Source organism: Bos indicus x Bos taurus, chromosome 7, assembly GCF_003369695.1.
Source record: "Bos indicus x Bos taurus breed Angus x Brahman F1 hybrid chromosome 7, Bos_hybrid_MaternalHap_v2.0, whole genome shotgun sequence".
Classification (NCBI taxonomy): domain Eukaryota; kingdom Metazoa; phylum Chordata; class Mammalia; order Artiodactyla; family Bovidae; genus Bos; species Bos indicus x Bos taurus.
Window position 1 is genome coordinate 59,776,653 of NC_040082.1, and position 135,103 is coordinate 59,911,755.

Consider the following 135,103-nt stretch of genomic DNA (forward strand, 5'->3'; position numbering starts at 1 on the left):
ACAAAGGAGTCAGCTATCCAAAGAGTTCAGGTGGTTGATGTGTGAGGGTACACACAATGAGCCCAGAACTTGTGTGGTCAGTTCAGAGACCTACCGATAAGAAGGATGAAGAGGCCTAGGGTTGAAACAGCTTGGGTATCAAGAGGGCCTGAATTCACAAATTCCAGCTCTGCTGTGTGACTTCTCTAGGCTGCACTTTCCTCAGCTGGGAAATGGTGATGCTAATACCTACCTCAAAGCATTGCTGTAGAGATTATATAAAGCACCCAGGATTGCTTCTGGCATGTGATAAATGCCTATTAGTGGCAAATTTGATGATGGTGATGACCATATCCTGTGCTTTGCATTCTTGAGTCACACAGAGAGTGGCAAAAACTGGATGAAGGGGAGATGATATAGAAAAGTAAACAACTAGACATGTATTTATGTGGGGACATGGGGCGGGGGTGGGGGGAGAACCTGTTACAAAGAAACAAAGAAAATTAATGAACTAAGTGCTACACAAAGCTGCAAATCATTGACTTCTCCAGCCCCTATCTGATGATCTCATCCAGATCATTGTGCTAGCTCTGAGTTTGCTGTTGGCTTTAAAATTTTCTGAGAGCCAGTAATATCTCTGTGTGATTTATGATCTATATGAAAACCCAGAATTAATTCTGAATGAACCTCTTGGTGAGCCCATTGCCCTTTTCATGACCCAGTTTTATGTCCTTATTTGACCTTTCTGAGGGCCTGAGTTACCTACCTTCTAAAATTTCACCCAGAAACCACTTTCCTGACTCCAGTGAGCACACTGACCTCTTAATGACCCCAAGTAATTATGAATGACCTCTCTATGACCCCAACTAATTGTGACTGACCTCTCAGTGAACCCATTGCCCTGTTCATGACCCAGCTTCATGTCCTCATTTGACCTTTCTGAGGGCCCAAGTTACCTCCCTTCTAAATTTTGACTCAGAAACCACTTTCCTGACTCAAATTAGCCCACTGACCTCTTTATGACCCCAAGTAATTATGAATGCCCTCTCAGTGAACCCATTGACCTCTCTATGACCCAACTAATTGTGACTGACCCCTCAGTGAACCCATTGCCCTGTTCATGACCCAGCTTCATGTCCTCATTTGACCTTTCTGAGGGCCCAAGTTACCTCCCTTCTAAATTTTGACTCAGAACTCTGAGCACACTGACCTATGACCCCAAGTAATTGTGAACGACCTCTTGGTGAACCCACTGACCTCTCTGTGACCTCAACTAATTGTGACTGACCCCTCAGTGAACCCATTGCCCTTTTCATGACCCAGCTTAGTACACTCACTTGACCCTTCTGAGGGCCCTAAGTTTTTACCTTCTAAATTTTTAGTCAGAAACCACCTCCATGATTGCAGTAAATCCATCTATCTCTATGTCACCCCAATTAATTCTGAATAACCTCTTGATAAACTCATTGACCCTCACATGATCCCACTAGGTACCTTTATTATCTGAATTCTAAGATACCTGCTGAGAGTCCAAGGCCAGAATCTAATCAGTTTCCTTGACTCTTCATCAGCCACCTGTTCATTCACAGGTGTGAATGGAACCTAGGAGCTGGGGTGGCCAGAGAGGCCCCATTTTCACTCTGCCTCTCCAGTTTCGCTCTGGGGCATCTTTAGTATTGCCTACCAGGAAGAAGTATAGCCCTAAGAAGGGCCTTACTACTACTATCCTGTCCCCCAGGAGCACTTAGGACATTCAGGCGGCTTCCTGAGTCAGTCTTCCCCACTCCAATTTTTCTCGGCCAGGTCATTTTTGTCTTGTCTCCCCAGCCTTTCCAGAGTCCCAGATGGGAATGGTGACTGACCATCTCCCTCCCCATTAGACTGTGAGCCCCTTGTGGACAGGGATCTGGTCAATCCTTTTCTCACAATAGTATCCCCAGCACCCAGCACAATGTGCAGCGCTGTTCATCTCAATGAATGAGTGTATGGAGGCTCCAGAGAGGCTGTCCTCAAAGGTCAGCCCCCAGGGGTCCCTGAGCCTGCAGCCACTTCCCAGGACCACCAGGTGGCGCAAACCACTTATTGCATCTCACCTGCTGTCCTCCAAGGCTCTGGATTTGGACAGTCCTGGAAAATGGACATATTAGGGGCAGAGGGAACATGTGGTCCATTGGAATGCAGAAAAAAAATATTAGAACTTTGCTTTAGATTTATTTTCATCTCATCTTTTTAAAATTTCTATTTTGTGTATGTTTTATAATGTACATAATATTTTAGTACAGTAGTACATGTATATAATTTACAATAAATAATTATACAATTAAGAAAGTGAACTAAAAGTTTTTTTTTAACTGATGGGAGGCACAACTAGTGTTCAGGGAAGCACACCTGTCTGCAGCGGATGGAGCCTGCTCCTCTGCTTTCACTCACCCACCCTCAAGAGGTAGAGGGTGGGAAGCAGACCCCAAACTCAAAGGATCTTTGAGACAGCACAGAGAAAAAGTACACAGAGCTTTTTATGTTGCCACATTGCTCTTTCAATTTCACTTAAATGAACATTAACTTCCCCTCAGCAAAATGAAGGTGCCAGATGGTTTGGTTATAAAATACACTCAGCTGATCCAAATTAAATAATCTGTATTTAAATCACTACATCTCTCCACAGATTCACAGGTCCCTTGCATCAAATGTGAGTGGGCTTGTAAATGTCGGGTACTTAGTTGCAAGGTTGGCTTATCTTATTATCTAAATATATTACCACTGAGGTCAAACTGCTGGCCAAACTACAGTAATCTGTTTAAAAAATAGAAAGGATTTACTCATCACAGTTGCATTGAGGGTGCCATCACCCCCACCACTTGTCTGAGGAATGCAGGGTTTAAAAGATGCTAGTCTGCAACCATCATGTGGCAAATTGTCCTTTCCAGACATGTCCTTAACTAGCATTTCTGAGTCACTCAAAGAGTGTAAGAAATATCAGCCTAACAATCAACAACTTGTCATTCCACATTTCCCCAAGACCAAGAATTAATGGCTTCCATAGGTTTCTCCCACCAAACATCTTTGGGTTTGTTGACAAGTGGCTATTTGCAAGGCAGAGTGTCTTTTATTCCTGTAGCAGTAGATCTGTACAAGAGGTCACCTCTGGGCCCAAGAGACCTGGCAGCACCAACACAAAGACCAAAATATAAGCAGGGCCGCAGTCCCATCCCACTCACACCCCAGGACACCTGTGGGACAGACGGGGCAGCACGCACACACACTATTTATTCCAAAGCATTAACTGTAAGAGCAGTTTAAATCACAGGTCAGCCGGAAGAGGGGAAACAGGGAGCGAGGAGGACACACTATCTCTATCTTCTCTTCCAGAGAGTCAGAGCCTCCAGGGGCCAAAGAGCAGCCCTCCTCACTAACAAGTGTATCTGAGATAGGCTTTTCCATACCTCATTTCATCCTCTGATATCAGTTCCAAAACCATCTCTAAAGGGGTAGTTTATATATGTATATAATTCTTATATATATACATTTATGTCATTATAAAAGAAAGCAGGAGTGGTCTTGATGGATGGAAGGTGAGCTTGGCACTGAGGGACAGGCCTGAGAGCTGGGTTATTGCTGGGCAAGGCAGGAGAACAGGGTGCAGTTCCCAGCGCTGCTGAGTGGAGGGAGAATTGGACAGTGCTGGTGGTCTGCAGACCTGCTGCTGGTCAACTCAGAGGAAGGAGGAGGAGAAGGGGTGGGAGTCCAAACTGAGACCTGGGGTTGAGACCTGCCCTCAGAAACAAGGGAGATGAGGGGAGGAACTGTGAGAAGAGGAGAGCCTGGGAAGCCAACCACCCTTCCTGCTCCTCCAGTGAGATGGTGTCTAGAGCATGCACACAACTGGCCTACAAACTGAGGCTCCAGAGTGGAGAGGGAGGTGAGGGCTGGCGACAGACTCTAAGGCCCAGAGCAGCCCTAGGATGCAAGATCGACACCATGAATAGCATCTCCATCTCCTCAGCCCGCAAGGCTCTCCACACCCCTCTGGCTGCCTAACAACTGTCTGCAGCTTGTCTGAGTGGCCCCTAGCTGGAATTGTGCTCACTGGCCCCTCCAGGGGCACTGCCTGCCTCTGAGGCCTGCCCATCCTTGCCAGCTAAGTATCAGGCCCAGTGGTATCCCTCATGGCTTTGCTGCCAGTCACAGTTCCATGGCCCTGGCTGAGGGCAGGGCTCGAGTGTGTCTTGCGGAGTGAAGGGTCATCCCCCTCCAGGGTGGCCAATCGGGCCTCAATCCGCTCCAGGTCATCAGAGCCCACTTTGATCTTCACAGCCAGGAGGTGGATATAGGTCTCATAACGGCTTTTCTGGGAAAAGAGCAGAGAAGGGCCAAAAACAAAGTCAAAAGATAACAAACTGCAAAAAAAACATTTATACCTTATATGACAAAAGACTCTCTCCTTGATATTTAGAGAGTTCTCACCAACCAATAAAAGGAGATAAACAATTTTTAAAATAGGCAAAGGGCACACACAGAAATTTAACTCATAATTTTAAAAATCAAAGTTAATTGGCAATGACTTATTGGATATGATAGCAAAAGCATAGGCATGAGAGTGAAAATAGACAAATGGGATTTTATCAAAATTTAAAACACCTCTGTATCAAAGAACACAATCAACAGAATGAAAATGCAATATACAGAATGGGAAAAATATTTGCAAATCATTAATCTAGTAAGGGTCTAGTATCCAGAATATTAAAAGGGGGGAAAAACTCCTAGAACTCAACAACAAAACACAGCCCAATTTCAAGATGTATAAAGAACTTGAATAGACATTTCACTATAGAAGATACACTAATGACCAATAAGCACAAAAAAGGATGCTCAGCATCATTTTGCTGCTGTTGTTCAGTTGCTAAGTAATGTCCAATTTTTGTAACCCATGGACTGCAGCACACCAGGCTCTTCTGTCCTCTACTAACTCCTGGAGTTTAGCCAAATTCATGTTCACTGAATCAATGATGCTATCTAACCATCTCATCCTCTGCCACCCCCTTCTCCTTTAGCCTTCCATCTTTCCCAGCATCAGAGTCTTTTTCAATGAGTCAGCCCTTCATATCTGGTGGCCAAAGTATTGGAGCTTCAGCTTCAGCAACAGTCCTTCCAGTGAATATCTGGGGTTGATTTCCTTTAAGATTGACTTGCAGTTCAATCTTGCAGTTCGAGGGACTTCCAAGAGTCTTCTCCAGCACTACAAGTCAAAAGCATCAATTCTTCAGCACTCAGCTTTCTTTATGGTCCAACTCTCACGTCCATACATGACTATCGGAAAAACCATAGCTTTGATTATAAGGACTTTTGTCAGCAGAGTGATGTCTCTGCTTTTTAATATGCTGTCTAGGTTTCTCATGGCTGTAACCAACATCTTCAGTGACTTTAGAACCCAAGAAAATAAAATCTGTCACTGCTTCCACTTTTTCCCCTTCTATTTGCCATGAAGTGATGCAATTGAATGCCATGACCTTAGTGTTTTAAATGTTGAGTTTCAAGCCAGCTTTTTGACTCTCCCCTTTCATTCTCCTCAAGAAGCTCTTTAGTTCCTCTTCATTTTCTGCCATTAGAGTGGTAGAATATCTGAGGTATATGTATATATGCCAATATCTGAGGTGGTTGATATTTCTCCTGGAATTCTTGATTCCACCTTGTGATTCACCCAGCCTGGCATTTTACATGATGTACTCTGCATATAAGTTAAGTAAGCAGGGTGACAATATACAGCCTTGACATACTCCTTTCCCTGGTTCTAACTGTATCTTCTTGACTGGAATACAGTTTCTAAGGAGATAGGTAAGAATTTTCTCTTTAAGAATTTTCCACAGTTTGTTGTGATCCACACAGTTTAACAAAGGTCCATCTAGTCAAGGCTATGGTTTTTCCAGTAGTCATGTATGGATGTGAGAGTTGGACTATAAAGAAAGCTGAGCACCGAAGAATTGATACTTTTGAACTGTGGTGATGGAGAAGACTCTTGAGAGTCCCTTGGACTGCAAGGAAATCCAACCAGTCCATCCTAAAGGAAATCAGTCCTGGGTGTTCATTGGAAGGACTGATGTTGAAGCTGAAACTCCAATATTTTGGCCACCTGGTGCAAAGAGCTGACTCATTTGAAAAGACCCTGATGTTGGGAAAGATTGAAGAAAGGAGGAGAAGGGGACGACAGAGGATGAGATGGTTAGATGGCATCACCAACTCAGCGGACATGTTTGGGTAAACTCCAGGAGTTGGTGATGGACAGGGAGGCCTGGCGTCCTGCAGTTCATAGGGTTGCAAATAGTCAGACACGACTGAGTGACTGAAGTGAACTGAACACAGTCTAAGGCTTTAGCATGGTCAATGAAGCAGAAGTAGATGTTTTTCTGGAACTCCCTTGCTTTCTCCATGATCCAGCAAATGTTGGCAATTTGATCCCTGGTTCCTCTGCCTCTTTAAAACCCAGCTTGTAAATCTGGAAATTCTCAGTTCACATACTGTTGAATCCTAGCCTACAGGATTTAGAGGATAACCTTGCTAGCATGTGAAATGAGTGCAACTGTATGGCAGTTTGAACATCTTTTGGCATTACCCTTCTTTGGAACTGGAATGAAAAATGACATTTTCCAGTCTTGTGGTTACTGCTGAGTTTTCCAAATATGCTGACATATTGAGTGCAGCACCTTAACAACATCATCTTTTAGGATTTGAAATAGCTCAGCTGGAATTCTGTCATCTCCACTAGCTTTTTTCACAGTAATGCTTCCTAAGGCACACTTGACTTCACACTCCAGGATGTCTGGCTCTAGGTGAGTGATCATACCACCATGGTTATCCAGCTCATTAAGACCTTTCTTGTATAGTTCTTCTGTGTATTCTTGCCACCTCTTCTTAATCTCTTCTGTTTCTGTTAGGTCCTTACAATTTCTGTCCTTTATTATGCCCATCTTTGCATGAAATGTCATGTCACAACATGCATGAAATGTTCCCTTGGTATCTCTAATTTTCTTGAAGAGATCCCTAGTCTATCCCATTCTATTATTCTCCTCTATTTCTTTGCATTGTTCATTTAAGAGGGCCTTCTTATCTCTCCTTGCTACTCTCTGGAACTCTGCACTCAGTTGGGTGTATCTTTCCTTTTCTCCCTTGCCTTTCACTTATCTTTCCTCAGCTCTTTGTAAGGCCTCCTCAGACAATCACTTTGCCTTCTCACATTTCTTTTTTGCGGGGATGGCTTTGGTCACCACCTCCTGTACAGTGTTATGCACCTCTGTCCATAGTTCTTCAAGCACTCTGTGTACCAGATCTTATCCCTTGAATCTATTTGTCACCTCCACTGTATAATCATAAGGGATTTGGTTTAGATCATACCTGAATGTCCTGGTAGTTTTCCCTACTTTCTTCAGTTTAAGCCTGAACTTTGCAATAAGGAGCTCATGATCTGAGCCTCAGTCAGCACCAGGGTTTGTTATTGCTGACTATATAGAGCTTCTCCATCAACACCATTATCCATCAGGAAAATACAGATTGAAACCACAATGAGATTATCACCTCACATGCATTAAGATAACCACTACCAAAACAAAAAAAAAACAAACATAAATTAACAAGCGTGTTGACAAAGATGTGGAAGAATTAGAATCCAAGTACACTATTGGTGGGAATGTAAATTGATACAGCCACTATGGAAAACAGTGTGGTTATTCCTCGAAAAGTGAAAATAACATTACCATACAGTTTAGCAATTCCACTTCTGGACATAAAAGCAGGAGTGAAAGTAGGATCTCAAAGAAACATTTGCACACCCATGTTCATGGCAGCATTATTAACAGCAGCCAACCCAAATGTGCATCAGCCGATGAAAGGACAGACAAAACGTGGTGTCCAAATACAACAGAAAAGCAAAAAGAAAGGAATTCTGATACATGCTACAGTAGGGATGAAGCCTGAAAGCCTTATGTCATGTGACACAGGCCAGTCACAAAAGTATAAATTCTGTGGTTCCACTTGTATGAAGCACTTAAGAGTAGTAGTCACATTCACAGAGACAGATAGTAGAACTGTGGTAGTCAAGGACTAGGGCCAGGAGGAAGGTGCTTAGGAGTATGTTGTTTAATAGTTATAGAGTTTCAGTTTGGAAGATGAAAAAGTTCTGGAGATTAGTTGCCCAAGAATATGAAAAGACTTAACATTGCTGCTGCTGCTGCTGCTAAGTTGCTTCAGTCGTGTCTGACTCTGTGCGACCCCATAGACGGCAGCCCACCAGGCTCCCTCGTCCCTGGGATTCTCCAGGCAAGAACACTGGAGTGGGTTGCCATTTCCTTCTTCAGTGCATGAAAGTGAAAAGTGAAAGTGAAGTCACTCAGTCGTGTCCGACTCTTAGCGACCCCATGGACTGCAGCCTACCAGGCTCCTCCGTCCATGGGATTTTCCGAGCAAGAGTACTGGAGTGGGATGCCATTGCCTTCTCTGACTTAACATTACTGAACTATAATACTTAAAATGGTTCCTTAACCATTGATTCCTTAACCTTAACCATGATCAATCTTACGCTATGCTTTTTAAATCACAATTGTTTTAAAAAATTTAAACCAAGTTAAAACATCAATAAGATACCACTTGCTAAACCTATCAGATTAACGAAGACTACGTCCAGTGTTGGTGAGAGTATGGAGAGACAGGTGTGTTCATGAGCTATTAAAGGGGATGTAAATTGGTAAACAATTAGAAGGGAGGTTTGGCAGTGTCTGAGGTCTTGACTCAGAGCTTCAGGCCCTCACCACTGTCGCGGGAGAGGCAGGGACTAAGGGTCATAAGATTCTGTTCTCACCCAGCTCTGCCACAGAAACTGAAAAGCTCTTCATTCTGGGCTCTACCTCCCCTACTGTCCATCTGCCCTGCCTCTTCACCCCCCAGTTAAGTCAGGCTGAGGGTGAGAAAGACCAGGGTTTTGGAGGCACAGTCAGTTGCCTGGTTAGGATCCTGGCTCCTGGACTTAACTGTGTTGCCTCAGGCACATGGTCCAACCTTTCCAAGCCTCAATTTCCCCATCTGTAAAATGGGGATAACAAACCCACATCATACAGTTGATATGAGGATTAAATCAGTCAACATAAGCGAAGTGAAGAGAATCATGCCTGGCAATCAGCATGGTTATTTTTTACCTTGCAGAGAGAGTGGATCTGAGGAGGCTTCCAAAAGTTATAAAACATCATGTTTTTCCAAAAGGCAGGATTTATCTATCCTCTCTCCTCTACACCACAACAGAAAGTCAGCATGGAAATCTAGAGACTGAGATGGGCGATTCCCTGCCCCTCTGCTCCAGGGACTTCCTGGCTTGGTTTCGGGCTCTCTTGTATCTGTCCACCCCCATGTGCAGGTCAGTCCAAAATGCACAAGTGGTTCCTGCCTTCCTCCCCTCAGTCTACCCTCATCCTTCATACAGTGAAGGCAGAGCACTGCAGGACAGAAGCAGGGTAGGGGCAGAGACAAAACAGAAGAAAGGGAGAGCTCAGAAGGAGAGACCAAGGTGCTCTGCTTGATAAACCCACTGAGAGGGGCACTGAGATGTGAGGGGGGGGAAGTCACATGGAGAGGGCTTGTGAACTCTGTGGTTTGGTTGTAGAAGCTTCCCGAAAAGCTGGGCCTATGCAGAAATTGGACGTGAGGCAGGGGCTTGAAGAAGGCTGCAGAAGGTCAGGGAGGTCTCTGGTAGATACACAAGTGAGTTGTCTGTGCAGCTGGGCTGTGCAGAGACTGGCTCACAGGTGACTGCAGTTCATGACCTCAGGGGAGCCCCCAAAGTGGAGTGCTCCCAAAGAAGGAGTCCCTGGCTGTGGAAAGATGTGGAAGGAGAAGCTGGCCTCTTCCTCCTGCCCCAGCCCTGTCCTTCCAAATCCTCCTGTGATTGGCCCACCTCAAATGTGAGATAATGCTCCTTCAGCCGGTTCTCCTCAGCCTCCTTGGACTTGATGCCCCGCTCGACCGGGTGACACTTGTGTTCAGCCAGCTCTGCAGTCACCTGCCTCAGCTTATTCTCATGAGAGCGCAGCTGCTCCTCCTGCAAAGATCAGTCGTGGACAGTGAGGTCCCACCCTCAGGGGGTCGTATGGGTGGGTCTCATCCAAAGGAGAGCTGCTTCCCCAAGGGGAAACCGAGGCCTTGCCAGGGCCATCCAACACGCAGGGGCAGAGCCAGGTCTGTGCCTGAACGAGTGTACCTCCGCCACCTTCCTTCGTCCCCTCCCACCATCGGCATCAGCTCCCCCCGGAGCCTCCGCAGCATGCTCAGGAGATGCGAGGCCCTCACTCTCGTGTATGCACACTCCTTGACATAGACACACAATCACCGAGACTCAGCCCGGCGCCCCAGGCTTCATACGAAGCACACAGCCTCTCATACTCATGTCCAGACACATCTGAAGGCCACGGATCCAGGATCACACCCAAAGACAGAGACACTGTCACTACCAGACAAGTGAACAGTACACCCCACCCGCCACAGGACAGCCAGACCCCTTTGTGCCTTATGGGCACTGGGCTGCATATGTGTATGTGTGTGTGTATGTGTATATACACACAAACATGCGTGCACTTGAATGGTAAGTGTGCCTGTGTGGGAGCACCGAGAGTGCTGGCACAGCTGTGGACAGCAGCCCCAGGGGCTCCACAGAGAAGACCCAGGACACTGGCTCATCAGGAAAGGGCCCTGACAGGATGGAAAACATGGTGTTAACCCACTCTCCACCATGTAAGTAGTAGCCCAGCATTTATCCTCTCCTCTCAAAAAAAAACCCTGAAAAATGGAGTATTGATGTGTGTGTGTGCACATGTGCACTCAGTTGTGTCCAGCTCTATGTAACCCCATGGACTGTAGCCCACCAGGTTCCTCTGCCCATGGGATTTTCCAGGCAAGACTACTGGAGTCGGTTGCCATTCCCTTCTCCAGGGGATCTTGCCAACCCAGGGATCAAAACCATGTCTCCTGTGGCTCCTGCACAGGCAGGCAGATTCTTTACCACTGAGCCACCTGGGAAGCCCAGGAGATTTTTAAGGATTACAAAGAAACATGTAAGGGTAGATGAGGGAAGCAGCTGGATGAAGGGTTCTCCAAGTCTTGCCTGTCACTCGCTCCTCAGGACACACACACTCACAACCATTCATGCCCAGACACACAGGACACCCACAGACCACACCACATCCACTGAACGCACCGCCATCAGCACACCCACACCACTGTGCGGGGTATGACCTCAGTCCCTCCGTGTGTAAGTGGGGGTGTGGGCGGGGGGATGGAGAATGTCTGCTCCTTCGGCTTGTCTCTCACCCTAGGACCAAGCACCGGGTAAGCACTGCTGAATGAGGGGCCGGGGGAGGTGATGTCGTGAGCCCAGGAGCTTGTACCTGGCAGAGCCGAGTGGTGCAGGAGGGCAGCAGAGGCCGACAGAACTTCTTCATGGAGCTAACGGCAGCAGGGAAGGAGGGCGCTGAGAAGATGGCAGCCACCAGGTTGATCCTCAGGATCCAGGACAGCATTTCCTCTTTGCTCCTGGGGACCGGAGGGGAGGGGAGGGCGCACTGGCTTCTCACAGCAGGACTCCCTATCCCCCACCCAGCACCCAGCACAGCCAGGCACAGAGAGGCCACAAAGACCTCCATGTAGGCAGGCAAAGGGGTGAGGGAGGGTGGCAGGATGGGAGCTGATGAGCCTGGTCATGTCTGCGTAGGGAGCTCCCTTCTGTTCCAGCTCCCAGACAAGACCTGGATTTCCATGTGAACATGAAGCTGCCCAGCCAGGTCCAGAGCTAACGGCTTGGAGCTAGTGAGTCTTAAGACCAGCAGGGGAGGTCAGAGGCAGCTGGGCAACTGGTCACCCTGACTCCGCCCTCTCGGTCCTGCCCCGCTGCCTGGTTCGGCACCTCTACTCCTATCCTCAGAGTTCACCTGCCAGTCTCCCCCCTTTTAAGTTCATCTGACACATGAAACCCGAATTTCAAGTCACAGAAGGATGAGGTACAGGGGCATAGAAAGAAGGCCTTATGGAGAAACCACAGGGTGAGTTTTCCGTGCCCATCACCCCAACTTTAAGTGCAGGATGATTTAGAAAGAGTCCATCTGCCTTGTATTTAAAGACTTCAGTGCACATAAGAATCACCCTGAGGTCTTATTAAAACACAACTGCTGGCCTACCTCCAGTGTTTCTGATTCAGGAGGTCTAATGTGGGACCACAGAAACTGCATTTCTAATGAGTTTGGGGGTTATTTTTGACCACAATGGGCAGCATGCAGGATCTTAGTTCCCCAAAAAGGGATTGAACCTGTGCCCCCTGCATTGGGAGCAGAGTCTTAACCATTTGACCACCAGGGAAGTCCCTCTAACAAGTTTTCCAGGAGATACTGAGGGATCACGCTTGAGAAACACTGCTGTCAGGAGGGACCTGAGCTGTTTGTTTGTGCCAAGCAATTACACTTGCTCTCATGGCTGCTGTGCCGGGGAAGCTAAGGGCACCTCCCCTGAGGTAGATGAGGCAAGGTTGTGGGGCAGGTACTGAGCCCAGTGTGGGAGCGAGGGGGTGCCCACTCCTACTTACGGTGCCTGGAAGAGGAAGACCCTCCAGTCAGCTGTCTTTAGCTTGAGCACGTTGGACTTCTTGCTGTAGTCAGAGGCCCTGGTGGCCAGAGCGTGGTGCACACGGATGGCATTCTTCAAGTCACCCTCGGACAGGGCTTTGTCAGGCCTGTACTCATCCTGGACAGGCCAGGTCAGGGGTGGGCAAGCCTCTGTCATCACCAGGCTCTGGTCTGCTGACCCGTACCTCCACCCTCACTGTCCCTCCCGGTCATTCTCCTTCTCTCTGTCCCTACACATCCCACCATCTTTCAGCTGCCCCAACAAGAATCACCACACACTCCCAGCACCCAGTTGGCCCCAGAAGCTTGAACAGGTCTTACTCCTCTGAAACCCCCTTTAAAAGGCCCTTCTCTGAAACCATCAAAGCCCTCGGTGAGCCAGTCAGGTCCTTGATGTGGGAGGATCCAAGATCTGCCTAAGGCCTAGGCCTTTCCCAGGACCCTCTAGGCACCAGAAGGCAGGGGCTGAGTTGGCCCTTCCTGGGTAAAGATTCTGGGGGAATCTCTCACCTTCTGCAGGTACAGAATGGTCCCTTTGAGCACCGCGTAGAATTTCTTCCAGCCACGCCTCCCACGGGGCGCTAGGGAGAGGGGGCCATGGGTAGTGTGGCCATAACACCCATCCCAGTATCTCCTCCCCCGTGTCCCCCTACATGTCTGCTGGCATGTGCATTCCCAGAGGAGCAGCCAAGGGGGTGCATACCCTCTCTGGACTAGCATCCCTCCCTATGCCCCTTCCCCGCCTGACACCCACTCCTCTTGCCATCCATGTCGGCGTGAGTCTTCCGGGTCAGCACACCATGCTTGTAGGTGGTAGCGCTGAGAGCTTGCGGGACATCCAGGAAGGGGTTGCTACCATCCAGGATCCGTGTCACCTTCTTTGTGCCTGTCCCAAACTTGTCATCCACCAGCTCAGACAGTGATTTCCTCAGCTCATCTTCATCACTAGGAAAGTACTAGGCTTGAGTACCACCTCCACAGAGCCCTCATCCCCATGCCAACATGCCCTCTCCCCACCAAACACTCCTCTGGAAGCCAGTTAGAGGTGAGGAACAGAGATAAGGGGGTTTCAATTCCAACCATAGATCCAGACCTTTGACCTGAGTCTCCAATTCTGACCTTTGTCCTCTGAAATTTGATTTTTGGCCTCCAAGCTCCAATCTTCACCTTTGATCACAAAGTTGGAGACCTTACCACCTTCGGACTTACCCCCTGGTCTTCTCTCACCTCTCTGAAAGCCAAGCCCCAGGGAGAAGTAACCCATGGGCAGACTGCCCAAGTCCCAGGGACATGGTGAGGGACAGAAGATCAGTAGGTTAGGCCCCTAAAGTCTAGGTTCCCCACTGGAGCCCTGGTAGAAAAATGCCAGTTCTCCCCAGTTGGGTTGGGTTTCCTAACGATCCCTGCCTGGGACCTTCACATGGACCCCAAGACCCAGGCTGCCCTGGGGAGTACAGCAGAGTGGGGTGGAAACTTTCCCCAGAAGCCTCTTATATATAGTCTTCCCAATCAGCAAGGTCACCACACCTCTTTCCAGATGGCTGGGTACCTCCAGGTCTCACTGCCCTCTCAAGGGAATAAGTTAGGGGGCAGTCACATCTCCCCATTGCCAAGAGCAGTCACCACTTCACTTTGGTCATATTACTAGCATTGTAAAGGGACTCAGAGCTCATGCCTGTCTACCTCCCCAAGGGGAAAGAGATAATATCATCATTGAAAATAGTGGCAATATCCCCTGAACAGAAAAACTGTTGTGAACATCATGAAACTGTCAGTTTAATCTATTCCATAGCTGTAAAACTGCACACTATTTATCAAGACAAAATGAATCCAAAGGGGAACTCAACAGCAGGAGCTGGCCAGCTGGTCAGGGGTCACCAGGGCCCTGGGTAGGAGAAATCAGCACCATGGAGAGTAACCAGCATGACTTCCCTGTACCATCAGCCACTCCCTCGCCCCGTTCCCGGTAATTCTCTCCCCATATTTGTGCTCATGGGCACTACTCACATGGCCCATTCCAGTTTTTCATTCTTGATGGAGTTGTAAAGGGTCTAGGAGAGGGGGAAAGAGAGGAGTTCAAAGAAGAGTCAGAGTCCATCTACCTCTAGCGATGTGGATGCAGTGAGGGAGTACCTTTTCAGCCAGTGGGGCAAAGTAGGTGTTTGCTTCACACTTATTTATTGGACAGGTGAATGAATGGGGTAGGTGAGTATTGTTTAGATGACTGGATAGACTGAGGATGAGTAGGTAGATGAGCTGCTAACTATGTCAATGGGCCAAGAAATAGGTGGGTGAGTGTGTATAGAGGGCTGTGTAGGAGAGTATGTGTGGGTGATGGATGAATGGATAGGTGTAGGGACAGGTGAATGATTGAGTTGCAGGGTGGATATGTGGATGGAAGGATGGATATATGGGAGGATGGGCATTTGGGTGGATGAGTAGATGGGGAGTAGGTGGGTGAAGGGACTGGGATCATTTTATTGTACTTACAAATACACTTTTAACTAGTTCTTCCTGACAGTGAAGAACATAATTATGGTAAGAAGAGTGATGAAAGCAATGTTCATGTTCTGTCCTCCAGACTCACTATCCAATTGCCCACCTGATATCATTAGTTCCCTCTAACTCATCCTCTAAAACTGAACTCATCACCTATCCCCCAAAACATGCTCCTATTCCTCCAAGGTGGAGAGCTGACCAAACTTGAAAAGCCAGAGTTTTTCAAAAGAAACTTTTCAAAAGTATTCAAAAGAAAACTAGATTCCTTGTGATGTTTAAGGAATGAGTGGGCTTTTCCCTGTAGTGATGATACTGATGGTTGTGGTGAAGGTGGTGGTGGTGATAAGGGTGATCAGGTGAGGGTGATGGCGGTGACAGCTGTGACAATGGGTGGCAGTGTTGAGCACTATCTTGACAGAAATAATGATAGTGGAGCACTAAAAACAAATCTCACAAAGCCTACCCTCTGCCCAACTCAGGGAACACATACTAGTCATGTGTTGAGCTGGATGGTCTCTACCTCTGTCCCAAAGCCATCATTACCCTGACCCCAGAATGAAGAACTTGGACCATCAGAATTTAGTGGAGCAGAAACCTCTCTCCTCCCCACCCACCCTGAACACAGCTGGGAGCATGGGGACCCTTAGCAAGTTATACCTTCAGCAGGTCTTTGGCAAAGTCTTGGCCATCATTCAGCTGGTCCAAGTTGGCAATGAATTGCTGGCAGGACATCTTCTTGCCAATGTTCTGTAATGGAGGAATGGTTCTGCCTGAGAGTAGGGATGGAGCCTGGTATGGTCTCCACATCCTGCCCTGCCCGGCCAGAGGGGATGAGGCAGCATCAAGGGCAGTAATGAGAAAAGACTGCCTGAATTTCCCTTTGTCACTCCAAGAGTTTACAAAACTCTTTCACATTCAAGATTCTATTTGATCCTCAAGCATCACAAGAGGTTGGGGTTCTCCTCAAACCCAGATGAAGGAGTCAGGTTAGATGAAATAACAGCTGACATTTGCCAGGTGCCCAGCACGTTCCAGGTATTGTACTTGACATGCATTATTTATTTCCTTCTCACAACAGAGAAGGTCAGGTGGGTGTTATTATTATCCCCATTTGAAGGTAAGGAAATTGAGGTGCAGGAAGGTGAAGTGACGTGCGCATGATCACACAGCAAGGAAGTAGAAGGGCTGAGTGTGTCTGACACCAAAGCCCGTGCTCTCACCCGCTACTCCATGGTTAACTCTCCCAAGGTCACAGCACCAGGACTTGAACCCAGGCCTCTTGACTCCTGAGCAGAAGCTCTGTGTATTCCGTCACAACTGTCTCACCCTCTCACCTGTACAGAGGGGCGGCAAGACCTCCAAGAGGTAGGTGAAGTGAGGGAGAGTTTGGTCTTAAGAGAATCAAAAATCAATTTCCACCAACACACATGGGTACCCCATGCCAAGCTGCTCTGGGACCAAGGGAACCTGAGCAGATGGTTTCACTCCAGGAGGCACAAACAGACAAAGGGCTGGAATGACTGTACCCCATATTTCTGCCTTTTTTACCAATGATTAGAAGGGGGGCTCCAGCCCCCCAAACCCAATATCTGATGTGCATACTTTCAGACTCTCTGCAGTGTCCATGCTTGAGGAAACACTGATGGCACTTCACCATTGAGAAGACAAAGTCCCTTGAACACTAGATATTTATTGGTGTAGGATTTGGTGGATTTAGGTTTGCTATAAGGCAGTGTTTCCCAAAATTCACCTACAAATGAGAATAGGAATTCCCCCTGAAGGATTTCATAATCAAATAAGTTTATATGTTTCAGAGCTTTCAGTGTGCATCTGTGGTAGTGAGGGTCTCCAAGGAGAGGATTCGATGCAGTTTCTCAATTGCTCCATTTTAACAATGATTCTATTAACACCATGTGGGACATTCACACACCACAGGAAATAATTCAGAAAACAATGATAGAAAGTTTTATAAGTAGCTGAAAAACAAGAATTTTCTACACCTTTTCCAAAGGACTAAGGAGAAATGATCCTACAAATGCCTTAATATGTGTTTCATATGTCTATGTATATATTTTACATGTACATCCATGTATGTATGTATATATGTATATAGTCATTTATGTGTACAGTCATAATTGAGGAACATGAGGGCAATGTTGATCATACTGTCTGAGTTCCACACATACACACTGAACATTCCCAAGCCATCAGTAAGGGGTGGGTGCAAAATCAAAAAATTACCAGGCAAGAGTTATAATCCTAGTAATGACAGACTCTCTTGTTGCAAATCAACCTTCCCATCAGAAACAACTGCTGGTCAAAATATTGATAAAACATTGGAGAAATATAAGAGCAATGAAGACTTCAAGGGCAAAGGTCTTACAAAGAAGAGAAACATGGAGAGGGGAGGCCGACAAGGAGCAGTCTTCCTCTTCAAAGCATCTGTCAGTTCTCAAGCAGTGGACAAAAGAGTGAGCAACTGAGTGGTCAAAAGGACTAGAAAACGAAAATTGGAACTCAGGGCCCACCGAGGACAAGGGGCACTGGGAAACATGCCAGTCGCACTTCAAAACTTGAAATTAAGAAAGGAAGGAAATTCTTCAGACACAAGGAAAGTTATCCCAGATGGCAAAGCAGAAAGGAATGAAGAGCAACAAAAAGGATAGCTAAATCTAAATGATTGCTGACTGTGAAAAATAAAAAATAATAAAGTTTTCTGGGGAATAAAATATAGAAAGAGATACAAACAGTTAAAAGGATGATAACAGTAGTATGTAAGTTGAGAAGACAAATAAATTAAGGCCTTTTAAGGTTATTTCATTTGCTAGGACATGGTTAAAGTACTTTAATAAGTGAGAGATATATATTGCAAACTACAAAAAGAATTCTAAAAGAATTCACAACTAACAAGCTAACAGGGGAAAACGGTATTCTAAAGAAATACTTAAGTAATCCAAAAGTAGGCAAGAAAGGAGAAAAAAAATAAGCAATATAGACCAGATGAGTCAAAGAGAAAATGAAGAGTAACCTGATATGTTTGAATTCAAATATATTAGTAATTTATTAAATGGTCAAATTAAAAGGCAAAGATTAATAGACATCTCTTAAATATAAGGAGGCAGAAATCTTGGGAAAAGGACAGAAAAGATACGCATGCAAATACTAGCAAAAGAACTCCAGTATAACTACACTAATAACTGACAAAATAGACTTGAAGGCAAGGAGCATTACTACAGAGACATTTCATAATAATGAAAGGGTCAATCTACCAGAAGATATAAACACTCTAAATTTGTATGTACCTAATAACATAGTTTCAAAAAGTAAAAGACAAAAATTGAACTAAAAAGAGAAAGACACTCACAGTCTTGGTTAGAGATTTTAACACTGCTTTCTTGGTAACAAGAAGAACAAGAATCCTAAGCAATTAATTTGCTGCTGCTGCTGCTGCTGCTAAGTTGCCCCAGTCGTGTCCGACTCTGTGTGACCCAACGGATGGCAGCTCACCAGGCTCCCCCGTCCCCGGGGTTCTCCAGGCAAGAACACCGGAGTGGGTTGCCATTTCCGTCTTCAATGCATGAAAGTGAAAAGTGAAAGTGAAGTTATTCAGTCATGTCCGACCCTCAGCGACCACATGGACTGCAGCCTCCCAGGCTCCTCCATCCATGGGATTTTCCAGGCAAGAGTACTGGAATGGGGTGCCATTGCCTTCTCCGAATTAATTTGCTAATATCAATCAATTAATGCTAACCAATTATATAACCTAGATAAAATAAGCAAATTCCTAAGAACACACAAACTACTAAAACTGGCTCAAGTATAAACAGGAAACCTAAATAAACCTAAAAAGAAGTAGACATTCACTCAGCAATCAAAAACCTCACAAAAGAAAAGCCCAAGACCAGATGGCTTCACTAGTGAAGCTTACCAAACATTAAAAAAAAATTAACACTAATACTTGGGACTTCCCTGGTGGCTCAGATGGTAAAGAATCTGTCTGCAATGCAGGAGACCCAGGTTTGATCCCTGAGTTGGGAAGATTCCCTAGAAAAGGGAATGGCAACTCACTGCAGTATTCTTGTCTGGAGAACTCCATGGACATAGGAGCCTGGCGGGTTACAGTTCATGGAGTCATAGAGTCAGACATGACTGAGCAACTTGTGTTTAACATTAATACTTCTTGGGGCTTCCCAGGTGGTACAGTGGTAAAGATTCCACCTGCCAATGCAGGAGACACAAGAGATGCAAGTTCAGTGCCTGAGTCAGGAAGATTCCCTGGAGGAAGAAATGGTGACCCACTCCCATATTCTTGCCTGAAGGACTCCATGAACAGAGGAGCCTGGCAGGCTACAGTCCATGGGATCGCAGAGAGTCAGACACGACTGAGCAACTGAGCACACAATACTTGTTAAGCTTTATCCAAAAACTGAAAAAGAGAGAATACTTCCTCACTCATTCTATAAAGCCAGCATTACTCTGATACAAAAACCAGACAAACAATTCACAAGAAAATAAAACTATAGAACAGTATCCCCTATAAATATAAATATAAAAACTCTCAATGAAATACTAGCAAAATAGCAGCATAGTAAAAGGATTATATACCATGATCAAGTGGAATGTATCCCAGAAGAACAAGAGTAGTTCAACATATAAAAATCTATTAACATAATACACCACATTAATAGAAGGAAGACAGGAAGAAAACACATGATCCCTGCAAAAAGGGAAAACTTTTTCTAACCATATATCTGATAAGAGTATAGTATCTAGAATAGAGAACCTTTACAACTCAACAACAAAAACACAAACAGACCAATTAAAGAAAAGCAAAAGACACCGGTCAGAATGGCCATCATCAAAAAGTCTACAAACAATAAATGCTGGAGAGGGTGTGGAGAAAAGGGGATGCTCTTGCACTGCTGGTGGGAATGTAAATTGATACAGCCACTATGGAAGACAATTTGGAGATTCCTTAAAAAAAACCTAGGAATAAAACCACCATATGACCCAGAAATCCCCCTCCTAGGCATATACCCTGAGGAAACCAAAATTGAAAAAGACACATGTACCCCATTGCTCACTGCAGCACTATTTACAACAGCTAGAACATGGAAGCAACCTAGATGTCCATCGACAGATGAAAGGATAAAGAAGTTGTGGTACATATACACAATGGAATATTACTCAGCCGTAAGAAGGAACATATGTGAGTCAGTTCTGATGAGGTGGATGAACCTAGAATCTATTATACAGAGTGAAGTGAGTCAGAAAGAGAAAGATAAATATTGTATTTATATACAGAATCTAGAAAAATGGTTCTGAAGAACTTATTTACAGGGTAGCAATGGAGAAACAGACGTAGAGAATAGACTTATGGACACGGGGAGAGGAGAGGAGAGGGTGAGATGTATGGAAAGAGTAACATGGAAACTCACATTACCATATGTAAAATAGATAGCCAATGGGAATTTGCTGTAGGGCTCAGGAAACTCAAACAGGGGCTCTGTATCAACCTAGAGGGATGGGAATGAGCGGGAGATGGGAGGGAGGTTCAAAAGGGAGGGGATATATGTATACCTATGCCTTATTCATGTTGAGGTTTGACAGAAAACAACAAAATTCTGTAAAGCAATTATCCGTCAATAAAAAAATAAATTAAAAAGAAAAGAGTTAAATCTTTTTAAGAAAATGAAAAAGTTCTAGAGATTCATTGCACAACAATGTAAATAGATTTAATACTAGTAAACTACACATAAAAATGGCAGTGATGGTAAATTTCATATTATGCATATTTTACCATGATTTTTAATATTTTTACCCCAATTTTAAATAATAATTATATATCCCCCTCAAAGTGGGCAAAGTACTTGCATAGATATTTCACCAGAGAAGATATACAAATGGCCATAAGCACATGAAAATATGCTCAATGTCATTAGTCATTAGGGAGATGCAGATTAAAACCAAAATGAGTTACCACTTCATACTGACTAGAACAGCTATCACTAAAAAAGAAAAGGATGAAAAGAAGTGTTGGCAAGGAGGGTGAAGAAATTGAAACCCTTATACATGACTAGTGGGATTTCTAAATGGTTCAGCCACTAAGGAAGTTTCACAGTTCGTCCAAAAGTTAAACACAGAATTACCATATGATGCAGCTGGTCTTCTCCGAGGAATTGAAAACAGTGCTCAAACAAAAACTTGTACACAAATGTTCAGAGTAACACTATTCACAGTATCCAAAAGGTGGAAATAATACACATATTCGTTAAAGGACAAATGGATACACGAAATGTGGCATATCAATTCAATGGAATATTATTTGGCCATAAAAACAAATGAAATTATGGCACATGCTATAATATGGATGAGCCTTGTAAACATTACACTAAGTGAAAGAAGCCAGATATGAAAGGCTATGTACTGTATGATTCCACTCACATTAAATATCCAGAAGAGGCAGGGGCTGGCAGAAGGAGAGAATGGGAAGTGACTGCTAATGGGTACAAGGTCTCCTTTTGGGGTGATGAAAAGTTCTGAAACCAGAGAACGGTGATGGTTGCACACTGTGAATGTACTTAACTCCACTGAAGTGCACAACTTAAACTGGTTAAAATGGTAAATTTATGTCTTATACATTTTACCACAATAAAAAAAATCATTAAGGATATAAAAGAGTTTTACAGCATAGTTAAAAAGCTTGACCTTCTCAACACATATAGAACATTACAACAAACAACTGCAGAATACACTTTCAAGTCCATGCAAAACAGCTACTAAGATCAATCTCTCTCTGGATGAGAAAGTAAGACAGTCAGTTGCAAAAAAGTCAAATCATACTGGGTAAATGAACAACAGCCACCAGGCCAAAAGATATATACCAGAAAAGGAAAAGAGAGACGGAAGAGAAGGGAAGGGAATGGGAGGGGAGAGGGAAAGAAAGGGAGGAAAGGAGGGAAGGAGGGAGGACAGGAAGAAAGATGGAGAGAAAGAGAGACATGCCCAGAACACTCCAAAGCCAAGCTGTTTTGGCTTTGGAGTGATTTGGGACCTCCAAGTTCTCAGTTCCTCCCTTCCTCCCACCAACATTTGGATCAAAAGGGCCTCCAAGCCTGCCCTTGACCCAAAAATCTGTTCCCACAGCCTCTGTCTCCAATCAGAAAAGAATTATGATTGGGCGGGCCACAGCCCCATTCCAAGGCCTTCTCTGCAGGTCTAGTGTGACCTACCTGAGGTCAGAACAATCCCAGCCTGTCTTTAAGTCTTCCCCTTCTCAAAGCAGAATGAAACAGGCCAAGCAGAAAGAAAGTAGATGTCATCCTTCAGAGCAAGGGAAGGGACCAGTCAAAAGTCTCTTGGACAGGAAAACCCTCATCACTATTTGCAAATCTAGACTAAACCTGAGTTGCACTTGGTGCTCCTTCCAAGTTCTAATATATGAGGCTTGTTCACCATCTAAGAATGGGCAGGGCCTCCCTGCCACTGCCAGTCTTCAGAATAGTATGCTGACCCGTGCATTTGTCCCTCAAGTCCTCCACCATCTGGCCCCAACACACCTCCCCAGCACTCCCACTGCTAAACCTCAAGCAGCCCAAGTGTGAGAGAAATTAAGCTTTTCTTGCAAAACAACTTATCTTTGTTTCAGCTTGGAGGTTCATAGCGCAGCTTCTCCCACCATCTCCTCCCGCCTCTCCTGGTCTCATCCTAGAGACTTCTGCTCTCACCTCAACATTGACTCCATCAACCAGTGCTAGTGACTGCACATCCACAGTACATTTATAATCTCTCTCCTTGTCTCCATCTCCAAGTCTAACCCAAGCCCCCATTCTCTCTTGTCTGGAGGCTAAGCTCACCCTCCTCCGACATCCTTCCCTTCCAATTCACCCTGTCATGAGGAATGAGCATTCCCTACTCCCAGCTAAGGCCATTCTCCATCTATGCCCTGCTGTTCATCTCAAGGAAAGCTTCAATTTTCCCTTCTCTCTCCTGCATCATCAGTTTCTCCTTGCCTGCCTAGTAGATCCTAGTGGCATATACACAACACCCTAGTCAGATTTAAAACAGTCTCTCCTAAAAACAAATATTGTATTTTAACGCATATTATGTGGCATCTAAAAAAATGGTACAGATGAACCTGTTTGCAGGGCAGGAACAGAGACACAGAGAACAAAATGTGTACACAGAGGGGGAAGGAAAGGTTGGGATGAGTTGGGAGATTAGGATTGACATATTATGACCAACCTAGATAGCATATTGAAAAGCAGAGATATTACTTTGCCAACAAAGGTCCATCTAGTCAAGGCTATGGTTTTTCCAGTGGTCGTGTATGGATGTGAGAGTTGGACTATAAAGAAAACTGAGCACCGAAGAATTGATGCTTTTGAACTGTGGTGTTGGAGAAGACTCTTGAGAGTCCCTTGGACTGCAAGGAGATCCAACCAGTCCATCCTAAGGGAGATCAGTCCTGGGTGTTCATTGGAAGGACTGATGCTGAAGCTGAAACTCCAGTACTTTGGCCACCTCATGCAAAGAGTTGACTCATTGGAAAAGACTCTGATGCTGGGAGAGATTGGGGACAGGAGGAGAAGGGGACGACAGAGGATGAGATGGCTGGATGGCATCACTGACTCGATGGACGTGAGTTTGAGTAAACTCCAGGAGTTGGTGATGGACAGGGAGGCCTGGCGTGCTGCAGTTCATGGGGTTGCAAAGAGTCGGACACGACTGAGCGACTGAACTGAACTGAACTGAACTAGTGTATTAACACACACTACTATGTGTAAAACAGATAGCTGCTGGGAATCTGCTGTAGAACACAGGGAGCTCAGCTCAGTATTCTGCGATGACCTTGATGGGTAGGATGGCGATGGGAGGTTGGAGGGAGGACCAAGAGGGAAAGGATATATATATATATACATATGGCTGATTCACTTCATTATACAGCAGAAACTAACACAACATTGTAAAGAAATTATACTCCAACTTAAAAAAAAAAAGTCCCTGCTAGACCCCTCCAGCCAGTGGCTCACTTCAGGATCCCATTCAAAGCCAAATATTGCAAAAGAATTCTCCACAGCCTCTACTTCCTCACCTCCTATCCTCACCTCCACCTACTCCATCCTGGCATTTGGCCCCTCCACCTAAAGTACTTTTGTAAAGGGCTCCAATGACCTTGACCATCCAATGACAATGACCCACCAATGGCCATTCCAATCCCAAAGGCTGTTTTTCTGTTATTGTCTTTCTTGACCTCATGACAGCCTTTTATATAGTTGGCCACTTCTTTCTCCTTGAAACACTTTCTTCTCTTGGCTTCTGAGACACCACACACTCCTGGTTTTCCTCCCATCTCCATGGCTGCTTCAAAATGTCTCCTTCTGCTCTGCTTGTTGCTGCTGCTACTGCTAAGTCACTTCAGTCGTGTTCGACTCTGTGTGACCCCCATAGACGGCAATGCACCAGGCTCCACCATCCCTGGGATTCTCCAGGCAAGAACACTGGAGTGGGTTGCCATTCCCTTCTCCAATGCATGAAAGTGAAAAGTTCTTGACCTCTAAATAATGCCATGACCCACAACAAGGTCACCAACCTGCCGCTCTCCCTGAGGCACTCAGCCAGTCCCATGGCTTTCATTCCATCAAGATGACAGCGACCTCGTCACCCCATCACTCTCTGGCATCCCAGATTCATTTATCCCACCACCTCCTTGGCAACACCCATGTTCATGTCCAATAGGCATCTCAAACACAATATGTCAAAAATGGGACTGGAGCCCCAGCTCTCCCACTCACCACACCTTCCACCCACCCACAGAATTTCCCTTCTCATCTCAGGAAATAGCACCCCCATCGAGCCAGATGTTGAAGCCATTCTTCCTCCTCTCCCTGATCAGCCCATCAGCAAGTCCTGTCAGGCTCATCCTCTACTGATCTCGCTCATCTGTCCCTTCTACCCTTGTTCACTGCCCTGTCAGCCCAAGCTACCATCACCTCCCTCCTGGACTCAACAGCCACTATGAAACAGTTTTCCCGTCCTCCAAAAGTTAAATGCAAAAATACCACTGGACCCAGCAATCCATTCCTAGGTATACACTCAAAAGAATTGAGAGCAGCTTCTCAAACAAGAACTTATGCGAAGTAAAACAAGTCAGAAAGAGAAAGACAAATGCTATATGATATCACTTAGATGTGGAACCTAAAAAATATAACAAGCCAGTGAATAAAACAGAAAAAGAAGCAGACTCACAGAACAAACTAGTGGTTACCAAGAAGGGGGAGGGCAATAGAGGGGTAGGAAGACAAAAGGGTTATTATGGGATTACATGAAGTCATGCATGGGAAACTTCTGGAAATTGTAAGCACTATATGAATTTAAACAATCTTTCATTCAGTTTAAAAATAATTTAAAAAATTTTAAAAACCTTTATACCAGTGTTCATAGCGCTGTTCACAATAGCCAAAAGATGAAAACCAGTCCACTGGCCCCTCTGCCTAGAAGACTTTGTCCCTGGTCCTTCCGTGACTGGCTCCTGCAGGTCTCTGCCCCAATTGTGCCTCCTCTGAAAGGCATTCCCTGACCCCCAGTCCAGCCACCATCACACCCGCCTGTTGATTCCCTTCAGAGACCTATCACTATTTGTAATCACCTGTTGACTTGTTTATTTTCATCTCCTTTAACTAGAAGGTAGGCACACTGAGGCAGGGGTTCTCTTTCCTTTTCATTTATGGAACGCAGAAGGTGTCGGCCCCTACAGTCCAAATGCCCCTCCTACAGGAAGCCTTCCCAATTCCTCCACTAGGCTGTGCCCATCTGGGAGTGTGCACCAACTCCCTCTGCCAGTCCCCATACTGGCTCCCGCTCTGACCAGAGCCACTTCTGGGGGCCCTAGCAGGCCCCACATTCCTGAGATCCCCATCTTCCCCCAGGCACTGAGTCTCTGTGGAACAACGGTAGCATGAGAAGAGGGAGGGATGGGGTGAGCACAAAGCAGGCATTGCCACTTTCAGGAAAGCTCCCAGTGATGCCAATGGCCCGATTCTGGGCTAAACACTCTACAACTGCTGTCTCCTTAAATCTCACAGGGACTTTCTGATGGAGAAACTGAGGTTCAGGGAAGTCAGTAACTCACCTCAGGTCACACACTATCGTGTGAAAAATAAAGAGGATTACAACTCAGACCTCCTGCTTTTGGTGTTTTGCAATACTGCCTTAAGAAAGAAATGGATCTTCAATGTCTGTTGGCTGTGAGTATGAACAATCCTACTGCACCCACGTCTAACGTATGAAGGTAGTAATGTTTCTCTTCAACTTTAGGCAGAAGGTGGTGCCATGGGCAGCTAAGGCCCACCAAGCTCAAGAATATTCTCGACCTGGGCTTTACTGACTGCTGCCCTTGTTAGCAGCTCTCAACCAGGGGAAGAGGCACCCAGGGCTTAACACAGCAGTGACTGGGTCCTGAGATGGCCCTTGGCCCTGCTGAGCATAGGGATAGGAAGAGGAATGTGTGCTTAAAGCTCCTTTTAGGGTACGCCAGCAACACCTGCTCTCTGCAAACAGTAAGCAGTCTTGGGGGAGCATCAGCCCATTAGTGAGCATTAACTCTGGTGACATTCCCATGGAATCCACACATCTCTCCTGTTCCACACTCAGGCTGCCAGCCCTGGCAGACAAAACCAAAGCTGTCGCACAACTAATTTTCGTGTCAAGGCCATCGAGGCTCTCACTCACCCCAGGCCAGGCACCCAGCGTGCCCACGCCTGCTCAGGCTGCCATCAGGGCAGGTCCTTCATATTCTTGATCCTCCAGGGATCTGCAGGCTCGGCCTTCAGACTCTCCATCATTTAAATTTTAATATTAATGATGAATATGATGGTGATGATTATGTAATAATATTATTCATAATAAATACTTTACTAAGTGCCAGACCCTGACACTTGGTGGTACCTCTCCCAGGTCTCCCCAGGACACTATGGGGAAATCACCATTCACACCTCACAGGTGTAGAACCCGAGACTCAGAGTGCTGGAGTCTTGCCCTGGGTCACAGAGGTGCCACCTGGAGGCAAGAGTGGAATCGGAAGTTGGGTCTCTCCCAGCTCCTTCTTCCACCCTGAGTGTCCTAGACTTTCCTGGTTACCTCCAGAAGAGATGGAACCGGAACCTGGTTACCTCCGGAACCGTTCACATGGGCCTATTACTCCCATGAGTCACTGAAATATCCCCAATCCAGCAGAGGTGCTCTGACCATCCCAGGGTGAGCAATGATGGCACAGTGATCAGTGAGGCCAGACGGGGTGATGGGGGACACAGAAGGGGAGGATGGAGATGGGGGGTCTAAGCTCACAGGACATGCAGACCACCAGCTACACTTACCACCTGAGGGAGGGCAAGAGAGCCCAGAGAGGGGGTCCCCGGAGCAGACAGAGGAAAGAAGAAGGAGTTATTGAGCCACAAGCAGCACTGAGATGCCCAGGGCCCAGAAGAGGCACAGGCTCACAGCCTAGGGTACCCCCCATCACTTCTCTGTTTGCCTAGTGGAGGATGGAGATGATGAAAATGCCTCTTGATGGCAACCTACCATTTGAGGGGAAGGGGGTGCCTGGGGCATGGCCCTTCAGCAGGGCTGCAGTCAGGCTTATAGCACGAGGGGTAGGAAGAGCAGGTGATCTTTTAGCAGCGTCTGGCGTGGACACGGCTAGGGGCACATATCTTATTTAGCACATCCTAAATTCCTGTACTTCAGTTGTTCTTATGGCACTGCTTGGGGGTGAGGACCCAGGCAGGTCTCAAGTGGATACAACTAGAGAAAGGCCAAGTCTAGAAGCCAAGTGGCCTGACTCCCAGGTCTGCTAAATAAACATAGGCCAGCAAGCGAGAGGTCTCAGGAAGGAGGCTGGAGAAAGGGCTGGCCCTTGGACAACCTGGGATAAGTCAGTGAGAGAACATACCCCGTTCGGCCTCCCCAACTCACATGTCCGTGCAGGTCCGTGTTGAGCAGCATCAGGGCACAGGTAAGCGTGTGGATCCCATCTAAATCAGAGATAGAGGCACCCTCAGTGTAAGCATCCAGCTCCTTCTCAACTGCAGCCACCCACTCATCTCCTGCCAGAGCCAGCCTTCAGGCCTTAGAAGAGGCCAGCCACCTGCCAACTGCATGTCAGGGCCCAGGGCCTGCATGATACTCCATGCCCCACCCCTCTACAGCATCAGAGCCACTCCCCTGACCCAGGTCAGGAAACACTCTTCCCTTAGTGGGGGACCCGACCACCCTGGGCCTGTTCTAGCCCAGATTCCTGCCTCCTATGGCCAAACTCACCTTGAATCTCATACCCAGGAAAGGCTCTGGGTCCCAGGCTATACCCCTTCCAAGGCCCATGTCTCCTCTAATAACCAGCCTAGCCCCCCAGTTCCTGGGACTCAGGTCCACCCATGGGACAAGAGGGTGCCAGACCCAGGACTCCTGCCACACTAGCGATCAGCACTGTGACAGGGAACCACAGAGAAGGAGGGCACAGAGGACTGACTCCAGGGCACAGAGGACCCAGAGGACTTTCAGGCACAGGGAGTGGCAACAGGCCCGACAGTGGGAGGTGCCTTTTCCAGCAGACAGGCCCCCTGCCACACGCCATCGTGCCTTCACCGATGTTTCTCAAGCAGGACAGAAGTGGCAGGTGGATCAAGGGTAGGAGGAAGCCAGGGCCCAACTGGGGGGCAGGGGCGTGGGGTGAGGCGTCAGGAGCACAGGGTGAGGCGTCAGGGGCACGGGGTGAGGCATCAGGGGTGCGGGGTGAGGCATCAGGGGTGTGGGGTGAGGCGTAAGGGGCACGGGGTGAGGTGTGAGGGGCGCCAGGTGAGGTGTGAGGGGCGCCAGGTGAGGTGTGAGGGGCGCCAGGTGAGGCATCAGGGGCACAGGGTGAGGCATCAGGGGTGCAGGGTGAGATATAAGGGGCACGGGGTGAGGCGTCAGGGGTGTGGGGTGAGGCGTAAGGGGCACAGGGTGAGGCGTCAGGGGCACAGGGTGAGGCGTCAGGGGTGTGGGGTGAGGCGTAAGGGGCACAGGGTGAGGTGTGCGGGGTGTGGGGTGAGGCGTCAGGGGTGTGGGGTGAGGCGTAAGGGGCGTGGGGTGAGGTGTCAGGGGCGTGGGGTGAGGCATCAGGGGTGTGGGGTGAGGCGTAAGGGGCACAGGGTGAGGTATGAGGGGTGTGGTGTGAGGCGTCAGGGGTGTGGGGTGAGGCGTTAGGGGCACGGGGTGAGGTGTGAGGGGCACCAGGTGAGGTGTCAGGGGCGCGAGGTGAGGCATCAGGGGCACAGGGTGAGGCGTCAGGGGCGTGAGGTGAGGCATCAGGGGCGCGGGGTGAGGCATCAGGGGTGCAGGGTGAGGTGTAAGGGGCGCAGGTGAGGCGTACCTTCCGAAGTACTGTCATCAGGGTTACACTGGCAGTACCGGCGGGAGAAGTGCGTCAGGACCCGCTCACGCTCCTGCGTCTCCCCCATCAGCGGGAATGCCTTCAGGAAAGTTCTGGAGGGCGATGCAAGGGTGCTGAGGGCCTCCCAGACCCCTGAGTCGTCCGAATCCTCACTCTAGGTAGGAGCCCCCACCCCCCACACACTCCACCCAAGCCTGCCTGAGGAGGCTGAGGCCCCAGAGCCCCAGCATCTGGGCCCAGGAGGAAACCCTGAGCCCCCTGACAGCCTCTGGAGTGTGGAGTTTCAACCCTCATCACCCTTCAGGGCCCTTTTGGAAGGAGACGGGGGCAGATTGTGAAGAACAGAGGCTGACCAACACCCCAGTGCCAGCCTCCGCCCCACTCCTCACTCCCTCCTCCGCGGCTGGGCCCAGGCCACCCACACCGCTCCCCCGGAGCGCTCTCCCTCAGCCCTTCCCACCCTTCCCAGATGTGATACCCCTCACGTGATGGCCCCAGGCCCAACCACCTGGGCCCCCTCTACTCCCCCACCTCAAGTCTGAGCCTCCTCTGCTGGAGAGCTCTGAGTTCCCCTCAAGGCCAAAAGTCAAAGGTCACCAGCACTCAGGGGTCCCTAGCAGAGAATACCAAAACCAGAGGGGCCGGGAGATGGGCCTGGGGTCCATCACCTGGCGCCTAGGCACACCCCTCCTTGGGAGGGGAAACAGGAGGCTGAGACAGTTTGGTCCTCTATCTGTCCTGGGTTCATAAAACTAGCTTGTTCCCAATTTTGCTGCGGTTCCCTTGGCTTCTGTTATGCCCACTATCCTCCCTCAAACTACTTCTAAGACACCCTAGGACCCATGAACCCCATTTTGGCCAGTCTTTACCTTCGGAGGTTTCCCAAAGCATGGAAAACTGCAGACCACTCTCTGATTCAATCCCAGTCAGTCAACAGCTATACAAAAACATTCCATCCGCCTTATGGTCCTCCTTTCTCTGTCTCTCCTGTTTCCTGTTCTCTTCCTTGCATCCGGCCCCTCCCTCTTCTCCTCACACTCCACTAACACCATCCCCCATCCCAACCATAGCCTGTCCTACCTATGAGCCATGCATCCCAGGTGGGGCTTGCCAGCCCAAACACCCCTTCCTTGGGGGTCTTCACCAAGCTCCAACCAAACTCTCAGGCTATCCCCAGGATCAGCCTCACAGATGGCCACCCCCTTCTCTCTCTGTATCTTGGCATCACCAGCCCTTCTGCTCTATCCTCTGCACTTCTCACACCAATCATTCCTCGAGCCCTGTGGCCCAACTTCAGGCCTCATCCTCTCCTACTTGATCCTCCTCAGGAGACTCTGGATCAAAGGCCACCAACACAGTGTTGCCACCACTGCCTCCCCAAACCCTGCTTTACACCCAGCACCTGCTGTGGCTCCCCAGGGCCTGTGCAGTTGAGTCTCAATCTATTGGGCTGTATATTCAAGGTCCTCCAGCCCAGCACCCAGGCCTCTGATCGCAAGCTGACCCACCAAACACCTTCCCTGCTGGATCATCCAGTGTGAACCTCACTCAGCTCAGGATAGAGCAGCTTTCGAGCTGACAGACACTTCCACTGAGAACAGTGAAAAATGCCAGACAGAATACATCTCTCTTAAGCTATCAGAAAACCGCTGATGCAACAGACACCAATGGGACCAAGATCCCAGGGGGTAGAGACCTCAGGGAGGTAGGCCGATCTGCAGTTCTCCCCGGGGACACTGCCGATTACGGACACAGGGCTGAGGCAGAACATTCAGTGGCTTCACGGAGCTGGAGAGACTTCAGGGGCTATAAACATGTGGCCAGTTTTCCCTGTGAGATATTTGCCAAAGTCTAAAGATGGAAGGGGCCGTACGCTGAAAAGCTAAGCTTTCTGCCTCTCTGAGAAGCATATGGATTTGGTTTTTGCACAGGCTTGCCGCATTGAGGAGACAAAATTGTAATTTAGGACCCACCAAAGGGAGAGGCCCCAGTGAACACACCAGGATCCCAGTGGAAAGCCCTGCAGCCCTTGCCCTGTGATCGGGTTGAACTCTGAGCCTTACCACACTTCAGAGCGGCTGCTCCCCAGCTCAGCCCTGGATAGACTGGGACTGTACCCGCCCTGTTCTCCTCTAGCTGCCTGGACAAGCAGAAGGTACACCCCCTGGAGGAACACATAATGATCTAGAGCTACTGTAATTTTATGTACAATGTACAGGATCTAATAAAAAATTACTAAGCACACAGAGAAATAGGATAGATGATGGAAAACCAAGAGAAAAACAATTGAACCAGATACAGATGAATCAGATGACACAGATACCGTGATAAGCAGACAAGGACTTTCAAATATTAACTGTGACTAATACGTTCCCAAAAAGAGAGGGAAAGATGGAGAAAGTAAGTAAAAATAAATGAAAAGATGAGGACTTCTCCCCCCAGAGAATTGTTGCAGTTGTTCAGTCGCTAAGCGGTGTCCGATTCTTTGTGACCCCATGGACCGCAGCATGCCAGGTCTCTGTCCCTCACCAACTCCTGGAGTTTGCCCAACTTCATGTCCATTGAATCGGTGATGGTGTCATATCTTTTTGCCTTTTTATACAGTTCTCGAGGGTTCTCAAGGCAAGAACACTGGAATGGCTTGCCTTTCCTTCCTCCAATGGATCACGTTTTGTCAGAACTCTCCACTATGACCCGTCCTTCTTGGGTGGCCCTGCAAGGCATGGCTCATAGCTTCATCGAGTTACGCAAGTCCCTTCACCAACGATAAGGCAGTGATTTAGAACCTACCAAAAAAGTTTTTTAACAAAATATAACCTCTAGATCTGAAAAAATAAAACAATAGAAAGTAAAAACTCTGGGGAGGGAGGTGGGAGGGAGGTTCAGGATTGGGAACACATGTACACCCGTGGCGGATTCATGTTGATGTATGGCAAAACCAATACAATATTGTAAAGTAATTAGCCTCCAATTAAAATAAATAAATTTAAATTAAAAAAAAAGAAAGTAAAAACTCAATAAATGGGTTTAGCAGTATATGAGACACAGAGGAAGAATAAGTGAATTGGAAGCAGGTCAGTAGAAAATATCCCAATGGAAACAGAGAAAATAAAGGGAAAATACAGTTTCTAAAAATATGAGAGACACACGGGAGGTAAACAGGTATAACACACATGGACCACCCCTCGCTCGGCTCAAGAGTCCGCCATCCCTACCTGCGAGGGCTCTGGCCTGGGCTCAGGTCCCTGGCACCAGGCTTCATCTTCCCATTGCCTGCCCTCTGCTCCCTAGGCCTGCACTTGCCCTTCCTGAGGGCTACTCTCCGGGTCCAAACATCAACAGGACATGAGATCAAACTGACCATGTCCAATGTCATTTTGACCATATCTCCCTCAGTGATTTCGGGGAACTGGCCCACACTTTCTCCGTTTATAAATGGGAGAGTACCACCCACCTCACAGGGGTGTCACTAAGGTGCCGTCAGCAGGGTGTGTCGAGGCTATGCCTCCTGAAGGGTCACCTCTGCACTCCTTCACCTTGGCAGTGCCCGCCATGAGCCAGCACTCAGCGAGTCTCTGCACTGTGCTGCTCTCTTGGGCCCTTCCCCACAGCCTCCCCAGAGGGCTCAAGAGGGCTTGCCCAAGGCTGCACGGCAAGTCCACACTAGAGCTGGCAGGAGGATCCAGATGTATCGCCTGTGGGCACCACCCAGCCCAGCCGCACTGACCTGAGCGCTCGATCCAGAGTCAGGCCCGAGAAGTCAAAAAAGCTGAGGTACTCCCCAGCCACCAGCCTGCTGAACTCGTTGCTGCCAGGAGAGCAGGGGGTGTCCATTAGAAGCAGGGCACAGCAAACAGTGGGGGCACGTGGGCAGTGGGCCCCTGGGGACCCTGACCCACCCACTCAGACCTGTCCATCCATCCCTCTGCTGCCTCCCTTGCTGGCCAACTGGACTCTGACAGTTCAACCTTGGGCCAGGGTGTGCTCAGTCCCTCAATCGCATCCAACTCTTTGCAACTGCATGGACTATAGCCCGCCAGATTCCTCTGTCCATGGGGTTTTCCAGGTAAGAACGCTAGATTAGGTTTCCATTTCCTTCTCCAGCGGGCCAGGGTGTGAGAGGGTCAATAAGGCTTCCTGGAGGAGCTGATGTCTCATCAAATACCTTCAGGAAAGTAAGAGCCAGCCAGGTGAAGGGAGTAGGGTGTGGGATGATATACAGTGTCCCCAGTAGAGCACACTATCCAGAAAGATACCAGCAGGGCCATGTGGCAGGAGCTGGAAAGCAGGAATGGGGGCAGCAGGAGATGAGGCAGGGATCTGGGCCTGGGCCAAGGCAAGGATTGAGACTTGATTTGGAAGAGTTTGAAGCAGGAGGTGAATGAGAGGGTCAGATCTGTATTTGGAACACTGCCTGCAGAGTGGAGACCTACTGAGAGCTGGCAGGAGCTGTCCACGAGAGAGACGGAAAGGGTGGGAGGAGGGATGTTTCTGAGGCAGAATCCAACAAGACACAGGGAGGGATGGAGTGGGTGTGGGACATGACCAAGTAGCCCCTAGGGGTGCCCAGAGCCCAGGACAACAAGTGGGTCTAGAAGCACCTACATGAGAGTTGTCTGACCCTAACTGGTAAGAGTAGGAAGGGGGACAAGCCTGTAGGAAGGGCTCAGACAGGCCAGCAGACCCAGTTCAGAGACCTGAGGAGAGCCCCTCTCAGGGTGAGCTGAAGAGACAGAAACCTCGTGCAGGAGACAGACAGGAGCCACAGCCGTAGGGTGTGGTGTCCTGGAAGCCAAGGAAGAGAATGTCAAGACCGGGGTGATGCATTCTCGCCAAGAGAGAGAACATAATTCTACCTCAGTCCAATCAAGCCCCAAGCTCTCCCTCCTGTTTCCTCAACAAATACATGGCATTACCAAAAGGGGGGGGCCTGGCAACTGCTGTTGGCTACAAGGGACCTAAGAAACATACTGGCCAAATGTAATCAAAGACCTTATTTGTGTGCTGATTTGAACAAACATTTTTCAGACAACCAGAGCAAATTAAACATTGACTGAATGTTAGAGATACTAAGGAATTTTGTCAGAAATTATGACTATCTAAAAAAAAATCCTAGTCAGTTAGAGACACATACTAAACATTTATGGATCATATGATAGAGTCTGAAATATGGTTTAAAATATTCCAGCAAATGTGAGGGGAAGCTGTGGTGGGAAGAGATCAAACAAGAATAGAAAAATGTTGATAACTGTGAAGCTGAATAATGGGTACAAGGAGGTTTAAGGTATTACTTTCTCTGCTTTCGTGTGTGCTTGAAATTTTCATCATTGAAAGTTTAATTGAAGAAGAAAGGAGTGGCAGGTGTGTCGGGGCTGTTGAAGGGGAGAGAGTTGAGGCCACCATATTCAAAGAGACCAGGCTGCTACTGACTCTAGCAAGAGGGGCTTGTGTAGGGCAGTGGGGACCAGGAAGAAGCCAACCTGGAGATGCTGAGTGTGCAGAAGGGGAGAGGACAGAGGCCACCCAGAGCAGAAGACAGAATTTTGGCTGTGAAGAGGCAGGGGGAGGAAGTACATTTGAGGAAGGATTTTTGTTTCAGATGGGAGATGGTTAAGCACAATTAAATGCTGATGAGAAAACTCATGAAGACAGAATGGTTGAAAAGACAGGGGAGGGTGGGGATCAACTTTAACGAAGGAGGATGTCATTAGGTTGGGGGTCTGTAGTCCAGTGGGAGAGGCGAGGGTGCCGGCAACATGATTTGGGGGGAGGCCCAGGCAGGAGCACTGTGGGGGCTAAGGAGGGTGGAAGAGGTGGGAGTGGGGAGAAGAGGGGTGTCCTCAGGACCTCCTGTGGCCCGAGGCCCCGTCAACTCTAACTTGGGGTCTAGAGCCTGGGCTGCCTCTCGTAGCCTGGGAGCAGCCCTCGCTGGAGGCCAGGCCTGCCTCTGTGCAACCTGAAGGCTTATGTGGGTGTGGGGGCCCCTCTGAAGGACAAGGCAGACAGACAAGGGAGGCGGGCGTGCTGGCGGCCAGACCTGCTCATGACACACCGACTGACTTCACAGCTGATGTCCCCCACCCCCGGGACTTCAACCTGGCTAGTTCCCTGAGTCCAAAGACCCGGGCTTGTATGTAGGCAGTCCCCCTCTTCAGCTGGTCCCAACAGACAGTGAGTGGGGCTCAGTGAGGGTCAGGGTCCCCTTGCCCAGCTCCAGGGTCCCAGGCAGTCCCTGTTCAGACCAGGCGCTCCTCTGTCCCTGGCCTCATTAGTTCACTCACGAGACCCTACCTGGTTGCTCCGTCCTTGCTGCCACATGCCACTCTCCCAGCCCCGAGGGGCCCCCCAACCCTACTTCCCCTCCCTAGGAGCAGAGGCCCTCGCCCAGGCAGCCCAGAAAGGAAATGGATTTAGGGCAAGGCCCAGAATGAGGACAGAGGCAGTTCTTGGAGACTGTTGGGAGCCCCAAGCACTAGGCACCCCTGAGGGAAGTCACCACATCACCCTGGGCTGACACGAGGTTTGCTTGGGGTGGGGGATGGAGATGCAACTCACTTCTTGCCCAGCTGCCGGGCCACGTCACAGCGCTGAAAGCCCTCCAGGTGGTAGAGCCGGCGCGCCAGCCGGCGGGCAGCCTCACTGACGCCCTGGCCCCCATTGGCCAGTGGGTCTGTGCTGCCAGACTCCAGCCCCTCTGAGCTGCTCAGCTCTGAGTCCGAGTCCGACAGGCCATCCTTCAGGCTGGGGTCACTGAAGAGGGAAGGCGGGGTGGGGATGAGGGGGTCAGAGACCCTTGGGCAGGGGCTGGAAGGTCTCCCAAGACCAGGGAAAGAAGCTCCACTGCATCAGGACAGAATCAAGTTAGACCTCCAGAAAAACCTTCAGAGGAAACCATTAGATGATCAGCCCCCTGACCCCACCCAGGCTGGAAAGACCTGGAAGGGCAGGATGGAACCTCAGGCAGGGGGTGGGAGGTCTGGGTGCAGAGGGCCGTTCACTCTGGGCCCTGGCTTATCCTGACTCGTTTTGCCTCCTCTGGGTTCTCTCGGCTCCCAGCCCAGGCCCTGCCTCACCTGGCCGAGTTCAGCAGCTTGTCCGTGTCCTCCTCCTCCTCCTCCTCCTCCTCCTCCTCCTCATCGTCCTCCTCATCCCCACGTGGGCCCAGGGGTCCGTCTTCATGGAAGCCGTTGGGCACCGCCGTGAGAGACAGGCGGCTCAGGACATTTTCAGAGCGGCTGCCGGAGATGGAGCGCCGCAGGGGGCTGCCGAGCACCCCACCACCACCGGCTGCTCCCATGTCCCCCTCAGACCCCATGTCCCCAGTGCCCAAGCCCGCACCCAGCTCAGGGCTGTCCCGGGCCCGCTGCTGGATGAGGGGCGTGAGAGGGGCCTCGAAGCTGACACAGCTGTCGCTCTCGTCCGTGAGGCTCAGCACGTCCAGGGAGTCCAGGCTGCTGTACTGGGTGCCCCGCAGCAGCTCCGACTCCACAATCTTCTCAAACGTGGCGCTGAAGCCGTCTCGCACATCTGGCTCTCCAGGGCCACCCGGCCTGTGGGATGCGCGGACCAGTCACCGTCCTGCCAGATGGCCCCTTACAGGTGCTAGGATGGCACCAATCCATGTCTGGGAGCTCCCTGGGTGTGGGGACCTGGCAGGGATCGTGTCCTGTTTATTCTCTCAGCCAACCCTTACTGAGCACAGGTGCCAGATGCCAGGCTGGGTACTGGGGTACAGTTTGAAAGGACAGGCATGGTCCTGCCCCCCGCAGTGCCCACCAGGCTTGGCCCCCAGTCGGTATCATTCATCTAAATGAATGAGCGTGACTCTCGCTCCTGCCTGGCCCAGGAGAGGGGGAGGGGGCTCCTCTTTCCAGGCTCCCCATCACAGCTAGTGTCTCACTGGGTCACAGTTTTGCTGTCCCCACAAACTGGGTGGTTCTTAGCTTGGCTGCCCAGGCCTTGCCTTAATGTCACCTCTTTGGAGAGACTGAGGGAGGCAGGCCCAGACCACCCACCACAGTGGCCCCTCATTAGTGTCTATCCTCAGGGTGCCCCTTTATCTCCTCCTAGCCCCTCCCAGCCTGTCGCCTTCTGTTTATTCCCCTATTTACACCTGTTTCCCCCGCCACACACAAGGCCAGGGAGCACCCAGCACACAGGAGATCCTCTAAGTCTTGCCGAATGGTGCGCTGGGTGAATGAGCAGATGCCTGTCAGCCTGGAGGCCCACTCTGCTGCCTAAGCCCTGCCTTGTGCTGCCCCCCAGAGAGGCCCTGGCACCAGTGGTTTCCTCTGCCCAGAGTGCACTTCCCTCAAGCTGGAGCCTCCCTTCCACATCCCTTTCTCACTCTGACTGCCCTACTTATAACTGGGACCTACTCTCTTCCCCAATCCCTCTTTCTTACTTCAGTTTTTCCAAGGTACTTGCCCCCTTCCAACATACTATGTAATTATCTATTATTTTTATGATTTATTATCTGTCTCCTCACTAGACCATAAGCTCCATGAGAGTAGGAGTTTTTGTATATTCTGTTCACTGATGTATCCCCAGAACCTAAAATAGAGCAACACACACAGATGAAGCGAGGCCTCTTACCCACTGGGGAGACGCGCAAGTGAGCAGGGAAGTCAGGCGAGGAAGGGGACTAAAAAAGATCAAAATAGAGACAAGGAGAGAGAGAGAAAAAAGAAGAGAAATAAGAGAGACAAGAATGAGGCAGAAAAGAAATACAGAGAGCACAGAAAACAGAGACAGAATAAGGGAGGCAGAGAGTAACAGATAAAGAGAGACAGAGAGAGAGAAACAGAAACAGCAAAAGAAAGAAGCAGGCTGAGCCCGGCCCATTTCAGATAAATTAGGGCCCACCATTTGCAAAGAAGCACACCCTGGTCCCCTGGAGGATGTCCTGCTTATCCCCCAACCCCTGGGGTCTCACAGAGACTGAGTCGGATTTGGAGAATGAGGCAGTGCTCCACTCCCTCAAGGCACTCCTTGGACACCGCACCACCCCCACCACCATGCCTGAGATTTGATTCCTGCATGCTTCCTAGAGAAATATTGACCTGAGAGTGAAAAGCTGAGACCACAGCCATCACCCACTCCAGTCCCACAGGAGTTGAGAGGGCGGTCTCATTTAGAAAAGGAAGTAGGGGAAAGTGTCACACTGGGTCACAAGTAGGCTGCCCAGCAGGGGGCTGGGGTGGAAGCTGCCTCTACTGACCTCTGGGAGGACAGGAGGGAAGAGAAGGGCCACTGCCCTGGCCGCCAGAGCAGACACCCCAAATCTGCCCAGCAGCTCTCTCTGCCAAGCCCGTACGGGGTCCTAGAACAATAAGACAGAGTCCTGCCCTTGGGGGCTCATCCCATGTCAGAACCATGAATGGTTCTCCCACATATCCCACCCTTTCATGCCCTTTCACACTTGTAGGGCAGTTTTGATAGGGGCTTGAAGACCATTAGCCCAGTCTGCAGACTCCCACTGCCCAACCTTCAGCCAGCCTCCAAAATTATACCACCTAAACACTAACAGCAGCTCCAAGAAGCCGCAGCCCCCTGCCTGCACCTCACGAGGCCCCACACCACACTAGGTCCTGCCCAGGTGGAAACCCTCATATGGCACACCCAGTACATGCAGGCATCTGACTCTGTCTTGGAGACCTAGACACACTCCAGCTAGGAGTGTGTGACTCCAGCTAGGATGCATGTGACACATGCATCCACGTGCACACCCAAATGTGCCCCTAATGCACAGGCCAGGAACACCGACAGGCTCACACACTGTCATGCATGCATCAGTACACAGTACACATGGGGTGCATGCGTGCGTGCATGCCTGCTCAGTCATTCAGTCATGTCTGACTCTTTGCAACCCTATGGACCATAGCCTGCCAGGCTCCTCTGTCTATGGAATTCTCAAGGCAAGAATACTGGAGTGGGTTGCCATCTTCTACTCCAAGGGATCTTCCCCACCCAGCGATCGAACCTGTGTCTCTTATGTCTCCTGCACTGGCAAGCTGGTTCTTTACCACTAGTGCCACCAGGGAAGCCCCTGCAGCAGGGCACACTAAACCTTCTATATGCTTTCTTTTCTCAGCTCACCTTGGGGGCTTCTAAACATTCCCCTGAACCATCCCTACCCTCCTTGTCCAACTGGGACCTCTAAGATGCCAAGCCTCTCCACCTGCAGCTGGAGATAATAGAAATGGGGCTGTAACTCCAGGAAGTAGGACTTACTCCAATAAGTAGGAGTTCCTTGTCGAATTCCCAGATGGCACTCAAGGAGGAATAGCTGACAGAGATTAATCTACAAAACCTACTCTCTTTAGGTCAGTTCTCATCTCCAGGAAGCAGAAGGATGGGCCAGATGACCTCCCACATCAAGGCATTTTGGAACTCTGATGCCCAGCCTGGGATGGAGGGAGTGTGGCCCTCAAGCTCTACATAGAAACAGCCCATGGTGGAAGGGGAGGTGAGGAAGGGATGGGCTGGGAGTTTGGGATGACAGATGCAAATCATTATATATAGAATGGACAAACAACAATATCCTACTGTATAGCACAGAGAACTATAGTCAATATCTGTAATAAGCAATAATGGAAAAGAAAAAGAAAAGAAATAAGTTTTAAAACTTTTAAAAAGAAACAGCCGCTGATGATTAGGGGCACTGAGAGTGGGGACACAACAGGCATGTTGGCCTTTGAAATCTCTCTTATAGCTCTGTCCTCCCAAAACAGGGACATCAAATTCCCATTTCAAGTATGAGGAAAAGAAGAACCAGAAAGGCTAAGTGGCAAGGCCCAGGCCATGCAGCACTGGAGCAAATGTGGTGACCCCCATTCCGAGACTCCCACTCACCCCAGTGGAGGATCCTCAGTGTCTGGACAGAGGCTCCTGGAGGCATCGTCCCCCTCAGCCAGCCCACCAGCCCTCCAGGGCCTGGGGTCTGTAGAATGTTCCAGAACGTTTGAGTCTGGCCCGAGGGCTAGGCCATTGGTGAGGGAGAGGCCAAGGCTGAGGCCATGGAGGGCCATGTCCAGGCCTTTTGTATGCCCCTCGGTGCCTGCCAGGGGGCCCCTCATTGCATGCCCTGGGCTGGTGTGGCTACTGTTTAGGTCCTCACTGGAGGCCATTCCATTCTGGACCCCAGGTTCCTCCTCAGGTTCCAGGCTGGGGTCCCAGGTGGCACCATCTTCCCCAGGCAGTGTGGACAGAAGCGTATCCTCATCCATGCTTCTCCCCCTGCTGGCCGCTCTAGGGACTCCTTTAGACCTGGCAGCAGATGGAGAGAGAACGGGGTGGATCAGAAAGAACAGGTGCTGGGAGTTCAATGCCCAGTAGAACCAGCACCAGGCAGCCTGCCTGAGGACGAAGAGGTGGGCCCAGATGATCTTCCAAGGACGTCTTAGCTAGGGTCTTGGAGGAGTCTGAGTCTCACTGCCTTGCTCAGGCCAGCCCCACTCACCTCTCCCCTGACTCCCAGCCACCACTGTGCCCTAGTCCTACCTTCCCTGACCTCTTATGTATCTCTGCTGTGTCCTTCAGAAGTCACCAAAACCTCTAAGGAAGATCTGGGCTGGGCAGGACTAGGGAAAGGTCCAAGACTCCTCCAAGACCACTTCCTTTCCTGCTGGTGAGTGAAGGAACAAAACCCCAGGCCGACAGCAGGCAGCCACTTTGCCTCTTTCCATGTTCCCTCGTCCTGGCTCCAGGAGCCAGAGAAGTGTGCATGGAGAGCTCTGGATTAGGGTCTGCCTTTACAGGGAGAGTTAAGAGAGGAGGCAAGGATGTCAATCAGAACAGAGGCCACCCCAGAGAAGCCAAAGCGAGGCCCGGTGGAGGCTATCCTGAGGCGCAGAATGAGGTGCTGTCCAGGGTGCTGAGCGGGGGCGGCGCCACCCGGGAGACTCAACGGAGATCGGGGCTTCCTCCACCACGCAGCGCCCAACGCTCTGGCGGTGCGAGAGGGAACTGGAGAGGGGGCGGGGGAGCTGGGGTTCCCTTCGACACTTGGCCCCCAGAGCTCACCCAGCCTTGAAGAGGGGCTCGTGAGGAGGCTGCCATGGGGCACTCCAGGGGAGCCCAACTCACTGTGTGACCTCGTGAGGGTCCAGGTTGGGACTCCTCACTGCTCCCCCCAGGCCAACACCCACTTCCCTCTGCCTGCTCCGGGTCTGTTTCTCCTCTGTAAAATGAGGAGACCCATTTTACCTGCCACCTCCACCCCATCCCTTTTTAAACACATCAGAACCAGCTCAGTTTCCCAGAGGCTTCCTGCCCAATCTCAGGTGGGAGGGCGGAGTGATGGGCTGTGAGCCTTAGCCCTCTCTGTCTGTGGCCATTTCTGCCCTACACCACCCTAGTGACCTCTGCCAGCAAGGACACAGACCAGTCCCTCCCAAGAACTCCCTTCCTCCTCTCTTCAGGCTTCAGCTTCCCCCAGCATCCCCACTCTCCTCTGGAGAAGAGGTGCTGGGGGTTCAGGAAAGGCTGGAGGAGGAAAATGACTGGTCAGCCTTCTGAGCTGCAGCAGAACAAGCTGTGGGTACAGCAACAGGGATTTAAGGGAGGCCCACACTTCCTACACTCACCTGGTCATCACCTGGAGGAACTTGTTAAATACAGGCCCTCCCCCAGGCCTCCTGAATCAGAGTCTCCGGAGAATGGGTCTAGTGACCTGTTACTCTTATCATACGGCAAGTTTGGGAGACACTGTGTTGGACTCCAGGAGAAACTTCCCACATAGAGATGAGCCCGGAGAGGAAGGTGAGTCTACTCTGGGGGCTCCTGAGCAATTGGAGGGAGGTCTGTCACCAGAGGACCACTTAAGGTTCACGTGCTCCTTGGTTTTCAAACATGGAGCAGAAGAGAGCAGGACTGATGGGGGATCTGGGGCCTCAGCACCCCCACCCCTGAGTGTTGCCTCCTAGAGTTCTGAAGACTGTGTGAGCAGAAGATTTTTACTCTAAAAAAAAGAAAACTTCCACAGACTTTAAAAAAAAGTGCCGAGCCAGGCTCCAGACTATCTGGGCCCTGATCCTAGGACGCTGGGGACCCCAAGGGGCTTGGCACTGAGTGAAGGATTCTTTCTGGTCTGCCCTAAATCCCTTGCTGCAGTTGCTATTTCAGTCCATTCCCTCAGGTTGTGTGCTCAGAGGAGGGAGAACAGGAGGTCATCGCCTCAGCTGAGACTCCTTGCAGGGAGGGAAGCATTTAGAAAGGAAAGAGGAGGGATGAGGAGGTCTATGGGCCTGCTGCCTGAGTTCTGGTCCTCTGGTCTGCTTTCTAGCCCACAGGCATGGGGGAGCACTGGATCTGGGGCACAGAGCATCAACCCAATTCCACCAGGATCCCTCAGGCTCCCATAGCCACACAGGGAGGCTGAGCCCAGCAGGGCGCAGTGCCTCCCCTTTGGCCAGGACTCTGCCTGAGCTCCCAGGGAAGCCTGACATTTGAGAGCATAAGTGGCTTCCCCTGGTGCTCAGTCTACACCAGCCCCAAAGCCAGGGTTGTGAACAAATCAAGGACCTCTTGGGAGGCCCCAGGTCATCCCCGATGCCCAGCAGCTGCCTCAGGCTGGCTCCAGCCCTACCTGCCCTGCCACGTCCTCCTGCAGCTGACAGCGTGATGGAGGTTCTGCCAACACCGGGCACGGGGCCGTGTCCTCAGCTTCTGGGGTGGACAGACAAGGGGCACATTGAGCTCCACTTTGGGCAGGGGCCCAGAGTCCCTGCCTGGGCTAAAGGCCAACTGAGCCCAGAAAAAGCTGAGCCAGGACCCCTCCCTCTCTTGCTAGACCCAAGGAGGGGTGCATACAGGGGGATCTTCCAAGCAGAATGTTAAATGATGCCCCAAATCCTTGCTCTGAATCACCATGTGCCCTGGGACTCATCACTGTCCCGTCTGACCTTTATGATCTTTATGAACCCATCTGCAAGACGGGGGGCATCACCTCCACTCTCCTTCCCCAGGGCTGGTGGCAGAACTTAAGGTCATGAGTGCTGAGAGGGTTGAGATCCAAGGAAGAACAAACACACTACAGAGGTCAAGGAGAGAGGCAGCTACAGCCCACTCTCTCTACTAACGCATTTGACATATGGGGAGACTGAGGCACAGAACCAGGAAAAGGTTTGCCTGAGGTCACAGGGTGAGTAGCTGCCTCGAGACTCAAGAGCAGGCTCTCTCTGCACCGGGATGGGCTGGGAGTACAGGATGAGCCCCCATTTCCCAGACCCTCCCATGGGATCATGGGCTCAAATCCTCTACCAGAAGCATCTACCCAAAGCAGTGGCCCTGCCCACTTTCAGCCCTGCTGGCAAGAGCAGGGGACAGGGGGACAGCTGGGCCACAGGGCACCCATGCCAAGGAGATGCCTGCAAATGACAGGCTGGCAGTGGCTACATCTCCTGCCTCCTCCCTCAGCCAGAACCAGGCCCCACTCCGGGCGGTGGCTCCGTGGACTGCCCTTGGGATAACCTTGGGCTGAGCAGCCTCTTTTTCAGCACCAACCAAGATGGGACCCAGGATGGTTAACAGAACTGTGGTTGGGCCAGGTCTCAGGTGTTCCTATAACAACCTTAGCCCCCTTCCCACTTCTCCCATGGCAGCTGGAGTTGTGAAAACACAAATTACATCACACCCCCTCCCTCACTGGTAACCCCATCGGCTCCCATCGCCAATCTGGCCTCCTCAGCATGGCCTAAAAAGGCTCTGCCTGAGCTGGTTCACGGCCCTCGGCCCATCCCCCACCCCAGCAGCCACACTGGCCTTCTTTCTGCTCCCTGAGCTCATTCCCACCTCAGGGCCTTTGCACCAGCTGTACCCTTGGCCTAGAATGCTCCTTTCCTAGATCTTTAAATGACTGCCTCTTCTGTCACTCAGGGCCTAACTCCAATGCTGTCTCTTCAGAGAGGTCCTCCCTGATTACCCAGCACTCTTTCACATTTCTTCACAGAGCACTGTGTCTGCTAAGCACCACTTAGCAGACCTGAAACTCCATTTTCCATTTGTTTCCTTATTTTCTGCCCGTCTCCCTCACTAGCTGGTGAGTTCAGTGAGGGTGGGGACTAGGTCACGTTCACTGCTGTCTCCCCCAGAGCCTAGAACAGGGCCTGGGAAACAGTGGTCACTTTTTAAATATTTGGCAAATGAAAACCTAGAGATTACCACCATCCCCACTGTAGGCAGAGGCTGAGAGAGGTTGAGGACCATGCTCAGGGTCCCAAAGGTGGAAAGTGACAAGGCTGGTGTCTGCTTAGAATCACACAGGACTGTCAAAGGGATAACTTCATAAAGTGCCTTCCATGCTGGGACCCAAGCCAGGGAGTGTGGGAAGCTCAAGAAAAGGGCTGGAGGGCCCAACATGTTCTATAAGACAGAGGGCAGATGCGAAGGTGCAGGCGCCTGTGCACATGTCTGTGAGCAAGCATACAGTACAGCATTGGTGGGCACAAACACACACGCACACACACACTGAGACACAAAAACACACACGGAGGGAGGCAGCAGCCACTCAGAAGGTGGTCCCCCAGTGGGACGTGAGGTGGGATAAGGAGTCCTCAGGCCTGGGGCAAGGTCTAGGGCAGTTAGACCTACATCACTGGGCAGCTGGCGTTGAAACCATTCTGCTCTAGGAGAAGCCAGGGCAGGGAAGGGACAACCCAGTGCTTCAGGCTAGAGCAGGGGGTGGGGGAGACAGGCACCCACAGCGACCACAGCCACACTGGTGGCGTCAGGTAGCTGAGTGGATTTGGGAGGAGATGGGGGAGTACAGGCGCACTTAAAAGAAACGGAAGAACATGAGGCAGAACTGGGGTAGGGGACCTGTGGTGCTGAGTACTACCCAGGACAAGCCAAATCTAAGAGTGGGTGGGATGTCCAAGGCAGGGTATATACGGGGACCAGGAGCAGAGAAAATCATTCTGGAATGTCAGTGTAGAGGCAACAGTAAGATCACAGTGTCCCAGAGAGCAGGGCTGGGAGCCAGGCACTCAGGTGTTGCCCTTCAGGGTGCTAGGGGAGCTTGGGCAAAGGAAACCCTCTTCTGGCCTCATTTCCCTGTGTGCATCAGAGATTCCCAACCATTTCTAACCCTGAGACCTCCTTGAGCATCTGATGGAGCTCTGGATCTTGCTCCAGACAGACTCACACAGTGCACAACATTTGTGTGTGTGTGTTGAGAGTCTTATGGACCCCTACAGCCCATCCATAGAAACTGGGCATGAACCCCAACCTGGACAATCCCCAAGGACCTTCCACCTCTGACACCATCCACTCAGAGTTTCATGAAGGCTGCTTGCAAGAAAAGGAAAAAAAGCTGGAAAACTTTCATTCTCAGCTCTATTCTCTGCCTCCTGGGAACCCAAGCTGAACACCCCCAGTGGTTCCACTGCCCTTCCCCCAAATTTGTGCAACACTAACTGATTCCCCAGCTCACCCAGATTTCAGCACATAAGCTGGAATCTTCACACATACACAAACACACAAGGATTGTTAAGTAAGGTAATCAGCGAAAAGGGCAGGTGTGTTGTAAGTGCTCAGAACAGACCTTGGCCAGCTGCACCCCATACCACTCACAGGGCCTGGGCCAGCCCAGCCCTGCGCACTCCAGGCTTCCAAGAGAACCTGCTGAGCTGCTGACAGCACAGGCACCAGGGAGGTGGGGCACCTGGATCACACAGCTCACCATGCTGCCCCATAACTTCTGCCAGCTGATGAGTCTGGAGGCCTGGACCTTGCTGTCGCCCCAAAGCTATAAGCACACTTCTAGGCACAGGTCAGCTGGGCGTGTGCTTCCTCCATGATCTGCCTGCCCAGGGCAGGATAGGCATCCAGGATAGGCATGTCTAGCCAGGAGCCTTGAGAACTGCCCTGCTTCTACTCCCCAAAGTGACCCTAATCCCTCTACTCACCTGGTCTTCTTAGCTTGGACCACCTTGTGCAGCAACAAGTGCCTCAGATGGAACAGTCCAGGAGGGTGGGTCAGCGCCCTAACCCTGCATTCAGACAGACCTAGCTTCAAATCCCACAAGCTGTGTGACCTCGGGACAGTTGCCCACCTCTCTGGGCCTCAGACCCCTCCTCAGCAACATGGGTGGTGGGGTGCTAACAGCATCCATCTCTCAAGGTTGTAGGGAAAACAGAGGAGATGCTGTGGGTGCAAGGCTCAGCTCAGAGTCGGGCACAAGTGCTCAGTGACGGGCAGCAGCTACTGCTCTTGCAGAACCGTCTCTCAGGTCTGCAGGGAAGCAAGCTGGCTGCCCATGCTGGGGGCGGAATGCACAGGAGAGCAGTCCAGGACACCCAGGGGTCCCAGCAGACATTCGCCCCGGGCAGCCTATCAGAGCAGGTACTGAGGCAGCGGCATCAGAGACTCAGCCGGAGGGTGAAAGCAGGGGAATGGCTCCTGTGGGGATCAGAAGGGTGGGACAGAGAGGGTGCCCCTCCCTTTCCTGAGGCAGGTGAGGACCCACCTGCCTGGTCCCCAGGCCAAGCTCCCTCCAATCTTTCCATCTCAAGGCACAAAAGCCACATGGGGTACTGGGCAAGGGCCAGAGGCCTGAACCTCCCTTAAAAGGTGCCCATCCCCTACGGGTAATGTCAATCTGGGATTAACCAGGAGCCCAGCACCACCTGGCTTTCCGCCTCTCAGCCTGGCCCCTGGGGAACCAGCTTTGCCTTTGGTCGTGGGGGTCTAAAAGGCCTCCTTTCCCATGGTCAGCAAGCAGAGGTTCCTAGGGCTGGTATGCATTTGCATCTTATTTGCATGTGCCCCACAGCCTGCTGGGACTTTAGGAGCCCCTGGGCCCAGCTCTGCAAAGGTCATTCTTTGACATCCCCCAGCTTACTTCACTCTGTACCCTCCAGCCACTTGGCACCTTCATTTGTTTAGTATTTGCATACATCTGCATGCTGGCTGGAAAGCCCTCAACACTGATGAACTTCACAGCGCCTGCTGTCAAACCCTGAATCAGGTTTATAGGTGGTGACTCCGCCCTCAGCCAACTTTCCCTGCAGGGCGAGCCCTCAGTTATGAGGAGCAACAGAGGACAAGGTTGCTCTGGTTAAGTTGGCTGCTGCCTGTCTTCCTGGAACTTCAGTTGGCACCTGGGACTCACTCTGCTTCTTGAGTCACATTTGAGCCATGAGCCTACAGACTGAGAGTTGAACCCCAAAAGCTACAGTGAACTGACCAAGGGCAAGTCCTCCCAACAAGTCCTGCCTTGGCTAAAAAGCCTGGGTCGGGGCAGACTCCACGGGCTCAAACCCTGAGCAGCTTCCCCTCAGTCTGATTCAACAGCCAGAAGAGATAACCAAGAAACGTCAAACTCCCTTCTCCCTGCCCAATTTGCACTTACCCTACACCCTCCAGAACAACACCTCGTGTTGTTCTCTGTCTACCCTGCCTCTTCTCTGCCTTCTGTCCTGAGACCTTCCTCCTCACCCTCTCCCAACCTCCTGATTATGTCATGCTACTTAACCCCTCCCTTGTGGAGTCCCCTCTTCCCCTCCCCCTGCTCTTCCCCTGCCCTCTCCTGTCTCTGCTTCAGGCTTCAGCACAGGGTCTGTGCTGGGCCATTGCACAATTGCCTTCTTGTCCTCATCTCTAAAACTGACCCTTCTATTCAGCCATAGCCCACTGATGGGAGACCTAGAGGCTGGTATAAGCCTCACCTCTTGATGGACAGTCCACAGGGTAGGAGAGAAAAAGAGAAGTCAGGAATGACACCAGAGTTTGGAGCCTGAGCACCTGGAAGGATGGAGGCACCATTCCTGAGATGGAGAAGACTGGATGGAGCAAGTTTGGGAAGGAAGATCAGGAAGAAAGGAGCTCAGTTTTGGACAAGTTGAGTTTGAGGTGTCCAGCAGACATGGCGGCCAAGATGATGAGTGAGCTATTGGAGCTCAGGACAGAAATCAAGATTTGGGATACAAATTTGGGAGCTGAGAGCACATAGGTAGTGTGTAAAGCCACAGGACTGGTTGATGTCAACTCAAGAGTGAATGCAAATGAGGAAGAGCAGCCACTCAAGGGCTGAGTCCCTGGCACGCCAATGTTATAAGGTGGTAGTGGGAGAGAAGGAGACTGAGGAGGAGCAGCCGTGAGGTCAGCGGGAAACAGGACAATGGACGTCCTGGAGGTCAAGGAATGAATTTCAGGGAAGAGGGAGAGACTGAAGTTGTCAGATGATACAGATGAGGACTGAGGCCATTGCATACAGCAACACGGAGGTCACTGGTCACCCCAAGAAGAGCAGTCAATGGACAACCTTTCTGGGGCATTTTGCTGTAAAGGGGAGCACAGAGATGCAGGGATAGCTGGCTGAAGAAAATGGGAGTCATCTTTTAAGACAGGAGAAACAATAACAAGATATCTGCTGATGGAATGATCCAGTCTAGGAGGACCTGTAAAGCAGGAGGGGACATTTGCTGGAGCAGTGTGGGCCCCCCACATTATAGGCCCCCCTCTATTCCACAAGGGGATGGGATCTCTTGCACAATAGAGGGTGTCCTAAACCAGGAGCAGGGATCCTACACCCACAGGGATGGGGAAAGGCAGACCTATGGTGCAGAGGCCCATGGATGGATGAACACAGCACTGGCAGTCCGAAGACTGCTTTTGCATTCTCAAAGAAGTAGGAGGCAAAGTCCTATGCTTTGAGAGTGGACTGCAGGAGAGAAGCTAGGGCTGAAGGCAGAACAGAAAGAGTGAAATAGCTACGGTAGGGAATGAGGGGGTGGGCCTGGACCCATGTGGGACTGCACGGCAGTGCTAAAGACCCACTTGAAGTTCATGGATTTGAACTACAAGTGAGACCAGTTGGGCAGTGGATTTTCTTAGCCCCGTTCAGCAGCGCAGAGGGCGGAGGGCAGACCAGGCACTGGATTTAACCAGGGTGGGGACTCTGCCAACAAGTATGAAGAAGCAAAATGAAGTAAGGGACTTGGGGGGCCTGCAAGGCAGTGTTCATCCTGACTTTCATAGTGGCAGCTGCCTCTGAGCCGGCCCTGTCTCCCCTCAAAGGCCCGCCCCTGCTGGTGCCTGAGAGCCCAACTGTCCGCCCCCTGCTGCAGGCTGTGTGAGGCCTTCCCTCCGCCCTCATCCCAAGCAAGCTCCTAAGAGGGGGTCACAGGTGGCCAACAAGACCTGGGGAGCTCTCCACACACTGTTCCTTTGACCTGGAAAATACCCTAGACCCCACACACTGAAAACAGCATTCTCCACAGCCTCCCCCAGCCATCCTGTGACTGCTCCCCGACCAACACCAGTGCTCATCACTCTGCCTCTTAATCTCTCCTTACTCCATCCCTTTTCCACCCCGTCCCCATTTCAGCAGGGCCATCACACGAATCCCTAGCCCACCCCACAGCCCCCCATGCACGCTGCAGCCTCAAATCAGTGCCTCAACATCTTGTGTTGGACCACGGCAGGGCCTCCTGCCCATCTTTATCACCATGCCAGCCCTGCCATCCACGCCACCTTCTGCAAAGTGCCTCTCCAAGCACTCACATCTGCCTCCTTGTTCCACTCTTTAAAACCCTTCAGTAGCTCGTGGTGCCCTGGGGAAAGGGCCAGCTGTCAGCCCACATTCTAGGCCAGCGCTGGTCCAGGCCCCACCCCCTTTCTTCCTGTCTTGCCCCTCAGGCTCTCTGCTGTCCCCCCAGCCTGTGCTCCTTGCTGCTTTTTCGGGGCTTCTTCCCCACTCTGGCAACACCTGCCCTGAGTTGCAGCTCATCCCATCCACACCCCTGAGGCTGTGAACTCCTTGAAGGCCCCATCAGCATCTGCCTAAGCACCCTTCTCCAGCGTATGGTCTGAATGCAGACAACCAGGTGGATGAAGCTTCTGGAGCTAAGGAAGAGGGAGCAACGGGATTGAAACAAAGGGACTCCTTAGCTGAGTGACCTAACTTAGCACCACTATTACAGTGCAGCTAATGACAAGTGCCTCCTGATGAGAGGCAATGAGAAGGACACGACATCACCTATGGGATATTCTTACCCCAAAATGCTTAACCTGAATCTACTCATGAGGAAGCAGTAAGACAGATCCAGAATGTGGGGCATTCTACATGAACACTGACCAGGGCTCTTTAAAACTGACATTGTCATAAGAGACTTCAAAAGAAAAAAAAAAAGCAGACAATTGTTCTAGGTTAAGAGAGACTAAAGAGACATAACTAAATGCAATGTGCCATTCTTTATAAAAAAATTTTTTTTAACCTATAAAGGACATTACAGGGACAACTACAGAGATTTGAATATGGAATTATATGAGTTTAGGTTGCATCATTAAAATTTCTTGGATATGATTAACACTATAGTCATTATGTATTGGGCTTCCCTGGTGGCTCAGAGGTAAAGAATCCGCCTGCCAATGCAGGAGACATAGCTTCAGTCTCTGGGTCGCAAAGATCCCCTGGAGAAGGAAATGGCAACCCACTCCAGTATGCTTGCCTGGGAAATCCCATGGACAGAGGATCGTGGGGGACTACAGTCAATGGGGCTGCACAAGAGTTGGACACCACTTAGCAACTAAACAACAATATTATGTATTGTAGAAAAATGTTCTCGTTTCAGGAAATTTATACTGAGTACTTCAAGCTGAAGTGCTATGATATCTGCAACTTACTTTCAGAAGTTTCAGAGAGAGAGAAACAAATGTGGGCAAAATGTCAATAACTGACAAATGGAGGTCTCTAGGCAAAAGGTATGTATACATGGGTGTATATATATATATTCATACAGTGAGTGTCCACTGTATGATTAGGTGTGACAAGACAAAAAGTTAGGGGGAGGAAGGGAGTGGAGGGGGACACTCTAAAGAGGGGAGCTCAGGGCTGGGTGTGGAGGCACAGGGGTCACAGGCAAGGGCAGTTCTCACGCAGCAGCCCGCACACTGGGCGTGGGCCCGGCCCGGACACTGGAGTCACCCGGGCCAAGCAGACACAGTCCTGGAGCGACTCACCCCCTAAACGAGGTCAAGCTAACATATGGGCACATCAGCTTAGAAGGACAGGCCCTGTGGGAAACAACCAGGGCCCAGGGAGACCAGCAGGGCAGCCCTCAGCTGGGGCAAGGCTATCCAGAGCAGGGGCCCTAACCCACCTCTGCCTGAGCCATAGGAAGGAGCTGGGTCTGGCCAAGGCCCACCCCCCCCCAAAAAACCCCAAGGGGCAACAGTCTGAGTATATCCTCCTGTGTGAGGAGCCAGGCTAAATATGGAGCCCAGACATAAGATGCCGCTCAAAACAGATTTTCCTGGAAAAGACCATCTGGCACAGAATGTCTACAGCATCGTCTGTCGCGAGAGGCAGTGTCGATCTCCTGCAAGCCAACGTCGTCTGGGATGGGAATGCCTCGATCCTGGCTCTCTAGAAGACCCCAGCTGAGCGCCTCAGTTTTCTCCAAATTCATCTCCTCGCTCCAGAAGAGAAAGTGTTCAGTTCCATCACCCTCCTAACTTGCATCTCCAAGGAAGAAGAGGAAGACTGGGGACAGAAGTCCCAGCTTCAAACAGTTCTGTGTGCCTTGTGCTCAGCCATTTTTGACTCTGTGCAACCCAATGGACTGTAGCCTGCCAGGCTCCTCTGTCCATGGGATTTTCCAGGTAAGAATACTGGAGTAGGGTACCCCTTCCCCATCCAGGGATCGAACCAGGTCTCATGTGTCTCCTGCATTGCAGGCGGAATCCCTACCCACTGAGCCATCAGTTCCTCCCAAGTGCAGATCCTGATTCTGTCACTTACTAACTAGGTGACTTGGAACAAGCAAGTTTTCCTGAACTGACTCTTTGCGACCCCATCGACTATAGCTCACCAGGTGACTCTGTCCATGGAATTCTCTAGGCAAGAATATTGGAGTGGGTAGCTTTTCCCTTCTCCAGGGGATCTTCCCAACCCAGGGATCAAACCCAGGTCTCCTGAACTGCAGGCAGATTTTTACCATCTGAGCCATCTGGGAAGCCCTCCTGAGCCTAAGTATCCACTAAACAGAAACAATGGGCGTACTTCCCTGTGTAGAAGAGTATTGAGCACTGTGGCCATGCATGAGTATGGAAGCTGGGTGACATCATGTCCCCCTAGCCCTCTCAGTCCTTCCAAGAGCAGCAGCAAGTCCTTCTTTCCAGCTAATTGCTCCACCCCCCACTTCAGGAAACACTCAGGGTCAGATCAGCTGGGGAGCACATACCCGTAGCTGTCAGACCAGGACAAGCAGGAGGGAAGCCCCTCGGGCTGCTGCGTGAGAACTGCCCTTTCCTGTGACCCCCTGTGCCTCCACACCCAGCCCTGAGCTCCCTTCTTTAGAGTGTCCCCCTCCACTCCCTTCCTCCCCTGGAACTTTTTGTCTTGTCACACCTAATCATACAGTGGACACTCACTGTATGAATATATATATATACACCCATATATACATACCTTTTGCCTAGAGACCTCCATTTGTCAGAAGCCCCTCGGCTCCTGGCACTTCTGGGACTACAAGGCACAAGCCACCCAAGCACTGCGGCTTTAGTCCCTCCCTGCAAAGGCACCAGCAAGGGAGGCCTTCCAAGGGCTTTCCAGTCACCCTCGTCTCTTGAGCTGGGCCACCGCCCACCCACTCATCCCACTGTGTGGAACCCTCTGGTTCAGCCATGACCTGGGGACCTGCCCTGTTTCCACCAGGACCAAACTCTGCAGTAGCCCCATTCAAAAGGCACTGTCTCTCACCATAGGCTGGGGATAGGGGGCTTTTGAGAGGGAAAGTGGGTGTGACGTGAGAGATGTGAGGTGAGTAAAGAGGGCTTCTGGCCCATTTTGCGGATTGAGAGATCACAGGTCATAGAATTTGCAGTGTCGTTGGGAGGCGGTATTTCTAACCTCTCAAGGAAGAGGTGGAAAATGACTATATCTGCCCAGGGCAACAGACTAGGCTTGGAGGTGATCCCAATGCCCCTTCCCCACTCTACTTCGAGCTGAGTATCCTCCATTAAGCAGCTCTTGTTTCTAAGGTCTGAAAGAAGGAGCTGGAGAACCCAGGAAAGTCCAAATGCCTCTCCCCGAGCCCAGGCTGCCCACTGACCCTGGCTGAGCCCTGAACCCTCTCCTTGCTCCTCATTCACCCGCTCATCGAGTTCAGCCTGGTTTATCCTGAGCTTGTCAAGAATTCTCAGACCCACTTCCATTGTGGCTGATGCCCCCAGTTCTCTCCCAGGGCCCCCCACGATGGCCCTAAGATGAAGGGATGGGCTGAGGCAGCAGCCCCCTGGACCGGTGCAGAGACAATGCCCCCAGTTCTGACTCAGGGAGCCCCCAGGTCCTCCAGGGACAGCAAGAGTTAGAATACATCCTTCTGGGTGTGGGGGGTTGCATCAGGCAGAGGGTCCCCACATCTGGACTCCCTGCCCCACCCCAGCCCCACCAGCGACTCCGAGGACCCCTCCTTCCCTGCAGCTGCCATAGCCATTATGTGCTTTACCCGCTGCTGCCTGCCACGCCCCCATACAAGCCTTGCTCCAGCGGCAGAGCTGGGAGCGCTGAGGCCTGGCCGCCAAGCCAGGCTGTCAAAGTTGGGAAACTGGAAAGAGAAATAAATCCTCAAAGCTGCTCCGTGGTAAAGGTGGCTGCCAGCAGGCCTGGCACTGAACACCCCAGGTCCCTGGCCACCAAGCTCCCACTGGCACCCCATCAAGGTACACATATACACTCGGATTAGACAAATGGGGAGGGGGCATCAGGGGACAATTGGGCTGCCAGCCCTAATCCTCCCTGCAGGCTGGCCTGGGGCTCTCTAGCGGTGCCCTCTCTCCCTGGCCCAGACTCTGCCATCCCGGGCTTCCTCTTTCGGCCCCATCTCCATGACAACCGTATCCTTCGGATGCTCCAGCCGCCACGGAATTGATCTCGCAATGTAGCTTTGTTAGCAGACCCAGGCGGGCACGGAGGGCGGAGGGCTGCGCCGCCACCCAGCATGCAGCCCCCCAACCCCAGCAGCCCCCCCCCCCCGGCCCCCAGCCCGGCTTCGGGAGGGGCGGGGTCCGGGAACACGCCGGCCCTGGGGACAAGGTGGCCCCGCGCGGCCCCACTCACCGCTCCTGCTCCCGGTCGCTGGGTCCAGCCTCTCACGGCGGGGCCATGAAGAGGCTACCGTGGACCGGCCGTCCCGCTCCGCCACCGCCTGTCGGGGCTCCCGCGCTCACTGCTACCCGTTCAGGTGTCGGAGCCGCGGCTGTGGAGAAGCAGAGCAGAGATGGGGGGGACGGAAGGCAGGAGGGAGGGAAGGAAGGGGAGAAGGAGGGAGGGAGGAGCGGGAAGGGCGGGGAAGGGCGGGGGCACTGCGGGCGGGGGTGGGGGGGGCGGGAGGAACGGATCCGCGAGGCGACAGCGGCCACCGAGGCCGCCCGCCCGCCTGCCCGCCTCTCTGCACTGAGGGCCGGATCGCGCAACCCGACCCGCCGCTGAGAAGAGGCGGCCAGACCCGTCCCGCACCAGCCCGCGCCGGCCCTTTAAGAAAGTGGGGGAGGGGAGCGCTGCGAGGTTCCGCCCCCCCTCCGAGCCCAGGCAGCTCCGGCGGTCCTCCAACCCCCGGCCAGGCGGCCAGACCCAACCGGCCCGCTCAGCCGGACCCTAGGGCCCCAGACCCTGAGCCCTCGGGATCCACCCTCCTCGAGGTGAAGGAGAGAGCGGGTTCTTGCCCTCCCCCTGGTCTGTGGTCTGACTCCTTGCCCTCCACATCCCCCAACACACACACAACACACACACACACACACACACACACACACACACACACACACACATGCCCAGGGAGACCCAAAGGACAGAGAGGAAGGAGGAGTGCAGGAACCATGGTGGAAGATCCCAGAGACAGGGAGGCTGAGCCCTCCCTCCCTACCTCCAGACCTACTGGGACAGACAGAGGGACGGACAGACCTGGGCTATAGGGGTAAGAAGAGAAGGGGTCTCCAGACAGAGCTGCAAGGAATGCAGTGAGGAGGGGTGCAGGAGAGAGGGAGGAGGGGGACAGATGGGGGGGGGGCGAGGAGTGCAGAGTCTCAGTGCCAATCAGGAGCCCAGTGCTGCCCCACAGACGCTGCTAGTCACCACCGGGGAGCCCTCCCCCAGCCCAGGACCCTAGCTCTGAGGAGGTGGTTGACAGAATTGTGCTTGGGCTACACACTAAAAAGAACATGCTGGCTGTGAGCCTCCTACAGAGCAAGATTCCACTTCTCAGGGGGGTGATAAAGGCCCCCTCCCCCCGCCCCGCACAGGGATCTGGGGAGACAGGAGCTGTGAGAAGCCAGGGAGGGTGAGCAGACCCCGTGCCACAGAGAAGGGAGATCAGATTATAGTCCAGTCTACCACAAGGAAGCCACTCTCCACCCGTCTCCTTCCACTCCAGCCCCCAAGGACTGTTCATTACACCCAACTCCTTCCCACCTCCACGTCTTTGCAAGTATTCCACCCTCTGCTCCATCAGGCCTTGATCCCGCTGTGCTCAACGAACTCCTACCCAATGCTCAAATCCATGCTTCCAGCAACTAGAGGCACAGGGTCTGAGCTGCGATCAGTCTCCTCCTGCTTCATCTGGGGTACAGCTGGAGCTGGGGTTTCATCCACCCTGGTGACACTTCTGCTATTAACAGTGCATCTCCCATGTTCCAGAGTCCATACTAAATGCTTTCCACGTGTTAGAGTTCACCCTCAAAACAGTCCTACAACCTATTTTACAGATGAGGAAACTTAAGACTCCAAAAGCATAAGCCAGGAGGTCTGATCCTATAGACACAGCTGAGCAGTTAAGAGGGAAGCCTGGCATGCTGCAGTTCCTGGAGTCACAAAGAGCTGGACATGACTTCGAGACTGAACAGCAGCGTGTCGATAGTATCATTGGCCACTGTCTGTGGAACACTGCACTGTGATGCTGGGTGCTTCCTATGTGACTCCCCATCTAACCCTCCCAGTGGTTTTGCAGTACAGACATCACTATCTCTATTTCTCATGCAAAGAAACAGATGTTAAGAGAAAGTGAGAAACTTTCAGGAGATAGTGAAGGACAGGGAGCCGGGCATGCTGCAGTCCATGGGGTTGCAAAGAGTCAGACACAACTGAGAGACTGAACAACAACAACTCATGGATTGGATTATTTCATCTCTACCTGAACAGACTCTGACCCCTTGAACACAGGTCTGCCTTGTTCACAGTGCACCCTCAGCACCTCATACGCAGTACGGCTTAATAACTACGTGTGGAAAGAGAAAACAGAGGGAAGGTCCTGCTCTCTCTGCACTTGATCTGGGCCAGATTGGTACCAGAACCTAGTCCCTGGGCGGGATCTGCTCCCCAACCTTCCAAACTCTTGGGGCCTGCTGCAGGGGGCACGAGCTGGCCAGAGACAGGAAACCCAGGTTCTAGTCTGGCCACGGCTGCTTCCTGGCTGCGTGGCCACGGGCAGCTGTATCCCCTCCCTGAGCCTCATTTTCCCATGTCCAGTGGGAGTAGCTCAAAGGGCTACAAGGGACAGTCACAAGGCCCCAGGTAAGCTCTGAGTGAGAGAGCGCTTTGGGTGCCGTGCGCATGGGCAGAGGGTTACCGTTACTATTCCTTGTAGCCACTTTTACCTTGAAAGAGAACAAGGTCAGCGTCCCCCCAACCAGCAGCCAAAATGCTCTGTATTCCCTGACATCCCTCTACGAAGGGAGAATCAGCAACTTCTCCCTCTCCTCCTGAGGAGGAGTCTCAGGAAGGTGCTCCTAAAGGCTGGATGGGGCAGGAGACGCAGTTCCCGGCCCACCCAGCCCACCACAGCCTCTGCCACTGCGAGGCCTCTACTCTTCCTCAGCCTGGACAAGGTGTGGCATCCAGGGAGGAGAAGAGGCCAGGACCTGAGACCTACTAACTAGGGGAAGGCATTCAGGTCTAGCCCTGGCTCAGAGAACACTTGAAACATCCAATTCTCCCATCTGCCAGCCGGGAGACTGAGGCCTGGAGGAGAGACTGGGAAGGGATTCCCTGAGAAATCCCAGTGCACTCAATGAGTACCTACTGTATGCCTAGCTGTGCTCCAACCCCACCCCCAAGACAGAGGCTTAAGCCCACCAGTCCAGCATCCTCTCCTGATACCTCCCACCTCAAATGTGACATTTAGGATCCCGCTACATCCCAACCACTCCTAATGACCTCACTTTGCATACGTGGGTCCCCTGGCTTGGATGTCTTCCCCTTCACCCACTCTCACTTGGTGGATTCCGCTCATCCCTGTAGCCCCTTCCAGTCACTGTCCCCTTTTCTTCAGCCTGCTACAACAAAGCTCCTTAAAAAGCTGTGCACACTCTCCAATTCCTCTACCAATCCCTCATGAGCACACTCCAAGCCAACTCTCATCCTCTCATCCACACTCACTGCACCAACACCAGCACAGCTGCTGGGGACAGATGTCCAGGTTGGGCACTGCACAAGGCCCCCAGGGTGCAAAGCGGTGGAGAGAGCTGAAATCCAGCCTGCTGCCCTCTCACCATGCTGTGTGCCTGCTGCAAAGTTACCTGTGACCGAGAGAGAGACACCTTTCCCTTTACACTGAGGGGTCTCCCTTTGTATGCCTGCATAGCCGGGTCTCCAGGAAGGGCCACCTTCTTCCCAGTATTTGTCCAAAGGGACTCGATAGTGGTCCTATGTGACCAGTACAATGCAAATCCAGAAGTCAATTCTCAAACCTTGTCTTAGGTTATTGGCAGCATTTGACATAGTTGATCACCCCCTTCTCCCAGAAATATGTTCTCCTCTTGTCTTTTAGGACCCACACTGCCCTGGTTCTCCTCCTCTTTCCGGCTATGCCTTCTTCTTTTTCTTTGGTGATTCCTCATCCCCCACCACCTCCAAATGCCAATGTGCCCCAGGGCTCAGGCCTCTGTCTTCTCCCCCTTGCACTACCATGCTGAGCCCACCTTGGCTTCAAGGCCCATCTAAACCTTGATGATTCTCACTGCATGATTCTTAAGCTCCAACCTTTTCCCCCTGAAGTCAGACCCACACACTCAACTGCTGGTCTGAAGGGTCCACTAGGATGTCCAAAGAGCAGCTCCAACTTAACCCAACCAAACCTTCCTCATCGCAGTCCATGTCAGCTGAGCCCCCACCCCCCTCAGCTCAGGCAGAAGACCTGGGAGTTATCTTTGCCTCTCCTTCTCTCAGCCCCCACATCCAAGCCCTCAAAAAATCCCATGGGATTTATTTTCAAAGCAGTGTCAGAGCAGCCACTTGTTATCAGCTCTAATGCCACTGCCTGGCTCGATCCTCTCTCACCAGGATTATTACTGTAACCTCCTACCTGGTCCCTTCCTTCTTCCACACAGCCCCACTATCAACATTCCCAACACTGCAGCTGAAGGGATCGTGTTCAGTGTAAGTCAGCTCATGTTATTCCTCTGCTCAAAATCTTCAAATGGCTCCCTTGTCACTAAGACTCAAGCCAAGTCTTGCTGCAAGGTCCTACTACAATCTGCCCCCAGTCACCTCTCTAATCTCATACCTGTCCAGCCACCCTGGCCTCCTGATTGTTCCTCTAACATACCAGGCACACTCTCACCTCAGGGCATTTGCATGTGCTATTCCTGGTGCCTGAGACATCCTCCCCCAGGTAGCTGCATGACTCACCCCTGACCCCCTTCAGCTCTCTGCTCAAATGTCACCTTCTCCAGCCACCCTATCTAAAATCCTACTCCCTCCCTTCCCCTTCAGCTGCTTCCCTTTCTTCCATAACACACATGTGTGTTCCCTCGCTTATTCTGGTTACTATCTGTCTCCCTCCACTACCATCACTGGACCATAAGCTCCAGGAGGGCAGGAAATTTGTTCTGTCACTTCTGTAACCGTGCCATCCTCTTCCCTCATCATGGCACATGCTACACTGTGCCATTACTGTCTGGACTGGATGGTCCAGGGGGGCATGGATGCTTCTCCCACCTCTTTGGATCCCCAGCTCCTCCTGAGCCCAGGGCCAGCACGTGATAGCCACCAAAAAGGTGATAAAGCCCAAGAATGGATTCATGAGAGGTAATGGACAAACACACGCATGGCCCATGGGACTCTGACAGGGCCCAAGGTAGGAATGCTGTGCAGTGAGGAGAGGCAAGGAATCAGAGTGGCCAGAGGTGGACTCCTGGGAGCCCCAGGTTCTTGTCTGTAGAGCCCCAACATTACCTGCAATTCCTGGGTTAACTGGGAGGAAGTGGAATGTGAAAAGACCATTCTCTTTGGCAGCCCCCCCGCCCCCACTATGAAGCTAATGATTCATCCATTCATTCAACATTTACTGGGCACCTACTGTGTGCCTGTATGCCAGGCCCGGGAGAGTGGGGTACAGGGCCTGAATGAAGATCTTCCCTCCACAGCTCACAGCCTAGCAGTGATTTCCCAGGGGAAATGTCTCTGCAGGTGGAGCTTCCTGGGGCAGGCAATTTATCTGCTTCTCTCCATTTATCACAAGATGAAAACAAATTTTAGGTATGGATGTTACTAGTCTCCTGCCTTCAGTCTCACCCAGACTGTGAACTCCAAAAAGGGCAGAAACTGTGTATCTTGTTATTACTGGATCCCCAGCATCTAGTAGGGGCCTGGAGTATAGCTGGAGCTCAACAGGTATTGAATGATGGGGACAAATGAATGAATAAATGAGTAGAATGAATAAATGAGTAGTAGAATAGGAGCATGCCCCGAAGAAGGGGAGGCTTACAGCCAAGAGGAGAAGGCAGGGTGAGCAAGATGAAGTAGAGAGAAGGTCCCCTGGAGGACAGCAAGGCCACGTGCAGGAGGGAAGGGAGGCCACTCAGGCTCTGAGAGCTGCCTGGCCCCCTCCCTCCCCCAGCACATGTGGCCCTGCCAGTACTGGTCCAGGGCCGGTGGACAAAGCCCCACAAGGAGTGCCAGGGACTCTCAGTGCCTAGAGACAGCCGGCCCCAGGCCCCGGGCACAGGCAAAGCCCGGCCCAGAACTTTGTCTGAGGGCCATTGTGGGCCTCTGGGAGCCAGTCCAAGGAGAATGCCGGGAACTGGCCAGGGTGGGATGGGGTGCGCCCCCTGCTTCCGGAGGTCCAGCTGGCCATCCAGGCCTGGATTAATGGGGGCTTAGGAAAAGGATCTCCTGCTCCCCCAAATCCTTACCCTCTGGGGAGCTCACAACACCCCATCTCAGGAAGTGGGGGCTGCTAGGATGAGAATGGCCAGTAGATCCCATCCAAGTCACTGAGGTCCAGGGGATGGGGCTCAGCTGGGACTCAGAGTTAGGGTTGAATCTGACCCTTCCCCTCACCCCACACGTTGCCCCAGGAAGCCCAGCCAGAAAGAAGAGGAAAAGGCTTTTTCAAAGCAAAGGGACATGTCAACTCCTGCCCGGGGAGGCACGGCCAACCGGGATGGTCCAGGGAGGGCGAGCTCCGGGCTAGAAGGGGAGCAGAGCGGGGTCCACAAGGGGTCTCGGTCTCCCTCTGCTGGCCCGACTCAGAATTACCAGAGCGTCTCGCGTCATAGGGCCACGCACCGTTCTGGGTCCTCCGTGCCGGGCAGCCGGTTTCCTCTCTCTCTCACTCATCCAGAAAGGAAGCGAATAGAGGTCATATGGGCCATCGCTCTGCCTCAGCACCAGGCTCAGCTGCGCCCCCAAGGTCCAGTCGCAGGACCTCTGTAACCAACCTCGGTCCTGGGATGCTTGCTCATTCTGAAAGTCCTTTACCTGCACCAACCTAAGTATTTCCTTAACTTGGTTCAGGCCGTCTCCGAAATCCATGCTCTTCCGCAATACAGATGGAAAACTGAGGCTCTACTGATTATCCTATGGTGATCCAGGCCCCTCTTTCTTGGAACTGAGGGGCGTGCCAGTCACTTCTCCCCAGCGCACTCGGGAAGGCAGGAGTCTAACTGGTTGAGAAACGAGAGGCCGCCCCGCCCATCCCCTCTCGCAGCCCTTCAGAAAACAGTTCAGGAATGGGTTCTTTTGAGGTCGGGGCGCCATCTGCTGGTGCTTATAAGGATTGCGCCTGCACCACCATGCACAACCATGGGCTGAGACCTCGGATAACAATTACAGCAGATGACTTTTATTAAGACTGTTATGTGAGCCAGGTTCATGCTAAGTTCTTCGCATTATCTCATTTCACACATTATCTCATTTCACCCACACGGAAACCCTATGAGGTGGACATGATTCAGCCCATTTTACCCAGAAAGGCACTGAAGCTAGGAAAAATAAGTGACCTAGGAAAATCCCATGGACGGAGGAGCCTGGTAGGCTGCAGTCCATGGGGTCCTGAAGAATCGGACACAACTGAGCGACTTCACTTTCACTTTCATGCATTGGAGAAGGAAATGGCGACCCACTCCAGTGTTCTTGCCTGGAGAATCCCAGGGATGGGGGAGCCTGGTGGGCTGCCGTCTATGGGGTCGCACAGAGACGGACACGACTGAAGCGACTTAGCAGCAGCAGCAGCAGCAGCAGCAGGGCAAAATATACCTCTAATGGAAAAGAGCCCACACTCCACCCCCTGGTACGCACTTTGTCCCTGGTGTATTTTAATTGGGTTCTTCCTCCTGCACTGGAGGTGATGGGGAACTGGCAGCTCTGGAATGAGCTCTATTAGGGAAGACATCCCGCTTCCCACTTCCCTCCCCAACCTTAGGTGCAATCCATCTCAGCTTAGCTTGCAGCTTGTGTGAAGGGATTCCTCAGTCTTTCTCACCTCATGAGTGCCCATGTCCTTCTCTCCTGACAGTTTGAGAGCTCCTCTCTGGCTGGATCAAGGCAAATCTGTTCCCATTTCCCCCTTTTCAGCACTGATCATTGGGTGCCCTCCATGCGCTAAACCCTTCTCATCTGGGATGGACCCCTGCTGACCCTACCCAGCCCCTTCCTCACCTCCTAGTTCAGGAGCTCAGGCAGGCACAGTGTCAGTGGCTGCAAGTGACAGAAACTGGCCTCAGTGAAATGGGGCTCAAATGAAAAGTCCAGGTGTAGATCCAGCTGCAGCAAGTATCAAATCCAGGCCCTAACAGTGACCTTTTTCCACATCTGCAGCCCAGTGTGGCTCAGGCAGCTCTGAGCACCCATCTAGCTTTGAGGGAAGAAGCCTGCCCAATGCCAAGAATGTAAGCAAAAGTCTTAGGGTTCAGTCTCATTGCCCTGGCCAACAAAATATGCCCAGCCCTGAGCTAGTCACTGTAGCCTAAGGAGCCACTGCCTGCCTTGGAGTGAGGAGTGGGATCAGCCCCAGGCAGTCTCTAGGGACTGATGGTGGGAAGGGGAAGGTTCCAAAGGGTAACAGGGGTTAGGAGTCACAGGATCCCTGCTGCTACACAGCAAACAGCCCTGATGTCCACAACACCTGGCCCTGGCGAAAGCCCACCTTTTCTTGACTCCAACTCATTTTTAAATTGCAGACCCCTTCCTAAATTATCCTACTTTCTTTCTTCCTTCCTTCATTCAACAAACTGTTGTTGGGGCATTACATATTCACTTCTGGCAAATGATATCAGTAAACAAAAGAGGAGGAAACCCTTGCCCCCTAAAAGCACTGCTAATGTGGGGGAGACAATGGACACAACAAATAAGTGAAATTTATAATGGTATAGACAATGATGAGAACTACAGGAGAAATAGGGCACCGCAGGAGGAGTCAGGAGGGTGGACAGGGTGAGGGGTGTTGAAACTTTAAATGGAGAACTGCTGTTAGACACCCTGAGAAGGTGAATTCGAGCACAAACAAGAAAGAGGTAAAAAGAATTTGTCATGTAGCTATCTAGGGGAGGAGAGTCCCAAGGAACAAGAAGAGCCAGTGCAAAGGCCCTGAGGTTAGAGTGCTGGGCATGCTTCTGGAACAGCTAGGAGCAAAGGCAGCAAGGGGAGAGTGGAGATGAGGCAGAGAAGGGGCCAGGGGACACCGGGCCTTGGAGGCCACTGTAAGGACTTTGAACCTGAGTGACATAGGAAGCCGCCCAAAATTTAGGACAAAGAACTAACCTGATTTGATGTATATGTTTAAAGGACCCCTCTGGCCACTATGTTGGAGATAGATAGGAGGGATCAGGGCTGAGCCTGGAGACCAGTGAGGCCACTGCAGAATTCCACAGTAGAGTTGGTGGGAACCCAGACCAGAGTGATAGCAGTGGAGCTGGTAAAAAGTGGGCAGACTCTGGATATATTTTGAAGTTAAAGCCAATAAGATGAGTTGAGGGATTGGGTGTGGGGCATCAGAGGAAAAAGGAATCAAGAGTGAACAAAATGTGAGGATCTGAACGACAGGAAGGATCGAGTCGCCGGAAACTAAGGTGGGGAAGTAAAGGTTTGAGGAGGACAGGTGAGAGTTGCAGCATCAGTTGGCCACCCAAGTGGAGATGTCAGATAGACAGGCAGATACGTCAGAAAGGTCCGGGCTAGAGACAGGCATTCGGGAAAAGTCATGAAGGCCGCCAAGGAGTCGGGTGGGGCATGTCAGAGGGCTTCCCATACACAGAGGTGGATGGGGGAAAGGAGAGCACCAAAAGAGAGGGGGAAGGAACACCCCAAGAGGCAGAGGAAAAGCAGGAGAATGTGGGATCCCATCACCAAATGAAGAAACCGTATCAAGGAAGGAGGAGATGGACCAAGCCAGGTGCTCCTGATGGATCACATGAGATGGGAAAGACCACTGGATTTAGCAAAACAGATGTCCCTAACTAAGGACCTTGATGGGAGCCATCGTAGTGAGGATGCTTGAGGGGAACCTGATGAGAAAGGTATTATGAAATAAGAATTAACAAGCTTGACAGCAGCATTATTCATAAGAGCCGAAAGGTGGAGACAGCTTGAGAACCCAACAGATGAAGGGAAACACAGCGTAGCAGAGGAGACCTAGAGCCTGCTGCTGAGGTCTGTCCAGGGCCCTGGGTTTATCTCGTCCATAGAATTTGGGGCTTTGCTTTTTTCTTTTTTGGGCACATTGTATGGGTTGTGGGATCTCCGTTTCCTAACCAGAGAGCGAACTCAGCCCCTCAGCAGTGAAAGCACAGAATCCTAACCAACACTGGACCAACAGGGAACTCCCTGATTTTGCTCTTTAACCAATAATCTGGAAGACCTAGAAGCATGATTAGTGTGCTAAGAGAAAGTGGAAGATGGGGGGAAATGATATCTGAAGCCAAAAAGAGGCAAAAAAGTGACTGGTTAAGACCACAATGTCTGGATCCAAACTACGTGGTTCTGTTCCCCGCATTTATGACTGGGTCATCTTGGACAAGTTACTTAACCTGTGCTTCAATGTCATGATGCCTAAAATGGGAATAGGGCTTCCCTGGTAGCTCACCAGTAAAGAATCTTCCTGCAGTGCAGGAGACACAGGTTCAATCCCTGGGTCAGGAAGATCCCCTGGAGAAAGAAATGGTAACCTATTCCAGTAATTTTGCCTGGGAAATCCCATGGACAAAGGAACCTGGCAGGCTACAGTCCATGGGGTCGAAAGAGTCAGACATAACTTAGCAACTAAAACTACAACAACAAAATGAGGATAACAGCAGCTCTTCAGTAGGATTGTTTGCAGGCCTGAATGAGTTAGCTCAGCATCTGGCATGTGGTGGGGGCTTTCCTGCTGGTTCAAATGGTAAAGAATCTGCCTGCAAAGCAGGAGACATGGACTCCATCCCTGGGTCAGAGAGACTCCCTAGACAAGGGAATGGCTACCCACTCCAGTATCCTTGCCTGGAGAATTCCATGGACAGAGGAGGCTGACATGCTACAGTCCATAGGGTCACAAAGAGTCAAGCATGACTGAATGACCCCCACTTTTCACTTTTTTTTGGCACATTGTGTGTGTGAGTTTGCCACCGTCATCCTTATCAGGACTAGCTGGACGGTTAAGTGAAAACCAACAAAATGAAATTTAATGAGGACAAATGGAAAAGCCAACGTTCAAATTCCAACAAAGCAATTGTACAAGTTCAAGGTCAGGAAGACCTAGCTGGGCACCCATCCATTCACCTGTCCATGAGAAACAGCCCCAAGTGTCCAGCTGATTGCCCGGGCAACGGCAGCCAAGCCTGTCCTTATGACCTTCAGTGGAATTCACTGAGGTATAGCATCCAAAACCAAGGAGGTAACAAGCCCATTGTGTTTGAAGCATCGAACTCAGTGGTGAAGATCATTCTTTGTTGGATGGAGTGTAAAATGGTATAACCACTTTGTAAAAAGGTTGCGTGGTTTCTTATAAAACTAAATACACACCTACCCTATGACCCAGCAATTCCACTCCTAGGTACTCAAGAAAAATGAAAACATATGTTCACACAAAGACTTATACAAGAGTCAGTTCAGTTGAGTCACTCAGTCGTGTCCGACTCTTTGCGACCCCATGGACTGCAGCATGCCAGGCCTCCCTGTCCATCACCAGCTCCTGGAGTTTACTCAAACTCATGTCCATTGAATCGGTGATGCCATCCAGCCATCTCATCCTCTGTCGTCCCCTTCTCCTCCTGCCTTCAATCTTTCCCAGCATCAGGGTCTTTTCCAATGAGTCAGTTCTTCACATCAGGTGGCCAAAATATTGGAGCTTCAGCTTCAGCATCAGTCCTTCCAATGAATAGTCAGGACTGATTTCCTTTAGGATGGACTGGTTGGATCTCCTTGCTGTCCAAGGGACTCTTAAGAGTCTTCTCCAACACCACAGTTCAAAAGCATCAATTCCTTGGCACACAGCTTTCTTTATAATCCAATTCTCACATCCATACATGACTACTGGAAAAACCATAGCTTTGACTAGACAGACCTTTGTGGGCAAAATAATGTCTCTGTTTTTTAATATGCTGTCTAGGTTGGTCATAACTTTTCTTCCAAGGAGCAAGTGTCTTTTAATTTCATGGCTGCAAGTCACCATCTGCAGTGATTTTGGAGCCAAAAAAAATAGTCTCTCGCTGTTTCCCCAAATATTTGCCATGAAGTGATGGGACCAGATGCCACAATCTTAGTTTTCTGAATGTTGAGTTTTAAGCCAACTTTTTCACTCTCCTCTCTCACTTTGATCAAGAGGCTCTCCAGTTCTTCTTTGCTTTCTGACATAAGGGTGGTTTCATCTGCATATCTGAGGTTATTGATATTTCTCCTGGTAGTCTTGATTCTAGCCTGTGCTTCATCCAATTCAGTATTTCTCATGATGTACTCTGCATATAAGTTAAATAAGCAGGGTGACAATATACAGCCTTGATGTGCTCCTTTCCCAATTTGGAACCAGTCTGTTGTTCCGTGTCCAGTTCTAAGTGTTGCTTCTTGACCTGCATACAGATTTCTCAGGAGGCAGGTCAGGTGATCTGGTATTCCCATCTCTTGAAGAATTTTCCAGTTTGTTGTGATCCACACAAAGGCTTTGGCATAGTCAATAAAGCAGATGTTTTTCTGGAACTCTCTTGCTTTTTCGATGAGCCAATGGATGTTGGCAATTTGATCTCTGGCTCCTCTGCCTTTTCTAAATCCAGCTTGAACATCTGAAAGTTCATGGTTCACATACCGTTGAACCCTGGCTTGGAGAATTTTGAGCATTACTTTGCCAGTGTGTGAGATGAGTGCAATTGTGCGACAGTTTGAGCATTGTTTGGCATTCCCTTTCTTTGGGATTGGAATGAAAACTGACCTTTTCCAGTCCTGGGGCCACTGCTGAGTTTTCCAAATTTGCTGGCATACTGAGTGCAGCACTTTCACAGCATCATCTTGTGGGATTTGAAATAGCTCAACCAAAATTCCATCACCTCCACCAGCTTTGTTTGCAGTGATGCTTCCTAAGACCCACTTGACTTCACATTCCAGGATGTCTGGCTCTAGGTGAATGATCACACCATCGTGCTTATCTGGGTCATGAAGATCTTTTTTGTATAGTTCTTCTGTGTATTCTTGCCACCTCTTCTTAATGTCTTCTGCTTCTATTAGGTCCATGCCATTTCTGTCCTTTATTATGCCCATCTTTTCATGAAAAGTTCCCTTGGTATCTCTAATTTTCTTGAAAAGGACTCTCATCTTTCCCCTTCTATTGTTTTCCTCTGTTTCCTTGCATTGGTCACTGAGGAAGGCTTTCTTATCTCCCCTTGCTATTCTTTGGAACTCTGCATTCAAATGAGTATATCTTTCCTTTTCTCCTTTGCCTTTCACTTCTCTTCTTTTCACAGATGTTTGTAAGGCCACCTCAGACAACCATTTTGCCTTTTTGCATTTCTTTCTCCTGGGGATGGTCTTGATCACTGACTCCTATACAATGTCATGAACCTCTGTCCATAGTTCTTCAGGCACTCTATCAGATCTAGTCCCTTGAATCTGTGTGTTACTTCCACTGTATAGTCGTAAGGGATTTGATTTAGGTCATATCTGAATGGTCTAACAATTTCCCCTACTTTCTTCAATTTAAGTCTGAATTTGGCAATAAGGAGTTCATGATCTGAGCCACAGTCAGCTCCCAGTCTTACTTTTGCTGACTGTATAGAGCTTCTCCATCTTTGGCTGCAAAGAATATAATCAATCTGATTTCGACATTGACAATCTGGTGATGTCCATGTGTAGTCTTCTCTTGTGTTGTTGAAAGTGGGTTCAACAACTTTGCTATGGCCAGTGTGTTCTCTTGGCAAAACTCTGTTAGCCTTTGCCCTGCTTCATTCTGGGCAAAGAATAGCAGCTTTATTTATAATGGCCTCAAACTGGAAACAGCCCAGATGTCCATCAAGAGGCAAATGGATTAACCAATTGCTATATACCCACAGTGGAATTCTACTCAGCAACAAAAAGAACAAACTATTGCTAGATGCCATAACATGGACAAATCTCCACAACATGGTGAATTAAATAAGCCATATGATTCCATTGTTAAGAAGGTCCAGAATGGGCAGAACTAGGCTAGGAAACTTTCTGGAGGGATGGGAATATTCTATATCTTGGAGGAATCAGGGCATATAAGTCTATGCATTTGTCAAAACTCAACCAATAATATATCTGTGTTTCATCTCAAAGAAGCATAGAACCATACACAAATATTGAACTCTATTAGTGACATGCATGTTGAAGGTTGGAGGGTGAAATGTACTGGTACCTGCAACTTACTTTGAAATACGCCCCCAAAATGCAAATGAACTGATGGAGGGAGGAGAGAGGCATAGATGATGAGACCAAATACAGTCTACTGCCCATTGTCAAGTCTGAGTGGTGGCCACACGGGTGTCTGCTGTAAAAAAGTTTTCAACTATTCTGTATGTTTAAAATCTGAATAATAAAATTTGGGGGTAAAAGATAACTGATGGTCAAAGTCTAGAGAAATGGACACATTCACAAGGCTGTTACCCACTAGGAGCCAAAAGTGCTGCCACCTTCTGGAAACCAATTTGTCAACATGCATCAAAATGTTTCTCAGGTGGCTCAGTGGTAAAGCATCCACTTGCAGTGCAGGAGACTCAGGTTCGATCCCTGGGTTGGGAAGATCCCCTGGAAAGGGAAATGGCAACCCACTCCAGTATTCTTGTCTGGGAAATCGCACGGACAGAAGGGCCTGGCGGGCCACAGTCCGTGGTGCCCCAAAGACTTGGACACGACTTAGTGACTAAAGAGCAGCAGCAGTGGCATCAAAAGCCTTAAAGACGTTCCTGCTCTTCAACCTGTAGTTCCACTGATAGGAATTTATCTTAAAAAAATAAAGATGGACGGGGACAAAGATGTAGCTACAAGATTGTTCACTGCAACGTTAATTATGATGGCAAAAAGTCCTAAATATCCTAAAACAGGGCAGGGGTTAGAGAAATCATGGCATCTTTAAGCACTGGAGTATTGTGCAGCAATGAAAATGGGGCATCACAAACATTTGGTGAAGTGGGAAGGCATGCTCTCTATGTATATACTAGTTGAGAAGGAAAAGCAGTTCTCTGGGGTTACCCTTCCCCTCACTAAGGTTCCAGCCCATGACACAGTATACTCCACACGTCATCCCAATCCCTGGAGTCCTTGCTGCTGCTGCTGCTAAGTTGCTTCTGTCGTGTCTGACTCTGTGCAACCCCATAGACAGCAGCCTACCAGGCTCCCCCGTCCCTGGGATTCTCCAGGCAAGAACACTGCAGTGGGTTTCCATTTCCTTCTCCAGTGCATGAAAGTGAAAAGTGAAAGTGAAGTCGCTCAGTTGTGTCCAACTCTTTGCAACCCCATGGACTGCAGCCTACCAGGCTCCTCTGCCCATGGGATTTTCCAGGCAACAGTACTGGAGTGGGGTGCCATTGTCTTCTCCGCCCTGGAGTCCTTGGGGAGTTTTAATTTCTCATCACAGCTGGTTCCGTTTCCCTATTTCCAGGAAATTCTCCATTTCCATCTGCGTCTTGCCTCCTGCAAGCACGGTCCTCTCTCCCCTGCCCTACCACTTGCTGCTGCTGCTAAGCTGCTTCAGTTGTGTCCGACTCTGTGCGACTCCATAGACTGCAGCCCACCAGGCTCCCCCGTCCCTGGGATTCTCCAGGCAAGAACACTGGAGTGGGTTGCCATCTCCTTCTCCAATGCATGAAAGTGAAAAGTGAAAGGGAAGTTGCTCAGTCGTGTTTGACTCCTAGAGACCACATGGACTGCAGCCCATCAGGCTCCTCTGTCCATGGGATTTTCCAGGCAAGAGCACTGGAGTGGGGTGCCATTGCCTTCTCCGCTTGGGAACTCCCTAATTCCGTCACACTCCAGCGCCATCTGCTGGACTCACAACCTGACTTGGGCAAAGGGAGTGTTCACTGGATTTTATGGGAGGCTTTCCCCAGGGGTGCACGATTGCAGCCTTCATTCCCTCCCCCACTTTAAAGGGGGCTACTGCCAGTGGAACCCCAGTTTTCCCCGCTCCCATGCTGCCCGCCCCAGGCTCGGGGAGGAGTAAGGTGATGGAGCAAATGGTGGTTGGGGACAGAGCTCCAGAAACACTCTCCTACGTCTCAAGCATGGCCCCTGGAAACTGGAAATTCTTCTTTCTTTATTATCAGGATCTTTTCCTTCTCTTTGTTCCTTCCCTCAATCTTCCAGAGCAGAACTGTCTTCACAATCAAATGACCCATCAAGGTGTTAAGTTGAACAAACCTGTGTTTCTGCCCTAAAAGGCCTCCTACCACCAGCTTTGACCTCCAACTTCATGAACATGGACTGGCATCAGTCCAGAAGGAAATTCCTAAGGAGCTAAAAGGGGTTGTCTCTGGGTGACAGGATTGAGGGTGTTTTTCTTTTTGTGTATTTTCTAATTTCCCTACAACAAACACATATTTTCTTGTGAACTGAGAAAGAAGTAGTCACCACAGAAGGAGCCACTCCCACCCAGAGTAACCCAGTGGAGATCTGCTCAGAAGATGAAGGGCTGGAAAGGTTTTTATGGGGAGGCGGGACCACCTAAGCTGGAGAGAAGGCTGGCTTAGGGTGGGAGGACACAGAACTCTCTGCTGCCAGTTGGGCACCTGTTCCATGCTCCACAGGGTGAGCTAGTTCCAACCAGGAGACAGCACAATAAGGCCAGTTTGGATTCAGTAGAAGGAGCTATCCTACAATAGGACAGGCTGCCTATTAAGGCAGTGAGCTTCCTGTCACATGAGGTGTGCAAGCAAGATGGGCACCTGTCAGGAGAGTTAGAGAGATTTCTAGGCTGACTAAGAGAATGGACTAAGGGAATCTGAGATCCCTTAAAGTAACTCAGAGGGCATTTTTAGCTTCCCTGTCCAAACAAAGCGTCAGGAGAGCTCTGAGGCCATTTCTAACACTGGTAGCAGAGGAGATGGTCAGGGAGGACTTTCTGGAGGAGAAGGCCAGATCACTGTCATTCTGGCCCCTCAATCTCGACTTTGAGGGTATATATCTTACTGATTCCCCTGTCTAGGGTCCTCTAGCCCTTTCCAGATAAAAACACACAGGGCCTCAGCTGCTGCATTACTGCATGACCCTCAATGACTCCCTGTTTTTCTCTGGGCCTCAGTCTGCCCCTCTGTTCAATGGTCTCAGTTAAAACCATCCATATTTTTTTCTCCAAGGATGGCCAAACGGTTTCAGTCACACACTTAGATGCAGGGAGAGGTCACTGGCGGGTTTTCTTGAAGACCCTGGTTGTTTGCCAGCCTACAGCCCTTGGGACTTGGGCCTGATGCTTGGGTGAGATTCAACCAAGGGGGCAGGGGCTTCAGAGGCAGGCTAGGGGCTCAGCCTCTCATTACCGCCTCCCATCCCCACTGCTCCCCCAGCCCTCAGCCAAGGAAAAGGTCAGAAAGGGAACTGATGTTATTATAAGTTGTTTTTCCCATGGTAATGGGGGCATACACCTGAGCTCATCCCAGAGCCCCTGAACCCCTCCTCCCCAGATGCCTCTAGGAGGAGCCTCAAGTCCAAGTCTCCCTCCCCAGGCTGTCCAGGCCCTGACCAAGAGGGAGCGTGCTCACTGAGACAGGGAATGTTGGGGTCAGGTAAGGCCAAGAGATACCAACAAACCAGCACTCATGTGCAGATGAACGTATGCAGGGTATGCAGTGGTTAGAGCACTGGCTGTGAGGTCAGGCCGGCCTGGTCTGAGTGACCTTGGGCAAGTGGCTCCACTTCTCTGGGCCTGAGAGTTTGTTGCTGAGGATGAAATGAAAGCCACTGGCATGGCGAGGAGCTCATGGCTGCCTTTAATTACTCACACAGTCACTTGGAAGCAGAAACAAGCCACAGAGCCCCACGGAGGTTCTCCCCAGCCCTGAGCGCGTCTCTGTACCCTCAGCACACACAGTTCCAGGGCCACCCCTCACTCCCGTCGCCTCCTCGCCTCCGCTCCGCGTCCTCGGCTTCCCTCGTGTGGCCATTCTCGGTACTGCAGCAGCCTGCCCGGCTAACCCAGTGTACGGCCGGGGGTCTCTAGCCGCCTTGCTGGTCTCAGGCAGACAAGCCTCTTGTCTCCCAACCTTCAAAGCCTAATCATCATGCACAGAGGTCAGTCTCGACCCCTAGCTATGGCTCTGGATCCTTCTTGCTGGTTCCAGGCCGGTGGGAGGAGCCCAGGAAGCAACACTGCACCCTGCTGACTGGGGCGGTCATTGTGGGCAGGAGGTAGGGGAACATAGCACCTTCTTGAGAAAGATCAGTAATGATTCAGGGCCTCTGGAGATGTACACAGACACACACACACACACACACAAATATACACACACGTGGACATAAACACCCACATGGCTCAGGCTGCCACATGCATACACACACAGGCACACACCAGCCCTGTGTGCACACACTGTCCCACTCACATACAATGACATCACCCCCCAATTAGCCCCCTTTTTCATCCATCCATCCCTCTGTTCCCTGTGTTTCCCCTTGGCCCCCCTCTTGCCCACACTCTAAGGAAACCAGTGCTTGCTGTAAATTGCAAATACAAACTCCTTTCCCTGGCCTAAAGTCCTGGGTAACCTAGTCTACCCTTCAGACCACATCTCCCACCTCCACCCGCCTGCCCATTACTCACTATTTCTCCAGCAAAAACATACAGCACTCAGTCACACATCAAGCCCATTCACTTACTATTTTCTCTCCCCAAAATATTTTTCCCCCAGATCCTCCATTGGCTGCCTCCTTCCCTTCTGCCTCAATTGAAATACCACCTTCATCCAGACCACCAAAGCTAAAAGGCTCCCTACCCTCCATTCTCTCCAAACATTCTTTCAAAATGTGTACCCCAATCATTAGAGAAATGCAAATCAAAGCCACAGTGAGATACCACCTCACACTCATTAGGATGACTACTAAAAAAATTAAGCAGAATATAACAAGTGTTGGTGAAGATGTGGAGAAATTTGGAACCCTTTTGCACTGTTAACGGGAATGGAAAAGGGTGCAGCCACCGAGGTAATAAATAATATGATGATTCCTCAAAAAATTAGAAGTAACATATGATCCTATCATTCCACCTCTGAGTATATACACAAAAGAATCAAAAGCAGGGTCTTAGGAAGATATGTGTACACCCACATTCACAGAACCATTATTTACAACGGCCAAGCGGTGGAAGCAACCCAAGTGTTCATCGACACAAGAATGGATAAACAAAGGGCAATATATACATACAGTGGAGTATTATTCAGCCATAAAAATGGACGGAATTCTGATATACGCTACAAAATGGATGAATCTTGAGGACATTATGCTAAGCAAACTAACCCAGTCACAAGAAGACAAAGAGTGCATGATTCCACTTATTTGAGCTACATAGCGTAGGCAAATTCTTGGGGATAAAAAGGAAAATGGTGGTTGCCAGGGCTGGAGAGGGTGCAAGGAATGGGGAGCTGTTTAATGGATACAGAGGTTCAGTTTTGAAGAATGAAAAGAGTTCTGGAGATAGATGGTGGTGATGGTTACACAACAATGTGAAAAGACTCAATGTCACTGAACTGTATACTTAAAAATGGTTACAAACATTTTATATATATTTATATATATTTTACCACTATGAAAAATAATAAATAAAAATATGTATTGAAACATTTGCTTGTTTAATCCTACCTTACTCACTGAATTATGAGCTCCAGGAAAGCAGGGCTCTGTCTTGGTAGTGCATCTGTTACGTGCTGCCAGTCACTGAGGGCTTGGGGAACGTGTGACACGAGGCGCCCACCTACCTGAGGCTCAGCGCCTGGCAGAGGGAGAAAGAAAGACGCTGAATAACCAAGTAAACAAAATTATCACCTATCAAGTGAAATGTAAGAGCAGCTTCACCAGGAAGACAGTAGCTAGCACAGCCAGGCATACCATCCGGAGGAGGGGACATTTATGTGGGACCCAAGAAATGAGAGTCAGTCTCCAAGCATTTGAGAGACCAGAGCTGCAGAGAGAGGGAGCGGCAAGTGCAAAGGCCCTGAGGTGAGCCTGGTATGCTAGAGGAACAGCAGGGAGAGGAGGAGGGGAGGCAGGGGAAAGGGGAAAGGAGGCGGACCCAGGAGGGAAAGGGGATGGAGGGCATTCTTGGAGGCAGAGGAGGGAGGTCTCACCAAGTCACCAACCTCCTTTTCCACAACACATGAGCTTCTGTGAGTGCTGGCTTCTAAGTGCCAAGCTCCACACTAAATGCTCTTTGTGTGTTAGCTCAGAGAATGTTCACAGCAGTCTTTGGGGGCAAGTGCAGTCATTATCCTGAGATATCAAGGAGGAAGTAGGGTCAGAGAGCTTGGGTGAGTTGGTGAGACTATAACAGGAGGCAAACAGTGGCAAGGGAGTCTTAAGTACCCCAGACAACCTGCTCTCAGAGGCCCAGTCTGGGGAGGCTCCTTCCTCCCCACCCCGCTGCACTCCCACCCCCCACTGCCTCTGTAGGAGCCAGGTTGCTGGCTGATCCCTGCCACAGGGCTTCTCCTCCTCCCTTCAGTTCAGTTCAGTTCAGTCGCTCCATAGTGTCCGACTCTTTGCGACCCCATGAATTGCAGCACACCAGGCCTCCCTGTCCATCACCAACACCCGGAGTTCACTCACTGCCCCTCAAAAGCAAGCCAAGGAGAAAGAACCCACCTCTCTTGTTCACCCAGTTGGGGTGGCACTGGGAGAGGGGAGACAGAAGCCCCTACAGCTTCACAACAGCCTGCTTCGAAGGTCCCTCTGCAAGTCCTGACCTTGGGGAGCCCTGTCTTAGGGGGAAGGAGCCAGGAGTCCTCTGGGGCTTGCAGACTGGATGGTAGCATGATAATCAGTGAAGAGGTCCTCCCAGGCCAAGGACAGCATCATCTTCAGGCCTGAGGGGGCTGGCCTCCTCCGATGCCCGGCCTCAAACCCTTGACAGGGAGACAGCAGGACCCCCAGGAAGAGCTAAGTCTTCCCTAGCTGGGAGGGACGTGATGGAAAAGGAGGCGGTTCCATCTCCTGCCTGCACCCCTGGGTTCAGGGAATTAACAGCCTCACTCACCACACTGACTGCACCACAGAAGGACTGCCCAGGGCTGAGGCAGCCCCGGGGCCCCACCTCATAGCTCTTGCCCTAAAGCAGACATGGAGGGGGTCTTTCACCCAGAGCAGGACCCATCAAAAAATGGAAATGTAGAGCCCCTTCCTTGTCCAAAAAGGAAGCAGAAAGTGCCTAATATTAATATACATAAAGCTTTTTCCTTTCCTGTGTGGTCTCTCAACTTGTTATGATCATTTTTTTTGGCTATTTAATGTCATTCTAAGTAAAGAAAAATTAAAAATGTTAATGACTAGCATGACTTTTACCATTCACCTTTACCTTGTGCAAGGCCAGTTTTAAATGCAAATATAAGGACATTTCACTCAGGTGTAGAATCACACAGTTTGCATTTTGTAGCTTGTGCATGCACGTGTATTTTATTCTTACCTGAGGGGCAGGAACACTGCACAAACTAAGTCAACTGTCTTTCTTTCGCTCAGTTGGCACACATTCTACCAACCCTCTCTCCTGTTGGCTTACTGATAAGGAGGCCTGGAAAGGAAATGGGACTGAGGGCTGCTCTGCCTCCCTGTGCTGCATCTTCATGGTCAGGGGAGGGTGTCAGCTTCTCCAGGGAAATAATTTCCAGGTGGGGAAGAAGCCCTGACAAAGACATGGGGTGGGAAAACCTGAGGAGTTACTCAGGGGATCTGAGGCTCCAGCCTGGTTGCTCTGAGGGCCTGTGAGAGATGAGGGCACAGGGATGGGCGCCGAGTGCCCTCCACTGGGCCTTACTCCACTCTGACTGTGCCACCCTTGCCTATAACCTTCTGTGGCTCCCCAGTGCCCTCAGGATAAAATCCACAGTGCTACTGCTGAGCCCCAGGGCCCCACCTCCCCTCCTCCCTCTGCTCCTGGCCACGCATTCTGCTGCCGCCATAGCACTGCTCGCCCTGAACCCTGGGCTCAGGACCTGCTCTTCTTTCCCTCCACCTAGTATCCTTCTTCTGGCAAACTCACACTCATCCTTTGAGTCTTGGCATGAATATCACCTCTGCCAAGAAGCCTTCCCTTGCCTCCTGGCCTGAGTGAGGCACCTCCCCTGGACCATCACAGGCCCTGTGCTCCTCAGACAGTAGGTGCTTCATAATGGTTATTGAATGAATGCTGAGTTCCCAGGCCCCAGTCTGGTCTATGCAGTCTCACAGGTCAGGCTGCCAGGCCAGGCAGGAAGGACTAAACAGGCACAACGCACCTATCAGGCCCCTGTGGCACTCTGCATTTTAGACTTCATGCTCTACTCCCCATCCTGCCCAGGAAGAGGGTGTTCTCATTCCTGTGACACAGATGAGGAGACACAGGGTGGGACTCATCCTCTTTTCTGGCCTCCCCCTGCCCCGCCACCTCCTCACCCACATCCAAGCCCCAGCCAGGGTGACCAGACCCACGGCCTCTCAGCCAGGCGAGTCCAGATGTCTTTTCTCAGCCAGCCCCAGAGAAAACTCACTCCCAGCTGTGGCCTGTCCCATCCTTTCTCTCCCTCCACCCCCCCTTCCTCCCCCTCCCCACTTCCTTCCTTCCTGCTCTTGGATATTCCCTTTGCAGGAAAGGCCCCAGGACTCAGGGCAAGGCCCCCAGGTCCAGCTGCCCAGGCCAGGACACATGCTTCCTCCATCAACTAGCCCCCTCTGCCCTCCCCGGGGGCCGGAAATCTGATCCAGGCCTAGGGAACATGGGAGCTCTGCACGGGGGACAGTCCAAGGTCATCTTGTCCCTCCCTCTGCCTCCAGCCAGAGCACAGCCAGAGGAGCCCTGAAGCGCATCCTGGAGGCCTGAAGTCAGAGCGCCAGGCCTGGAAGGGGCTTCGTCACTCTGCCTGTGAGTTGCTCATTACTGAGCTCCTCTTCAGGAAGGCCCAGAGCCTTGTCAACCGAGTGTATCAACCTCTAGGATCTCACGTGCTGAGTCACTTGACACAGCACTGGGCTCAAAGAAAGCGCTCAGCTGACAGCACCTCTGATCATTATCTCCCCAACATCATCATCATCCTATTTAATCCTTATAACTATCCTGGGAAGTAGACAGAGATTTTAAATCTTCATTTTATAAGTGAGGAAACTGAGGCTTAGGAAGAAAGAAATGACTTGTCCAAGCACCTTCAGAAAGTCTCAAAACTGAGCCTAAGCCCAGACTAGACCAGTGGTCTTCATCACTTCACTGCTCAGCCACCCACTCCTCCATTCCTGTGGAAGTTGCTCCACATGCAGATGATCTTTCCATGGATTTGTGGAGGAGAAAGTGGTCTCTCCATCCTGTTCCTCTGCCATCTTGGGACCCGCCCTCCCACCCATCCATTCTTGGTGATTCTGGAATAATTCCTTACCTGCTGGGTGCCTCAGTCTCCCCATCCACACAAGGAGGAAGAAAATGGAGAAGGTGTCTCTAAGGACCTATAAATCTAAGGGAACTCACTCACTAATCCATTGAGCAGAGGCTGTGTGTGTGCATGCTTTGCGTGTCTGACTCTTTGTGACCCCACAGACTGTAGCCCTCCAGGCTCCTCTGTCCACGGGATTTCTCAGGCAAGAATGCTGGAGGGCACTGTCATTTCCTCCTCCAGGGAATCTTTCTGATGCAGGGAATCGAACCCACATCTCCTACTTGGCAGGCGGATTCTTTACCACTGGCCACCTGGGAAGCCCCCATTGGAAGATACAAGATGTTTAAAAAAAAAAAAAATGAGGTTGGCACTGTGCTTCTCACCAACTTCCTTCCCTTCCAGCATGTCTATAGGGTTCTAGCAACCACACTGATGGGGGCTCTTTACATCCTTCGGCACCCAGTCTAGATAGCTCCTCCACTGGGAATCCTTCCTTCTTCTGCCCTGTGTGTGCATGTGTGCTCTGTCATGTCCGACTTTTTGTGACCCCATGGAGCCTGCCAGGTTCCTCTGTCCATGGGATTTCCCCAGCAAAAATACAGGAGTAGGGTGCCATTTCCCACACCAGATGAGCAGTAGCTAACTGAGTGCTGTCCTGATGCCAGATCAGAGTAGACTACAAGATGACAGATCTGATCCCAGATGGTCCTACAGACCAAGGTCACCCAAATCAAGGACAGACTGTAGGAATCTAACTTGGGTCCTACCTGCTATAACTCCATCTATTTCCCTAATACACAGCAGAGAGAAAACCTCACAAAATGGGAGAAGGAAAGGGCACCCCGGTTCTGCCAAAGACTGGGGAACTAGTCTAGGCTGGTGGGCAGGGGACTGAGGGCTGGCAGGTGGACAGACGCAGTAATGGCTTCATTCAGAAGTAGGTGGGTCGATGGGGATCCCATGGCTAAGGGTTTAGGGCCAGGCAGGAGCTGCCAGGCCTGGAATAAAGCTGCCTCACCCTACCACCCTACCGCGAGCACACCCACTCCCCAGTCCTTCTGCAGACAGTGCACCCTGGATAAAACCCCAAACTGCTGAATCCTTGAGTAGAGATCCATTTCTTAGCCAATTCAGCACTTCTCCCACCACCACCAGTCCCAAGCTCCCTAGCCAATTCTCTCCCTTATCCCAGGCTCCAGTCCCTCTGCCTTGCCACCAGAGAGGCGCCTGGATTAACAACAACCCCAACCCTCCAACCACCAACCCTCCTCGTGCCAGCACCCGGAGAGACCCAATAAACTTAAGATATTGGAAGGATGAAGAGAAGGAACGCACCGCCTTGTCCCCGTACAGCAGCCCAGGGAGCAGTGCTGCGCCATGGCCACCAGAGGGCACGCGCCCCCTCCCAGAGCCATAAGCACGACGGCGGCGGCGGCGGACCCAGCTAACAGAGGATAAGGGTAGGGGTGCGGTCACTCCCGGAAGAATTCCCTGAAATGCAGCCCCATGCTGGGCGCGGACTGAGGCTCGGAAGACAAAGGCCTGGGATGCAGCCTCTCGACCTCCACCCGGGCCGCGCCCCGCGCTTCGGTCTTTGGCTGACCAATCGCGCGCCCCCTCCTGGCCACCGACAGCACTGCAGTCTGACGGAGCTTGGCTGGGAGGATAGAGTGGGGAGGGGGCGCAGATAAGGAGGAAAGGGAGATTTAGCAGTAAGAAGACAGTGGTGCAGGTGGTGCACAGTGGGAGTTTACTGGGTTGTGGTGGTTAGCACTGGGTGAATAGGAGTACTGTTAAGGTACTGATTGTAGGGTACTGGCTGGATACAAGGAGGGCACTAGGGGCCACTAGGCAGGTACCTGGAACAGTGGGTCGTCCCTGGGGGATATTGAGGGGCACCAAGACTAAACTGAAAGGAAGGCACCACATAGTTACTGGGTAGCAATGAGGGGGAGCTGAATGGATATTTGAAAATACTAAGTAAACATAGGGGGCTAATGGATACCAACTGGAAGTGTCAAGTGGGTACTTGGAAATACTGGAAGGATTTACTGCCAGGATCCTAGGAAATACTCACCCTGGGAAGATACCAGGTGAGTACCAAAGACACTGGGTGGGACCAGAGCCCGCAGTGGGAAGCACTGAGTTTGTTTCTTCAGGGTACTGGGGATATGTGCATTGCTGGTGAGAACTGGGGATACTGGTGGACACTGGGTGAGTACTGGAAGTCACTGGGCTTGTACTCATACCCTGGACAGGATGGCACTTCCCCAGCAGTATCTCAGTGCCCCCTTTAAACAGCCTCTAGAGCCTGGATCATTGTACCATTTTCACAGCATGGACTTCGATCAGAGATGTCCCTTGGCCCGTGAGTGTCTCCTATTCTGACCAGAACCTGTTCCTGATTTCCTGGCTAGAGTAGGGGAGGTGAGGGAATACTGCACATGGACGCAGGACAGAACCCTCCTGTTGTCTACCTCCCCCAGATGGAGAAGGAAGTAAAGACAGGTCAGCCCCTCATCTCTAGAAAAATAAGGAACCCCCTCCTCAATCCCTCCCACCAGGCTTCGGCCTCCTGGCCCAGCTTGCTGGCTGCTGGGCCGGGAGGGGCTGCCAGGCTCGGCCTCCTGCCCACTGCGGGGCGCCGGGGGAGGGCGGCGCGCGGCTCGAGATGCCGCGTTGCCATGGAGACGCTGCCGCATCCTGACTGCTCCTGGCAACGGGGTCCCGCAGCCAGGCAGGCGCTCGGCGGGGACCCCAGGGAGCGGGCGCGCCAGGCTGCCCACGGCGCCGCCAGACCCCTGGGACACGGATACGAATCCCCCACCCACAGATACCCCTCACTCGTCCTCCCACGGCTCACACATGTACCCAGGCGCCCCAGCTGCAGCAGCCCAGGCGGAACTGCAGCCCAAGCCCGCCCTGCAGCCCCTACTCATTAATTCAGCAAACATTTGCCGACCGTCTCAGTGCCAGGCGCGAGATGGCCACTGCGGCTGCTGCGACGAGTCACACGGGGACGCAGCGCCGCCACCCCTCCCTTCCCATCTCACAGCCCACAGAGGAAGCAGACACAGAAACACCGCGATCGATACTGTGACCCCAACAACAGCCACCCGCTGCCTGCGCTAAGCCCTCCTCATGCAGCATCTCACCCAAACTGTAGGACCCTTGGAAAGCACTGTGAGAACCCTTTTTTACAGATAAGGAAACCGAGGCAAGGAGAACTTATTTATTCACCCAAGGCCACATAGTATGGATCCTAACCACTTCCCCACAGGACCCCTGCCAGAAGTGTTTCCCCACTCAACTGTGGAGGTGGCAGGGAGAATTTTAGACTAGGAGGCCCAGGAGAAAACGCAGATCTATACCAGGCAGAGCAAGAGGAGGCATCCTTGGCCAAAATGACAACCAGAGCAAACACCTGGTGAATTTAGAGTGGCAGGCTGGGTGGGAGGGAGAGCACAGGCCGAGTATGTGGTTAGAAAGCTGCTGGGAGGCTGCTCTGAGAGGCTTGGGTATGCCAAGCCAAGGGGCCTGGACTCCATTCCTAGAGGAGGAGGAAGGTGTGAGCAAGGGAGGGCGGGTCACTGACTGTTGCTCTGGCAACCATGGGTGGGGCGGGGGAGGCTGGTCCAGAGTGGGGTGAAGCTGAAAGACTGGGGAGCAGGCTATGGTCATCACCCCACAAGGGACAAGGATCCAGCCCCCTGGCAGTGGGGTCCAGTTAGGAAGCAGGACACCTCCTTCTTGCCTTCCCACGCAAGAGTCTTTCTGCCTGAAGAATCTTTCTGCCTGAATCCGGGGAGTGACCCCGCAGAGCGAAATGCATGATAATGTGGAGGCTTCAGGGAAAGCGAGCGCTTCAGGAGGCAGCAAGTGAGAACATGTTTCAGAGTGACATGAGGAAAGCTAGAGCCCTGGAAGGACTTCCCAGAGGAATGGGTTTGAGTTTCTGAGAGAAGCCAGGGAATCCTTGAGAAGAAAAGAGCCCCTCACACACCGGGGCACGGAGTGGACAAGCTACCCCTCCTCCACAGCTGGTACTCCGTGGCCCGTCCAGCAGATCCCGTTGGGGCACCTCTCCGACAAGGCACAGTATCCAGCCCTAACCACCCCCTGCCAAGGTTAGCCTAATTTTTTCCCTTCCATGGATTCAGGTCATTGCTCCCTGTCCTCTCTCCGAGGCGCCGCGGAATGTGACTAATTCCCTCCCTTCATTTACAGGTCCTGTTACCTGGGAGGTATTTATAGCGCGACGGCCTCCCTCCCTTCCTCCCCAGCGACTCAGCCGCTCTCCCCCCAGGCCATCTCTCCCAACCTTTGCTCGTGTCTCTCCTGCCACCGCTCCACCACCTCCCTGCCAGCTTCCCAAACCAGCCCCCACCACCCCGCCTCCCTGGAAGAGAGGTAGCTCAGGTGGGAAGGGCCTGACCCCCGCAGCCTGGCGTTTCTGACTCCAGTGCTGTCTGCAGGAGGTTGCCCTCCCCTCTTGAACACTCCAAATAGGTAACTCAGGGGTCAGGCCAGGAGAGGGTGACAAGTGGCCAACTCTCCTGTGATCTCATCATGCAGTCTGATCCTTATACTAATAATAGATAACAATTATTAAGTGCCTATTATTATTACCTCTGGTCTGCAGATAAGGACACTGAGGCTCAGAAAGACAAAATGACCCCCTGCTCCTTGGTTCTTTACAGTTGGGGAACTCCTGCATGGCCACCCTCAAGAGCCCCTCCTGGTGTGTGGAAATACTGGCCCCAAAAGGTCAGATGGGTAGAGTGAGGACCGCAGGATGTTTAGAGAGGGTGCCTGAACAAAATGCATCTCACAGAGCCAGCATCAGGCCCTACAGGTCACAAGTCTTGGCTGCTCTTCCAAGAGCTGTCAGGGAATGGCATCAGATGGAGGCCACTAGACTACAAGACATGGCCAGTCCCACATGTATCTCCTCCTCTAGGCAGGGGTCACTGAGAAACTGCAGTGCAAGAGCACAGGTCTAGCCAAAGACCAAGGAGGGAGCCCTCTGTCCACCAAAGATGAGTGAAGGGAAACTACAGCAGAAGGGAGGGAATTCAGACCCCATAAGGGACTTACAAGATAGAAACATGGACCAGCTGCCCTTTCACACCCCTATTCTCACAACTGCCCCAAACCCCTTTTCATAGGTGGGAAGACTGAGGCCATGAGAGGTGGAGAGACTGACTCAGCTTTCCCCAGATCTTCTGACCAGAAATTCCACAACACTGATGAAGTGGCTTTGTCAAGATTTCTGGGAGACAGGAGGAAATAAAGGTGGAGGCTGAGATCCTATCCCAACCTCGTACTCACAAGTTTGGTGACACTGAGCAAGTGACTGGGCCTCTTTGCGATTTACTTTCCCCATCTATAAAATGGGCTGACATCATACCTCACTCATGATCGTGAGGACTCAGAGATGTTAAAAAAACAGAGTATTAAGCAGGGGGACCAGCACATGGCAGGAGCTCCACAAATGCTAGGCAAGTAATACTGTGGTTTGTATTTTCCCCAGCTTCCTTCTCCTCTCTCAGATCTGAGCAAAGGAGCCACATCTCTTCCCTGAGCCTAGGCCAGCCTGAGGACAGGCACTGTGTTTCTACCATCAGCCTACCATAGGTCATCCCTGGGACCAGGAGATCCCCAGGCAGGCCATTATTGGGAACGAACATTCATGTTGTTATCATCATTTTCATGGTCATTCTATATCATTCTCTAGAGCGGTAGCCCCATCAGCATTCACCAATGCGTTTGGCTGTTGTCTAGGGAAGGCATCCTCTCACTTGCCACAAAGGCACACCAAGGTTCCCACACAAGGCTCATCTAGGGGGACTTGCTGGGTCCAACAACCCCCACTGGACCCCTTCTTTACCACCCCTCCTCCACCATGGGGTGCCAGGAGCTGGCCTGGAAGAAGAAATACCCTGCATCATTCTGATTCCCGCTTCAGGGAACAGCACTGGCGCAGACTAGCCAGTTCCTCCAAGGGAGACACGACTGGGGAAGAGCCAAACCTCTGGAACTCTCCTAGCAGCCCCACCAGGGGCTGAGCTTTGGGGCACCAGAGGCCAGATTTGAGGGAGGGTAAAGGTAGAAAATGCAGCGCCCTAGTAGTTGGGCCCTGCAGAACAAGAAGTAGCAGTGGGAGCACCCTGTATCTGGCTCCAGGCCGGGTCTCTATTACCCTGGAAGGGAGGGAGCCTCACCCAATTTATAGGTAAAGGCGACAGGCTCGGAGAGGTCTTGTCATCTTCCAGCAGTCACACAGCACCTGGTAGGCAAGGGCAGGCCATGTCTGCTCAGAGGCCCACAAAACCTGATCCTCACGTCCTGAGTGGACAGCCAGGCCCAGGGCTCAGGTGAGGAGAGTGGAAGCAGCCAGCAACCCTGTGCATGCCTGCAGATGGGGAGTGGGGCCGGGCACCCAGGAGACTTGGGGGAGTGGTCACTGGTCAGTGGAGGGGAGGCTCTCCAGACCAGTTCTTCAGCAAAGTGGTGCAGTGGGTGCCCCCTGGGACTGACCATCACAGGCTTAAGTCTTTTCAGCCTGACTCACCCCACGCTTGATGTGGAACCTTGGGCCAGGCCTGGCCTCTCTCAGTTTCCCCAGTCATGCCATCTCAAGACTCTGAGCCCCAGTGTACCGCCAAGCAGTTCTAAGTCAGGCCTCCCCAGGCACACCCACAGCACCCAGAGGCTGAGGGGCCCAGACTGGGGTGTGTGCCCAGGTGGCCATCTCTTCCCCACCCATGGGCACACAGGGTGCTTGATGAAGAAACACAGTGTATACAAATAATTAAACGGAAGAATTGGAGTGATTAGGGCAGATGATTATTGTCAAATTATGATTTATCTTGTAGTGGAATTAGTATTCCCCCAAAGGGCCCGGCGTGGCGCGGCGCCCGCCACGGCCCGTGATTAATCGCCGTCTCCAGAAGGTCACCTCCAGCCACTGCAGATTAACTCAGTGGGGAAACTTCTTTCCGTAATTCAAGCTGTTGTTCCCACAACCTGTCATCCGCCGCAGAAAAGGACGATTTCGTCAGGGAGCCCAGGGCGGGGGCTGTCCTCTCCCTGAGCCCCTCCCGACTGCGGACATGATATATGGTGCGTCCCGACACGGGTGACCGCGAAGGGGGGCAGCGTCCGCCGTGGGGTGGGCAGCAGGAGGCAGGAGTAGGGGGAGTGTGCGGGGAACGGGCGCCGCTGAGCAGAAGTAGGCTGTGAGGGGAGAGAGAGCGCGGGCGGTGGCAATTAGGAAGAAAATTGGATTTTTCAGCGTCCAAAGGCGGCTGGGATCTGCGGTGTGCGGCGCAGGCACCCCCTTCCCCAACACACACGGGCACCCAGCTCAGGTCAGGCAGGGACTCCCGGGAAGGGATGGGGGCTGGTGGGGGGTGGGCGACGGACCCTCTGTGGGAAAGAAAGGGATGTAGAACCAACAGATGGCAAAAGAGAACCTGGTCAGGCCTGAGGTCAGGCCCTACAGAGCCCCCCAGCGGAGAGGAGCTTTCCTGAGCTGAAAGCTAGAACCAAGATCCCATTTCCCCAGCGGCAGCCACTGCCAGAACCACAGGCTCACATCACCTGGGGCTGCAAACCCTGGCCACTGGATCTGGGAGGAGGGGCTCAGGAGCTGTCTCCCTGTGCATGGAGAACAGTGTGCACAGAGTCCCGCATCCCTGCCTCCTCACCCCAGCCTCTGCTCATGACTTAGTTCCCTGAGTGGAAGGGGCTATAAAGCACAAGCGCCTTCCCTCCTCTGTTTGCCTTCCATCTAGGCCCGCCTGGCTGTGGCAGGGTGTGGGGGGGTTGTCTTGTACCCATAGTACAGATGAGAAGGCTGAAGTACGTGACTTGCAGCTGCATTGCTGCCCTGGGTCCCTAGCACCCTCTCCTCCTTCAGGTTCCCCCCTTCCCGAGTCCAGCAGCCCTCTCCAGTTCAGCACCCCACTCATCCTCCCCATCTCCAGAAACATTCACTGTGCACTACTCTTTCAGGCCTCCAGGCTTTGCATGTTTCTGAAGTGTGCTTCCTGCCCCCAGCCCTCATCTGGTAAACTTCATTCTTCTCAATCCAAATTATTTGTCCCTCCAAGCACAGATGGTGTCCCCCAGGCCCACTAGGAGCCTGGCCCATGTGAGCACAGAGCCCCTTGTGCAGGACTGTGCTCTCACTGGCCACCCCCACCAGGATGGGCACTCTCTGTGTACCTATCTCCTCAGTGCCAACACAGACCCAGCCCAAGGAGGTACTCAGGAAACCATCTGGAAGGCGCCAAGGGCTCAGGGGCTTCTACCCCCCACTCTCCCCAACCAGTGCTTACTAGAACCCAGACCTGAGGGTTAGGGGTAGAGAACAGAGGCAGGGACCCTTGCAGGCTGGCGCCCTCAAGGTCCAGAGGCCTGTTTGTAGTTGAGGACAGAAATATGTATTATGTATACCGTGATTTGCTCAGAACAGTCTCTGGTCTGAGATATTTAGAGTTGTGAAGACCCAGCACTATCTGGGAGAGAAAATCTATTTCTCTCCTTCTCAGGAGCGGGGGTAGGGGAACAGCTCGCCTCAAACATTGGGACTAAACGCTGGCATTTTCTCTGGGGAGAAAGGGGCTTTTCATCTCCTGCTGGGACTGTCCTGCAGACAACTCCACCCCGCCTCAACCAATCTTTGGCTGATGGCAAAAATAATAAAAACTACCATTTCTATTACATCTTACTTTCAATACCCTTTGCTGCATTCACTCACTGACTCCTCAGAGACAAGCCAAAGAAACATGTTAACCCCATTTTACAGAAGCAGACTGGGTGGAGGTAGCCTTGAGGTATCTAAGGCCAAGTGTTGTAAGCAACAGAGGCAGCTGTGAGTCTGGGGAGGATGATACTGGTCCCACTCCCCACTCAGCCTGCTCTGTGGAATCACCACCCTACTCAAGGAGCTTCCAACCTTTACCCCGTCCTTCCCCAAGGCCCAGGTGGCCTGGGAGAGCTGGGGCAGGGACTCTCCCAGGGGAGGAGCCTCTTTCTGTGTGCTCTGGGTCTGGAAACCTGGTTTAAATCCCAACCACAGCCCTCACCAGCTGTGGATTCTTAGGCAGGTCACTTTACCTCTCTGTGCCTCTATTTGCTCATCTATAAAATGAGTTTCAACCGTGTAGGGCTGTTGTGAGGATGAAACAAGACAGGGACCTAGCCTGGGAAAGAGTAAGGGCTCAATAAATGTGACCTATGCTGTCTTTGCTTGTTTTATCAATGTTCACTCTCTTACCAACGTCTTGCGGAGGAGATTGAGGGATAGGGTCCCTAGTTCCCAGAGGAGGAAACTGAGTCAGCAGGGCTTCCAGCAGGCAGAGGACACCATCAGATAAATTGTCCTGAAGGCCAACTGAGACTCTGCTCCTCCAAGAACCCTCCACTGCTCCGTGCCGCGGAATTCCGCACAAACATTCATCCATTGAGAACAATCTGCAGCTTCTTCTCTGTTCCCCGAACACGCTGATCCCTGTCTCCCAGCTTCAGTCCCTCTACCTAGAACGCCATCTCTCAGCTAGCTCCACTTTTGTTACCAAAATCTTTCAAGGTTCCGCCTGAAGGCCAGCACCCCCCCCAACCACCCACCTCAAGGAACCACCCCTGAGCTCTAGCTCACGAGGCGCCCCGGTGCCGCGGACCACGTCGTCCCCCGCAAGTGGTTTTCTGAACGCCCCCTCCCGGGTCTGGCGGGGCTTCCCAGTCTGACCCTGGGCACTTGCGCCGGACACACGGTGGGTGCCCCGACCTCGGGGCTTGCGGGGGACACAAGCCGGTTCCCCCACCCAACTCCCTCCAGCGCCACAGCCCCGTCTTTGATCCGGCTGCCTCAGCGCCCCAAACCTGATTGGCATCGAATTACGCCGCGCGGCGGAGGGAGATAATGGCGGGAGGCGCGGCAGACATGAAAGGGGAGGGGGGGCGGGGGCGCAGCGGCAGTCCGGGCCGTTGTTAATGACCCAATAAAAAGGAAGAGGGGGGAGAAATAACCCTCCCTTCCATCCCCGCCCCCAAGACAGCGGCCGGTGCACACAAAGCCGCCGCCGACTCGGAAATTACCGCGGCTCAGCCCAGCGCAGCGTGACTGGAGGGGGTGGGCTCACCTGGCGGCGCGGGAGGGGGGACACACACAGTCACGCAGACGCACACACAACCTCATCCTGCCTTTACTATTTTTATATTTTTCCACCGTGCCGTTTTTGCATTAATTGCGATTTTTGAAAAAAGACTACACGGAAAGAATTTTCCTCATTACTGAGAAATGTGGTGCCCACCGTAGTCGCAGCCCTGAAACAGGGTCACAGACAGCACCATTCAGTGACACACACACACACACACACACGGCGTCTCACAGGCACGCGGATACACTCCAGACAGCCTCACTCACGATCACACACACACAGACCCTGACACGCAGATGGACACACCATCGCACACACTCTCACACCTAAAGTCACTTGCAGAAACAGACACAGGGCTACATTGGAGCACACACACACACACGCGCGCGCACGCACTCACGCACGCGCGCAGCAGGGCATGAAGAAATGCTCACCTAGAGACACACCCAGAAGCCAGGAAAGACACACACACACACTGAGACCAATGCGGAGAAAACACAGATACTGACAAACGCACAGGCCATGCAGAGAGACAGGTAAATTAATACATGCTGAGATCTATAGACAAACGCACACCAACTCCCAGAGATACCCCACACATAAACAGACCTGGGTCACAAAAGCACACACACTGACACATGCATCCACACACAAATCCACACCTCAGCAGTCTCTGAGACACACCCCATGCCCTCAAGGCCACCCACTTGACACCCTCACTCACATGGGCTCAAGTGCATTCAAGCAAGTTCTGGAGGGTCAAGGCCACAGCAGAGATGAAGTGGGGTCACCAGGTCATGGAGGCCAAAGAACACGGCAGTGGGGGAAGGACTTGGGGTGCAGCTGCATTGAGTCCATGAAGCTGGGGCAGATGGGTTTTAAAATGTCAGAGTATCAGTTGTTTTTATCTCTGAAATAGGGTTCAACTTCTCTCCTGGGGGATTATGTGAGTCAATAGGCAATAAGCAGGTACTAAATGTTGGCTGCCATTACCATGTGGACTCCCTTAGGGGCAGCCCAGAGACTACAGGGCCTCTCTCCAACACACACACACACATACCTTCTGCCAGGAAGATCCCTCTTATCTGAGTCCCTCATGCTTTAAACTAAGCCCAGTCCTGGGAATGGAGAGGGCTAGCCCCTCCAAGGAGCCTCTCCTGCTCCAAAAAAGAAAAAAAAAAAAAACATAGCACCCTGAACACCAGGGGATCTGGGGGCCAGATGGGACTCCATGGTGAGGTCAGAGTCTGGGTTAGGCCTGCTTTGCTCTGCTGTCTGGTTTCAAATGCCAGCTCCCACCACGAACCAAGTATATAACTTGGTCAATGACTTGGCCTCTTTGAACCTGGCTTGCCTTCACTGTCCAATGGGTTAACAGCATCAGCGTCTAACACAGGAGGCCACTGGGAGGATGAAATTGCTCTCAGGCTGAGCTCATAGACCATGGCTGAGGCTGTTAGTCCACGTTGAGATCAGAGGTGAGGGGTCAGGGTGCATACTCGCCGTGCACACACCAGGACAAAGGCCCTTACTGCAGCTCTGTCTTACGTGGACAAGGGGACTTTATTAGCCAAACCTTCAGCCTAATTAACGCGATTAATCACAGACCCAGGCACACAGGCCATGGGGACAGCTGGGAAGGAGGGTCACAGTTAGCTCAGTTACTCCAAAGGGTGGAGGGGCAGGAAACAAGATTCCCAGTGACCTCCCCTTCTCCCACCACCCGAAACCCAGGTTCTCCCAGTCCCTGTTGACCAGAACCCACCCCCCAGCCCGAACACACTGAGAATGTCCCTTCTCATGTCTAAATTCAGTTTTTCTCGCTGCAGAGAAAGGAGGCACATGAGATGTGCAATCCAAGTCCTGTCTGTCCCTAGGCAGGGCAGGTCAGAAAGGCTGTGACTAGTCTCTGGGAGGCTGAACTGTGCAGTGCTGGGTTTGCTGGTGGTGAGTGGGTTGAGGCAAAAACTCTCAGTACCGAAAGTCTGGCCCCGGAGAAAGGCAAGAATGAAGAGAGGAGCTGGTGGCAAGGGGGAAGGTCCTTTCTTCTTCATCTTAGGGACCTGTGTGTGTGTGACCCCGCTGTGAGGACACTGGGGCAGAAGTGGGGGAAGGCTCTGGACAGGGCTGCAATAGGAGGGGGCAGCCCACTCAGGCAGGGGCGCTGCCGAGTTATAAATCACCCTCGACTCAATTAGAGCCTGTGAAAGGTTGTGCACACCCAGCAGAAAGCACTGCACTTGGCGGGCAGCCAGCTCCCTGCGGGGGGTGGGGGCGAGTGATCTGGTGTGTGCCTATATGTGTGCCTGTGCATCGCTGTGCAAACGTGCTTGTGTGTCTTTGTGCACGTGTCTGTATGTACCTGTCTGTGCCTGTCTGTTCTCCATATGCATGTGTGTGGAGATAAGCATAGGGGCCTGGGGATTCTTGTGTGTGCAACATGCTTGCATATCCTGTGTGTTTGTCATGGAGTGTGTCTGTACGTACTTGTTTGTACTGAGAGGTGCTGTGTGTCCCCCTGTGTGTGGATGTTAGTGTGAATGTCTTCTTGCCCGTGTGTATCCGGGTGTGAATGTTTATGACTGTTCCAGGCATAGGCCTGACGAGAAGGGAGTGAGGGTTTCCCAGAGCCAGGCTGGCCCAACCTTATCTTCCTCCACATGCTCAGGCGGGACTACCTCCATGTGTCTCTAGACCAAAACCACGTGTCCCTTTTTTACCCAAGCCACAGACAAAATCTTTGAGGTCAAATTATCCCAAATCTTTGAGTCAAAACCCATGACCCCAGGAACACTTGAGGCCTTGAATCAGAACCCCCATGGGAGAGCTCTTCACAAGTACCACTACCCAGGAGTCAGTTTGGGACCCCTGACTCAGTTTGCCCCACCCACAGTAGCATTTCTCTGTGGAAGTGGCAAGAGGATCTGAAATGCTAAGTCCTGGGCCTCCCTGGCCTGGAGAACCTAGGCCCCAGATCCAACACCCTACCCTCCATGGAGGGTAGAATGCAAACCCACAATGGGTTCGGCTTCTCTCCTGCCCCAGACAACTAGGATCCAGAGGGCTCAGTAGTTGTGGCTCATGGGCTTAGTTGCTCCAAGACAGGTATGTGGAATCTTCCTGGACAACCAGGCTTCATAAGGGGTCCTCCTCCCTCAGCCTCCGGGGAGACCCCCTCCATGAACCATGCTCTGCTCCCATTTACTGACCAGGTGCCAGGAGTGGAAGGTAGATGGGTCTCCCTAAGGGCAGCCTCCAGGAGGAAATTCATCATGTGCTGCACATCACCCTAGCTTGTGCAGGCTCGTGCAGGCCCCACATCTGGAACCATTTCAGGCAGCAGAAGCAAGGGACTGAGCTGCCCCTCCTTTGATGCTGGGGCAGTGGGGAAGGGTCGTGCCCTTTAGGGGGCTGAGGGTCAAAAAGCATGGATGGCACCCCTCCTGAGGATAGGAAAACGAAGGTGGGGGAGGTGGAAAGAGCAGGAATGGGCTGAGACCTGGAGAGGAACAGCAGCTCCTCCAACCTGTAGGATGGGGTGGGGAGGGATGACTCCAGAAAGGATCCAGAAGATCAGCATTTTAATCCTGGAGGAAAGGCCAGAGCCAAGCTTCACTTTTGCTAAGCTTCAGTTTCCCCATTAGTAAAATTGGACTGTTACTTCCCACACAGGATTCTGGGGAGGATCCACGTGAAAGGATGTTTTAGCATGAGGCCTGTACATCAGTAATGCTCAGGATGGGGTAAGAGCTGCTATTATTGTAATAATCATTATTTTGTTTAGAACATAGCTTTCCCACCAAAGCTCTCCATCCAGCTGAGGAGACCAGGTAAACATCCCCAAATCAGTCAGGCTATGTAGAATCAGACACTGAACCCTTGGGAGGGGAGGATCCTGGAAGGCTGGACAATCGGGAAGAATTTCCCAGAGGAAGTAGCCTGGGGTTCATCCTTCAGAGATGGGAGAGTCAGTCAAAGCTGGAGCAGAAAGGAGACTGCATCCTTGGGGGCAGATGGGCTTGAACAACGAAATGGGACTGGAGACAGTAGGGAGTTCTACAGGACAGGTGGGCTTGATTGTGTGAGAGGCAGAGACAGGCCTGCTGGGGTGGAATGGGTATGGGAACTGGCATGACTTAACCTGGGGAGATGAATGAAGAAAGGGAATCAGATCATTATACCCTCTTTGGAAGGACTTTATGCCCTGAGGCCTACCCCACCCCCACCTGCATAGCATCCAAAAGAAGGCCTTAGGATCTTCAGGAGACCACTGACATCCACCCCAACCTATTCCCCCCAGCCCAGGGCTGCGAGAAATCAGGTGGCTGCTCTCTCCTCTGTTTATTTATTCCCCTGGTTTTTTTTTTTTTTTTTTTCCGCTTTTCAGGAGACGATAATTATTCAGATCATCGCTGTGATTTACTCGGCAATCAGAGCCGCTCGATGCGGTGGCCGTGGAGCCGAGACAGACTAGCATCGCCAAGGAGGATGAGGCCGGGGGCTCAGCGCCCCCCTCCCTGCATCCGCTCGGCCTTTGTTCTCTTTGAGGTCTGCACCCGCGCTGCTGGAGGGCAGTGGAGGCGCCCACCCCGCGGACACAGCGCCAAGCTCAGAGTCTTGGGAAGCGGTGTGCACATGTGTGTGCTTCCTGGGGAAGGGGGTGTGGAGGGTCTCTGTTTGGTTCTCTGTTCCTTGGTGCTGGGCTGAGAACGGTGGAGCTTCTGCGTGCATGTTTGTGGTGGGGTTGTGGCGGTGGTGGTGGGGGGGCGGTGCGGTGGGAGTGTAGGATGCATGAGCACTGAGGTCAAGTGAGTAATCGAATGTGCACACCTGTGTGATCACCCAGGCCCAGGGTACATGTGTCCCTGCAGGCTTGTTCCGAAGTGCAATGGGCAGGTGCCCAAACATTTGTATTTTAGGCACATGGAGGTGGGGGGAGGAAGCTTGGGGTTCCTGTGCTGAAGCTAAGGTGATCATTGTTGGGACAGGGGCTGAGTTCTAGCGAGGTCCCGAAGACAGAGCTAGGGGGTGGGGGATGGGGGTTGGGGAACAGTGATCGGCTCACACCCAAATGCCGAGTTCTCCTGGTCAGTGCTGGGGCCCCGGGGATCACGTGGACACAGGTGTGGCTGCACACGAGCGTGTGCACACACACGTGTACCCGCAGGCCTTCACCCCCTCTTGCCCGCCTGCTGGCGCGGTGACGGTGACCTCATTACTGCCTCCGCAAAGGCCCCTTGAAATCCCTGCGCCGTCGCATTTGGCTGCTCTAAGTGATGGGAACGGCCTGCGCTTCCTGATCAATCGCTTAAAATTCAGGGTCGGCTCGCTCGCGGGAGAGGGCTGCCTGCCAGCCCCACGCACCGCGCTCTGCCGCCTCCCCGCCACCACACTCCCTCCTTGCTTTGGGGTGGGGGGGCTGCGATACTGCCGTATTGGAAAACATCCCCGCGCTGGCTGGGGGGCCCGGTGGGGCCAGCGCTGGAAGCCGTTCCACTCGAGCAGATGGCTGTGAAACTTTGGCGGCGAGATAAATTGGGTCTGACGGCGTGAGGCCGGCTCACAGATGGGCGGGATTCTCACGCCGGCCCCCACGTCCGGCCCGGCCGCGGGCAGAGTCGGCGCCGCTCAGAGCCCCCTTTGGGTACCCGCCTGGCCAGCAAAAGCTTTTGGGGGCTAATAGCCTCTCTCGGCCGGAGGCGCCCTCCATCACATTCCTTCCGGCCCCAAATCTCCCCAGAGACAAGCCCAAAGGGAGGGGCAGCCCCCAGTCTCCGCCTGGTCACCTCCGCCAAGCTGGCAGCTGGGCTTTCCCCCTCCTCTGCCATCCGCAGAGGCCTGAAGCGTGAAGGTTAACAGCTGGGGGGGAGGCTGCGTCTCCCTCACTCACCCCCTCTCTGCTGCAGCCCCGCCCACCTGCCAGCCCTGGGGATGTCGTAAACAGGGCTGTGAGGTGTGCGGGTGAGGGGGGGCCTGAAGGGAGGGAGAGAAGAGAGAGCCAGACAAAGAGAGGAAGTGAAAATGAGCAAGAGGAGAGGAGAGGCCTAAGCAGAGACCGAGGGGCAGCTAGAGAGAGACAGGCAGAGAAAGAAATGGAGACGCTGATGTAGAGATAGACACCACAGAGACAGAAGTGAGGGAAGGACCTCAGAGCCAGGGAAGAGACACACAAAGAGAGTGGGGAGGAAGGCGAAGGATAGGAGGAGGGGACGAGATACAGGCAGGGACAGCCTCGACCTGCGGGCAATAGTTGGGGGTGGGGACAAGCGTAGGTTGGGGAGCAGGGTGCGGCCCCCGGCTGCCCCCGCCCCCACCACAAGGGCAGCAGCCCGGAACGAGAGATTGTCGCCTGCCCCACGCCGCGCCCTCGAGCCCAACACCACTCCCCCGCCTCGGTTTCCCGGGGAGTGCCTGGGAAGGTGGGGTGCGGGTGGGAGGGGGGGAGCTGCACGGCAATCACTCTGCCGCGGAGCCCCTGTCGAGCCGACTCCCCGGCGCATCAGTCCAGTGGGCAGATATCGATCCGGCCCAGCCAAGCTCGATACCCGCGGCCTGCAGCCCTCTCTGCAGCTGTCCTACAAAGAAGAGGAGGGGGCACACTCCCTCGGCCGCCCCTGCCGGGATTCTGAGCCAGAATAAACCCCCAGGGTCCGGCGCACTCGCCCCTGCCTGACCCAAAGTGGCCCGACTCGGTGGATCAGGCACCCTACAGCAGGGGAATGGCCCTGGTGACCCTCAGCCCCGTCTCCTCCAGGGCGCAAGAGGCCAAAGGGAAAAATCTTCGCTGAGTTGATGAAGTTGAAGTTTCGTAAAGGGCGTGAAGGAGACAGCCAATCAGCGAGACCTTATTTACATAGGCTCTCTGATTGGCTCTCACGGTCCCTCTTTAGAATGTTACTTTGAAACCTTAAGGAAAGAACGAGAAAAGTCTCACTTATGAGAGGGGGAAAGCTCAGGCCCCTGAAGTTCAAGTAGGACCTCTCCAGGCCCATCTCTGAGGAGACGTGGGGAGCTTAAATATGGGCTCACCCAACCCTCAGGACAGAGGATGCAGACGAGCAACTTGAGCCCAAAGGGTCAGAGAGAGAGACTGGCCAGGACCCTGCCCCAGAGAGCCAGAAGTGTAGTCAGGTCATTTCAGACTGGAGACAGAGGGGCTAATGTGGCTTGCAAGTGAGGAGCTTGTGGTGCACAAAATGTCAGGAACAGTCTGGGTGGTATCTCCAAGTTCCGCTGCTGCTGCTAAGTCGCTTGAGTCATGTCTGACTCGGTGCGACCCCATAGACGGCAGCCCACGAGGCTCCCCCGTTCCTGGGATTCTCCAGGCAAGAACACTGGAGTGGGTTGCCATTTCCTTCTCCAGTGCATGAAAGTGAAAAGTGAAAGTGAAGTCGCTCAGTCGTGCCCGACTCTTAGCGACCCCATGGACTACAGCCCACCAGGCCCTCAGTCCATGGGATTTTCCAGGCAAGAGTACTGGAGTGGGGTGCCATTGCCTTCTCTGTTAACAGCGGCTAGGCATATTATATTTACTTGGAGCTGGTATACTTGGTGACAGCCTTAATGCCCTCGGACACGGCATGCTTGGCCAAGTTCTGCAAGCCAGCAAATAATGCAGCTTCACGGGTAGGCCCAACTGGCTTCCCAACTGACTCTCCAGTCAACCTGATCTTGGGTCCTAGACAATCACACATGAGCCCCTAGGAGCAGAGTGAGGAGCTGAAGCCTCAGGGGCTTAGAGGAGTGGGTTTGCTCCGTGCAGAGATGAACCAGGCCACCTGCGCAGCCTAGCACTGCCTCTAGTCCACATCACTGGATCCAGCAGGCCCCGAGTCACTGTAGGGGAGGGAGGAGAGGTCTGGACTTTGGTGGCTATGACTAGAGACCAAGTTTCTGTCTTGAGGTCTCCACATTGGCCTGCCCCCTCCCCCCTCCCCATGCTGGGAAAAGGGTCCCCTGGGGATGTCATTTGCAAATCTGGCCCAACTTCCTGGCCCACACCCCTCCCTGGAGCCCAGCACTGATGACTCAGGCCTGGGGGTAGGGAAGGGTGTCCAAACGCAAGGTTGGGGGACTAATGCTGAGTCTCTAGCTGAAGTGTCTCTACCGTCCACCTGTGGCAAATTAGGGGACAGGTGGGAGAATTCACTCTAGTGGGGCTCTAACCTCATCCCAATTCCTTCCCAGTGACACAGCCTGGAGACATAGCTCTGTCATTCAACTCCAAACAGCCTGCATGCAGGCTGAAGTCTATGTGAAAGAGGCTGTGCCTGAGTTCTTGTGTCCATGTAGCTTCTCCCAGGACAGGTCATACACATATCCCTGTGAGATCTTGGGCAGTGGCGTCAAGTGCTGAGGCAACCACATTTTGTTTGCAGAAGACTCAGGAACCTCATAGTCTGGTGCCCTCCACCACTTACCAATCCCCAGGGCTCAGCCTGCTGATGCGCCAGACTTGCTGTGTGACTTTGGGCTCAGCTTACACATTTCTGAGCCTCAGGCTTCTCTTTAAGTCCATGTTCTGAACACACCATTCCCAGTGGGGGCAGCTGCAGAGAAACCCTAGAAGCAGAGGCACAGTCCAAGAGGGGCCTGGGAGGGCCTTCTCAGAAGCCCAGCTGGTTCAGCCTGTGGTCCAGGAGTCCAGGGGGACAGGAGCAAGATTGCCAAGTCCCACGGTTCTCACCAGTTCTCAGAATCTCCTCTCTCCTCCTGCCTTCCTGCCTACCTCATAAGTATCAGGAGGCTGGGCTGGGTCTGGGGCAGGAGTGGGGAACTGCATGTGTACTTGTGTGTGTGGATACACACATGGGGAGGGTGTGAGAGGCCCTCCCCCTCCCCCCAACCGCTGCCGCCATTGCACTCTGAGAAGCTGAGATAATCCCTCGCCATCTGTCTTGTGTTGCTAACCCGCTCAGCCGGACAGCTGCCTGGGCCACAGCTCTGCAGGCTAGTGGGTGTGGGGCACTGGGGGAGCTAGCCAGCTCTGAGGACCTAGCAACAGGGACACTCAGGCCTCCCACCCGCCTGGCTCTAACAGAGGGAGAAAGTGAGGCCAGAGAGGAAATGGGCAGGACTTGCTCCATTCCTGCTTCTGACCATGGGAAGGAGGAGCAGAATGGAAAATGCTCGCTGATCTGGGGACTGACCCTCCCAGAATGGAGGGGGACGGACCGGATGACCAGCTGACTTATACTCCTCTGCACCCTCCACATGTACGTACACACATATTCGCTGATGGGAGAGGTACAGTAGGGACAAATCAGGCCTTTTGGGCCCAGAAAAGGAGAAAAGGTACCATCTCCCCAGCCTCTGGAGGCCAGTGTCCAAGCCTTCAAATGGCCAACTTCCCAGTGTCTGGAGGAAAACCCAGTCTCAGGATATTTGGTGGGTAACACTTAATGTGCAGGTCCTGTACCCCAAGGTCTCATGACCATCAGAATCCCCACTGTTCTGATGAGGAAACTGAGGCTCAGAGAGAGAAGCGACTCATTCAGCTCACTCAAGTGAGTGAAGGAACTGGGACTTGGACCCAAGGCATCAGGTTCTGGGAACTCTGTCTCTGTCCCCAGTTCTTTCTGTCCCCCACAAAAATAAAATCTTTCACCCTGCCTTGCCACCCCAACCTATAGCTCCCCCTGCCATGGGGCTGTGAGATTCTGCCACAAAGCTAGGCAGTCACACTGCCAGCAGCGTGGCCCCACTGCACTCAGATTCAGGCCATGCCAAGCAAGGCCTAAGCAAGACTGAAGCCATGGAGCTTAGGGTGGCCCCCCCATCCACTCCCTCTCTGTCAGTCATCTCTCACCCCCTCATACAAATAGATACTTCTACAAACACACGCTCCAATATAGATTGTACATGCTCATCCAATCACACAAACAGGTACTCACACACAAACTTGCAGATAAACACAAGTACAATCACACATACATTGCTCATACACATAGAAAAATTCACAGATACAAATGTACACTCGGTCACCCATAGCCTCACACTGGTACAGAGACCTCTCCCATACTAAAGGCCTCTCTCACACAGTCCATCCCCAACCTCCATACACTGCAGGCTCCCAGTTCCTAAATCCTACCCCCATGGCCACCCCAGTACTCCAAATTTGTGTACATTAGACAGTGAGGCTCCAGGCAGGACCAGCATGCAGGTTGGGGTGGGGGTCAAGCAGAGGGAGGTCTGCTATGTCCTTCCAGCCTATGGGTGGAGGCCCTCCAGCAAGAGTACCAGTAGATTCCTGCCCCCTCCACAGCTCCCCCTTAAGACCTCTGGGGGCTGCCATCTAGCTATGGAAGCAAGAGAACAGTCCCCCAGTCACAGCCACTGGGGTTCTCAGCTCACCCCGGTTCAGGGAGAGGAAAATGACCAGTGAGAGGGAATTGCTTTCCTGTGAGGGTCTCAGTTTGTCCAGAAATGAGGCAGACCAGGAACAGTCTGGCAGTGGGCTAAAGCCCCCACAGAGCATGGGATTCAGGTCCTGTCCATGAACTAACCACTACATACCCTTCTTCCCAAACATTTGCCTCTTCCCATCTCTCCCCACTGCATGCAGTTATGAAGAGACCCTGAAAATAGAGGTGAGCCTACCCCTCCTTCTCCAGGCTGTAATCTGACTCCAGGTCATCCTGTACTCTTGAGCCTGGCTTCCCTGCACATACACTCACACACACATTCAACCACTCACACACTCATCCTCACACTTACATACATTCACACAAAAACTCATCCTCACCCTTATGTGTCCACACACACACACTGCCACGGTCACATACACTTTAACAGTCACACTTCAAACACTCGGTAACCCTCCCACATTCACATGCTTGTACACACTGTCACACACTCTTGTGCTCTCACACACTTCCGGTCACTCTCTGACACATACACTCACCCTATCACACTCACCGCCCCACCTGAACAGACTGAAGTTTGGGGGAACCAAGGTCAGCAGAGCCCCAACAGAGGCTCAGAGTGGGTGCTGACAGCCAGGCTTGCAGAGGAGGGGAAGAGTGGCCACAGAGGCCTGGAGTGAGAGTCCTGAATAATTCAGGGTGGTGGCTGATGCAGTGGCCAGGGGTGCTGTCAGCTGCAGGGAAAGCTTGCTGACTGGATTGTTCTGTGAAGATGAGGAGAATCAGTCCTGATTGGGGACTCACTGAATTTACAGAGGGCTTCTCATACCTGCTTTCACTTTTAATCCTTACTAGAAGCCTGCACATAGGTCCTATAGTCCCATTATACAGATAAGGAAGCTGAGACTCAGAGAAATTTGCTCAAGACTGTAGAGTGGGGTTCCCAAGGCTCTTGCATGCAGGCACCTGCATCTCTCTCCCATGTGCGCACATGCACACATGCTGAAAAGAGGTTCCTATGGTCACTGTGCCCAGATAGAGATGAGAGACCCCAGCCATCTGAGAACAAAACTCTGGAGTGTGCTGCTGGGTCTGATTCCAGGAGGCCCCCTGGCTCAGGGCCTGCACATAGTAGGTGCTTAACTGCTGCCTCCCAAATGAGGGCATTGTGCCGGGGTAGCACACAGGACAAGTTACTAGACATCTCTGAGTTTCAGTTTCCTCATCTGTAAGATGGACATAAAGTGTACCAACTCTTGGGGGCTTGGTAAGGAATGACCAGGAAAACCCATGTAAAGCAGTAAACACAAGGTCTGGCCTACTGGAAGGGCTCTGCTTCTCAGCTTAGATTGTGATGCAGACGCATTTCCCATAAAGAGGCAGCCACAAAGTCGTGGTCTGTGTACGCACAGTTCCCACTGCCTGGGGCATCCTCTCTGCTCTGCCTTGCTGATGCCAAATGTCTTCCATGTCTCCTCTTCAAGGCTGAGTGCATCTGCCACCTCCTTCAAGACAACAGTCATGGTCTCCTGCCATATCCAGCACCCCTCACTGACCTCTCCAGCACCCTCCCTGGTACCCAGGTGGCTGGCCTTGTATGCTGAGAGTGGGTCCAGCCTGCCCCGCCCATGGCCCGTACACAGTAGGTGCTCATGTGTTGCCTGATGAATGGACAACACTGCACCGTGTCAGCACATAGCAACCAGCAGTTAGGGTGCTTCTGCAGTTAAACTGCTGAGGTCATGGGTCTGTTTTCTCTGCAAAAACAAAAATACCCAACAGCTCGTGTCTGGTGAGACGCACAGAAGACGACCAGGCATGACTGCTTCACTGCCCAGAGGCCAAGCATCAGGCTCCCAGCCAGGTCCCCATCTGAAGGGGTGTCTGCCCACATCCCGGGGTACCAACCCTTAGAGGCAGTTGGGACGTGACTGCTGTGCCCAGTGAGAAAGGTGGGTGCTCTATCCCCAGAGCCCTGAGCTATGAGCAGATTATGGAGCATCCTCCATATTTGATTCAAAATAAAAACCACAGTAAACCATAGACTCGAAACTTATACGTTGGCTGAAATTAAAATAGCTTCTTGCTACGTTTTCTGGTTTCAATATTCTGGATCTGCTCATGGAAGCTGAATCAGGCAATTTGTCTGTCCCTCTTGCTTTTGTTTCTGTTGTTGCCCCTGCTTTACTGAGATCTCAGCACACGCTTGGTCTCCCCTCTGAAGCAGACCCCAGGCAGGTCTGGGGGTCCCATGGCCCTGCACTCATGAGACTGATCCCCCCACCAGCCTCGCAGCACCCCCTGGCCCCTCCCTCTTCCGGGGAACCTTGTGGCTGGGCCCGTGCCTGCGGCGAGTCTCACCCCAGTATTATTTTAGTCGCAGACAGACACGAGGCAGATGGTGACAACATCCCTTCCCCGCTCCCCACTGACGAGCTGTTGCCGCCCTGAAGCCTCAGGGTTCTTCTCCCTCAGGAATATTTCAATCCCAACTCGGTGGCTAAATGCGGCTGCTCTTGTGAGACGCGGGCACATCTGCTCCTCCTCCTCCCTACCCACTACCCATTTCCTGGGGCTGAGCAGAGAGCCCTGGGGGAGACCCTACCTACTTCCAGTTCTGCCCTAGCCCCCTAGCTGCCCTACTGTGCACCAGCCACCAAGCCCTGAGCATTGTACCCACTGGGGCTGGAGGGGACAATTACTGTGCCCACTTTACAGATGCAGAAGCTGAGGCTCACAGTGAGCCTCATTTCAGTTGAACCTCATCTCAGCAGAGCCCCATCCCAGTTCACATAGCCAGAGAGGAAGTGTTCCCTTGGGTTACTGAACCCTGGAAACACAAGGTACACCCTCCAGTCCCTCCGCACACCTGAATCTCTACCTGACCACCTCTATGCACAGCCTCTGGGGACCACTCCAATCACCTCACCTTCCCTGCAGAGCAACTAGGAGCTCATTATTTAGCTGCTGTACCCACTCTCCAGCATCAGCCAACAGCCCAGGGCACAAGGACCCAAGCGTTGTCTGCCCATCCCCTCGCCCTGCTGGTCCTAGCTCAGTGAGCATGTAGGCTGCAATTGTGAACATCAAGGGCAGGAGGAGGGCGTCTCTGGCACAAGACAGGCCTGGTTTCCAATCTCAGCTTTGTCGTGACTTTGGGCAAATCACTTAACCCATTAAGATCTGGTTCTTCTTCTGTAACACGCACAGCAGTAGGCCCTCTCTCCTCTCTCCGATTCAGTGAGGCTAAATGCTATACTGCCAGCAACTAAAGCAGGGCCTCGAACACGCTCAATAAACATTTGTTGAGTGAATGACACATGTAATGAACTTAGCATCAGGCCTGACTCAGTGAAGCTAGTCCTACCTGCAGCCCCAGCCCAACACAGTGTGGGCCCAGCTCTGCCTCCATGGTCCACCACGAGCTGAAGTTGACCACAAGAGCCAAACTGAGCCATGCCTTTGGCCCTTCCCAATTCCCACAACAAAAAGTGCTTGGAGCCTTAGGAAGACAGGCCCAAGGCACTGGGCTACCACCTCTAGGCTCAAGTGGCAGCAAGGTGCTGGCGGCGGGCCAAGTCTGTTTTGATTCCCTCATGGCGCCTTTCCACCCAGCCACCCTGACTAGCCAGGGGTGTCAAAGCTGGACAGGGGTTCTTTGATGGTTTGTAATGCTCTGTGGGCCAGTGGGGCTTCCCTGATCGCTCAGTTGTAAAGAATCTGCCTGCAATGCAGGAGATGCAGGAGACACAGATTCGATCCCTGGGAAGATCCCCTGGAGGAGGAAATGGCAACCCACTCCAGTATTTTTGCCTGGGAAATCCCATAGACAGAGGAGCCTGGTGGGCTACAGTCCATAGGGTCAGACTTGACTGAGCACACACGCTCACTGAGCCAGTGAAGACTTGTCCATTCCCAGTCAGACCTCCCGGCTGTGGGCTCCCTAGCCCAGCACCAGCCCCACCCCCAACCCCCAATGCCTCAGCAGGCCTTCTGGGACTGGGCCAAGATATACACTGACAAACCACCACACAAAAACACACTCCCACCACAGTGACACTCACACCCCCAAAAGATATACAAAACTATATACTAAAATACACGCCACCCAACTAAAGGCACAAAACACACACACAACTCAACATGGTAGGGTACACACGCTCACAAGCATCTGCACTACAGGGCACATCACATGCCACAGTCACAAACACACGTGACATAGGACACTCCCACACAGTCACACAGCACAGCCGCGCACACCCATATGGTGTGCACAGCACCCAGGAGCACAGCAGGGTAGAGAGGCGTATCTTACGCAGAAACTGAGGTCTGTCTCCCCATCTCAGTCCTGGCCAGTTGAGGCCCAGCAGCACAGGGGGACACGCTGGAGCAGGAACACAGAGCCCCTGGAGGAGAAGAAGGGCACGCCTGGCCCAGGGTGGAGGTGGGAGGCGATCCCTGTTCAGGGTCAGTGCTGCAGCCCCCACTTTCACAGCTCCTGGGTTCAGGCCCTTATCACCCACTGACAGGCCACCACGACCAACCTCTCTCTGCAGCTGTCACCTCTGCTCAGGTCACCCTCCCATGCACGCATGACACAAGAAACCGGGCGAGGCTGGTCACTGTCACCACGACAGCTGATACAAAGGAAGAGAGAAGCTGTCAGTGCAGAAACCTGGGAGACACTTTTCACCAGGGGATTCTGGGCAGCAGACCACACTCTGCCAGTCATGGTCATGAAAGATGAGTCCATCTAAGTAGCCACATGTCACCCCACTCTAAGGGCACAGTCCTGAGGCCAGCTGGCATGGAAAGGCCTCCTGGTGAAGGCCCAGGGCCCCATCTCTGGCCCTGTCTGTCTTTGGGTTCATCTCATCCATCACTGGGCTTCCCCAGTGGCTTAGCAGTAAAAAATCTGCCTGCCAACGCAGGAGACGCAGGTTCAACTCCTGGGTTGGGAAGATCCCCCCTGGAGAAGGAAAAGGCAACCCACTTCAGTATTCTTGCCTGGAGAATCCCATGGACAGAGAAGCCTGGTGGGTTACAGTCCATGGGGTCACAAGAGTTGGACACAACTGAGTGACTAAACAACAGCCATTGCTTCCCCTGTCAACATCGTTCTGTGGTGCCTAGTGCCTTGAGGCTGGCATTCAAGATCCTTAGTTATCTTGCCTCATTATGTGTTCTTTTCCCTAGGCCTTTGCCAGTGCTGTTCCTTCCACTAAGAATGTACTCCCTGGCTCCCACCCCCACCTTTTGCATTCTGGCCAACCATCAAATCAACACCACCTCCCCTAAGAAGTCTCCCCAATCCCTGCCAGGAAAAAAATTCTCATTTTGGTGCTGGAATGAGACATGAGGACCCATATGAGGCTCCAATGGGGCTCAGTGTCCTAATCGGTGAAATATGTAAAACATGGCCCACCACCACCAAGAACAGAACGAGGCAGAATAACTCAGTACACATGAGTGTGATCAGTTTTGCCCAGTCGTGTCCAACTCTTTGCGACCCCACAGACTGTAGCCCACTAGGCTCCTCTGTCCATGAGATTATCCAGGCAAGAATACTAGAGTGGGTTACCATTTCCTCCTCCAGGGGATCTTCTCAACCCAGGGATCAAACCTGCATCTCCTGTGTCTCCTGCATTGGCAGGTGGAATCTTTACTAACACTGAGCCATCTGGGAAGCCTATAACTTAGTCCATAACTTAGTACAGTGGTTCTCAAAGCAGGGTTCATAGAACCTGGGAGTATCTAAGACCTTCTTACTGCAGATGGTGACTGCAGCCATGAAATTAAAAGATGCTTACTCCTTGGAAGGAAAGTTATGACCAACCTAGATGGCATATTCAAAAGCAGAGACATTACTTTGCCAACAAAGGTCCGTCTAGTCAAGGCTATAGTTTTTTCAGTAGTCATGTATGGATGTGAGAGTTGGACTGTGAAGAAAGCTGAGCGCGGAAGAATTGATGCTTTTGAACTGTGGTGTTGGAGAAGACTCTTGAGAGTCCCTTGGACTGCAAGGAGATCCAACCAGTCCATTCTGAAGGAGATCAGTCCTGGGTGTTCTTTGGAAGGAATGAAACACCAGTACTTTGGCTACCTCATGCAGAGAGTTGACTCATTGGGAAAGACTCTGATGCTGGGAGGGATTGGGGGCAGGAGGAGAAGGGGACGACAGAGGATGAGATGGCTGGATGGCATCACTGACTCGATGGACGTGAGTTTGAGTGAACCCTGGGAGTTGGTGACGGACAGGGAGGCCTGGCGTGCTGTGATTCATGGCGTCGCAAAGAGTCGGACACGACTCAGCAACTGAACTGAACTGAACTGAAGGTCAAAATTATTTTACCAATAATACTAAGGCTTTTTACTGTGCTGAGATTTGCAATGATGGTACAAAAATAATAGTGGGTAAAATTGTTCGTGCCTTAGCACAAATCAAGGCAGTGACACCAAACTGTGCTAGAAGTCATTGTATATATCACTGTCAGGAGCTTCCATTAAAAAAAAAGAAGCAGCTAGTTTCCCTTAAGAATGTCCTTGTTGAAGTGAAGCAGTAAAAAATTAGCGATTTTATTAAATCTCAACCTTGCACACACATCTAGTAAACATTGTGTGTGATGATTTGGGAAATTCACATAAAACAGTCTGTAACATACCAAAGTATGATTTCTACCTCAAAGGGAAGCAGTTCTGCAGTTGTTTGAGTTCTGACCTGAACTAGCTGCTTTTTTATGGAATACCACTTTACTTTAAGGGCTTCCCTCATAGCTCAGTTGGTAAAGAATCAGTCTGCAATGCAGAAGACCCCAGATCAACTCCTGGGTTGGGAAGAAAGAAGGAAAGACAGAAAGAAAAAAAGACAATAAAGACTGACAGACAAACTTTAGACTTGGCTATCTGGCAGATATACTCTCAAAAATAACCAAGTGAGCCTATCACTTCAACAAAAACAACTATAGCATTTATCGCCAATGATAAAATTCTATTTTTTTAAGTGAAAATCTGAATCGGGAAATACTTGTATAGGTCACCATGAGCTTGAGATCTTGCTGGTACATTTCTGATGAAACTGATGGTGATATCAATGTGACTATTTAATATTACATAATGAAATATATTAACATTTGAGAGATCTGCATAACTCAGTGAACTAAAATTTTTTAAATGACCAATGCATAATGTTATAAAATTATGCATGGGCAAAAGAGCCATTCAAAGGACAAGACAGACAAATGGACTTCAATGAAACAGAATATAAAGGGCCCATTGATGGGATTTCAGATTCTTCATAGCGGCTAACCTTTAAGAAACTATCACTTGTCAAGTTTTGGTGTAGTATCAAATTATCTGCAAAGGCGAGGGAAATACTCATCACTTTCCAAACAGAAATCTGTGTGAGGCCAAGTTTTCCTCATACACTTCAACAAAACAACAGAAACATACCACAACAGATTGAAAGCAAAAACAGACGTGAGAATCCAACCCCAAGGGGGCCTTTTGCTCTATTAAGCCAGATATGAGTGGGATTTGCAAAAATGTATAGATAACACCACTCCTCTTGCTAATTTTGCTTTGTTCCAGAAAATAAAGTTATTTTTCATAAAAGTACATTGTCTATGTTAACCTGTAATAGAGTTAGTATTATTATTTTTTAAATGACTGATTAAATACATGTTTTTAAATTTTGTTTTAATTTCTAATATGGTAAGTCTTGATGAATATAACTCACATAAACAAAAGCTCTTTGGGGTCCTTAGTAATTATCAAGCCTCTAAAGGAAAAGGAGAGGGGGCAGCAGAGGATGAGATGGTTAGATAGCATCACCTACTCAATGGACATGAATTTGAGCAAACTTGCAGAGACAGTGAAGGACAGGGGAGCCTGGCGAGCCGCAGTCCACAGGGTCGCAAAGAGTCAGACACGACTTAGCCGTGAACAACGAAAAGGAGTCCTGAGAACAAAAAGTTTGACAACTGGTGGTCTAGCGCTTCCACAGCAGGAAAGACTAGAGGCAGACATGAAGAAACATCTAGCTCAGCAGACACAGGCAGTGACCAAAAGGGGTTACCAGAGCAGGTTCTTTTGAAGAGGTCTCGGCCCCCAGTGAGACGTCTAAGTGGGGGAAGGGCTTGGAGCTGGGCGGGGCCACATGACTGGAGGGTAGGGGGTCCCCGCAGAGGCTGACTTTGCTCTGCTGCCCCTGGGAGGGTGGTGGGTATTTAGGGGGAGACCCCAAACATACAACAGACCTCCCCCGAAGCTGAAACTCAGCCCGGGAGCCCTGGCCCTCCCCCAGACAGCCTCCATCCTTCCCCCAGCACCCGCGAAAAGGATCTGAGCCTTAAAATTATCGTCACCACTGAGCAGCAGACAATACAGAGGGGACATTATGTGCCGAGAGAGAGGCCTCGTTGTTGGCGCTACGGGGAGAGACAGCAGCGCTCTGTTCTGAGCAGGCTGGGGGCTGCTCATGTGCTCCACCCCAGACCCTCACACCCTGAAGCATGTCCTCACCCCAGTGCACACTCAGACTCACCCGGGGTACCCATCGGGCCGCATGCTGCAGCACTCGGGAGCCTTGGGATGTGCCCCGCTCCCATCCCCCACCTTCCCGCCCACCTCCGCCCACCGTCTACCTGCTCTATAGCTTCACTGCCAGCCCCACCTATGTCCAGGTACTCCAACCGAGACCATGGGGCGTCCTCACCTGGGGAGCCCTGGCCGGGGGGCGGGGGGACCCCAGGAGCCACACTGTGTAGACTGAGGACGCCCTGCCCTGCCCTGCCCCGCCTGGCTGGGATCACAGGGCACTGAAACCGGCAGCCGCCTAGGCTGGGCCAGACGTGCCTAGACCCGCAGAGACGCACAAAGACTGCGTTGTTGCTTTGCCAAACCCTCCCGGCTCTGGAGTGGGAGGGAGGCACGGGGCAACTGGCGCCCCTACCCCCAGCTCCTGGGCTGGCCCTGGAGCAAGACTGGACTTTAACCTCTTAGGCCACCACGCCTGTTGGTGCTGGAGGGCAAAGGGAGGACAATCCAGACCTCCTGATAAAAGCCATCCAAAGTGGGGCTCCCCAGGCCCTGCGCCTAAACTCCACCCAAGGTCTTTTTGTTTTCCCAGAGTTGGGATCTCTCCAACCTTTGCATAGGTTGTGCCCTTGGGCCTGGAATGCCCCCCTCCCCTGTCTAGGAAAGGGTTCATTTTCTTTTAGGACACTATTCAGAGAGCACCTCCTTCAAGAAGCCCTCCTGACCCCCAGGCTTCCCACCAACCAAATGAGGAGTTCCAGATGCCCATAGGAGAATGTCCAGCACTGCCCATCCATGGCTGGGCTCACAGACACTGGCAGGACCAGCAGAGGACTAGGTAAGTGGGCACAGCAGGGACTCAGTCGCATCTCATGCCCCAAGACCACTCTGTGGTGGTGGAGGGAGGAGTTACCAGCCGAAATCATAGATCAGGACAGCCACCATCACCCCCACCAGGTAACACAGAAGGGAGATCCTTGGAGGAACCTGCTTTCCCACATCCATATCCCTGTTCTCTTTGCTGAGGACACTGTTTCTTACCCGTATGCTTGTCAAGTCCTACTCACCCAAGTGGTACTTGGTTTTTTTTTTTTTTTTTGGCTGCATGACTTGCGGGATCTTAGTTCCCTGACCAGGGATTGAACCCATACCCCTGAAGTGAAAGCACAGTGTCCTAACCACTGGATTGTTGGGGTTTTTAGTTTTTACTTAACATTTACAGAATACGTACTGTGTGGCAGGCACTGTCTTCAGGGATATTTAGATGTATTAATTCACTGAATCCTCAGCAACATTAAAAAAAAAAAAAGAAAAACTCTTCCAAGGTCACACAGCTAGTAAGTGGTGGAGCTGTGACTGGAACCCAGCAAGTTATTTCCATGAAGCCTTCCCTGGCCTCTCAGACCAGACCAGATTAAGGCCTTTGCTATGAGCATCCCCACGTTAAAATGTCTGAGATGGAATGAGCTGGCCATGAGTTTGGCTCCCCTCTCTTGACAGTGAGTCCCTGGAGGGGACTTGGTGGTCCAGCTCCTAACACAAACCTGGGCCTTGGGGACTCTCAAGAAACACTGTTGACTAAATAATCTTAAGCTCAGTAAGGACGGCTGGACTCCCAACACCCAAGGGGAGAGGAGGTAGGGGCTGTCCAGACAGGCCAAGGAGTTCCCTCCCCTCTCAAGGTCACACACCATCTACTTTGTCACTCACAGTAAGACCTCTGTGGTCCCTGAGTATATGGGGCTGTAGAAAACTGGGGAGGGTAGAGGGGCTGTCAGGCCCCTCAGGACACCTGGAGGCCCATCTGCTCCAAGGGCTCTGCACCCCTCCAGGCAAAGTTCTCCTGAAATCCTCAGGCACCATGAACTAAAGAGACAGAGCCTTCTTATGGTCCGCTGCCCCATTTCTCTCTTCCTATATCCAGTTTGCCAAACTGTTGGGTCATTTCTCCAGCTCCCATTCAGTGTGGCCAAAATAAAGCTCAGACCCCAACCAGTGGAGAGGGACACACGAGACCGCAGGCACCGCACGCTTCAGGGTTGCCCTATGGACAGAGCCTCTTCCTCTGAGAAGCCCCGTTTCCATCAGCTGCAGCCCCAAAAGGACACACAACAAAGCACCTGCCTTGCATTGGCTGTGTCTTTACTTATAAAGTGTAGTCAACTTCACTGCCCAGAGAAGTAGCCCCAAGATGGGAGCCACTGGAACGTCAATCTCAGTCTTCCCAACTCTGAAATCAGCCTGAAGAGACGGTGGGAAAAGCTACATGTGTTTATGGACAGAGGCACCTTTGGACCTCTGGGGGCAGTCCCTCCATCACTGCAAAGCAGAGTTCCCTGCCGGCCCCTGGATCAGGCCATCTTTCTGTTATTGCTGTTCAGATCTCTTCCCCCTGAGAAAATGACTGAAGACAAGCCCTCCCTCTGTGAAAGGAGCTGGGGGTCCTCACCTACCCCGACCCTCCTAACCCCAGACACTAAAGGGCAGTTTCCAGAGAATTTGTTTCATAACCAAAAGAGGGTGGCAGTGGGGGCATGGTTGGACAGAGGGAGCTCCCAAATTTCTCTTCAGGCAGCAGTCTGTTTGCAAGGGAGCTGAGGGCTTTGCTTAAAACTGCCTGTGCAGCTGCTGTTTGTACTTAGACAATACATTACAGATCAATAAAAACAGCAAAATTCTCCAAAAGTGCTTTACATAAAATGAAAATGCCAATTGCCCATACCAAAAAATTAATTACTGTTACGATGATCATGACGGAGACTTTGCGGGTGCCAAGTCAATTCCCCCTCTTGTACCAGGCTGACCATGAGGGCTGCCTGGACTGAATGAACCCACACTGCTTGGAAATGTAAATCTACCTCAACTTCAACTGAAAAAATATGCTCCGAGCCAGAAAGCCCTGGGCTGGATCCGTGAGGGACAGAGATGTGAGGAAGCCCTAGATTTACCCTCTCTGGCTGAGTATCGACTCACTGTGTGCCAGGCACATCGGACACCCTTTGCCATCTTTTGTGACCACCTACAAGGGAACATTGAATCCCATTTTACAGATGAAGAAACTGAGGCTAGGAAAGGCTCTGTAACAACTGTTGCCATTTTTTCAGAGACATCCAGACCCTATGCTGAGTGTTTCTATTCATCATCTCTTGGCTCCACACTGTAGGCTCACTTTAACAAATGAAGAAACTGAGGTTCATAAAAGTTGTTGCCCTCCCAAGATCACAGAGCCAATATATGTGACAGACATGGGGACTTCCCTGGCAGTCCAGTGGTTAAGACTCAGCGCTCTCACTGCCGAGGGACAGGGTTCGATCACTGGTTAGGGAACTAAGATGCTGCAGGTCCAGCAGCATAGCCACACACAAAAAGAAAGAAAGAAATGAGACGTGAACCTAAATCCTGGTCTGTCACACTGCAATCCCTGGGCACACAAAGTACGTGTGATAATGGCTCAGAGAGTAGGGCAAATAGAAGTATGAGGCATAAGAGACAAAGGGCAGCCCCTTGCTTGTGGGAAAAAGCATATCAGAAGAGGAAGAAGCTGAATAAAACCATGAGGACTGGTTAGTGAAAGTCAGTCAGTCATGTCCAGCTCTTGGCGACTCCATGAACTGTAACCTGCCAGGATCCTCTGTCCTTGGAACTCTCCAGGCAAGAATACCAGAGTGGATTGCCATTCCCTTCTCCAAGTGATCTTCCCAACCCAGGGATCAAACCCAAGTCCCCCGAATTGCAGGCAGAAGAATGGTTAGAGTCTCAACAAATAGATATAAGGAGGGAGGAGGCTGCAGGCGGAGAGAACCACGCATACAAAGGTGCTGGGGTAGGAACCTGTGAGGTACACTATCTGTGGAACACAGGATAATGGAAAATGGATCAAGAGAAAGTAAGAGTGAGGATGTGGCTACCGGGAAGGCAGTGATGAGGAATGACCCAAGTTGTGAGTTTAAATCCTGGTTTTGCCACTAATTAAGCCTGAGACTTTCAAAAAGTCTCTTTCCTGCCCAAGTCTCAGTTTCCTTATCTGTAACATGGGAGTAACAATAGTTGTTTAACAGCATCATTTTGAGCATTCAGACAGGCGCCACGCCCAACCTAAGGTTCTTGTTACAGGCACTGGGGAGCCACAGAGGAACTCCTGAGAGAGGGATTCAAGCCCGGCTGTGAAGGGACTGACCCAGCCGCTCATGCTGAACCATGACTCAGGGTGAGTTGCCCCACCCAACGTTTCTTTGACATCTCCTGTTTTATCTTTAAAGAAGAGTCTTGTGAATTCCCCTATAAGCAATTCAGGCTTGTTTCTACTGTATTAAATTGTAATATTAAATTATTGATCTCCCCCCTAGTAAAATATACAGTAAAAGATACAGGAAGCAGAGCCGTTCACTAGCCTGCCCCCAGCCACCCAAACAGCCAGGCCCAGGCACAGCTGCTCAGGTGATGGCAGTCAGCGGCCCAGGATCATGAGGGGAATGCTTGTCTGGGGGTTGCCTGCCTTAACATCTGCTGGTTCCTTCCCCTAAAATGCACTCTTCCTATCCCAGCCCTCAACAACACTAGATTTTCAGAAAATTTGCTTCACAACGGAAGGGTTACCCCCTTCTGAAACTCAAGTGTCAGCTTAACTGTATCCTCCTCAGAGAGGTCTTGCCTAACCATGCTGGGGAAGTTGGCCACATCACCTGACTTTAATGCTTGCCTGTCTAGTATTTTCTTATTTACCTATTACCAGCGTGTCTGTCTCACCCAGGCAGAATGTCTGTCCCATGAAAGCAGGATTTCTGTCTTGCTCGCTGTGTTCCCACCATACGACAGAGCCTGGCCCATAGCGGGTACTCAGTAAATAAGAGCCGGGAGGGAGGGGAAAAAGAATTAACACAGAACAAAATCTGGGTTCTTGTCCCCAAGATTAGGAGGCTCCTGCAAGCCTCAGTCACTCCTTCTGTAGAAGGCACAGGGTTAGGGTCTTAATCCAGGGACTACCATGGCCACACGAGGACCCCTCCCATTCCTGCACTGCTGTCACTGGCCTGCCTCTGGAGCTGCCCTTCCCTTCCCCATCTCAGAGAGACAGAAATTAATTTCTCTTTGGCATAAACTGATTTTGATGAGCCCAGTCCCGGGCGATTCATCACAGACCTCTCGGGGAGCACTGCAGGGAACGGCGGGTGGCAGCATGACTTATGGGCCTCGCAGCCCCAGACGCCCAGCCGCTTCTGATGGCTCCGGACACCTCCAGCCCCCCTAAATCAGCTGTGACGGAGAGACCTGGAGAGCTGCCCGGCCTGTCCTCCCGCTCGGCGGGTGCCCCTGGCAGGCGCCTCCCAGGTCAGGGGGCACAGGCTGCGCGGAAGCCGGTGACTTCATCCAGGCTGACTCACCCTTAGCCAGCCTCTGGGGACTGCAGGAGGGAGGCGGCAGCAGTCCTCACCAACTTGGAGCTTTGGGGAGGGGGATCCCCACCCTCTCTCCATCCCCAGGGCTTCCCCACACCGGGCTATGCCCCTACCCCACGGCATACCACCATCCCAGAATCTACACTGATGTCCTGCAGATAGCCCAGGCTGAGTACTGGCCTGAAGAGGTCTAGGGCCCAGGCCCAATGCCCCTCATACCAGCCAGGTAAAATGGACCAAGTCAATAACCTCTGAGATTCAGTTTATTCATCTGTAAAGTGGATATGGTGACCCTGGCTCCACCTACTGCTAGGAGGTATTGGGCGAATCCGCTTGATGAAAGAGGGTCTTGAAGATAGGAAAGTACTTATCTAAGTGGAAGAGGGGACAGGAAGCAGGATAAGTGGACCCCCATGCCACAGAGACAATACCAGACCTCTTATCCTGGCGTGACACGTCCTGAGTCAATGGCCCACCCTTCCTCTACCCCTTCCCGCTCCAGCACCTTTAGCATCCTTAATTTCCTGGGATACGTTATTCTCCTTCCACCTTTCAGGCCTCATGGTTCTAGGCTGTACTCAGCCTAAAACTCTTCCCTACCACTCTTTCTTCTTTGTCTGGCTAAGTCCTGAACCCTTAAGTCCTCAGCTTAGACATTACTTCCTCTGAGAAGCCTTTCCTAGCACCTCAGGTAGACCCTCGGGTAGACCTGCGCCTGTGTCCTCACAGTCTAGCTGTTCCCAAACATTAACAGTTATCACCGGTGTCTCATATCCGCCTCTTAGTCATTGCCCTTTTCTCACCTGCAGCCCTCTGTCTCAGCCAAGTGCTCGGTGTCTGGCAGGTGCTCATTGACGCAGGCTCATTGGAACTGAATTCCTGTGCCTACTCATGTCGGCTGGCAGGGCTGCCCGACGCACTGGCCACACAAGAAGTACTATGCACATCACAAAGTGAGGGGCCAGGACAGGTCAACTGTTCACGCTGCTGTGGCTACTGGGAGTTGATTCTTGGGAATCGGCACCCTTTCCTCACCTGTCCCTGCCCTCAATCACAGCGCCAGCAATGCAGAGGTGGGGAAGAGAACCGGGAGGGCTTCTGTTCTGAAATAACCTGAAGATGCTTACCTGTGTCTAACAGAAGGAATATTCACATGGAGTCAGGAAATCTGAGTGACAACTCACCACCTTCTGACTTGCTTAGAAGACTGACCCCAACACTCTTGAGCCTCAGTATCCTCATCTGTAAAAGAAGAATAATTCCCACCCTGCTGACCTCACAGGGCTGCTGTGAAGACCAAATTCAAAAGTGTGGAGGCAGATGCTTGGTTCATCTTGACAGAGGATACACTTTATCATCATCAACATCATTATCATGGACACACCTCAGCCACTGTCACCTAGGCCAGCGTAGGGCTCAGAGTGTGGAGACCCCAAAATCAGTGCCATTGCCAGCCACGACAGTCTTACCCCAAGGTCCCCCCCTGAGACCCCATCCTCATATAATTGCAGGGCCTGCTGTGAAATTTTAAGAGCAGTATCAGACCATACCTTCATTCTCTAGCTGTGTGACCTTGAGCAAGTCCACTTCACTGAACCTCAGTTTCATTTAAAAATGGCAATGATGGAACTTCCCTGGTGATCCAGTAGCTAAGACCCATGTTCCCAGTGCAGAAGGCCCAGGTTCAATCCCTGGTTGAGGAACTAGATCTCACACGCTACAACTAAGAGTTTGCATACCACAAGTAAAGACCCTAATGCTGTGACTAAAAGATCCCACAGGCCACAGCGAAGATGGAAGATGCTGCGTGACCCAGTATGTGTGTGTGCTAAGTCACTTTAGTCTTGTCCGACTCTTTGAGACCCCATGGAGTGTAGTCTGCCACGCTCCTCTACGGGATTCTCCAGGTAAGAATAGTGGAGTGGGCTGCCATGCCTCCTCCAGGGGGTCTTTCCAACCTGGAGGCTGAAACCGCACGTCCTGCATTGCAGGCAGATTATTTACCCATTGAGCCACCTGGGAAGCCCAAGACCCACACAGTCAAATAAATGTTTTTAAAATGGCAATGATGATGGTAGCTGTCTTCTAGATATCTCAGAAGGATTAAATGGGATAACTGGGTTAAGAGGACACTTAGCAGTCTGCAGCACAGTAAGTGCTCAGTAACTGTTACCCTTCACCATTGCCATCATCATCCCCATAAACGTTGTAGCTATGTGTGGGGTATGACACTCATGCTAATCCCAATCCTCCTCTACTATGTGTGTTAGTCGCTCAGTCGTGTCCGACTCCTTGCGACCCCATGGACTGTAGCCTGCCAGGCTCCTCTGTCCATGGGATTCTCCAGGCAAGAATACTGGAGTGTGCTGCCATTCTCTTCTCCAGGGGATCTTCCCAACCCTGGGATCGAACCCAGGTCTCCTGCACTCCGGCAGATTCTTTACCACCTGAGCCACCAGGGAAGCCCATCCTCTACCATAGTAACTTCCAGAACCTTCACAACAATGTCATCCCCACTTCCTGGGCCTCAGAAAACCTAGGACTTTCCAGACTGAAAACTCTCTGAAGGCAGAGGCCATGTCTCCAAAGTCTGGGCTCCCCATAGAATTGAGGCCATGCCTCTCTCTTCAAACTTTGTCTCCCTCACTGGCCTGGGGGCCAGGTCTCTTTTTTAGACCCACCCCAAGCCAAGGTCAGAGGAGCAAGAAGGGGAGAGGTCCAGCCCCGCTGTCTCCTTGCAGCAGAAGCAGAGGTTCAGGCTGTGGACAGAAGTTGGCCCAGGGCCTGCCTGGTCCTAGCTGCCCCAGCTGATGTAGAGAAGCCTCGTGACTGCCCCTTCTTCCCTGACTCGGGCTCCAGCTTCCCGCCTGACTGGGCTGAGCGCTTCAAAGCCAGCAGCCTCTGAAATGAGGCTGCAGCATCCAAACTGGCAGCTGGTGGAGGGAGTCAGGCAGCCCCCCGGCCCCCTGTGTGTATCTCCAGGCACTCCTGTCAATGTTGACTTGTCGGGCAGCATTGGCCACCAGGGTCCCAGGGGATGGTTCTAGGTGCCCGTATCACAGCCAAAGGAGCATTAAAGCTACCAGCATGCCAGTGAGTCTGGGCTGCAAAAGGCCAACACCTTCATGCAAGCAGGCACTGGACGCCCACGTGCTGATGGGAGAGGGGAGCCACGGAGAGTGACTGCTAGGACATACACACGTGCTCACACTCTGCACCACACAGTAGGATGGCACTATGGGCTCTGACACTCCAGACCCAGGATCAAACCCTGCTTCCCCTATTTCCCAGATGTGTGACCTTGGGTAGCACTATGGGTTGAATTACTTTCCACCCAAAATGCGTATGTTGCTGTCTTTAACCCCAGTATCTGAGAATGTGAACTTACTTGGAGATAGGGCCTTTACAGAGATAATCAGGTTAAAATGTGGTCATTAGGGTGGGCCCTAATCCAATATGACTGATGTCTTTACAAGAAGGGGAAATTCGGACACAGTCACATATAGAGGGAAGATGATACAAGAAACACGGAGAAGACTGAAAATAGAACTATCCTCATGGAAAACAGACAATCCACATACACACAAGTTAGCTGATGGGAGAGCAAACGGTCAGGGGTTTGCCCATGTGTGCATTTGTTGTTGTTGTTTAGGCTCTAAACAACATCTGACTCTTTTGCAACCCTGTGGACTGTAGCCCACCAGGCTCCTCTGTCAGTGGGATTTCCCAGGCAAGAATACTGGAGTAGGTAGCCATTTCCTTCTCCAGGGGATCTTCCTGACCCAGGGATTGAACCCAAGTCTCCTGCATCGGCAGGCCGATTCTTTACCACTGAACCACCAGGGAAGTCCCCATGTGTGCATCCATGAGTGTTGATGTGTGCATATGTGCGTGCATAGGTGTTAATGTGTGCATTGAGTGCATCAGGATACTGTGTGCACATGCATGTTAGTATCTGTGCATCTGGGAACTCAACTGCATACCAGTGTGAATTCATACAGAAGTATATGTGTGTGTTGCACACGTGTGTGATGCTTTAACATGTGCATACACACATCTTCTTGGGTACATACATGTGGGGATGACAACATATGGGCACAGTGTGAGTCTGGATGAGTGAGCAAAGGCAGATGTTTAGGCAAGCGTGTGTGAGAACTTTAGGGCCCAAAGCTGGTGCTCCACTACTTACAGTCTAATAAGGAGGTCTGAGAGGCCATCTCGGCCATCTGCCAGCTGGTCTCGAATAGATGCACCCCTTCCCCACATCAGACTTCAATGCTCTTGTGCCCAGGGACGACCCCCTAGAACCCTCCCCTGGTTTTCAGGAAGTCCTTCCAGCATTCTAACCACAATCCCTGGGTGACACTTCAGAAACCAGTAGTCCAAAAGCTCCCAAATGAAACAGCCATCAGTCCTGTGTTCCAAGCACATGTTGGTCCTATGTCCTCATTCAGGTCCGATCTGCCTTTCCAAAGAGGAAGGTGGGCTTCCCCACCCTCAAAGATCTCTCCAATTTGAGTATCCTATTCCTATCCTATTCCTGTCCCCAGAAGGCCCCACACCAACACTCCCTGGGTAGGGAGGAGGTACTAAGTTACCTGGCCTATTTCCCACCATCACAGGATCTGATGCACGACAAAGAACCATGGCTGGACATGGGCCTAGGGTGGGGGTAAGCCCTCAAGCACTAACTAAGCCAGTGCCCACTGGGCATCTGGAACTGTTGGAACTGTGACAGGACCAATACTTTCCAAGGGTGAAAAAGGACCAAAGTGTAGGGCTTGTGGTGGGGAGACTCACGGATGAAACCACCCCCTGGGTGGACTGACTCCTAACCCATACACACTCTTCCCTGTTTAAGACTTGGTGAAGTCCTGAAGGACCAGACTCGGGGAATCAGCAACAGCTCAGCCAGAGTCTCTGCCCCCCAAAACTAGTATCTGAACCTCAGACTTGAGTTCTAGTTCTAATAGTGATAACAATGATAATAAAGGCTCACATTTATCACACCTGGACCTATGCTCACACTTTCAATGCACTGTCTCACTGAGGTCACACACTGTTTCAGTGAGGTTAGGGACTATTACTGTTATCCCCATTTTACAATAGAGGAAAACATGGCACAGTTTAGCTCAACATGCAGCTGATTCACAGCAAAGTCAAGAGAGCTTGAGTCAAGAGTTACACTTTAACCATAGAACCCTTACTTCACAGAGTGACCCTAGACGGTCCCTTCTCCTCTCTCCATCTCCCAGTCTATGCAGTGGGGCTGCTAATGGCCATGGCCACCTAGCTCTGTGGGACTCCCAGCTCTGACTCCTTGGGTGAGGGGATCATGCCTCAGAGTGGGAGCCAGGGCCTCCCCCTAGGGTCTTGTGAAGCATGCAGATGACAGGACAACCAAAACCCACTGAATCAGACTCTCAACATACTGCAACCCCTCCCTTCCCACATCTGCAAGCTTACAAGGCCAAATCATGCACCAAGGTTTGAGAATTTCTGGGGTGGTGGGATCCTTTGACAGGAAGGAAAGTAGTGGAAAGCTCCGCCAACTCAAGCCCTGCTAGAAGGACTTCAAGTCACAAGGCTGAGGATGCTCTGGGGTTTGGCTTACCATTCCTTCCTCATCCAAAGGACAATTCCTCATCTAATGGGGAGATCAGTAAATTCTAGAGGTGTTACCTATTATGGGGGTGGGGAGAAGGAAGAAGTGGGTTCTACCCCTTAATCAGCTCTCCTTGCCATCCCTGAGATGGACAGGCACAAGGGTCTGAATAGATGCCTCCTCCCCAAAAAAGAAAAAAAACTTGAGCGAGGTGGGACCAACCAGCATAGCTGAGGGAGGGGGAGCCTGGGGGTACTGGAGTGGCAGGCAGTAAGGTGGGAAGCCGCACATACAAAAGCTGACCCCAGCCAGGCCTACTGGCCAGCCAGCTCATCCCCACCCCCCTGCGGCAGGCAGCTTGGCAGAGCTGAGCGCCAGCTTCTCCATCCAAACCCGAGTTCCCACCGAGCGTGCTTAATGCAGCGGCAGTGACATTTCTGCCGTCAGAGGCAAAACCAGGAACTCGGCCATTTTCTTGAAGGGCGCCCACAGTGCAGGCGGGAGATGAAAGAGGGTGGGGTTTCAACTCCTGCATCCACCGTCCTAAACACCCACTCTTGCCTCTGCCCAGTGCTCCAGCCAGGTCATAAAACTTGAGTCTCCAGACAGACTAGGAAGCTGCTACAGGACTCTGACCCTCTTGTAAAACTGGGGAAACTGAGGCCGTAATACTGACGCTAGCTGTTCTGGAAAAGGTAAAAGGAGGGATGGAGAAAAGCCCCGAGGAGAATGCCTTAAAGAATGTTCAGGTGGGAGCACCAGTCTGAGGAGCCAAAGGGCTGAAGCCAGCAGGCCCCAATGACCAGCCTCAAAAGAGCCCACACACCTGGGCCCCCAACACTAGCGCGCCCTCATGAGGGCGCTCGCGGCATCTTTAATCCTCCAAGCAATGAGAGGGTTAAGCTTCCTCGCGTTACTTGCCGCAGTAAGTGGAAAGGAAAGAAGTGTCAACTCTGTTCTCACCACAGCGGGGCTGTCGGATGGCACCTCCCCCCGCCCCGCGCACCCGGCCCGGCCGGCTCCCCCGCCCTCCTCTCGGAGCGCGCGCACACACCTCCCACCGCTTTGCCCAAATTATTTTCGATCCCGGGAGACTCCGGATGCCAGACGCGCTCCGCAGCGGCGGCGGCGGCCGCGCCTGATTCATTGCGCCAAAGCTGCAGATGCGACCTCCCGCCTGCGCCCTGTGCCCCGGCCCGCGCCGGGCTGCGTGCGCGCCTGGAGAGATTCGGGGGGGCGGCAATTTGTAGGCTCTCCCCCCTCAAGAGGCAAGCTCCGGCCCCCCGGGGCCAGGTCCCCAGTCCCCAGCTCCCCGGGCTGCACTAATTAGCTTCCTCGGGGGGCGCCACGCGGCGTGAGGGGCGGCAATTTCCCGGCTAGGCTGCGGGGGAAGCGCTCCCACCGCCTGGGAAGGTGAAATGGGAAACTCGATTCAAAGAGAGCTTTCCCCCCCTCCGCCTAGCGCGGTAGAAAACGGGTTTGAAATTCCTCCTCTCTCTCTTTTTTTTTTTTATTTATAGTGCACCGTCTCCATGGAAACCGCGGAGGAGGTCACGGTAGCTGGGCCCCCTCGCGTCACCCCGAGCCTCGCCGGCTGCAGGCGCCGGGATTGCGGCCTCCCAGGCGCCTCGGCCCGCGTGGACTCTACTCTGAGTTCCCCGCCCCCGCTCCACTCAGCCCGCGGCTCAGACCATATGACTCTGCCGGGTCCTAACCGGGAAGGGCGCACCTGGGCACCAGTGCGCTAGGCTATGCCTCTGTCCCCAGGCTTTGGCACGAGGGAGTGCGCCAAGATACACGTGCCCAGCTCCAAGACTAGAACACGTGCAGCGAGACGCCACCAAGGGGCTCACGGAACTAGTGAATGCCCTGTGCGATCGACCTATATAGGTGCACCACTCCAGACCTCTTGCTAAAACAAGACCACCCGTAAAGAACCTGGAGTCCCGCCTAGGTATCTTGCTAGCTGTGTGACCTCGGGCAAGTCGCAACCTCTCTGCGTCTCACCTTGCTCATCAGCAAAATGGAATTGTCGCGTGGCTTGAGAAAAAGTACGTTAAACGTTTAACACTATGTTTGGCACGTGGTTCTGAAAAATGGTAGCTGTCACTAGGGTTATTTTTTACAGACTGCAAAAGCCGAGGCCCAAAAAGCGTGGCTCAAGGGCGCGGTCAGCCCAAAGGCCGAGTTACACCTTGGGAGCTTCCCAGCATCTTAGCCTAGTCTCAGGCCGGAGGTTGAGGGGACATGTGCCTGCTTTGCTGAGCCTGGGCCTGCCTGGGGCGCGACGGGCGGGACCTCCTAGCCAGCCACATCCGCACCCGGAACCCTGGAGACGGGACTCCCCGCAGTGCGCGCCCCACCCCCCTCCTGCCCCAGCACTATTAGCAACGGGCCTGCCTGCCCTCCCTCCCTCCCAGGGCTGAGGCCGCACCTGCCCCACCGGATGGCCGCCCCGGGGCCAGGCCGTGCCCCCCACCGCGCACACTTCCTCCCGGACCCCCAGCGCCCCGCTGAGCACGCAGGGAGGAGGGGACCCGGCCGCCCCCGCCCAGCCAGCTTCCCACAGCCCGAGCAGCCCGGAGCCGAGGAGGCAGGAAGTCTCAGAGCCGGGGCGTGGAGGCGGGGTAGGGGCAGGAAGTTGGGGGTGACTCTCCCAGAGACCCTAGACAGGCCCCGGCGTGGGAGCGGGATGGGCGGGCGCGTAGGGATTAAGGGCGCGCCCCCACCCCCGCCTCTGTAGCCTTAGACCACGTGATCCCGGCCGGAGCGCCCCGCTGGGTGAGGGCGAAGGCCGCTACCTCTGGCGACCCCCAGCAGCGCGCACTAGGAGGGAGGGGCAGCCTTTGTCTACTTTGCCGCAGAAGCAGCCCCCCACAACCCCTCCCCCACGCGCCCGGCCGGGCCCTGCACAGCCCGGGTTTTCCATCCGGCCCGGCTCGGCTCGGCAGCTGTCAGGGGACCGAGCTGACCTTCGCAAGCAGGGAGTTTCAATTAGCCGCAGATCAGATAAGCGGGCGGGCCCGTCTCTCCGGGCACCGCGGGGGCGCAGCCCCGCCCCCGCCACGCCGCGCCAAACGCGCTCCAGATGGGAACAAAGATGGGGACGCAGCTCCACCTGCCTCCCCGGGGAGGGGGGAACTGGAGGCCCCGCCGAGAGGAGCTTCCCAACGGAGGAAGGGGTTGCGCACCCTCCCCAGCCCGTCTAGGCTCTCATTCGGGGCTGGGGTCTAGTCAAAACGATCCTTGCAACTCTCCTTGCCTCCTGCACAGCGGAGAGGTGCCTGCCACGCTGACCTCATCTCCAGGCGGGCATCGAGCCCTCCCACCCCCGGAGGAACGCTTTTGCCATCTCTGATCTCATCCGGAGCTCTCCCTGGGAGGCAGAGAGGAGACAAGAGCCCAACAGAGAAAGGAACCTGAGGTAGAGAAGGGCTGGACTTCTTGATCCAGATCACACCAACCACAACATTCTTTCAGATGTTTATCTAGTGCGTACTAAGTACCAGGCGCAGTTTAGACCATGGGGACATCAGCCTCTTAGAGCTTACATTCTCATTCAGGGAGACAGACCATAATCAAGTAAACAAATAGTTGAACAGAATCATTTCGGAGATTCTAAAGAGCCATAAGATACTAAAACAGGCCATGTGAGACTGGATTTCAGGGAGGTGACGTGTTATGGTAGTCAGGGAGGGCCTCTCTGAGGAGGTGACATCTGAACTGAAGCCTGAAAGACCAGAAGGAACCAGTCAAGCAAAGGAGAGGGTGTGGAGCATGCCACTGTGGACGTGACTTTTGGTTCAAAGGGGAAGCAGACAGGACAGGGCTTTGCAGACCAGGTGTGGCATCAGGGTTTATGAAAAGTGCAGTGGGAGCCTTTGGTGGGTTCTAAGCTGGGAGTGACATGGTCTGACTTACATTTTTAAAGATCCCTCTGGCTACTGTATAGATCAGAGGAAGGCAGAGGGATAAGAGAGACCAGAGAGGAGCAGGGAGGATGGGGCTGGAGGGGAGGAATGGGGAGGGGGGATGGCTTTCTGCTGTAGTGATATATTTTGACTGATGAAGTGGATTGAGGTGAAGCAACAACAGAAGCCTGGTGAGAAAGAGGCAGGCCTTGAACCTACATCAGCCTTTGGGAGGGAGCATGGAGGGGCTGCCCAGAGGTGAAGGGTAAAGCTATAGAGCAAGAATGCCAGGGTTCAAATGCTGGTACAGATATTTTCCAGCCGAGTGACCTTGAGCAGTGTCTCTATCAATATCACCAAGCATTTAAAAAAGAATAGCAGATTGTCATTGTAAGGTTTGAATATGATAACATCTGAAAAGTGTTTATCACAAAGCCTGGTAAATAGGTGCTCAATAAATTTGGGCTATTTTTATGAGCCTTTACTTCCCCCACACCCACACCCCACACCACCACCACCACCACCTGCCTCTTTGTATCAGGACCATCCCCTGGCATTCCTACCCCATCTCTGGCCTTGCTTTCTTTTGTTGCGAGTAGAAACTCCTGCTCTTATTCCCCCCCACCCTACCTTTATTTAGAAGGAAGTTGGGTGGGGAATTAATTGGAAAAGGACTAACCCAGTCGTTGTTCACTAAACTGACTGCTGGGATCCCTCATCTAGGACCCCAGTTTACTAATCCAGGTAACCCTACAAGCCCCTCGGTGGTCTCCATATGGGCCTGCCCTCCATGCCTGCCAGTCGAGTTGAGAGCATTCAGTTATCATTCATTCAATCAGATGAGTGCCCCTCTGGGCAAGGCTGAGTTGGGGACAGAGAAAAGCAAACCCAGGCCCTGCCCTCAGGCAGATGCTGGGCTGACTCCACTGTGGTTAGTTAGGGAATGTTGTGCTCTAGAAGCTTAGAGCAGGACCAGAGAGGGTGGTGGAGGGGGCTCTGTTGGGAAAGCAGTTAGTACAGTCAGAACTCCCATTTATGGAGCCTTTACCCAGAGCTAGTCACTGTACATGCAGGCATGTCATTGAGTCCTTACAACCACCCAATGAGGTCCATACTATTACTAGCCTTAATTTATGAGCAAATAAACAGAAACTTCCAGAGGTGAAGTGCCTTGCCCAAGATTACACAGCAATTAAGTCGTGGAGCTGAGAATCAAACTCAGGTCTGGCTGAGGTCAGAACAGGAGAATTTAAACATTCTACTATCTGGTCTCAGATTCTATTAAATGCAAGGATATCTCTGAAAGGCCTTCAGTCAAATTCCTGTGGTCATGGCTTTTGCCCTTACTTCACTCAACTTCCCTGTGCCCGAGTCTTTATCTTAACCCTCAGGAACCCAGCCTGGTGCCACTTCCTCTTGACAAAGCAGTGTTGATGCCTGCCCTTACCACCACTCCCCTTGGGTTCTTGGGCCCCTATATCCCATTTCAGAGCCTGTCAGTGCTGCTGACTGGAAAAAGAAAAGTTCTAGTTTGCATAATATTTGCATCTGCTTTGCATGCTATTCTTATAACATCAAAATACACAAAAGCCTGGTCCTGGTACCCTGTCCCCCTGTCCCCCCTGTTCTTGAAATACTCCCCCATCACAACCTGCTGACCAGAACAAGGGGGTGAGGGTTTTGGGGAGTACTCATTTAGGGTCCACCTAACCGTATCTATTTGCAACATTGAGTGGACAGAGATGGGAAGAGTTCTGTCTACCCTCATCCTTCCCTCCCCTACATCCCTTCCTGGCGGAATTCTGGGTCAGGGCAGGGGAGCCAGGGGCAGAAGGCAATGTTTGTGCAGAAGCGACACGCGCACACAGACACACTCACAAGGCAGTGCGGCAGGAAACATCTGGGGTCTGGGTGCTCAGCACCCTGTGACAGAGGATGAGGAGAAGGGAAAAGAGGGGGTCCTGCTGCTGTGGCGACGGCTGGGCATCCTCACGCCCCCACCTCTCTTCTCACAGGGCCAGTCGGCCTCCCCCACAGCCAGCCTCACACCTACAAACCCCTCTACTCTGGCTGCCTGGGCTGGAGGGACATGGGGAGATGGACAGGAAGAAATAGAGACACCAGTGATGGGATGGTAGCAAGGAATGGAAAGAAGGAAACTGTGGCTCTGCGATCCTGGGAAAAGAGAGGGAGAGTCTGTGCCCAGCCTGGCTTCAGCCTGGGCTCTTAACACATCAGGAACTCTTAAGAGACCCGGTGCGGGGGCATAGGAGGAGAGCTGCTGTGATTGGCCGATGAGGTGTGACCCACATGAGTTAACAGAGGACGATAACCTGTCCTGATTGGACTCAGACATAACTGTAATGAGTGTCTAGGGGTCTGAAGGGCCATGAGGTGTCAACAGTTGAGAACTGTGATTTGCAGAGTCATCTTGGCAGTCCACACATGCCCCTTCCCCTACTCTGGGTTGAGATTTTAGGGTTGGAGGCACACGGAAGCTCAACAGGAACCAGAGAGACAGGAACTCAGAATGGTGGGCTCACATGAGGTCCTTGGAGGGCTGGGAGACGGATACTGACTGAGGGGTGACACAGGCACCTTGACAGGCCATAGAAGACGTGAAAGGTGGGTGCACACTGAAGGAAGAGGCTGCCACCCTGGCTTACAGTTCACGTCTTAACCTGCCCTGGGATACACAAAGTGCTAGGCCTGTAAGGCCCCCAGTGCACCATCATTTCCATACACTCACCTCCCAGCACAGTATGTTGGGATCTGCCTCTGTGATGGACTGAATGTGTCCCCCTCAAATTCATATGTTGAAAACCTAACCCCCAATATAGTAGTATAAGGAGGTAGAAGCTTTGGGGGCAATTAGGTCACGAGGGTGGAATTTTCATCAATGGGATTAGTGTCCTTATGAAAGGGAGCCCAGAGAGATCCCTTGCCCCCTCCACCATGTGATGACACAGTGAGAAGATGATGTCTTTGAACTAGGAAGCATGTCTTCACTGAACACCCAATTTGCCAGCACCTTGGTCTGGAACTTTCCAGTCTCCGGAATTGTAATAGATGTTTATTGTTTAAGCCACCCAGTCTATGGTATTTTTGTTACAGCAGCCCAAGTGGACTTAGCCCCCATTCCCAGGAGAGGCTCCAGCTGAGTTCCCAGAGGATGCTTCCACCCCGTGTGGCCTCTCCCGAGCCCTGGCCTCTCACTGTGCATGTGCCTGTCACTAGCCTATGCTCAGCTGAGACCTTCACAGTCATCCCCACAGCCCTTACACTTCTGGTATCACACAACCCTGGGCGTAACTTCCGCTACCATAACTTGCAGTCACACGATCTCCTTGGGCCTCAGTTTTCTCATCTCATGCCAACTTTCAAAGATTCTTATAAGAATTAAGTTGGGTGAAGTCCTTAACAGAAGACCTAAATTTCATTTATTTAATCATTTTCTCTTTGAGTGACTTCCATGTGCCAGGCATTGTTTTAGATACTGGGATTTCAGCAGTAAATCACAGAGATAAGGTCCCCAGTTCTCAGGGGTTTCCATTCTAGAGAGGGAGAGTAATATAAACCACAAATATATGTTTCACATTATGACAAATGCTGTGAAAGTATAAATAGGATAATGTAATAGGGGACATAACAGGACCACTGGATGTAGCAGTGGGTGGTTTTCGATAAGATGGTCAGGGACTTTGTCTCTGAGGTGTCATCTGAGCTGAGACCTGAATAATGAGGAGTCAGTCATGCTAAAAGGCAGAACACGGGTGTTCCAAGGAGCAGAAACAGCAAGTGCAAAGGCCCTGAGGCAGGAAAAGCTTGCCCTGTGGGGAGGCTGGTATGACTAGAGCAAGGGGAACAGGTAGGGCAGAGACATGGGCATTGGGGGTCCTCGAAGACCTTGGAAGGAGTCTGTCTTGAATTCCAAGGGCCTTAGCAAATCACTGGAGGTTTTCAGCAGGCATGCACTAGGAATTGATTTACACAGTAATTGCTCAATAAAGGCTGGCTGTTGTCATTGTGAATAATAATAATAATATAAAGCCCAGAGAGGAATAGCAATATGCCCAAGGTCACAGAGTCCCCATCCCACAACCCCTTCTCCCTTTGATTGGCCTTCCTCCTCCCCTAGGGAGCCCTGTGGATCAGCCCCAGAGCCTGGCGGGAAGGAGGGGAGGGCAGCCTCCCTCCCCTCATTCCTGCTCCTTCCCTCCGGCCATTTCCCGTGCTCCCGGCGCCTGCGCCCCAATTAGCCAGCGAGGCTGACGGCCTCGGCTCCGAATGACAGACACCTCCTGTCACCCCCTGACGGGCGAGGAGATTAACTCTGAGCGGCACCGGCTCCCAGGGACAACAACAGGGAGGGGGAGGGGATGACCATGCCTCCCCCCCACCAAGAGCCCCCTGTGCCTTGGAAGGAAGGGGGGCTGGAGAGGGCCCCAGCTTTCAGAGAAGAGCCTTAGCAAGCTGGGGAGGACTGCCCCAGTCTGCTGATTGGCTGCTCTAGCTGGGGCCTGCTGCCCCAACCTCCACCTTTAGCGCTCTGAGGGCAGGGACCTTGCCATGCCTGTGGGGGCTTCAACAGCTGAGCACTCAGTTCTGGGCACAGAGTGGGTGCCCAGTAAACATTTAATCACTGACTATGCTAAGTACATTTTTTTTTTTATGCAGACTCATTCAATCCTCAGGGCATCCCCATTTTAACGAATAGGAAACGAGGCTCAGCGGTGGAGGGACTGGATCACACAGATGGCCTAAGATTTGCACTGAGGCTGCCTGATGCCAAAGCTAGTGTCTAACCACTGTAGTATATCACTTCTCTCCCTAGGAGGAGACTCAGCTCCTGCCACTTAGGAATTTACAATCCACTTTGGGGCAATGAGACACAAGCCCTGGGAAAGGGAATTAACACAGCAGTTCTGGGTATAGATGCTGAGTGCCAGGCTGGGGACACAAGTTCCAGATAACGTTCCCAAAAGAGTGGAGCCAGGAGAGATGGGTACAGAATGGAAGTGAGTTTTTTAGAGGACCTCTAACACAGGCATGATTAGTCAGGAAAGGACAAGAGGAAGGTGTTCCAGGAAGACCACTGCACAGGCAAAGGCTTAAGGCAGAACTGGGTAAGGCATGCATTAACTGGTCAGGACAGAAGCCCAACACACACTGGTTTAAACAAAATTAGAACCTATTGGTTCATTTTGAGGGTCAAGTATAAGAGTGTTTGGCTTCAAGAGCAAGGATCATTTTCCCACTTCTTGCTTCACTCATGGATAACTGTCCCCAAGGGGTAGCAGCCTCAAATTCCACAACATACTAGACAACCCCCACCCCATAATTCCAACCAAAGCCCTGGGATTTAATCTGATTGGCCAGACCCTGAACTAATCCAGGGATAGGTGGAGTCCCTCTAAAGCCCTAAGGGTGGAGGGGGAAGGTAAAGGAGGTCCCAGAGTGGGGAGGCATTTGGGGCCAGTCAACACCAAGGTTCCCCATTTCTAGGGCTAGATTCTGGGTCCTGAATGACTCCTCCATGGGCAGCCTGAGGACCTCCACTGTTCCCAAGTCCTACCTGGGTAGATGACATCCACCAATCCAGCTCTGGCCAGGTAAGAAGGAGCTCCAGGAAGCCTCTTGATCTAGGGCTGGAGGGGCCTTGAGACTTCCCCCTGTCCAAGCTTGCTCCTGGATGTCTCTTGGATGTCTCTCCATGGGCCTGCCTGATCTCTCCATCCATCCTTCACCCTTAGCCTGGCTGTTTCCACTAGAGTTTATTTCATTAGCACGGTCTTTAATTGCCTTTCACAAAGTCACCAGCTCTGACTGCCAAGAAGAGCAGTCTTGCAACAGAAAAGACTATGGCCAGGTTCCAGGAAGGACTTCTAGAGGGAGAGTGTTCCACCCTGTAGCAAGGGATAGACATGACTGTCAGAGTTAGGAAGCCAGAGAACAGGGAACAGCTGGGTCAGCCCCCCAGGTTAGAGTGATAGCTGTAATAGCTCATCTTAGAGCTAATGACTCTGGAGGTAACGAGCTCCTTTCACCAGGAAGAGAGAGGGAGGCACCGTACTTTTGGCAGGCATGCTCACCCTTGGGGTTTGGAGCACAGACTTGTAAGTCATACCAACAAAGATCTGAATTCTGGGTCAGCTGAATGACTTTGGGCTTGCGTTCTCCAGTCTTGGTTTTCTCATCTGTAAAATGGGGATAATGGAAGGCCTGCCCTCATTCAAATGAGATATTGCATCCAGGTGCTACCACCCCTCCTCATACAGATTCTGCCATAAAGGGGCAGCTAATATTCTTCTAGCTCTGTCCAAGTCTGGACCTTAGCCTGGGGTGGCCCACCAACTCTTTCTGAGCCTCAGTTTCTTCATTTGGACCTCCAGCCCTCTGACTTCTAGGATGGGTGACTTGGATGATCTCACTGAGAAGAGGACCCCTCCCACATCAGTCAATCCATGTGGGTTGTGGGGGCCAGGAGGGAAGGCAGCAGGCAATGCCCAACCAACGATTTCACCAGGCTGGGCAGGCAGCGCCAGGCAGGCGGGAGCTGGTCAGGTTTTTAATTGAACGCGATGCAAATGAAATGTAAATACCATGCAAATAAGCTCTTGCCAGGAGGCTCTGGGCTGGGAGCGGAGGGAGAAGGGAGGGGACTGCTGAGCAGGGGCCCTCCCCTGTCCCCCTTCCTCTCTCTCCTGGGGCTGCCCACGCCCCTGCCCACCCCCTGGTGCTGCCCACCCAACCAGGCCATTACATTCTGGGAACAGTGGGCACTGCATCCCCCGCCAGAGCTCCCTTCCTGATCTACTCCCCTAACCCTGTGGCTCCTGATGGTGGTGATAGGATGCTCAAGGAGAAGCCAGGGAACTTGTGAATGGGGCTAGCCTGACACAGACACTCAGTCACGTGGAAAGACCCATGAAGACATACATGGGACACAACAGATAGAGACATGCAGAAACCCACCATCCCCTCTCAAGTTCCCTGCAATACTGTGACCCACACAGACAGCCAATCACACATAAATATTCACAAAAGTACTTTCAGTCACAAATACACACAAATAGACCCAATCACAGGAGCATGCGCGCGGGCACACACACACACGCACACACACACACACACACAGAATCTGTCCTGACGGAACTGCAGACTGAAGTCCCTGTGCTGGCCTGAGGTCAGGTCTGGGGGGTGGGAGGACAGTCACCCTGTGTGGTCAAAGCCTGGTGGTCTGAATGAGGCCAGATGGGCTATACGGGGTGAGGGAATCCTTCCGGGTGGCCTGGGCCCTTTGCCCACCCCCATCCCAAACACATCACCATACCTCAGGGTTCATAATCACTAGACAACCCCAGGTGTTGGTCTGTCCCCAAGTCCTGAGGAACTGAGCCCCATCTCTATCCCCCTGTGGTTCCATAGGCCCCTTGCCCTTAAGGAGCCAGCCATCTGGAAGAGGTTGGCTCAGGTGACAGGGCCTGATCTGCTAGGGCAGAAATCCATCCCCCTTGCCAAAGCACAGAGGACTGGGGGTAAGGCCGAGCCGTCTGGACAGAACTCCATTCCACCCAGGATCCACATCTGGAGGTGGGTCCAGCCCCCTCTCTGAAGTGACTCACGCCCCACATTTAACTCTCATTAGCGCCTCTGAGCCCAGATGGGAGGGACAACCACCATCTTCCCCCAGCAGACAGGGAGCTCTGCGTGGGCCACCCCTGCAGCCTCAGTTTCCCCTCAAGGGCCTGGCCCAGCGACAGGGGCTGTGTGGGAGAGCAGTGGCTCACAGTCTCCTTAGTCTGAAATGGGCCTGTCCTTCAACCTATGGAATGGGGGACTGGGTGTGGCCTCTTCCAGGAACCCCAGCTCCAGTCCCTTGCTGGATGCCCCACAGCCTCAGATAATCTCCGACCCCAGACTGCGGAGCCTGAGGAGCAGGAAGGAGAGGTGGGGGCAGGTGGCTCTGGATCAGGCCAAATGCTCAAGAAAAATAAATAAGTAAATAAAGCTCCCCCTCCGCCAGGGCCTTACACCGGGCGGGCTGAATGAATGGGACCAGAGAAGCAGGGATGCGTCCAAAAGGACCTATGGCCCTTTAGGACCTCCTTCCTTCCCTCGCTTGCTTCCCAGGCTGGACCTTGCTCTTTGACCAACACCGCAGTGTTTCTCCTGTCAAGGTGCACAAGGCGCGCTGGGCGCCGCCCTCTGGGAAGCCAAGCTGAAGACCCCCCTCCTCCACTGCCCCGGGGGCGCCATTCAGCCTGCCTCCACCACGCTCCCCCCCTCCCCTCCCCTCTCCGTGGGAAGGAGGCAGCTGGGGCGGGGGTGGCCGCGGGAGCGTCTTGCCCGTGTGATCGTGCCGAGCCGGGAATTCGGGGCCATGTGGGAAAGACATTAGTGCCGGCCGCCCTGCCAGCCAGGAATGCGCCCCCCGCTCCGCAGCCGCCGCCTGCCTGGCCCAGAAACGGTGACTCACCCGCTCCGTGTTCGTGTTCCCACCCCCTCATCGTGCACCCTCCACAGCCCACCGCCGGCCCGGCCGCAGGCTTCCCAGCCTCCCTGCCTTTGCTCCAGCTGGTCTTGCTACCTGCCTTGCCTGCCTTCCAGGCTCCACCAGCCTCATATTGCTGGGCCAGATCACACCTCCTGGGCAGACCTCAGACCCCCTCCCCTGGCCTTTCTCTTCTTTCCAGTCTTGCTCTAGAGACTAGCTTCTTAGGGACATAGCCCCTCAGGCTGTTTTCCTCACTCTGGGATGACTCACTCACCTCTGGGTCCCCACTGTCAAAGAGCCTGAAACACAGGGCAGGTGCAGAAAAGAGAAAGGAGTCGATGTAACCTGTTACCTTTGGGAAGCAGGGCAATGAGACTGGAGTGGTCTTGCTCCAACCTTCCCCTCCAGTGACCTTGGAATAGTAAACAATGCCACCTACTTCCTAGGCTATGCAACCCTGGATCCCTTATTCCCCTTGTCTGAGCCTTACTTCATCTAATACAGTAAGATTATAGTACCCACCCCGCTTGCTAGCCAGGGTGGCCTGTGCAGAAACTTTGGTCTGTAAGGTCCTCAGCTTGGGGTCTGTCTGCTGCTTGAGGGAAACCTAATTGCCATGATGGTAGTGATGTCATTACTAGTAACCACAGTTATTTAATGAACACCTACTACGTGCTGGTTACTTTCTAGAAGTTATCTCACATCAGCCCTGCCTCAGTCCTGTGAGGGTAGGTCCCGTTGTTCTTCTTTTATAAATCAGGGAACATTAAGGTTTGGTGAGGGGAAGGTACTGACTCAGGGACCCGACTGGGCTCCAGTTGGTAATCCCTTGCAGACCATACCCTCATTGAAACCTCACAACCAGCCTCCCACCTCACCCAGATCCACCTCTCATAACTTTTAATAAGAAGTAATAGCACCAAGCAGCGGGCATAGGCTTCATTTTTAATTATCTAATTTACATTTAATTTTCCCCACCAACGTGATGCAGTTTATTAATGTTTTACCTAAGAGCATATATTTATGGGCTAAAAATATGTTTACAAAACTAATGGGCAACACTTCTCTTTTGGAGTCCCCTAGTTCAGACCCAGGGACTCCAGCTGGAGCCTTAGGTCCTATGACCCAGCAACCAACATAGTTCTTGACACTGGAATAATTAACAAATAGGTGTCCCAGAACCCTCTCAGAAAATGCCCCTTCCTTTCCAGGCTTCAGAATGAAATGATGATTATCGAGCGTTTACTCTGCCAGGCACTTTATGGGAATATCTCATTTAATTCTTTCACCAACCCTTACAGACTGGTGCTGTTAAACACCTGTTCTACAGATGGACAAACCCAGGAAGAGGAAGTATCCTACCCAAGGTCACTCAGGAAGGACCAGCATGGCAAACTTAGGGTCTATGACTTGAAGCCTACTCTCTGCACTGCAGGATTGAGTGACCCCCCTCAGAAAACCCATGCGCTGGTCCTACAGATACCAGCTCCAACCTTTGAGACCTTAGGGGAAGTGTGCCCTGTGGTTCTCAGGATGTCAGTGAAATTGGGTGCCAGGATGGAGTAGGGAAGAGTAGGGCTCAATAACACAGGTCTCACAGCGTGGACCCCCAGGGCTTGCTGAGATCTGGGTATAGCTTTCCCGGCCTCTCAGCACCGAATGGTTGTGACTTCCATGTAGGGTGCTGGAATTAGCAGGGGCACCCATCTTTCTTTTCCCCTTTGCTCCCCGTATGAAAGAAACCAGGCTTTCTGTAAGGCAGAGTAGAGACTTCCCTGGTGGTCCAGTGGCTAAGGCTCCACATTCTCATTGCAGGGACCCCGAGTTCCAGCCCTGGTCAGGGAACTAGATCCCACATGATGCAACTAAGAGTTTGAATGCCACAACTAAAGATCCTGCGTGCCACAACAAAGATCAAAGATCCTGCAGGCTGCAACTGAGACCCAGCGCAGCCAAATAAATAAATAAAAATGAATACATTAATAAATAAAGCAGGGTGGATGAGCAAAAATTCTGGTTTCCAGAACTTCCCTGCTGGTTCAGTGGTTAAGATTCCACTTTAGAGGGCATGGGTTCAATCCCTGGTAAGGGAACTACCACATGACACGTGGTGTGGCCAAAAAAAAAAAAATCTGGTGTCTAGGACAGAAGGGAGAGTATGAAACCTAAAATGAAGCCTGAGTCCAGGGCTGGTGGAGAGAAGACATAGGCTCAGGGCAGAAGGCTGGGGTGGGTACTCACTTTGACCTCAGCTCCTTGTGGGCAGTGTGACCCCTGGGCCTGGGCCAGAACTGCAGATGGGCAGCATAGCCAGACTGCAGGTGGAGAGCCATGTGGACTCCTCCTCAATCCCAGTCATGCTCACAGAACCAGGGACTCCTCTGAGATTTGAGGGAGCTAGCCCCTCCCCTACTACACAGGCACATACCTCTTTTTCAGCAGATGTCTGGGGGTCCCAGAAGCTCCACTTACTACTGCAGGACAAGAAAGGGCCACCCTAGAACTCAAAGGCCTGATTAGCACCCTTGAGCCACACTTACCTTCCAGCCTCAGTGTGCTTATCCAGAAAAGGGAGATACTGACCCAGTGCTTAGTTTGGGGTGCTGCCAGGACCTCCATGGCAATGAAATGAGTTAGGGCAGCCAGGGTTTGACCATCTGCTCCATTCTCAAGTTGCTCCTCTTCCTTATAGCACCTTCATTATATGGAAAGGGAAAGAAAGGCCCAGAAAAGCCAGAGGGCTACTGTAGATCTCATAGCAGATTGGAAAGCAGAATCCAGATTTGAGTCTTGCACAAGGGTGGGACTTTAGGAAACTCCATGGATCATAGTGAGTTAAGCTGCACCTTGGCACCTGGTCCAGGCTGGGCGTATGTGTGTTGCTGGCTGTGGGGGGGGCGGGGTGCGACGGACAGGGTGTCAGGGGAGCTGGCGCTGCCGCCTCCCTGGTATTTTTAGCCTTGAGAATGAGCTGAGCTCAGGGCTCTGAGCAACCACCAGCAGTGAGGGAAATGGGAAGGTCCCCGCCACCCCTCCCTACCATCACAGTGTGGAGCCAGGTTTAGGTAGTGGGGGCAGCCTAGGAAGGAGCAGAACCCAGGGGCTGGGAGCAATCAGGCCCTGAAACCCTGCACCCCAGCCCACCCCCATCCAGGTCATCCTTCCAATGCACCCTTCCTGTGGGGTGCATCACCACCCAGCCACGCTGGCAAGGACAGGCACCCCCATGTCATCACCTGCTACCCTTAGCTTCCCCTGCTAGGAGCTCCAGGCCAGCTCCTTCCTGTGCAGCCAGGTCAGAGCTACAAGGTTCCCATGACAACGGATGACAGCTGCTGAGGCTGCTGCCCACAGGGTCAGGGGTAAGGAGGTGTGGATGTCAGAGCAGAGCAAAGGAGGAAGCCCAGCACGGAGGTGGGAGAGGGGGCTGTATTGAAGCACCCCCAAATTATAGCTCCTTCGTGATGTCTAAACCCCTAGGAAAGGCCTAGAACTTTGGCTGATTGATGCTGGAAAGGACTCCTTTGCATCGATTGGGAAGGCTAGACAGGGGGACTGGTTATACCTTTGGTTGTGGGATCACAAAGCCAGCTACCAGGTTACAGCTTGGATGGAAGTCCTAGCCCTCTGCCTCTCAGCCCAGGACTCTGCTGCCTCAAGGCTAAGGTTTGGGGGATAGGAGTTGGGACCCAGTGTCCTCAGGATGTGAACAGGTCCTGAAGCTCTCCAACCTGGCCATTCTGGGTTCCCCATCCTATAATGAGTGGTCAAGGCCCCAGAACAGATAGGTCACTTCTGGCAAGAGCAGCCCCCTAGTTTCTAATTAAGAGCACGTTTCCTTTGGAAGGGGGCATGGTAGGTAGCATGATCATGTTCTCTTGCTGACTCCCCAGCCTAGCCCCGGGGGCCCAGAATGGGGTTGGGAATTTGCCTTACAAACCCTGGTTGACTGAATACCTCACTGCAGACTTAAGTTCCTTCAAAGACTATCCAGGTTCCAGAACCATCATTGGCTCCCACTGTGCCCGAGACAAAACACAGTTCACTCATCCTGGAGCTTGAGGTTGACACCACAGTCCTGTGGGCTCTGTGCAGTGTGGTCTCCTCACTGCTTGAATCTCTAAGTCTCCTAGGTAAGCAATACAGTCATTCAAGGCTCAGTTCTACTTACCCCTCCTCTAAGAAGCCTTCTTGTCTTTTCCCATCCACATAGATCTCTTGTTCACTGAGGGGTACAAGGCTTGAGAGATAACAAGGACATCACCCAAGATGTCTCATTCGATTCTCAGAGTATCTCTGGGAAGCAAAGCCAAGAAAGAGAAGCTTCTTGTAGAAGGGTATGCAGCCTGAGAGTGTCAGCTTCGCTGCAAGTCCCTTTTTCTCTTGGGGCCCCATCTTGGCAGTCACCAACCTGTGACCTTGCAGTTGGGATCCTCCAGCTGAGATTCAGGCCTTTCTCCAACTCTTTGTATATAGAGGGCCACCCCGTGTTCTCTGGTCTTTCCGGGTGGTGCAGTGGTAAAGAATCTGCCTGCCAATGCAGGAGACACAGGAGACTCAGGTTTGATCCCTGGGTTGGGAAGATCCTTTGGAGGAGGAAATGGCAACCCACTCCAGTATTCTTCCCTGGGAAATTCCCATGGACAGAGGAGCCTGGTGGGCTACAGTCCATAGGGTTTGCAAAGAGTTGGACATGACTAAATGACTGAGCAGGCACGCACGTACGCACACACCCCATGTTCTCTACCTCCACTTCAGCTATTTATTCCACATTATTGAGTACCTAACATGTTCCAGGTAGACAAGCCCATCCCCTTTGGAGCTCACTTTCTAGCCAGCAAGTGAACAGA

The 135,103-nt window shown here is 52.0% G+C and overlaps 1 protein-coding gene across 3 annotated transcripts; it reads right to left on the minus strand.

Annotated features, from left to right (window-relative positions):
• Positions 1–2,174: 2,174 nt before the first annotated feature.
• Positions 2,175–74,123, minus strand: PSD2 (pleckstrin and Sec7 domain containing 2). 3 transcript variants are annotated; one of them, XM_027546295.1, is made up of 16 exons: positions 74,028–74,123; positions 54,615–54,753; positions 40,405–40,818; positions 36,624–37,100; positions 36,106–36,300; positions 33,278–33,358; positions 29,530–29,642; positions 28,093–28,153; positions 15,780–15,870; positions 14,631–14,674; positions 13,378–13,568; positions 13,134–13,204; positions 12,584–12,741; positions 11,397–11,541; positions 9,911–10,054; positions 2,175–4,327 (listed from the first exon to the last, which is right to left on the minus strand). In XM_027546295.1, exons 3-16 carry the CDS (start codon positions 40,776–40,778, stop codon positions 4,118–4,120), a joined length of 2,355 nt encoding a protein of 784 aa, XP_027402096.1. In that variant the 5' UTR covers positions 40,779–40,818; positions 54,615–54,753; positions 74,028–74,123; the 3' UTR covers positions 2,175–4,117. The 3 variants fall into 3 exon arrangements, with proteins under 3 accessions (XP_027402096.1, XP_027402097.1, XP_027402098.1); XM_027546296.1 differs by lacking the exon at positions 74,028–74,123 and adding an exon at positions 43,139–43,218 and having other exon boundaries at positions 54,615–54,852; XM_027546297.1 differs by lacking the exon at positions 74,028–74,123 and having other exon boundaries at positions 15,780–15,869; positions 28,095–28,153; positions 54,615–54,852.
• Between the last annotated feature and the right edge of the window lie 60,980 nt (positions 74,124–135,103).

Excerpts from the sequence above, each read along its gene's own strand:
- PSD2 (XM_027546295.1), bottom strand. The coding sequence starts at position 40,778 with ATGGATGAGGATACGCTTCTGTCCACACTGCCTGGGGAAGATGGTGCC. Across the intron at positions 29,643-33,277 it reads ACTCTGGATCGAGCGCTCAG|AACTTTCCTGAAGGCATTCC; the intron begins GTCAGTGCGGCT and ends ATCGCCCTCCAG. Across the intron at positions 15,871-28,092 it reads ACGGACCTGCACGGACATGT|GAACATTGGCAAGAAGATGT; the intron begins GAGTTGGGGAGG and ends TCCTCCATTACA.